The sequence below is a fragment of the Stegostoma tigrinum genome, unplaced genomic scaffold (genome assembly GCF_030684315.1).
Source record: "Stegostoma tigrinum isolate sSteTig4 unplaced genomic scaffold, sSteTig4.hap1 scaffold_82, whole genome shotgun sequence".
NCBI classification, from domain to species: Eukaryota; Metazoa; Chordata; class Chondrichthyes; order Orectolobiformes; family Stegostomatidae; genus Stegostoma; species Stegostoma tigrinum.
The window spans coordinates 791,474-935,652 of record NW_026728768.1 but is presented as its reverse complement, the minus strand read 5'-3'; the positions used below and the strand labels follow the sequence as shown (position 1 = coordinate 935,652).

At 44.2% G+C, this 144,179-nt stretch overlaps 1 protein-coding gene across 9 annotated transcripts; it reads right to left on the bottom strand.

Annotated features, from left to right (window-relative positions):
• Positions 1 to 42,676: 42,676 nt before the first annotated feature.
• LOC132209298 (uncharacterized) lies at positions 42,677 to 112,630 on the bottom strand. 9 transcript variants are annotated; one of them, XM_059644429.1, is made up of 9 exons: positions 112,582 to 112,627; positions 107,940 to 108,059; positions 92,880 to 92,938; positions 83,163 to 83,248; positions 81,016 to 81,315; positions 73,741 to 73,836; positions 65,103 to 65,209; positions 64,513 to 64,682; positions 52,250 to 56,580 (listed from the first exon to the last, which is right to left on the bottom strand). In XM_059644429.1, the coding sequence occupies exon 9, from the start codon at positions 54,288 to 54,290 to the stop codon at positions 53,370 to 53,372; it is 921 nt and encodes a 306-aa protein (XP_059500412.1). In that variant the 5' UTR covers positions 54,291 to 56,580; positions 64,513 to 64,682; positions 65,103 to 65,209; positions 73,741 to 73,836; positions 81,016 to 81,315; positions 83,163 to 83,248; positions 92,880 to 92,938; positions 107,940 to 108,059; positions 112,582 to 112,627; the 3' UTR covers positions 52,250 to 53,369. The 9 variants fall into 9 exon arrangements, 8 of the variants coding, with proteins under 8 accessions (XP_059500412.1, XP_059500414.1, XP_059500413.1 ...); XM_059644431.1 differs by lacking the exon at positions 81,016 to 81,315 and having other exon boundaries at positions 112,582 to 112,630; XM_059644430.1 differs by lacking the exon at positions 73,741 to 73,836 and having other exon boundaries at positions 81,234 to 81,315.
• Positions 112,631 to 144,179: the final 31,549 nt, after the last annotated feature.

Below are 144,179 nucleotides of genomic sequence, written 5' to 3'. Positions count from 1 at the left end.
CACCCCAGGATCCCTTTTCTCCTCTAAGCTTCCCAGTGTCCTGCTATGCATTAGATTTAGATTTAGGTTTTATTATCACATGTATTCAATACAGCGTACAAGAGTACAATGCCACCTCAGACGGTGCCACCTCAGGGACAAAATACTGAGGTACGAAATTTTAGTTGCAGAAGTAGAAAATTTATCCATCTTTCTTTAATCAGAGTCTTAGGGGAGTGGAATGCAATGCCGGAGAGGGTCGTGGAGTCAGCCTCATGAGTGGCATTTCATCGGCTATTAGACAAGCACATGGATGACATTATAAGGTCGGGGTGGAGGTTAGATAGACCTTAGGATGAGGGTAAAAGTTCGGGACAACATCGTGGGCTGAAGGGCCTGTACTGTGCTGTACCGTTCCATGCTCTATGTTCTAAAAATAAATGAATAAGTTTAAAAGTTCAGCACTACAGTCTTCTTAGTATAACAGTAGAAAAATAAAAACAAAAGTTTAAAAAGTCAAACATTACAGTCCTTTCTGAAGCCACGAATTTGCAGACACTCTGAACGAGGCTTCCCCCGTGACGGTTTGTATTCCCCTGTGCTGGGCTAAGGCCCGCCCATCCTTGCCAGTGGACTTCACTGCTGGCTGCCGTTGCTGACCTCCATCGGGCATGACAGGTTTTGCCACATTAAGCCTCTCTTATATTATTCCTTCTTCAGGCTATATCAATCTGCCACTGACCTGCCCGTCTGACTGATGCCAAGATTGGAGCAGACAAGGGGACCTGGTAAAGGTGTTTAAGATTTTGAAGGGCATAGAAAGGATAACTGGAAGCTGCTTTTTCCATTCGTAGACATGTCAATAAACAGGGGACACAGATTGAAGTTCACAGGTAAAAGGCGAGGAGGGGAGTTGAGGAGAACCTATTTTCCCAGTGTGGTGGGAGTCCTGAGCTCACTGACTGAAAAAGTGTGACTGATTCAGAAAGTGTCTGAATATTTAAGCAGTATTTAAATGTTCACTTGTGTTGCCGTAGGCTCCAGGGCTATGGGCCAAACAATGAAAAAGGAAATCAATGTACTGTGAGTTCAATGTACACAGATCTTTGTTGAGCAGTGCACTAACGACAGACCGCATGGCCTCCTCCTGTGCAAAAAATATCCTTGAGTCTATAATTACACAGCTTTTCTTGGAGGCATTTCTCCACTTGACTGATTCTTTGTAAATGCAAGGTTGATAAAATAAATCCTTTTATTAGAAGCTTCCACCTCACTGAGAAAGCTTCAGGCCAATTTGATAATCTGCTCTCAAAAATCTGCTCATATTTTGATAGTTATGACAAATTCTACTATCAGGGCTGACACAATCCACAACATTCTAAATCAATCAACAATATTCTAGAAAGATGATCATTTGCCTATCCGACCAATTTTAACTGATGCTTTAAAAAATAGAGAAATAAATCTGGATCTGGCAAAAACTAATCAGTTCTTCCTTGGACCATATCTGTATGTACCAGCTTTCAATAAAATATGCCCATTAGTTGTGAGATACATTGTTGACAAACAGCACAACAAATGGGCAAAAACATGACCTCACATTAAGTGTTATCACTGCTGCAAGTGAGCACTTGAGTCATACAGCACTTCTGAATATTTTTCCCAGTATTCTAATGACGAAAACATTATTGGTAACAAAAACAGCAGCTAAGGTGAGTGCCTTTGAGAAACAATAGCATCATACATATGTAGCGCATCATTTATCTTGCAGGAATGTACTGTGCACGATCTGCACAGACCAAGTTATGACTTAACATTCATAGTGGCAGTGACTAAATACAGAAATATACTAATACAGCAAACCTTTTGTTAAACAGCACCTGTGGTACCAAGAATGTGCTGAATAATCAACAATTCCATTTGATCAATCGGTCCACACACACAAAAAACACACACTCAATAATAGGAACATGATGCATAGGATATACGCATCATTGTTATACTTCATCTGCAGCATAAATAACTTGAGTAATGATGCAACTTTGCCTTAACTAAAACTTACTGGCAGAGAGCCTTCTCACTTGCACCCTCACCAGACATCACAGAGATAATGAGAATACAGTAAACATCTGGTATATAATTTTTGTCAGTTTATTGAGTGTGCTAGTTTGTTAAACAAAGTTTACCTCCAGTTAAACCTACAGTTTACATGTGTATCAGCAATGACAGATTTAGAACTGACACTTGTATTTTTCCTCCAGATGACCCTTGGATCGACACATCAAGACAAATTTTCAAAGAAAGCACTCTGATTCTTCCACTCATACGCCTGGAAAAGGAAGTTGCAGAATGTCACTGACTGACGACTCATTTGAATACAGCATAAGATACATAGAACATCGAACAGTACAGGCCCTTCAGCCCACGATGGTGTGCCGAACCTTTATCCGAAACCTCAGGTCCATCTAACCTCCACCCCTATCTTATATTACCATCCATATGCCTGTCTAATAGTCACTTAAATGCCCCTAATGAGGCCGACTCCACTACCTACTCCAGCTGAAACAAAGATCTCTTTGAATTGTCATTTGTCAGACATGTATTGAATCAAAAAACAAATTTCTCACTTCCATAGATTTCTATAGCATCTTAATATAATGTGAAGATTATACTTCACCCTATCATTTTATAAATACAACTTTGAACAAAATGCCGCGATATAGAACTTGTAAGTTGGTATTTGTGCATATGCCATTTCAGTTTGTGTGATCTGTTTCGATGCAACGAGTTATAAACACTTCGATTGAAATGGTTGAGAGCAGTATATGTGGGATTTAATACCACGTCTAATCTACAGATAGTCCATCTGCAGGTTGTTATTCATGAGACTCAACTGACATCATGTCTCAGGGGAGCTTGTGGCCTCTGGGTTAGGTACTGTTTGACCATTACCTACTGGTCAGTGGTTGAGAGGAAAGAGAACTACTAGCTGCTATCCATTTTCAACAAGTGATCACGATAATCTACCTGTGTTTCAACGTCCCATCAACATTCAAGAATTGTTGCTCGAAGAGGCTTCTGTGTAACAAATAGGAGCGGAATCAAGATCAACCATGTTTTCCCTATCTGAACAAGCTGCCAACACCAGAAATATGGGACCGTCTTAATCATTCTTATACAATTAACTTTTACAATAGACAACAGGTGCAGGATAAGGCCATTCAGCCCTTCGAGCCAGCACCACCATTCATTATAATCATGGCTGATCATCCACAATCAGTATCCTGTCCCTGCCTTATCCCCATAACCCTTGATTCCACTATCTTTAAGAACTCTATTCATCTCTTTCTTGAAAGTATCCAGAGACTTGGGCCTCTATTGCTGTCTGGGGCTGAGCATTCCATACATCCACCACTGTCTGGGTGAAGAAGATTTTCCTCAACTCTGTTCGAAATGCCCTACCCCTTATTTTTAAACTGTGTCCTCTGGTTCTGGACTCACCCATCAGCAGAAACATGCTTCCTACCTCCAGAGTGTCCAAAACTTTAATCATCTTATACATCTCAATCAGACCCACTCTCATCCTTCTAAGCCAGGTCCCTGTACAGCGGCAGAAGGACCTCTTTGCTCTTATACTCAATTCCTCATTATGAAGGCCAGCATGCCATTAGCTTTCTTCACTGCCTGCTGTACCGACATGCTTGCTTTCATTGATTTCTGTACAACAACACCTAGATCTTGTTGTACTTCCCCTTTACCAAACTTGACTCCATTTAGATAGTAATCTGCCTTCCTGTTCTTTCCACCAAAGTGGATCACCACACATTTGTCCACATTAAACTGCATCTGCCATGCATCCGTCCACTCACCTAGCCTGTCCAAGTCACCCTGTATTCTCATAACATCCTCCTCACATTTCACACTGCCGCCCATATTTGTGTCATTGGCAAATTTGCTAATATTACTTTTAGAGCCTTCATCTATATCATTAATGTATATTGTAAACAGCTGCGGTCCCAGCACTGAACCTTGTGGTACCCTATTGGTCACCGCCTGCCATTCCAAAAGGGACCCGTTTATCACTACTCTTTGCTTCCTGTCAGCCAGCCAATTTTCAGTCCAAGCCAGTATTCTGCCCCCAATACCATGTGCCCTAATTTTGCTCACTGATCTCATATGTGGGACTTTATCAAAGGCTTTCTGAAAGTCCTGGTCCACTCCATCCACTGGTTCTCCCTTGTCCAACTTCACAGTTACATCCTCAAAAAATTCCAGAAGGTAAGTCAAGCACAATTTCCCCTTCGTAAATCCATGCTGACTCTGACCTATCCTGTTACGGCTATCCAAATGAGTTGTAATTTCATCTTTTAAAATTCACTCCAGCATCGTTGCCACGATTGACGTCAGGCTAACCGGTCTGTAATTTCCTGTTTTCTCTCTCCCTCCTTTCTTGAAAAGTAGGACAACATTAGCCACCCTCCAATCCGGAGGAACTGATCCTGAATCTAGAGAACATTGGAAAATGATTACCAATGTGTTCACGATTTCTAGAGCCACCTCCTTAAGTACTCTGGGATGCAGACCATCAGGTCCCGAGGACTTATCAGCCTTCAGACCTAACAGTCTATCCAACACCATTACCTGCTGAATATAAATACCCTTCAGTTCATTCATTACCCTACGTCCATCAGCCATTATTACAACTGGGAGATTGCTTGTGTCTTCCCGAGTGAAGACAGATCCAAAGTACCTATTCAGCTCTTCTGCCATTTCCTTGTTCCCCATAATAAATTCACTCGTTTGTCTTCAAGGGCCCAATTCTAGTCTTAACCTTTTTTTTCACATACCTTTTACTATCCTCCTTGTTAATGGGAACTGCAGATGCTGGAGAATCCAAGATAACAAAGCGTGGAGCTGGATGAACACAGCAGGCCAGGCAGCATCTCAGGAGCACAAAAGCTGACATTTCGGGCCAAGACCCTACACCCAGGCCCGAAACGACCCTTTGTTGTCCTTACGATCCTCCTTAATATTTTTGGTCAGTTTTCGTTCGTACCTCATTTTTTTCTCTGCGTATTGCCTATTTAGTGATCTTCTGTTGCTCTTTAAAAGCTTCCCAGTCCTCCGGCTTCCCACTCATCTTTGCTCTGTTATACTTCTTCTCTTTTATCTTTATACAGTCCTTAACTTCCCTCGTCAGTCACGGCCGCCCCTGCCTCCCCTTAGGATCTTTCTTACTCTTTGGAATGGACTGATCCTGCACCTTTTGCATTATATCCAGAAATACCTGCCATTGTTGTTCCACTGCCATCCCTGCTACGGTATTGAACCATTGAACTTTGGCCAGCTCCACCCTCATAGCTCCATAGTTCATACAATACTGACACTTCCGATTCTCCCTTCTCCGTCTCAAATTGCTGATTAAAAATTATTATATTATCGTCACTACCTCCTAATGGCTTCTTTACTTCAAGGTCTCTGATCAAATCCGGTTCTTTGCACAACACCAGATCCAGAATTGCCTCCTCCCTGGTGGGCTCCATACTGACTCTGCATCTCCTGATTCTATGTCTCCACTCACAAGGGGCTGAAGATTTTAAATTTCTTTTCATTCATAATTTCATATTTTACTATTTTTTATTTCTTTATTATGTCATATTTCTTTACTTCTGACTATTTTAAATACGCCATGTTTTCTTATGCTACATCAGTGACGACATTTCAAAAGCAGTTTAGCTGCGTATAAACTACATTTTATGCCTGAGTCCATAAAATGTGCTACATAAATGCAGTTCTTTCTTTTATTAACTTCTGTAGTTGTGTGTTTCTTTGCCAATGGAGGATTGGCTACAATTTCGCAGAGTAACATAAAGTGAAATACATTTCCTGTGACAAAATTCCAAACCAAAGTTACAAAATTAGAATAATAAAATATTGGCTGTTTGCAACTGAACACTGTAGATGAGCAAAGGTCACTTAGTCAGTAAAGTACCAATTAAGTATGTTCCCGACATGGAGAATACAAATGAAAACTATGGTAATGTTCACAGGAAATTGGACAATGTTCTATTTTATGATCATAGCAATGCCATATCATCAACACATGTTTTAATAGATAATAAGGCACTCTGGGATATTTATTCATTTGCTTGATATTCTCAAGATCATCTTCGCAAATCCTGTGAACAGGGACCACTGAACAGCTTACTTAAGCTTTTTTTACACCTATAATATTTTATCCCTCTACCATCGATGTTCGTTTGCAGCAAGATGAGTTGACAGGGGGCTTTACAGCTTTAATTTGTACAGCTATGTGTCCAATGTTTATAAATATCTGTCTGTAGCTAGAATCTATGCAGTTGTCATAAATAGGCATTCTTGTTAAGAACAGAAATCTGGACTGTGGTCTCCATCAGTTTGGATCTAAAAGACAGGTAAATTAGGGAAATTTACATCCTTTTCAAAATCTTCCACATTGGGATTACTCTGCAAACAGCAGGCTAGAATTACAGCATGGTACCCTTCTGAACGTAACACCTGAAATCACTAAAGTAATAAAAAATGAACATGGACTCTATGTGTTAAGGTTACACAAATCCACGAGCTACAACATGGGGAAAAATACAATGGATGCTATTTTTAATGAACAGTGTGTCAACATCAACTATTCTGTCCCAGAGTGAAATCTGAGAAATGAAAAGTGAAAACTGCCGGGTTAGAAAGTTCCAGCTACGTGCTTACCTGATGGAAATGCATTGATTGTGATATTAATATATATATGATTGTTAAATGAGAATACTGATGAATTTTGCTTATTGTTTCTGTGATGATCTAAACAATCCATTTGTCAACACAATAAAGTAGATATTCTTATTGTAAAACACCCCTGAAAATCCAAAGAAAATTTCAAGAGGGGCCAAATAAGTAGCGTTGGGAAACAAAGAAATGCCAGAGGAACTGAACAAATATTTTGCATCAGTCTTCAGGTTGGAAGGCACCAGTAGTAGACCTTTAAGGGAGTCTGAAGCAGAAGTGAGTGTGGTGGCCATCACAAAGCAGAAGGTACAGGGGAAGCTGAAGGGTCTGTGTGAAATTTGTACATTCTCCCCATGTCTGCACGCGTCTCGGACAGGTGTTCTGATTTCCTTCCACAGTCCAAATATGTGCAGGCAAGGTGGATCAGCCATGGCAAATGCGAGCTTGCGGGGAAACAGTACAGGGCTGGGTCTTGGTGGGATGTTCTTTGCAGAGATGGTACAGACCCAATGGCCTCTTTCCGCACTGTAGGAATTCTATAATTCCGAGAAGACGGTAAATTACATGGACCAGATGGACTGCCCCCCAGAGTTCTGAAGGAGTTCAGTGAGAAGACCACGCAGGTATTGATGATCTTTCAGGAACTACTGGAGTCAGGGTGGGTCCCAAAGGAGTACAAAATGGCAAATATAACACCCCTGTTTAAAATGGAGGGAGGCAAAAGGTGAGAAATTATAGACTTGTTAGCCGAGCACTGGTCATTAGGTCAGATTTTAGAATCCATTATTAAGGATGAGACCGGAAAGTACTTGGAAGGACATGGTAATACTTGGAAATACATGCTAAATTGGGCTGAGAAAACACAACTTTGTCAAGGGAAGGTCTCTGTTAGATTCTTTGAGAAGGTAACCAGTGAGTGAAAAACAAAAGAGAGCCATTGAACTTTATCTGTTTGGATTTCCAGAAAGCCTTTGACAAGGTGCCACACAGGAGGCTTCAAAATAAAAAAAAAATGAGCTTATGGTGTTAGGGAGTAGGTACTGGCATGGATAGAGGATCGGCTAACTGGCAGAATGCAGAGAGTGGCAATAAGAGGGTCTTTTTCAGGATGGCAGCCAGCAACTACAGGAGTTCCGCAGTCATCAGAGTTCAGACAACAGCCATTCACGTTATACATCAGCAATCTGGACAAAGGAACTAATGGTATTGTTGTCCACAGGGCGTTGTTGCTAAGTTTGCAGATGACATTTCGATAGGTGGAGAAGCAAGTAGTGTTGAGGAAGTGGGGAGGTCACAGAGAGTCTGTAGAGAAGTGGCAGTACAGGCATAGGCTATTTTCTAAATGGGGAAAGGCTTCAGAAATCTGAAGCACAAAGATGACCCAGTTCAGGATTCTTTTAACATGCAGGTTCAGTTGGCAGTTGGGAAGGCAAATGCAATGTCAGCATTCATTTCAAGACGGCAAAAATACAAGAGCAGAGATGTATTGTTGAGGCTGTGTAAGGCTCTGGTCCCATTGCATTTTTAATATTAAGAGCAGTTTTTGGCCATCTATCGAAGGAAGATGTGCTGGCCTTTGTCAGGGTCTAGAGGAGGTTCTCAAACATAATCCTGGGGATGAAGGCACTGGCATGTGAGGAGTGGCTGAGAACTCTGGGTCTGTACTCGATGGAGTTTAGAAGGACGAAGGGGATCCCACTGAAGGTAATTAAGGCATGGATAGAGTGGACATGGAGATGATGTTTCCACGAGTAGGAGAGGCCAGGACCTGAGGGCACAGCCTCAGAGTCAAAGGGACAACCCTTCAGGATGGAGATGAGGAGGAATTTATTCAGTCAGAAAGTTGTGAATCTGTGGAACTCATTGATGCAGAAACCTGTGGTGGCCGAGTCAGAGTTGATTTCAGGCATAGATAGATATGTTCTTGCTTAGTATGGACAGAGGAGAATGGGATTGAGAATGATAGATCCCACTCAATGGGCTGAATGGTCTAATTCTGTTCTTCAATCTTCAGGTCCAAAACACTGGAATGAATCAGTTCAGTGTCATTTTTATTGCACTGCAAGGACAGTATCTCTCCAAAACACCTAACAAATTTTCTCAGAGATAATGGGAACTGCAGATGCTGGAGATTCCAAGATAATAAAATGTGAGGCTGGATGAACACAGCAGGCCAAGCAGCATCTCAGGAGCACAAAAGCTGACGTTTCGGGCCTAGACCCTTCATCAGAGAGGGGGATGGGGGTAGGGAACTGGAATAAATAGGGAGAGAGGGGGAGGCGGACCGAAGATGGAGAGTAAAGAAGATAGGTGGAGAGGGTGTAGGTGGGGAGGTAGGGAGGGGATAGGTCAGTCCAGGGAAGACGGACAGGTCAAGGAGGTGGGATGAGGTTAGTAGGTAGCTGGGGGTGCGGCTTGGGGTAGGAGGAAGGGATGGGTGAGAGGAAGAACCGGTTAGGGAGGCAGAGACAGGTTGGACTGGTTTTGGGATGCAGTGGGTGGGGGGGAAGAGCTGGGCTGGTTGTGTGGTGCAGTTTGGGGAGGGGATGCACTGGGCTGGTTTAGGGATGCAGTAGGGGAAGGGGAGATTTTGAAACTGGTGAAGTCCACATTGATACCATATGGCTGCAGGGTTCCCAGGCGGAATATGAGTTGCTGTTCCTGCAACCTTCGGGTGGCATCATTGTGGCAGTGCAGGAGGCCCATGATGGACATGTCATCAAGAGAATGGGAGGGGGAGTGGAAATGGTTTGCGACTGGGAGGTGCAGTTGTTTGTTCGGAACTGAGCAGAGGTGTTCTGCAAAGCGGCCCCCAAGCCTCCGCTTGGTTTCCCCAATGTAGAGGAAGCCGCACCGGGTACAGTGGATGCAGTATACCACATTGGCAGATGTGCAGGTGAACCTCTGCTTAATGTGGAATGTCATCTTGGGGCCTGGGATGGGGGTGAGGGAGGAGGTGTGGGGACAAGTGTAGCATTTCCTGCGGTTGCAGGGGAAGGTGCCGGGTGTGGTGGGGTTGGAGGGCAGTGTGGAGCGAACAAGGGAGTCACGGAGAGAGTGGTCTCACCGGAAAGCAGACAGGGGAGGGGATGGAAAAATGTCTTGGGTGGTGGGGTCGGATTGTAAATGGCGGAAGTGTCGGAGGATAATGCGTTGTATCCGGAGGTTGGTAGGGTGGTGTGTGAGAACGAGGGGGATCCTCTTGGGGCGGTTGTGGCGGGGGCGGGGTGTGAGGGATGTGTCGCGGGAAATGCGGGAGACGCGGTCAAGGGCGTTCTCAATCACCGTGGGGGGATTGTTGCGGTCCTTAAAGAACTTGGACATCTGGGATGTGCGGGAGTGGAATGTCTTATCGTGGGAGCAGATGCGGCGGAGGCGGAGGAATTGGGAATGGGGGATGGAATTTTTGCAGGAGGGTGGGTGGGAGGAGGTGTATTCTAGGTAGCTGTGGGAGTCGGTGGGCTTGAAATGGACATCAGTTACAAGCTGGTTGCCTGAGATGGAGACTGAGAGGTCCAGGAAGGTGAGGGATGTGGACCTGAACATTCCTCAAGATCCAGGGTTCTCCAGGCTTGTTGATCATAAATTTCACCCAAAACGGAATATAACTGGCCTTTACTCTCCCAGTTCCTTTTCTGGACGTATCCAACTATACAGCTGTAGATTCGCCCGCAAGTCACTTCCCAAAATATTTTACCCAGATCCTGCCTTGTTTCAATAAAATATGCCTTACCCTAAGCCAAAAACATTTTTTTTAAACAGATCTCCTCTCCCATGTTGAAAAGTCTGTTGTCATGGTCACAGGGACTTATGCACTTCGCCACTGTCACCCTGAACACTGGCTTTGTGTCCCAGAAATAGGTCCAGCATTGCACTGTCCCTTACAAGCTCGTCTACATGTTGATGTTAAATCATCTCTCAAATGTATTTAAAGAATTATTTCCCAAGTCAAACTTTTATGTTATCTCAATTAATGTTGTGAAGTTCAAATCCCCTAATATAATCTTGATTTTATAAGTTTCTCACCCCTCAGTGAATTACCTGCTCTTCCATTGCCCACTGCTTGCAGGCCTCTCGCTTAAATTCCTCACCACATTAGCAAACCTTCATGCAAGGATTTTGGTTCCTTTCTGGTTCAGCTGCAGACTAGCCCACTTGTAGAGCATATACCATCCCCACAAATTGTCCTTCAGATCCAAGTGTCTAAATCCCCCCCCAAACACAAACACTTGAGCCAAGCATTCATCTGTTTTCTTCCCCTTTTTCTTGCCTTCTCAGCATGTGGCACCAGGAATAATCCAGAGATTACAACTTTACAGGTCCTGCTATTTAACCCACTGCCTAGCTCTCGGAACGCTTGATGCAAGACCTCATCACTCATCTTACCAATGTGTACATTGAGCTGTGTCTTACGGTCCTCCTCCTTCAGGATACGCTGAATGACATGGTTGACCTGGTTAACACGCCATAATGGAGTCACATCAATGACTGTGAAAAATCTCGTCCACCCAGATTGTCGCAATGGGCAAAAAAGCACACCAATGTGTCTACTTCCCAGGAGGCTAAGGCAATTTAAATATAAAGGGCAACTTTCATTGATGTACCAGAGAAAGCATCCTATCTGGATGCATATCACAGCATGGTATGGCAGCTGCTCTTCCGAAGAAAACAACAAACTCCAGAGTCATGAAAATAACATAGTCCACCATGCAAATCAGCCTTCCATTCATTGAATCCACCTATACTTACCGCTGCCTCAGGAAGGCAACTGACATAATCAAAGGCCTTTCTCACCCCACAATTACACTCTCTTCTACCCTTTTCTGAAGGGAAGATGTCAAAAAGTTAGTATTCACGTGTGAACAGATCCCAGAACAGCTTCTTCACCGCTGTTCCTGCACATCTGAATAGAACACTTAAAATTTTAAATCTAATTTTGATCTCGCTCTCTGTAGCTGTCACTATGTTCCATTTCACTAATGCACCTTGTATGGTATGATCTGTCTATACTGCGTGCATAGCAAAACTTTTCTCTGTACCTAAACACATGTGATAATGATGACTCAAATCAAATTGACTGTGTGCAAGAGAGAGGTGAGCATATGATTGTGTTCAAGAGTGCAAAGACAGTGCATCAAAGTGTGAGCGTGCGCACGACAGAATGTGTGCGCCAGTGACTGTGCTCGAGAGTGTGTAAACAAGAATCAGCACAAAAGGGAGTGTTACAGCATGCATGAGGGAGTGAGTGTGTCTGTGAGAGCGAGTGAGCTTGAGAGGAAGTGAATTTGTCAGCCTAAGTGTGTGAGGGAGAGTTTTGTGGGAGTGTGCGTGTGTCTGTGTGTTGAGAGTATGAACAGTGGCAAAAGATCCTACGACAGGGCATGCAAGTGTGCCACAGAATGTGTGCAAGACCATGCATGATTATGTGACAGTATGGACTATGAATGAGTGAGAATGTGACTGTGTGCCTGTGCGTGCGTGTGTGCCTCTGTGTGTGTGTCTGTGTCTGTGTGTGGACAGTACGTTTGTGCATGAGGGATAGGATATGTATGTGCAACATAGTGTGACCGTGAACTTCTGTTTGTGCCTGAGTGAAGTGTTGGGGGAGAATAGGGAGAGGAGAGATACAGACAGAGAGCGAGAGAGACAGTGTGTGAGAGAGAGATGAGATGAGGAATAAGAAATGACGAGCAGTCAATACCTGGAGCTAAAAGAGAACAGTATGTGAGCGTTAAGAGAAGCCGCTGGATGTAATATGGAGGCTATTGTTTTACTGATTGTACTAAGTGAAAAGCAAGTGTCACCTCCTGGTGTTAGGGGACAAGAGATGCGCATTAGAGAAGGAGATATAGTCAGCCTTGTTATAGACAGCAGACACGTTGCAAAAGCATAGAAACTGAAATTAAAGCTTTACTGTCCATGTGTAAAGAGGTGAGACAAACATGACCAGCCAATATTGTACCTTTGCGCTCAGTAAGATCATAGAATCATGAATCAGAGAATCCTTACAGCGTGGAAACACGTCCGTCAGCCCAACATGTCCACACTGCCCCTCACAGCATCCCACCCAGACCCATCCACCTATAACTCATCTAACATACACATCACTGAACACCTTGGGAAATTTAGCATGACCAATCCACCTACGTTGCACATCTTTTGACTGTGGGAGGAAACTGGAGCACCCGGAGAAAACCCATGCAGACACATGGAGAACGTGCAAACTCCACACACACCAAAGGGTGGAAGTGAACCCAAGTTGCTGGTGCCGTGAGGCAGCAGTGTTAACCAGAGCCACTGTGGTCTTTATTATGCCAATTAAACTGCAAGCATTTTTTTTTCAACAAAGGAAACTTACCATCGTCACAGGATGTGAGGGCTTTCAATTTTCTATCAGCTTTGAGAACTTTATCCATGTCTGTCTTCACAAGAGCAAGGTGATGGCAATGGTGAGAGACTGGTTAATATTCAGCAGCTCGCCGTGCAAAAAATTAGCGGCACTTTCATTGCTTTTTCCCTCGGGGCATAACAGAAAGACAAGTAGAAGGAAAATATTCTGCCTGGAAGTCAGTGGTGAGTGGGGTTCCACAGGGCTCTGTCCTTGGGCCTCTACTGTTTGTAATTTTTATTCATGACTTGGACGAGGGAATTGAAGGATGGGTCAGCAAGTTTGCAGACGACACAAAGGTCGGAGGTGTCGTTGACAGTGTAGAGGGCTGTTGTAGGCTGCAGCGGGACATTGACAGGATGCAGAGATGGGCTGAGAGGTGGCAGATGGAGTTCAACCTGGATAAATGCGAGGTGATGCATTTTGGAAGATCGAATTTGAAAGCTGAGTACAGGATTAAGGATAGGATTCTTGGCAGTGTGGAGGAACAGAGGGATCTTGATGTGCAGATATGGAGATCCCTTAAAATGGCCACCCAAATGGAGAGGGTTGTTAAGAAAGCATATGGTGTTTTGGCTTTCATTAACAGGGGGATTGAGTTTAAGAGTCAGGAGATCTTGTTGCAGCTCTATAAAACTTTGGTTAAACCGCACTTGGAATACTGCGCCCAGTTATGGTCGCCCTATTATAGGAAAGATGTGGATGCTTTGGAGGGGGTTCAGAAGAGGTTTACCAGGATGCTGCCTGGACGGGAGGGCTTATCTTTTGAAGAGAGGTTGACTGAGCTCGGTCTCTTTTCATTGGAGAAAAGGAGGAGGAGAGGGGACCTAATTGAGGTATACAAGATAATGAGAGGCATAGATAGAGTTGATAGCCAGAGACTATTTCCCAGGGCAGAAATGGCTAGCATGAGGGGTCATAGTTTTAAGCTGGTTGGAGGAAAGTATAGAGGGGATGTCAGAGGCGGGTTCTTTACACAGAGAGTTGTGAGAGCATGGAATGCGTTGCCAGCAGCAGTTGTGGAAGCAAGGTCATTGGGGTCATTTAAGAGATTGCTGGACATGCATATGGTCACAGAAATTTGAGGGTGCATACATGAGGATCAATGGTCGGCACAACATTGTGGGCTGAAGGGCCTGTTCTGTGCTGTACTGTTCTGTTCTATGTTCTATGTTCTATTACAGTCCTTTCCTAAGCCACGAGTTTGCAGACACTCTGAACGAGGCTTCCCCCGTGATGGTTTGTATTCCCTGCGCTGGGCTAAAACCCACCCATCCTTGCCAGTGGACTTCACTGCTGACTGCCGTTGCTGACCTCCATCAGGCACGACAGGCTTTGCCACATTAAGTACTCTCTTATCTTATTCCTTCTTCAGGCTATATCAATCTGCCACTGACCTGCCCATCTGACCGATGACAAGATTGGAGCAGACAAGGGGACCTGGTAAAAGGTGTTTTAAGATTTTGAAGGGCATAGAAAGGATAACTGGAAGCTGCTTTTTCCATTAGTTGACATGAACTCACTGACTGAAAGTGTGGCTGATTCAGAAAGTGTCTGAATATTTAAGCAGTATTTAGATATTCACTTCTGTTGCCGTAGGCTCCAGGGCTATGGGTCAAACAATCAAAAAGGAAATCAATGTACTGTGAGTTCAATGTAGACAGATCTTTGTTGAGTAGTGCAGTAATGACAGATCGCACGGCCTCCTCCTGTGCAACAAACATCCATGACTCTATAATTACACAGCTTTTCTTTGAGGGATTTCTCCACTTGACTGATTCTTTGCAAAAGCAAGGCCGACAAAATAAATCCTTTTATTAAAAGCTTCCATCTCACTGAGAAAGCTTCAGGCCAATTTGATAATCTGCTCTGAAAATTCTGCTCATATTTTGATAGTTATGAAAAATTCTACTATCAGGGCTGTCACAATCCACAACATTCGAAATCAATCAACAATATTCTAGAAAGATGATCATTTGCCTATCCAACGAATTTTAACTGGTGTTTTTAAAAAATAGAGAAATAAATCTAGATCTGTCAAAAACTAATCAGTTCTTCCTTGGACCATACCTGTACAGACCAGGTTTCAATGAAATATGCCCATTAGTTGTGAGATACATTGTTGACAACAGAACATCAAATGGGGAAAAACATGACCTCACATTAAGTGTTATCACTGCTGCAAGTGAGCAGTAGATTCATACAGCACTTCTGAATATTTTCCAAGTATTCTAATGATGAAAACATTATTGGTAACAAAAACAGCTGCTAAGTTGGTGTCGTTGAGAAGCAATGGCATCATACAGATGTAGTGCATCATTTATCCAGCAGGAATGCACTGTGCAGGTTCTGTAAAGACCACGCTATAACTAAACATTAATAGTGGCAGTGACTAAATAGAGAAATATACTAAGACAGCAAACCTTTTGTTAAACAGTACCCGTGGTACCAGGAATGTGCTGAGTAATCAAAAATTCCAGTTGATCAATATTTCCATACACACAAAAAACACACACTCAATAATAGGAACATAATGCATGGGATATACGCATCACTGTTCTCCTTCATTTACAGCATAAATAACTTCAGCAATGATGCAACTTTGCCTTAACTAAAACTTAATGGCAGAGAGCCTTCTCACTTGCACCCTCACCAGACATCACAGAGATGATGAGAATACAGTAAACATCTGGTGTGTAATTTTTGTCACTTTATTGAGTGGGCTAGTTTGTTAAACAAAGTTTACGTACAGTTAAATCTACAGTTTACATGTGTATCAGCAATGATAGATTTAGTACTTACACTTGTATTTTTTCCTCCAGATGACCCTTGGACAGACACATCAAGCCAATTTTCAAAGAAACACTCTGATTCTTCCACTCCTACCCCTGGAAAAGGAAGTTACAGAATGTCACTGACTGACTTTACTTATTTGAATACAGCATAAGATACATAGAACATCGAACAGTACAGGCCCTTCAGCCCATGATGTTGTGCTGAACTTTTACCCTAAACCTCAGGTCTATCTAACCTCCACCCCTATCTTGTATTAACACCCATATGCCTGTCTAATAGTCACTTAACTGCCCCTAATGATGTCGACTCCACAACCCACTCCAGCTGAAACAAAGAAATCTTTGAATTGTCATTTGTCAGACATGTATTGAATCAAAAAACAAATTTCTCACTTCCACAGATTTCTACAGCATGTTAATATGATTTGTGAAAGTTAATACTTCACCCTTTTATTTTACAAATACAACTTCAAACAAAATGCTACTGTATAGAACTTCTATGCTGGCATTTGTGCATATGCCATTTCAGTTTTGTGATCTGTTTCTATGCAACGAGTGATAAATACTTTGATTAAAACGGTTGAGAGCAGTATATGTGAGATTTAATACCATGCTTTATCTGCAGATAGTTCATCTGCAGGTAGTTATTCATGAGGCTCAACTGATATCATGTCTTCGGGGAGCTTGTGGCCTCCGGGTTAGGTACCGTTTGACCATTGCCTACTGGTCACTAGTTGAGTGGAAAGAGAACTACTGGCTGCTATCCATTTTCAACAAGTGATCACGATAATCTACCTGTGTTTCAACGTCCCATCAACATGCAAGAATTGTTGTTCGAAGAGTCTTCTGTGTAACAAATAGGAGCAGAATCAAGATCAACCATGTTGTTTTCCCTCTCTGAAAAAGCTGCCAACATCATATATAAAGGGACAGTCGTCATCATTCTTATACAATTAACTTTTACAATGGACAACAGGTGCAGGAGTAGGCCATTCGGCCCTTTGAGCCAACACCACCATTCATTATAATCATGGCTGATCATCCACAATCAGTATCCTGTCCCTGCCTTATCCCCATAAAGATAGTGGAATCAACGGTTAAGAGCTCTATCCATCTCTTTCTTGAAACTGTCCAGAGACCTGGCCTCCACTGCCTTCTGGGGCAGAGCATTCCACATATCCACCACTCTCTGGGTGAAGAAGATTTTCCTCAACTCTGTTCTAAATGGCCTACCCCTTATTTTTAAACTGTGTCCTCTGGTTCTGGACTCAACCATCAGCAGAAACATGCTTCCTGCCTCCAGAGTGTCCAATCCTTTAATAATCTTATACGTTTCAATCAGACTTCCTCTCATCTTTCTAAGCCATTAGCTTTCTTCACTGCCTGCTGTACCTGCATGCTCGCTTTCATTGACTCATGTACAAGAATACCTAGATTGCGTTTTACTTCCCCTTTACCAACTTGACTCTATTTAGATAGTAATCTGCCTTCCTGTTCTTGCCAGCAAAGTGGATCACCACACATTTGTCCACATGAAACTGCATCTGCCATGCATCCATCCACTCACCGAGCCTGTCCAAGTCACCCTGCGTTCACATAACATCCGGCTCACATTTCACACTGCCACCCAGCTGTGTGTCAGGAGCAAATTTGCGAATATTACTTTTAGTGCCTTCATCTATATCATTAATGTATATTGTAAATAGCTGCGGTCCCAGCTCTGAACCTGGCGGTCCCCCACTGATCACCGCCTGCCATTCCGAAAGGGACCCATTTATCACTACTCTTTGCTTCCTGTCAGCCAGCCAATTTTCAATCCAACTCAGTATTTGGCTCCCAATAACATGTGCCCTAATTTTGCTCAATAATCTCCTGTGTGGGACTTTATCAACGGCTTTCTGAAAGTCCAGGTACACGACATCCATTGGTTCTCCCTTGTCCATCTTCATAGTTATGTCCTCAAAAAATTCCAGAAGATTAGTCAAGCATGATTGCCCCTTTGTAAATCCATGCTGACTCTGACCTATCCGTTACTGCTATCCAAATGGTAGTAATTTCATCTTTTATAATTGACTCCAGCATCTTTCCCACTACTGACGTCCCGCTAACCGGTCTATAATTTCTTGTTTTCGCTCTCCCTCCTTTCTTGAAAAGTGGGACAACATTAGCCACCCTCCAATTCGCAGGAACTGATGCTGAATCTAGAGAACATTGGAAAATGATTACCAATGTGTTCACGATTTCTAGAGCCACCTCCTTAAGTACCCTGGATTGCAGACCATCAGGTCCCGGGGACTTATCAGCCTTCAGACCCAACCGTCTATCCAACACCATTTCCTGCCTCATGTAAATACCCTTCAGTTCATCCATTACCCTACGTCCTTCAGCCACTATTACATCTGGGAGATTGCTTCTGTCTTCTCGAGTGAAGACAGATCCAAGGTACCTATTCAACTCTTCTGCCATTTCCTTGTTCCCATTAAATAAATTCACTCGTTTCTGTCTTCAAGGGCCAATTCTCGTCTTAACCATTTTTTTTCCACATACCTAAAAAAAGCTTTTACTATCCTCCTTTATATTTTTCGCCAGTTTTCCTTGGTACCTCATTTTATTCTCTGCGTATTGCCTTTTTAGTTATCTTCTGTTGCTCTTTAAAAGCTTCCCAGTCCTCCGGCTTCCCCACTCATCTTTGCTCTGTTATACTTCTTCTCTTTTATCTTTATAGAGTCCTTAACTTCCCTCGTCAACCACAGCCACCCCTGCCTCCCCTTCGGTTCTTTTTTCTTCTTTGGAATGAACTGATCCTGCACCTTTTGCATTATATCCAGAAATACCTGCCATTGTTGTTCCACTGCCATCCCTGCTACGGTATTGAACCATTGAACTTTGGCCAGCTCCTCCCTCATTGCTCCATAGTTCCTACAATACTGACACTTCCGATTCTCCCTTCTCCCTCTCAAATTGCTGATTAAAAATGATCATATTACGGTCACTACCTTTACTAATGGCTCCTTTACTTTGAGGTCCCTGATCAAATCCGGTTTATTGCACAACACCAGATCCAGAATTGCCTCCTCCCTGATAGGCTCCATACTGACTCTACATCTCCTGATTCTATGTCTCCACTCGCAAGGGACTGAAGATTTTATATTTCTTCATATTCATAATTTCATTTTTTTAACTATTTATGATTTCTTCATTTCATATTTCTTTACTTCTGACTATTTTAAACACTACACATTTTCTTATGCTGCATCAATGACGGCATTTCAAAAGTAGTTTAGCTGCGTATAGAGTACTTTGTATGCCTTAGACCATAAAATGTGCTACATAAATGCAGTTCTTTCTTTTATTAACTGCGGTAGTTGTGTGTTTACGCAGAGTAGCATAAGTGAAATACATTTCCATGACAAAATTCCAAACCTAAGTTACTAAATTAGAATAATAAAATATTGGCTGTTTGCAACCGAACACTTTAGATGAGCGAAGGTCACTTAGTCAGTAAAGTACCAATTAAGTATGTTCCCGAAATGGAGAATACAAATGAAAACTGCGGTAATGCTCTTAGGAAATTGGACAATGTTCTATTTTATGATCACAGAAATGCCATATCATCAACACTTGTTGCAAAAGATAATAAGTCACTGTGCGATATTTATTCATTTGTTTTATATCCTCAAGATCATCTTCGCAAATCCTGTGAACAGGGACCAGTGAACAGCCTACTTTGCCTTTTTTTTACACCTATAATATCCATGTTTTATCCCTCTCCCCTCGATGTTTGTCTGCAGCAAGATGAGTTTACAGGGGGTTTGACAGCTTTAATTCGTACAGATATGTGTCCAATCTTTGTAAATATCTGTCTGATGCTAGAATCTACGCAGTTGTCATAAACAGGCATTCTTGTGAACAACAGAAATCTGGACCGTGGTGTCTATCAGTTTGGATTGCAAAGACAGGTAAATTAGGGAAATTTACATACTTTTCAAAATCTTCCACATTGGGATTACTCTGCAAACAGCAGGCTAGAATTGCAGCATGGTACCCTTCTGAATGTAACACCTGAAATCACTAAAGTAATAACTTCCTTGAAAATGAACATGGACTCTATACGTTAAGGTTACACAAGTCCACGAGCTACAACATGGGGAAAAATACAGTGGATGTTATTTTTAATGAACAGTGTGTCAACATCAACTGTTCTGTCTGAGAGTGAAATCTGAGAAATGAAAAATGAAAACGCCAGGTTAGAAAGTTCCAGCTATGTACTTACCTGATGGAAATGCATTGATTGTGATATTAATATATATATATATAATTGTTAAATGAGAGGACTGATGAATTTTTCTTATTGTTTCTGTGATGATCTAAACAATCCATTTGTCAACACAATAAAGTAGATATTGTTATTGTAAAACACCCCTGAAAATCCAAAGGAAATTTCAAGAGGGGCCAAATAAGTAGTGTTGGGAAACAAAGAAATGGCAGAGGAACTGAACAAATATTTTGCATCAGTCTTCAGGTTGGAAGGCACCAGTATTAGACCTTTAAGGGAGTCTGAAGCAGAAGTGAGTGTGGTGGCCATCACTAAGGAGAAGGTACAGGGGAAGCTGAAGGGTCTGTGTGGAATTTGTACATTCTCTCCATGTCTGCATGGGTCTCGGACAGGTGCTCTGATTTCCATCCACAGACCAAAGATGTGCAGGCAAGATGGATCAGCCATGGCAAATGTGAGCTTGCGGGGAAACAGTACAGGGCTGGGTCTTGGTGGGATGTTCTTTGCGGAGGTGGTGCAGACCCAATGGTTTCTTTCCGCACTGTAGGAATTGTATAATTCCGAGAAGATGGTAAATTACATGGACCAGATGGACTGCCTCCAAGAGTTCTGAAGGAGATAAGTGAGAAGACCATGCAGGCATTGGTGATCTTTCAGGAATTACTGGAGTCAGGGTGGGTCCCAAGGAGTGCAAAATGGCAAACATAACACCCCTGTTTAAAATGGAGGGTGGCAAAAGACGAGAAATTATAGACCTGTTAGCCTGGCACTGGTCAGTGGGTCAGATTTTAGAGTCTATTATTAAGGATGAGACCGGAGAATACGTGGAAGTACATGGTAAACTGGGCTGAGAAAACACAACTTTATCAAGGGAAGGTCTCTGTTAGATCCTTTGGGAATGTAACCAGTGAGTTAAAACCAAAGAGAGCCATTGAACTTTACCTATTTGGAATTTCAGAAAGCCTTTGGCAAGGTGACACACAGGAGGCTTCAAAATAAAAAATGAGCTTATGGTGTTCGAGAATAGGTACTGGCATGGATAGCGGATTGGCTAACTGGCAGAATGCAGAAAGTGGGAATAAAAGGGTCTTTTTCAGGATGGCAGCCAGCAACTACAGGAGTTCCGCAGTCATCAGAGTTCAGACGACAGCCATTCACGTTATACATTAGCAATCCGGACAAAGGAACTAATGGTATTGTCGTCCAAAGGGGGTTGCTGCTAAGTTTGCAGATGACATTTCAATAGAACAAGTCTCACGTCTGTCGTGTGCAAGGTGTTAGAAAGGATTCTGAGGGATAGGATTTAAGACCATCTGGAAGAGCATGGCTTGATTAAATGCAGTCAACACAGCTTTGTGAGGGGCAGGTCATGCCTCACAAACCTTATCAAGATCTTTGAGGATGTGACTAGAAAAGTTGATGAGGGTTGAGCTGTGGATGTGGTGTATATGGACTTCAGCAAGGCATTTGAGAATGTTCCCCATGGTAGGCTCATTCAGAAGGTCAGGAGGAATGGTATACAGGGGAACTTAGCTGTCTGGATACAGAATTGGCTGGCCAACAGAAGACAGCGAGTGGTAGTAGAAGGAAAATATTCTGCCTGGAAGTCAGCGGTGAGTGGTGTTCCACAGGGCTCTGTCCTTGGGCCTCTACTGTTGGTAATTTTTATTAATGACTTGGATGAGGGGATTGAAGGATGGGTCAGCAAGTTTGCAGACGACACAAAGGTTGGAGGTGTCGTTGACAGTATAGAGGGCTGTTGTAGGCTGCAGCGGGACATTGACAGGTTGTAGAGATGGGCTGAGAGGTGGCAGATGGAGTTCAACCTGGATAAATGTGAGGTGATGCATTTTGGAAGGTCGAACTTGAAAGCTGAGTACAGGATTAAGGATAGGATTCTTGGCAGTGTGGAGGAACAGAGGGATCTTGGTGTGCAGATACATAGATCCCTTAAACTGGCCACCCAAGTGGACAGGGTTGTTAAGAAAGCATATGGTGTTTTGGCTTTCATTAACAGGGGGATTGAGTTTAAGCTTTGTGAGATCTTGTTGCAGCTCTATAAAACTTTGGTTAGGCCGCACTTGGAATACTGCGTCCAGTTATGGTCGCCCTATTATAGGAAAGATATGGATGCTTTGGAGAGGGTTCAGGAGGAGGTTTACCAGGATGCTGCCTGGACTGGAGGGCTTATCTTATGAAGAGAGGTTGACTGAGCTCGGACTCTTCTCATTGGAGAAAAGGAGGAGGAGAGGGGACCTAATTGAGGTATACAAGATAATGAGAGGCATAGATAGCGTTGATAGCCAGAGACTATTTTCCAGGGCAGAAAAGGTTAACACGAGGGGTCATAGTTTTAAGCTGGTTGGAGGAAAGTAGAGAGGGGATGTCAGAGGCGGGTTCTTTACACAGAGTTGTGAGGACATGGAATGCGTTGCCAGCAGCAGTTGTGGAAGCAAGGTCATTGGGGTCATTTAAGAGACTGCTGGACATGCATATGGTCACAGAAATTTGCGGGTGCATACATGAGGATCAATGGTCGGCACAACATCGTGGGCTGAAGGGCCTGTTCTGTGCTGTACTGTTCTATTTTCTGTGTTCTATGTTCTATGATAGGTGGAGAGGCAAGTAGTGTTGAGGAAGTGGGGAGGTCACAGAGAGTCTGTGGAGAAGTGGAAGTACAGGCATAGACTATTTTCTAAATTGGGAAAGGCTTCAGAAATCTGAAGCACAAAGATGACCCAATTCAGGATTCTTTTAACATGCAGTTTCAGTTGGCAGTTGGGAAGGCAAATGCAATGTCAGCATTCATTTCAAGACGGCAAAAATACAAGAGCAGAGATGTATTGCTGAGGCTGTGTAAGGCTCTGGTCATATTGCATTTGGAATATTAAGAGCAGTTTTTGGCCATCTATCTAAGGAAGGATGTGCTGGCCTTTGTCAGGGTCTAGATGAGGTTCTCAAACATAATCCTGCGGATGAAGTGAGGAGTGGCTGAGAACTCTGGGCCTGTACTTGAAGGAGTTTAGAAGGATGAAGGGGGTCACACTGAAGGTAATTCAGGCCTGGAGAGAGTGGACATGGAGATGATGTTTCCACAAGTAGGAGAGACCAGGACCTGAGGGCACAGCCTCAGAGTCAAAGGGACCACCCTTCAGGATGGAGTTGAGGAAGAATTTCTTCAGTCAGAAAGTTGTGAATCTGTGGAACTCATTGATGCAGAAAGCTGTGGAAGCCAAGTCAGAGTTGATTTCAGGCATAGATAGACATGTTCTTGCTTAGTAAGGACACAGGAGGTTGAGAATGATAGATCCCACTCAATGGGCTGAATGGTCTAATTCTGTTCTGAAATCTGAAGGTCCAAAACACTGGAGTGAATCAGTTCAGTGTTATTTTTATTGCACTGCAAGGACAGTATCTCTCCAAAACACCGAACAAATTTTCTCACTCTGTTGTTGCAAACCTTTTCAATAACCAGCAACAATGCTCCTGTTGTGCCTCTCTCAGCTGAGGCTCGTTAGTTTTCCACTCATCGTAACTGCAAGTGTTTGCCACCACTGAAACATCCCGGTATTACTGGCACTAGTGCCATGTTTAAAGGCTATTGTGAACCAGTTAAATGCCCAGAATCCAGAACTGCCTTATACAGTTCATAGCATTTGTCCCAGACAGGGCAGGAAAGGGGAAATTAGCACCTTACTTTACAGTTGGAGACCTGGAAATCCTGGTGGATGGATTGGTGCAGTGGAGGACTGTCCTCTTTCCCAAAGACAAGCACAGGAGGCCACGACACAAGACTCGGCCAGACTCATCTGAGTCTGTCCAGTGTCAATGCAGTCTCAACCACCAAAAGAGCCATACAGCAGTGCTGCAAGATCAGTGACCTCTGCTCCAACAGAAGAGGAGCCTCATTGGAGATAATGGGAACTGCAGATGCTGGAGAATTCCAAGATAATAAAATGTGAGGCTGGATGAACACAGCAGGCCAAGCAGCATCTCAGGAGCACAAAAGCTGACGTTTCGGGCCTAGACCCTTCATCGGAGAGGGGGATGGGGAGAGGGAACTGGAATGAATAGGGAGAGAGGGGGAGGCGGACCGAAGATGGAGAGTAAAGAAGATAGGTGGAGAGAGTGTAGGTGGGGAGGTAGGGAGGGGATAGGTCAGTCCAGGGAAGACGGACAGGTCAAGGAGGTGGGATGAGGTTAGTAGGTAGATGGGGGTGCGGCTTGCGGAGGGAGGAAGGGATGGGTGAGAGGAAGAACAGGTTAGGGAGGCAGAGACAGGTTGGACTGGTTTTGGGATGCAGTGGGTGGGGGGCGGGCAAGAGCTGGGCTGGTTGTGTGGTGCAGTTTGGGGAGGGGACGAACTGGGCTGGTTTAGGGGTGCAGTAGGGGAAGTGGAGATTTTGAAACTGGTGAAGTCCACATTGATACCATATGGCTGCAGGGTTCCCAGGCGGAATATGAGTTGCTGTTCCTGCAACCTTCGGGTGGCATCATTGTGGCAGTGCAGGAGGCCCATGATGGACATGTCATCTAGAGAATGGGAGGGGGAGTGGAAATGGTTTGCGACTGGGAGGTGCAGTTGTTTGTTCGGAACTGAGCGGAGGTGTTCTGCAAAGCGGTCTGCCAAGCCTCCGCTTGGTTTCCCCAATGTAGAGGAAGCCACACCGGGTACAGTGGATGCAGTATACCACATTGGCAGATGTGCAGGTGAATCTCTGCTTGATGTGGAATGTCATCTTGGGGCCTGGGATAGGGGTGAGGGAGGAGGTGTGGGGGCAAGTGTAGCATTTCCTGCGGTTGCAGGGGAAGGTGCCGGGTATGGTGGGGTTGCAGGGCAGTGTGGAGCGAAAAAGGGAGTCACGGAGAGAATGGTCTCTCCGGAAAGCAGACAGGGGTGGGGATGGAAAAATGTCTTGGGTGGTGGGATCGGATTGTAAATGGCGAAAGTGTCGGAGGATGATGCGTTGTATCCGGAGGTTGGTAGGGTGGAGTGTGAGAACGAGGGGGATCCTCTTAGGGCGGTTGTGGCGGGGGCGGGGTGTGAGGGATGTGTTGCGGGAAATACGGGAGACGCGGTCAAGGGCGTTCTCGATCACTGTGGGGGGAAAGTTGCTGTCCTAGAAGAACTTGGACATCTGGGATGTGCGGGAGTGGAATGTCTTATTGTGGGAGCAGATGCGGCGGAGGCGGAGGAATTGAGAATAGGGAATGGAATTTTTGCAGGAGGGTGGGTGGGAGGAGGTGTATTCTAGGTAGCTGTGGGAATCGGTGGGCTTGAAATGGACATCAGTTACAAGCTGGTTGCCTGAGATGGAGACTGAGAGATCCAGGAAGGTGAGGGATGTGCTGGAGATGGCACAGGTGAACTGAAGGTTGCGGCGGAAGGTGTTGGTGAAGTGGATGAACTGTTCGAGCTCCTCTGGGGAGCATGAGGCGGCGCCGATACAGTCATCAATGTACCGGAGGAAGAGGTGCGGTTTGGGGCCTGTGTGGGTACGGAAGAGGGACTGTTCCACGTAACCTACAAAGAGGCAGGCATAGCTGGGGCCCATGCGGGTGCCCATGGCCACCCCCTTAGTCTGTCGGAAGTGGGAGGAGTCAAAAGAGAAGTTCTTGAGGGTGAGGACGAGTTCAGCTAGGCGGATGAGAGCGTCGGTGGAGGGGGACTGGTCGGGCCTGCGGGACAGGAAGAAGCAGAGGGCTTTGAGGCCATCTGCATGAGGAATGCAGGTGTATAGGGACTGGACGTCCATGGTGAATATGAGGTGTTGTGGGCCAGGGAATTGGAAGTCCTGGAGGAGGTGGAGGGCATGGGTGGTGTCACGGACGTAGCTGGGGAGTTCCTGGACTAAAGGGGAGAAAATGGAGTCCAGATAGGTGGAGATGAGTTCGGTGGGGCAGGAGCAGGCTGAGACGATGGGTCGACCAGGGCAGGCAGGTTTGTGGATTTTGGGAAGGAGATAGAAACGGCCGTGCGGGGTTGGGGAACAATGAGGTTGGAGGATGTGGGTGGGAGCTCCCCTGAGGTGATGAGGTCGTGAATGGTGTTGGAGATGATGGTTTGGTCATGTGGGTGTGGGGTCATGATCGAGGGGGCAGTAGGAGGTGGTGTCGGAGAGTTGGCGTCTGGCCTCGGCGATGTAGAGGTCAGTGCGCCATACTACCACTGCGCCACCCTTGTCTGCGGGTTTGATGGTGAGGTTGGGGTTGGAGCGGAGGGAGCGGAGGGCTGCCCGTTCTGCGGGGGAGAGGTTGGAGTGGGCGAGAGGGGTGGAGAGGTTGAGGTGGTTAACGTCTCGACGGCAGTTGGAGATGAAGAGGTCGAGGGAGGGTAGGAGGCCTAGGGGTGGTGTCCAGGAGGAGGACTTGTGTTGGAAGCGGGTGAAGGGGTCAGTGGAAGGAGGGTTAGGTTCCCGGTTGAAGAAGTAGGCATGGAGGCGAAGACGGCGGAAAAACTGCTCTATGTCCAACCGTGACTGGTATCATTGGTCTGTGCTACCTCACATTCACACTCTCTCTAATTCTGCACCACCCTTCAGCACAGTTCATGTAATACCATTCTCACCAAAGCATTCAATGTCTGTCTTCACTTGCTCTCGCCTACTTGAGGGCCCAAGGCGATTAATCCTCTATGTTCTCTGTGCCTCTTGCTCTCACCCAGGAGACCTCACCTCCCTTCCCAAACATACATGAGCACTAACAAATGCACCAGCTCATTTCATCTCACTCAATCACTCCCTTTGTTTCATTCCAGGAAAAACAGCCCACCGTAGGGCAGAAAGAGCCAACACAGGTAGTGAGGTGTCTAACGTTTGACTTCTCACAACCTATGAGGACAGTGTCCTGACCATGATCATCCTGAGCAGCCAACTGATTGCATCCAAGCCCTTCGAGTGATATCAGACAATGCCCTGGAGTTACCTCGATCTGCTGCCTGGAACTGCCTCGCTTGACTACAGACCATTCCCCTCAGAACCTGAAGAACGACCATGTGGTTGGAGACAATGCAACGCGTTCTGTGCTTCTGCAGCTGGCACATGCTGCAGGTGTGAGATCAACATATCACGGTGCTGAACGGCAACACACCCACTCCTTTGATTGATGACTGCTGACAAACATGACAAGCTGTCTGGCTTTGTCTCGATGCCAAAAGGTTAATCAACATACTAGTGTTATGAGTCTGAGAGATGTGGCGGAGGGGGCAACCCATAAAAAGACAAGGCAAATGAAGACAAGGCAGAGGAGCTGTTAGCATTCATGCAGGGACAAAATGAGAGTGGAGAGCTCAAGCAAGGTGTCCTGATGTGTAACGTGGCCCAATACACGAATGGGTGCCTGTCCCTGCATATAAAAGTGCCCTGGCAGTAGCACTGCAATGAGGGGGGCTGCTGCAATCCAAAATGCAGCAATGAAGTACAGAAGAGTACTGAAAGCAGATCTGAGATGTGCCATGATGTGCTGAGGCTGGAACATGCCACATGTCAAAACTGTGGACATGGGGTGCTACTGATGGGTGTGGCTGCAGATGCTGGTGACTACTGCCCAAGTTGGAGGTCCAGAGGAGCATTGAGCAATGTGCAAGCATCACACACCCACTCAGAATTTCATTTCGCTAATTCTGAGCGTCTAGTTTCTGTCTGGCAGGTACAAAAATGGAATAAGTATTAATGAGGGCGGTACTCAGAAATAATGCATGCCGTTCAGTGCTCCCTCGCGAGAATTTCAGCTCAATGTCTACAATTTCACTGGAAAATGCAACATTTTGGTTTTGACACCCTGAAGCACCTTGAGCCGCTATCAATATGAAGGGTACGTACCTAATGAAGAATGTCAAAATTTACAGTCGCAATAACGATTTAATATTGGAACACACCTCATGCAAACAAAGCTCAATTTTATATAAATGGAAAATTGGAGGTGATTTGGGGTGGATAGAAGGACACCGGAGGTTTAACCCTGGACGTTCATCTCCAAATCCTAGAATTATATCCAGCTTGGACTGAAAGAAAATAAAAATCTCTCCACTTGCAAGGATTCCCCAATATACTGTCACAGTCTTAATACATTTCCAAGTGAAGTGCATAACATTATTCCTAAATGGAGCTTACTAAACAATCTGACTGAGATAAGCTGAACGACAATTAGTCTGGAAAATACCACAATGGCACAGTTAATGCTCTTCAAGATACTGGCTAGGTTAAAAAGTCTCAGTTACGAGATAGACTGGTATGCTGGATTTGTGTTTCTTGTAGCAGAGGAAGCTGAGGTGGGGGTTGGGATATGATTGAGGCAGAAAAAATTATGACAGGCCCTGGCAGAATACATTGTGAGAATCCTTTCCCCATGGCACATGTGTCTAAGACCAGATGGCACAAGTTTAAGGTGAGGATTAAATGCTTTGGAGGAAGTCTGAGGAAAAGCTTTTTCATCAACAAAGTGGACATATGGAGCACGCTGCCTGAGAGGGTAGTTGAGGCAGGTATTCTCAACATTTAAAAAGCATCTGGGATGAGCATTTAAAATGCTAGGTCCAAGTAGGCTATGGACCAAGTGTAGATAAATGAGATTAGTGTAGTTTGGTGTTTGTTGGGAGGCATAGACATGGTGTTTCTATGCTGTATGACTCTACGAGATTGTGGGTCACATAAAAACTTATTCTGCATCTGGCTGTTTATTCCTTGACATTAACTGGATGATGTTCATATTGTGTACTTTATACACGTCTTTCTGCAGCACTCACATTTGTCACCGTGAAGAGCATTACAATCAGAGTGTCAAGATGTCTCCATGATCCTGTACAGATCTGACCAAATGGAATCAAAAGTATATGGTCGGCACAACATCGTGGGCTGAAGGGCCTGTTCTGTGCTGTACTGTTCTACGTTCTACGTTCTATATCAGTTTCAATTTTATGATTTAAAACAAAAGTCGCTAAAACTTTCAACTACTTTATCACTTGCACTGAAATGAAATTAGAACATACTGAAACCTTATGTCAACAATACTAGGATTGATTTTAATCAGTTGACAATCTTCACATTTACTTAACTGATCAAAATCCAAAATGTAGGATGCAGTTTAATGCACCTTAGGACAATCTAAACATACTACATTCAAGTGTAAATCATACATACGTATCAAAGACGTTCAGCAGCCAGTTCAGACACATGTTGACACAGAGTGACACATGGACCTAGTCTTTGTGATTTTGTTCCAAACCATCATAAATGGACGTTAAACAGTTGATTACTTCAGTTACATTTAGAAGTTGCTCGTTTTGTGTCAATTTGTGTCGATCAAAGACGTGTTGTGCTGTGTGCAACTCCAACAGATCCACTACAAAGGAGGAAGAAAACTAACTTCGATTACAGTTTTAACTTATTGAGCTATCAAATAAAATTAATTCCTTTATTGGGCCGACAAATAAATACAATGATTAAGAAAAGTACTCTGGAATGATGGAAACAGGCCATTTCCTTCTCAAATGCAATATGTCAAATCTAACTAGGGAACCGTCAGTGATAATGTATGGTTTAGAAGGGGTGGACGCTAGGAAGTTGTTTCCGTTAGGCGGGGAGAGTCGGACCCGTGGGCACAGCCTTAAAATTAGAGGGGGTAAATTTAAAACTGAAACGAGACGACATGTCTTCAGCCAGAGAGTGGTGGGCTTGTGAATTCATTGCCGCAGAGTGCAGTGGAGGCCGGGACGTTGGATGCCTTCCAGGCAGAGATCAACAAATTCTTGATCTCAAAAGGAGTCAAGGGCTACAGGGAGAGTTGAGGGAAGTGTCGTTGAAATGCCCATCAGCCATGATTTAAATGGCGGAGTGGACTTGATTGGCCGAATGGCCTTACTTCTACTCCTATCTTATGATGCTGGTCATATTCTGTCGTTTGATTCAATAATTTCTGCAGAACAATGGTGGAGGAACAGCAGCTTTATAAGTTATGAAGCCCTCCTTTATATTTATGAAGCAGGACTCAGAACAGTTTAAACTAAAACATCAATCTCTTTCAACCGACGTGCATTCTCATTACACCCAAATCCAAAGTACAATCGAATTTGCTCTTTACTCGTTTCAAATAGTGGATCTTACAACCCCTATTTAACTTCTGGTAATCAGCATTCTTTTAAATCACACTCGGTCGCAGCTATTAAGTGTGTTAATCACATGTTCTTGTTAATTTTAAAAAGGTCTCTGTCTGCCTGTCTGTCTCTGCCTGCCTGCCTCTGTCTGTCTGTCTGCCTGCCTGTCTATCTGTCTCTGTCTGCCTCCCTCTGTCTGCCTCCCTCTGTCTGTCTGTCTGCCTGCCTACCTCTGCCTGCCTGCCTCTGTCTGTCTGCCTGCCTGCCTGCCTGCCTGTCTGTCTCTGTCTGATTGTCGGCCTGTCTCTGTCTGACTGTTTGCCTGCCTGTCTCTGTCTGACTGTCAGCCTGTCTCTGTCTGACTGTTTGCCTGCCTGTCTCTGTCTGACTGTCGGCCTGTCTCTGTCTGACTGTTTGCCTGCCTGTCTCTGTCTGACTGTCTCTGCCTGCCTGCCTGTCTCTGTCTGCCTGCCTGCCTGTCTGTGTCTGACTGTCTCTGCCTGCCTGCCTGGTGCCGCCTGCCTGTCTGTCTCTCTGTCTCTGTCTGACTGGGTGTCTGTGTCTGACTGCCTCTGCCTGCCTGCCTGTTTCTGTCTGACTGTCGGCCTGTCTCTGTCTGACTGTTTGCCTGCCTGTCTCTGTCTGTTTGTCTCTGCCTGCCTGCCTGCCTGTCTCTGTCTGACTGTCTGTCTCTGCCTGCCTCTGTCTGACTGACTGTCTGCCTGCCTTCTGACTGTCTCTCTCTGCCTTGGCCTGTCTGTCTGCCTGCCTGCCTCTTTCTGTCTGACTGTCTTTCTATCTGACTGTCTTTCTATCTGACTGTCTCTGCCTACCTATCTCGGTCTGACTGTCTCTGCCTGCCTCTGTCTGCCTGCCTGTCTCTGTGTGACTGTCTCTGCCTGCCTGACTGTCTCTGTCTGTCTGCCTGACTGACTGTCTCTGTCTGTCTGTCTGTCTGTCTGTCTGCCTGACTGACTGTCTCTGTCTGTCTGTCTATCTGACTGTCCGTGTCTGCCTGCCTCTGTCTGTCTTCTGACTGTCTCTGCCTGCCTGTCTCTGTCTGACTGTCTGTCTATCTGCCTGTCTCTGCCTGTCTGACTGTCTGGCGGCCTGTCTCTGTCTGGCTGCCTGTCTGCCTTCTGCCTGTCTCTGTCTGACTGTCTCTCTCTGCCTGCCTGACTGACTGCGTGTCTGCCTGCCTGCACGTCTGTCTGACTCTCTGCGTGTGTGCTTGACTCTCTGCCTGCCTCTCTATCTCTGTCTGCCTCTGCCTGTCTAACTGTCTGTCTCTGTCTGACTGTCTCTGCCTGCCTGACTGGCGGTCTCTGTCTGACTGTCTGTCTGTCTCTGTCTGTCTGACTGTCTCTGCCTGCCTCTGTCTGACTGACTGCCTTCTGACTGTCTCTGTCTGCCCGCCTCCCTCTGTCTGCCTCGGCCTGACTGCCTCTGTCTGCCTGCCTGCCTGCCTGACTCTCTGCCTCTGTTTATCTGACTGACTGTCTCTGTCTGTCTGTCTGCCTGACTGACTGTCTCTGTCTGTCTCTCTGTCTGTCTATCTGACTGTCCGTGTCTGCCTGCCTCTGTCTGTCTTCTGACTGTCTCTGCCTGCCTGCCTGACTGTCTCTGTCTGTCTGTCTGTCTGTCTATCTGACTGTCCGTGTCTGCCTGCCTCTGTCTGTCTTCTGACTGTCTCTGCCTGCCTGTCTCTGTCTGACTGTCTGTCTATCTGCCTGTCTCTGCCTGTCTGACTGTCTGGCGGCCTGTCTCTGTCTGGCTGCCTGTCTGCCTTCTGCCTGTCTCTGTCTGACTGTCTCTCTCTGCCTGCCTGACTGACTGCGTGTCTGCCTGCCTGCACGTCTGTCTGACTCTCTGCGTGTGTGCTTGACTCTCTGCCTGCCTCTCTATCTCTGTCTGCCTCTGCCTGTCTAACTGTCTGTCTCTGTCTGACTGTCTCTGCCTGCCTGACTGGCGGTCTCTGTCTGACTGTCTGTCTGTCTCTGTCTGTCTGACTGTCTCTGCCTGCCTCTGTCTGACTGACTGCCTTCTGACTGTCTCTGTCTGCCCGCCTGCCTCTGTCTGCCTCGGCCTGACTGCCTCTGTCTGCCTGCCTGTCTGCCTGACTCTCTGCCTCTGTTTATCTGACTGACTGTCTCTGTCTGTCTGTCTGTCTGTCTGCCTGACTGACTGTCTCTGTCTGTCTCTCTGTCTGTCTATCTGACTGTCCGTGTCTGCCTGCCTCTGTCTGTCTTCTGACTGTCTCTGCCTGCCTGCCTGACTGTCTCTGTCTGCCTGCCTCTCTGTCTCTGTCTGCCTCTGTGTGCCTGCCTGCCTGTCTCTGCCTGTCGGTGTCTGCCTGCCTCTCGGCCTGTCTGTGTCTGACTGTCTGTCTGCCTGCCTCCGCCTGCCTGACTGTCTCTGCCTGTCCCTGTCTGCCTGCCTCTGTCTGCCGCGGCCTGCCTGCCTCTGTCTGTCTGCCTGTCAGACTGTCTCACTGCCTGCCTGTCTTTGTCTGTCTGACCGTCTCTGCCTGTCTGTCTATCTGTCTGCCTGCCTGCCTCTGTCTGTTTGTCTCTGCCTATCTCCGTCTGCGCCTCTGCCTGTGTCTGACTGTCTCTGTCTGCCTGCCTGCCTCCACCTGCATCTGCCTGCATCCGTCTGCCTGTCTGTCTCTGCCTGTATCGGTTTGACTGTCTGTCTGTATCTGACTGCCTCTGTCTGCCTGCCTGTCTCTGCATGCCTGTCTCTGACTGTCTCTCTCTGTCTGTCTCCGCCTTCCTGCCTCCGCGTGCCTGTCTCCGTCTGACAGTCTGCCTGTGTCTGACTGCCTGTCTCTGTCTGTCTGCCTGCCTCCGTCTGCCCGTGTTGGTTTGATTGTCTGTCTGTGTCTGACTGCCTCTGTCTGGCTGTTTCTGTCTGCCTGCCTGTATCTCCGCCTGACTGCCTCCGCCTGACTGTCTGTCTGTCTGCCTGACTGTCTCTGCTTGACTGTGTCTGCCTGACTGCCTGAGTGTCTCTGCCTGTCTGCCTGCCTGTCTCCGTCTGACTGTATCTGTCTGACAGTCTGTGTCTGACTGCCTGTCGGTTTGCTTGCCTGTCTCTGTCTGTCTGCCTGCCTGCCGTTGGTCTCTGTCTGACTCTGACTCTGTCTCTCTGTGTCTGACTGTCTCTGCCTGCCTGCCTGTCTCTGTCTGTCTGCCTGCCTGTCTCTGCCTGTCTCCGTCTGCCTGTATCTGTCTGACAGTCTGTGTCTGACTGCCTCTGTCTGCCTGCCTGCTTCTGTCTGACTGCCTGCCTGTGTCTGCCTGCCTGTCTCTGTCTGTCTCTTTGCCTGCCTCCGCGTGCTTGTCTCTGTCTGCCTGTATCTGTCTGACAGTCTGCCTGTGTCTGACTGCCTGTCTCTGTCTGTCTGACTGTCTGCCTGTGCCTGCCTGCCTGCCTGCCTGACTGTCTCTGACTGCCTGCCTCTGCCTGTGCCTGCCTGCCTGCCTCTGTCTGTCTGACTGTCTGCCTGTGCCTGCCTGTCTCTGTCTGCTTGCCTGACTGTCTCTGTCTGCCTGTCTCGGCCTGTCTCTGCCTGCCTGTCTGTCGCTGCCTGACTGCCTCTGCCTGTCCGCCTGACTGTCTCTGCCTGTGCCTGCCTGCCTGTCTGTCTCTACCTGCCTGCCTGTCCGCCTGACTGTCTCTGCCTGTCTGTCCCTGTCTGCCTGCCTGCCTGTGCCTGACTGTCTCGGCCTGTCTCTGCCTGCCTGCCTGCCTGTCCGCCTGACTGTCTCTGCCGGTCTGCCTGTGCCTGTCTGCCTGTCTGTCCCTGTCTGCCTGTCTCTACCTGCCTGACTGTCTCTGCCTGTCTGTGCCTGTGTCTGTCTGCCTGCCTGCCTGACTGTCTCTGCCTGCCTGCCTGACTGTCTCTGTCTGCCTGACTGTCTCTGCCTGCCTGTCTCCGTCTGCCTATATCTGTCTGACAGTCTGTGTCTGCCTGCCAGTCTCTGTCTGACTCTGACTCTGTCTCTCTGTGTCTGACTGTCTCTGTCTGTCTGTATGCCTGTCTCTGCCTGCCTGCCTGACTGTCTCTGTCTGACTCCGTCTGACTGTCTCTGCCTGGCTGTCTCCGCCTGTCTCCGCCTGCCTGTCTGACTGCCTGTGCCTGACTGTCTGTCTGCCTGCCTGCCTGCCTGCCGGACTGTCTCTGCTTGACTGTGTATGCCTGACTGTCTCTGCCTGTGTGCCTGCCTGTCTCCGTCTGCCTGCATCTGTGTCTGACAGTCTGTGTCTGACTGCCTGTTGGCTTGCCTGCCTGGCTCTGCCTCTCTGCCTGACTGTCTCGGCCTGTCTGCCTGACTGTCTCTGTCTCTCTGCCTGTGCCTGCCTGACTGTCTCTGTTAAACTGTCTGCCTGTGCCTGCCTGTCTCTGTCTGCCTGCCTGCCTGTGCCTGAAAGAAGCATTTCAGTGAAATCAGCATCACAAGTTGAGTTGTTTAGTGAAGTTTAGATTTTGGCCTTCTGAAGTGCTTATCTCACTGAAATAAGCAATTCAGTGAAACCAGCATCAAAAGTTGAGTCGTTTGGTGAGGTTGGGATTTTGGCGTAGTGAAGTGCTTATCTCACTGAAATAAGCACTTCAGTGAACCCAGCATAGAAAGTTGAGTGGTTTGGTCAAGTTTAGATTTTGGTTTTCTGAAGTGCTTATCTCACTGAAATAAGCATTTGGGTAAATCCAGGATCGAAAGTTGGGTGGTTTGGTGAAGTTGAGATTTTGGCCATCTGAAGTGCTTATCTCACTGAAAGAAGCATTTCAGTGAAACCAGCATCAAAAGTTGAGTCGTTTAGTGAAGTTTAGATTTTGGCCTTCTGAAGTGCTTATCTCACGGAAATAAGCATTTGGGTAAATCCAGGATCGAAAGTTGGGTGGTTTGGTGAAGTTGAGATTTTGGTCTTCTGAAGTGCTTATCTCACTGAAATAAGCAATTCAGTGAAACCAGCATCAAAAGTTGAGTCGTTTGGTGAGGTTGGGATTTTGGCGTAGTGAAGTGCTTATCTCTCTGAAATAAGCACTTCAGTGAACCCAGCATCGAAAGTTGAGTGGTTTGGTGAAGTTTAGATTTTGGTCTTCTGAAGTGCTTAACTCACTGAAATAAGCATTTGGGTAAATCCAGGATCGTAAGTTGCGTGGTTTGTTGATGTTGAGATTTTGGACATCTGATGTGCATATCTGACTGAAAGAAGCATTTCAGTCAAATCAGCACCAAAAGTTGAGTCGTTTAGTGAACTTTAGATTTTGGTCTTCTGAAGTGCTTATCTGACTGAAATAAGCCCTTCAGTGAAACCAGCATCATAAGTTTTGTGGTTTAGTGAAGTTGGGATTTTGGACTTCTGAAGTGCTTATCTCACTGAAATAAGCAATTCAGTGAAACCAGCATCAAAAGTTGAGTCGTTTGGTGAGTTTGGGATTTTGGCGTACTGAAGTGCTTATATCACTGAAATAAGCACTTCAAGTGAACCCAGCATCGAAAGTTGAGTGGTTTCGTGAAGTTCAGATTTTGGTCTTCTGAAAAGCTTATCTCACTGAAATAAGCATTTGGGTAAATCAAGCATCAAAAGATGAGTCGTTTAGTGAAGATTTGATATCGGTCTTCTGAAGTGCTTATCTCACTGAAATAAGCAATTCAGTGAAACCACAATCAATAGGTGAGACGATTGCTGAGGGTGGGATTTTGGCATTCTGAAGTGCTTATCTCACTGAAATAAGCGCTTCAGTGAACTCAGCATCGAAAGATGTGTGGTTTTGTGAAGTTGTGATTTTGGCCTTCTGAAGTGCTTAACTGACTGAAATAAGCAATTCAGTGAACCCAGCATCATAAGTTTTGTGTTTTGGTGAAGTTGGGATTTTGGACTTCTGAAGTGCTTATCTGACTGAAAGAAGCATTCCAATAAAACCTGCATCAAAAGTTGAGTCGTTCGATGAGGTTGGGATTTTAGCATCCTGAAGAGATTATCTCACAGAGATAAGCAATTCATTCAAAATAACATCAAAATTTGAGTGGTTTGGTGAAGTTTAGATTTTGGTCTTCTGAAGTGCTTATCTCACTGAAATAAGCAATTCAGTGAAACCAGCATCAAAAGTTGAGTCGTTTGGTGAGGTTGTGATTTTGGCTTTCTGAAGTGCTTATCTCTCTGAAATAAGCACTTCAGTGAATCCAGCATCGAAAGTTGGGTGGTTTGGTGAAGTTGAGATTTTGGCCTTCTGATGTGCATATCTGACTGAAAGAAGCATTTCAGTGAAACCAGCATCAGAAGTTGAGTCGATTGGTGAAGTTTAGATTTTGGTCTTCTGAAAAGCTTATCTCACTGAAATAAGCAGTTGGATAAATCAAGCATCAAAAGTTGAGTCTTTTAGTAATGTTTTGATACTGGTCTTCTGAAGTGCTTATCTCACTGAAATAAGCACTTCAGTGAAACCAGCATCGAAAGTTGAGACGATTGCTGAGGTTGGGATTTTGTCCTTCTGAAGTGCTTATCTCACTGAAATAAGCATTTCAGTGAACTCAGCATCAAAAGTTGAGTCGTTTGGGGAGGTTGGGATTTTGGCCTTCTGAAGAGCTTATCTCACAAAGATAAGCACTTCCTTGAAAACAACATCGAAATTTGAGTGGTGTGGTGATATTTAGATTTTTTTCTTCTGATGTGCTTATCTCACTGAAATAAGCATTTGGGTTATTCCAGCATCAAAAGTTGAGTCGTATAGTGAAGTTTAGATTTTGGCCTTCTGAAGTCCTTATCTCACTGAAATAAGCAATTCAGTGAAACCAGCATCAAAAGTTGGGTGGTTTTGTGAAGTTGAGATTTTGGCCTTCCGAAGTGCTTATCTGACTGGAAAAAGCATTTCAGTGAAACCAGCATCAATAGTTGAGTCGTTTGGTGAGGTTCGGCTTTTGGCATTCTGAAGTGGTTATCACTCTGAAACAAGCACTTCAGACAACCCAGCATGGAAAGTTGAGTGGTTTGGTGAAGGTTAGATTTTGGTCTTCTGCAAAGCTTATCTCACTGAATTATGCATTTGGGAAAATCCAGCATCAAAAGTTGAGTCGTTTAGTGAAGATTTGATATTGGTCTTCTGAAGTGCTTATCTCACTGAAATAAGCAATTCAGTGAAACCAGCATCAAAAGTTGAGTCGATTGCTGAGGTTGGGATTTTGTCCTTCTGAAGTGCTTATCTCACTGAAATAAGCTCTTCAGTGAACCCAGCATCATAAGTTTAGTGGTTTGGTGAAGGTGGGATTTTGGACTTCTGATGTGCTTATCTGACTGAAATAAGCACTTCAGTAAACCCAGCATCGAAATTTGAGTGGTTTGGTGAAGTTTAGATTTTGGTATTCTGATGGGCTCATCTCACTGAAATAAGCATTTCAGTGAAGCCAGCATCAAAAGTTTATTTGTTTGGTAAAGTTGAGATTTTTGTCTTCTGAAGCGCTTCTCTCACTGAAATAAGCATTGCAGTGAACTCACCGTCATAAGTTGAGAGGGAGGGCAGTGTGGAGCGAACAAGGGAGTCACGGAGAGAGTGGTCTCTCCGGAAAGCAGACAGGGGTGGGGATGGAAAAATGTCTTGGGTGGTGGGGTCGGATTGTAAATGGCGGAATTGTCGGAGGATGATGCGTTGTATCCGGAGGTTGGTAGGGGGGTGTGTGAGAATGAGGGGGATCCTCTTAGGGCGGTTGTGGTGGGGGCGGGGTGTGAGGGATGTGTAGCGGGAAATACGGGAGACGCGGTCAAGGGCGTTCTCGATCACTGTGGGGGGAAATTTGCGGTCCTTGAAGAACTTGGACATCTGGGATGTGCGGGAGTGGAATGTCTTATCATGGGAGCAGATGCGGCGGAGGCGGAGGAATTGGGAATAGGGGATGGAATTTTTGCAGGAGGGTGGGTGGGAGGAGGTGTATTCTAGGTAGCTGTGGGAGTCGGTGGGCTTGAAATGGACATCAGTTACAAGCTGGTTGCCTGAGATGGAGACTGAGAGGTCCAGGAAGGTGAGGGATGTGCTGGAGATGGCACAGGTGAACTGAAGGTTGCGGTGGAAGGTGTTGGTGAAGTGGATGAACTGTTCGAGCTCCTCTGGGGAGCAAGAGGCGGCGCCGATACAGTCATCAATGTACCGGAGGAAGAGGTGGGGTTTGGGGCCTGTGTAGGTGCGGAAGAGGGACTGTTCCACGTAACCTACAAAGAGGCAGGCATAGCTGGGGCCCACGCAGGTGCCCATGGCCACCCCCTTAGTCTGTAGGAAGTGGGAGGAGTCAAAAGAGAAGTTGTTGAGGGTGAGGACGAGTTCAGCTAGGCGGATGAGAGTGTCGGTGGAGGGGGATTGGTCGGGCCTGCGGGACAGGAAGAAGCGGGGGCCTTGAGGCCATCTGCATGCGGAATGCAGGTGTATAGGGACTGGACGTCCATGGTGAATATGCGGTGTTGGGGGCCAGGGAATTGGAAGTCCTGGAGGAGGTGGAGGGCGTGGGTGGTGTCATGGACGTAGGTGGGGAGTTCCTGGACCAAAGGGGAGAAAATGGAGTCCAGATAGGTGGAGATGAGTTCGGTGGGGCAGGAGCAGGCTGAGACGATGGGTCGACCAGGGCAGGCAGGTTTGTGGATTTTGGGAAGGAGATAGAAACGGGCCGTGCGGGGTTGGGGAACAATGAGGTTGGAGGCTGTGGGTGGGAGGTCCCCTGAGGTGATGAGGTCGTGAATGGTGTTGGAGATGATGGTTTGGTGCTCGGGTGTGGGGTCATGATCGAGGGGGCGGTAGGAGGTGGTGTCGGAGAGTTGGCGTCTGGCCTCGGCGATGTAGAGGTCAGTGCGCCATCCTACCACTGCGCCACCCTTGTCTGCGGGTTTGATGGTGAGGTTGGGGTTGGAGCGGAGGGAGCAGAGGGCTGCCCATTCTGCGGGGGAGAGGTTGGAGTGGGTGAGAGGGGTGGAGAGGTTGAGGCGGTTAATGTCTCGACGGCAGTTGGAGATGAAGAGGTCGAGGGAGGGTAGGAGGCCTGGGGGTGGTGTCCAGGAGGAGGACTTGTGTTGGAAGCGGGTGAAGGGGTCAGTGGAGGGAGGGTTAGGTTCCCGGTTGAAGAAGTAGGCATGGAGGCGAAGACGGCGGTAAAACTGCTCTATGTCCAACTGTGACTAGTATTCGTTGATGTGTGGTTGTAGGGGGACAAAGGTGAGCCCCTTACTGAGGACTGACCGTTCGTCCTCAGTCAGTGGGAGGTCTGGGGGGAAGGTGAAGATGCGGCAGGGCTCGGTGTGGCTGTCTCCTCTGGGGTTGCTGGCTGTGGAGGTTGTGGGCGGAGCAATGAGGTCGTCGGCCATGGGCGGGGTTCCGTCGGCCGTGGGCGGGGTTCCGAAGTTTGGTCTGAGGAGCATTTGTTTTACTGCAAGAAGTGTGTAGTGAGCTATCAACGCAGGGTAGCTCAACTGTGGGGTCCTTACAAAAGTAATGTCAAAACTGAACAAGTTGAACTGCTGGGACAGGAGAGATTTAGCAAATATCATGTGTGGCACAGCACAATTTTTGACAAAAAAATCTGAATTCTCAGATAAAGATGCATGAAAACTGATGCTATAATAAATCATGAACTATATTCAGAATTTTCATAAAGCTCAATGATAAACTGTATTCATCAAGAACTACAGTAATATTTATATTTTATTATCGACAATTTGACAATTTCACAAACAATGAAAATGCATTTTTTTTTCACATTTTTCATTTCAATGGTTCAGCCAATTATTTTCTAACCACCATCTTTATCAGGCCGGAAAGCCATAACTAGTGGAGTGCCACACGGATCAGTCCTAGGACTACAATTATTTACTATCTACATTCATAACTTAGAGGAGGGGACAAGGCATAAATCCATCCAAATTTGCTGATGCTACAAAAATAGTGGGAGGGAATGTTCTCATGAGGACAAAGAATCTGCAAGGAGATAGACAGGTTGAGCAAGTCGGAAAAAGTTGGCAGATAGAGTTTAATGTAGGAAAGTACACTTTGGTAGGGAGTATCAAAAGATAGACTATTACTTAAATAGGGGGAAGACTCTAAAAAATTGCAGGGTAGGGGACTTGGATGCTGTAGTCCATGAAACACATACTAGCATGCAGGTGACTGATTGATTTATTGCTGTCACATGTACTCAGATACTGTGAAAAGTGTTGATTTGCATGCTGTAGAGGCAAATCATACCGTACAACGTGCAGAATACAGTGTTACAGCCACAGAGAAGATGCTGAGAGAGAGAGATCAGAATTAACATTTGAGAGGTCCGTTCAAAAGTCACAACAGAATAGAGGCTGTTCTTAAATCTATTTGTACGCGTTTTCAAACTGATGTCCTCTGCCTGACAGAAGAGGACGGAAGAGAGTATAACCAGAGTGAGGGGGTATTTTGATTATGTTGGTTGCTTTCCCAAGGCAGTGGGAAGTGTGGATGGAGTCAATGGATGGAACGCTAGTTTGCGTGATGGATTGGGCTGTGCTCATGATTCTCTTCAGCTTCTTGCAGTCTTGGGAACAGCAACTGCCATACCACACAGTGATGCATCCAGATAGGATGCATCTACAAAAATAGGTAGTTTCCTCATGGACATGCTGAATTTCCTTAGCCACCTTGACCATTGCGTCGACATGGGTTGACCAGGACAGATTGTTGGTGAGCAACATTCCCATGAACTTGACACTGTCAACCATCTCCACTTCAGCACCATTGCTGCAGACACAAGCTTCCTGAAATCAATGACCAGCTCCTTCATTTTGCTTATGTTGATGGAGAGACTGTTATCTTTCCATCATGCCAGCAAGCACTCAATTGCTTTTCCTGTAATCTGACTTATTGTTGTTTGAGGTCCGACCTACAATGGAAGCGTCATCAGCAAAATTATAAATAGAGTTGGGACCACACAGTCATGATTGCATAAGGAGTATAGAGTAGGGGCCTGAGTATGCAGCTTTGCTGGGCACCGGCGTTGAGGCTTACGGTGGAGGAAGTGTTGTCACCTATCCTTACTGATTGCGGTCTCTGGGTCAGGAAGTCGAGAATCCTGTTACAGAGAGGGATGCTGAGGCCGAGGTCTCAGAGTTCAGAGAGGAGTTTGTTTGGAATTACAGTGTGGAAGGTGGAGCTCTGATCAATAAGTAACAGCCTGATGTAGGTATCCTTGTTATCCAGACATTCCAAGGATGACTGTCAGGCCAGGGATCAGCTGTAGACCTGTTGCAGTGGTAGGTGAATTGCAGAGGATCAAAGCACTTTGGTAGGTTGGAGTTGATGTGAGCCATGACTATGGTGATGCAAGTAATTAAGAAGGCAAATGGAATTTTGGCCTTTATTGTAAGGAGGTTTTAGTTCAAAAAAGGGGAAGCTTTTTTGCAACTGATCAGGCTATTGAGGAGGTCACACTTGGAGAAATACAAGAAAGAATACACAGCCATGGGAAGCAGTTCAAAAGAGATTCACCGGGCTGATTCATCGGATCATGATTTATCGAGAATGGTTACACAGAACGTCTTTATTCATTCAAGTTTAGGAGAATGAGGGGTGATCTTACTGAAACACAAAATTTTGAGGGGGCTTGACACGCTAGATGTGAAGACAATGTTTCCATTAGTGTGGAAATCTCAAACTCAGCGACATAGTTACAGAAGAAGGGAACATTTATTGAAACCTGAGATGCAAAGGAATTTCTTCTTTCAGCAGGTAGTGATTGTTTAGAATACAAGAGAATTGTGAAAGGTAGATCACTGAAAGTATTTAAAGAAGGTGGTAGATAAGATTTTTGAAATAGAGAAGTTGAGGGCTCTGAGAAGCTGGTATGGAAGAGGAGTTGAGTCCTGGGGCGGTCAGCCATGTTCTGGATGGTGAGTCAGGGTCGAGAGGTAGAACATCCAGATCCTGGTGCTATTTCTTATGTTTTTGTCTGCTTCCTAGAACCAGTAAGGAGTTTTATTGTGCTACATGGCCAAGCGAGCTACTGACACAGAACAAGACTGAAATAATTTGCTCAATAAAACATTTCATGAGGCTTTTTGGGATAAAGGAAATTTTCATGTACTACTTTGCTGACATCAATCAAAATCTGCTCAATTGAAAGAAATACATGCAGTTCATAAAATTTTATGTTGTTCTTCCCTTCAATGCATCAAGTATATCTTTGTTGTAATTCATTCAAGTTTGTCTTTCTCAGGGACTTAAAATATATGAAACAATACATAATACTGAAGTGCACAGCAGTTATCACAATGGTCCAATTCCAAATTCTTTTAGATGGATCGGGAAAAATCTCTGCTACCTGCAGCTTCATTATGAATATATTCAAATTGTCCAGTCCTGAACCATTTCAGACTGTGGTTTGGATGCTCACATCTCTCACTATTTGGATTTTGTTTTGCGAATACATTCTAAAGTGCAGACTGCAGACCAGAACATTGTATTTTTGAAAAAGAAATATTATAAAATTGAATAACTTTATAAACCATGATAATAAAATATTAATTGCTTGCTTAAATTGAAAGGGTTCTTTATCTTGCTCATCTGTTTGAAGCCAAATTATTTGTACATGCTTTCTACAACAGATTGGCTGGCTTTGAAAATGTTTTCACCATTACCTGTATGAATTTCCACCTCATATTTCGGTCATCAAGCTGGTGAGAAATCCTTGGAGATAAAGAGACATCAAGTGGAGATAACTGATTGGGCAGGTCATTTAATATTTTGACTTCTTGTTTCACTGGGGCAATTTCTTCTTTAAAAGCCTAATGGAGAGGAAGCATATAAAATCTGAGAAACGTCCTGAAATTAATGATTAAATGTTAATAAGAAATTAAGTTAAAACTAACATCCTAATATTAAATACAAAATACAAAAGCATCTGCTGGAAATGACATTCAATTAATGAAGATTTCGAGCTCAAAGTAACAGTGTCGATGAAACTATCACAAATTGTTGTAACAGAAAACTGAATTCACGAATCTATTCTTGAGGGAAGGGAATCTGCTTTCCTGAGCAATTCTGGTATCTGACTTCAAATTCACAGGAATATGGCTGACTCTCTACTGACTTCCAAAATGGCCCACCAAGCCATTCCTGGATGGGAAACAAATGTTAGCCTTGCCAGCAGTGCCCTCATCCTGTGAAAGAATGCTTTAAAAAAAGTGGACAAATCAACTCAACAAGGCTTTGAAGGATAATTCTACTTAGTCCTGTTCTTCTTATGTTATGCTATCCATATGCAGAACTGTATTTGAAAATACAATTTGACACCTGCCTGAGGCACAGCATATATAAAGACATCCTGAGGCATCCCAAAACTCAATCTGTTAACCAGTTCCAATTCAAGCCATTAGGAAATCAACCTCTGGATGTCGGGTATGGGTTGCCTGAACAAGCATAAATTGTTCCCTTTTTTTATATACCACCAAGCAAATAGCAGACAATTAGGTTTAATGTGGAAAGGGTTTTAGGTTTTGGTTGGGCAAATCAGGGCAGAACTTATACACTTAATGGTAAGGTCCTCGGCAGTGTCGCCAAACAAACTTGGGGTGCAGGTTCAGAGTTCCTTGAAAGTGGAGTTGCAGGTAGTGAAGAAGGCGTTTAATATGCTTGCTTTTGTTGGTCAGCACTCAATATAGAAGTTGGGAAGTCACGTTGCAGCTACAAAGGACATTGGTTTGGCCATTTTTGGAATACTGCACTCAATTCAGGTTTCCTTGCTTTTGCAAAGTTGTCGTGAAATTTGAAAGGGTTCAGAAAAGATTTACAAGAACATTGCCAGGGTTGGAGAGTCTGACTGTAGGGAGAGGCTGAATGGGTTGGGGCTGCCTTCTCTGAAGTACCTGCTTCAAAATCTTCCCACCACCAGCCTCATCTCATATCCAGCCCGACTGATCCCGACTGATCACAAGGTAAGAATGTAACCACCTCTGAATGGCACTTCTCACAAGACATTGGAAGAAAGTCGCTTAGCCACATAATTTCTTTTTCTGGCAATAGGAGTTTTTAATGCAATAAATTGCAAAGAATTCACGAAAAGAAAAGCATGCTGCCGTTTGACTCTTCAGAAATATGGCAAATCCCAAATTTCCACTGTTAAATCTTGGTAAAAATGGAGTGATGAAAATCATCTGCACACAACAAGGTGGCCAGCTTTTGAATCGATAGTATTTATGTAGCTGATCTTGTTCAGTTTCTGGTCAACAGTAACACCCGTGGTGTTGATGGTGGGGGATTCAGCGGTGGTAACAGCATTAAATGTCGAGAGATAATGGCTAAATTCTCCCTTGTTGGAGATGGCCATTGCTTGGCACTTGTGTGGTGCAAATATTACCTAGCACTGTATCAGCCTAAGCCTGGATAATATATTTGGTCTTGCCACATTTGAACATGGACTGCTTTATTGTCTACGGAGTTGGAAATGGTCCTGAACATTGTGCAGTCATCAGCAAACATTCCCACTTCTGACTTTATAGAAGGAAGCTGAAGCAGCACAGATGTTTGGCCCTGGACACTGCCCTGAGGAACTCCTACAGAGATGTCCTGGAGGTGAGATGACTATGTCTAACAACCACAAAAGTTTTCCTTTGTGCTTGGTATGACTACAACTAATAGAGGCCTTTTCCCTGCCTTACAAGAATCGAAGTCCACCTTAAAATATTCAATGACCCCAACTCTATCATCTTAGGAGGCAGCTACTTCCAATGTCATACAACTATCAGAGAAAAAATGCTCTGCTCATCTGTCCTTGAGTGGCAACTTCAAATTTTGCATGTGTCCCTCGTTCTGCGCTCGCCAAAGTATAGGAAAAATCTTTCTACATATTCCTTGTGAAGACCATTCAGAATCATATATAGTTCAAGGAAATCACCTCCTTACTCTTCTCAATTTCAGCAAAAACAAGTCCAGTCCTTCTAAGATAACAAAGTGTGGAGCTGGATGAACACAGCAGGCCAAGCAGCATCTCAGGAGCACAAAAGCTGATATCTCGGGCCTAGACCCTTCATCAGAGAGGGGGATGGGGGGAGGGAACTGGAATAAATAGGGAGAGAGGGGGAGGCAGACTGAAGATAGAGAGAAAAGAAGATAGGTAGAGAGGAGAGTATAGGTGAGGAGGTCCTTCTAATCCTTCCCAGTCCTTCTGATCTTACTTCATAAGACAACCCATTAATTACCAGTTTCAAAATCTCCCCTTCCCCCACTGCATCCCTAAACCAGCCCAGTTCATCCCCTCCCCCCACTGCACCACACAACCAGCCCAGCTCTTCCCCCCCACCCACTGCATCCCAAAACCAGTCCAACCTGTCTCTGCCTCCCTAACCGGTTCTTCCTCTCACCCATCCCTTCCTCCCACCCCAAGCCGCACCCCCAGCTACCTACTAACCTCATCCCACCTCCTTGACCTGTCCGTCTTCCCTGGACTGACCTATCCCCTCCCTACCTCCCCACCCACACCTTCTCCACCTATCTTCTTTACTCTCCATCTTCGGTCCGCCTCCCCCTCTCTCCCTATTTATTCCAGTTCCCTCCCCCCATCCCCCTCTCTGATGAAGGGTCTAGGCCCGAAACGTCAGCTTTTGTGCTCCTGAGATGCTGCTTGGCCTGCTGTGTTCATCCAGCCTCACATTTTATTATCTTGGAATCTCCAGCATCTGCAGTTCCCATTATCTCTGATACCATTAATTACAAGTATTGTTCTTGTAAACCTAAATCTGAACTGCCTCCTTAAATGAGGCAACTTATATTATATGCCATAATTGAGGTACGGCTTCAATGCTATGTATAACTGTGGCATAAAATCCTCACTTGTATGTTCATTTCCTTTTGTAATAACATATAGCATCCATTAGCATCCTTAATCACTTGCAGTTAATCAGAAAGCCTGGTACAAACACCAGATAACATGACAGTCCTAACAGGATGCATTTTCCAATGCTTTCAATATATAGTCATGTGTGTCTCAGTGAATAAAAATCCTCCTCATTTTACCCCAATTAAATCTCACAATAAAGGAAGTACGTCTGAAAGTCATCTCATCCTGAGGAAAACAGACTTGCTCCAGGAAAGCTGCTAAAATATATCAAGAAAAATATATATGAAATGGTTCTAGAAATTTCTGCAACACAAATATCAAAGGAAACAATAGTTTGATGAACACACTGTTAAGTGTTGCACTTGCACATCACATTTTGGAAAACAAACAACACTGATTTTCTGCTTTTTTAAAAAAAGAATGTTGAATGTCTTCATTATGCAGCACTGCAGTGAACTGAAAAAGGTGTAGACTTTTAACCTGCAAAGAAAGTCTGTGCAGAAGTTAAAACAAACAAAAAAAAAAGCCACTTCTGCCCTAAAAAGACAATATTACATCACAAAAAGACAGGGAAGTTGGAGAATGCAGCATCATGCTACCTGCAGAGATCAAGTTTTGTCTGTGTCATAAAAAACAAAAGAACTGTGGGCACTGTAAATCAGGAACAAAAGCAGAAGTTGCTGGAAAAGCTCAGCAGGTCTGGCAGCATCAGTGAAGAGTGAGATCTGAGGAAGGGTCACAGGACCCGAAACGTTATCTCTGGCATTGTCTACGTCAGAGTGAGTTATGTCTATTGCTTCAGCAAAATCCAACCAACTTTGAATGAAAATCAATGCTTAAGAAACATCCAAAACATCCGCTGTACCCGTTGTGGCTTCCTCTGCATTGGGGAAACGATGCGGAGGCTTGGGGACTGCATTGCAGAACACCTATGCTCAGTTTGCAAGAAACAACTGCACCTCCCAGTCACGAACCATTTCAACTCCCCCTCCCAATCCTTAGATGACATGTCCATCCTGGGCCTCCTGCAGTGCCATAATGATGCCACCCGAAGGTTGCAGGAACAGCAACTCATCGTCCGCTTGGGAACCCTGCAGCCCAATGGTATCAATGTGGATTTCACAAGCTTCAAAATCTCCGGTCCTCCCACTGCATCCCAAAACCAGCCCAGCTCGTCCCTGCCTCCCTAACCTATTCTTCCTCTCACCTATCCACGCCCCCCACCTCATGCTGCACCCCCATTTCTTACCTACTAACCTCATCCCGCCCCCTTGACCTGTCCAGCCTCCCCAGACTGACCTAACCCCTCCCTACCTCCCCACCCATACTCTCCTCTCCACCATCTTCTCCTCTATCCATCTTCAATTCCCCTCCCCCCTCTCCCTATTTATTTCAGAACCCTCTCCACCTCCCCCTTTTCTGATGAAGGGTCGAGGCCCGAAACGTCAGATTTTGTGCTCCTGAGATGCTGCTTGGTCTGCTGTGTTCATCCAGCTCCACACGTTGTTATCTCGCATTCTCTAGCATCTGCAGTTCCCATTATCTCTCTAAAATAAAGGCTGATGTCTTTCAAAACCCAATGTCAGATTTTGCAGGTCGTCCTTACCCTGAAAAAATACCAAATAGGCATAAAGAAGAAAACTGGAGGTGAAACCATTCAAAAAATTTTCATTAGCATAACAAATGTTCAAACTGTAAAAGCAGGTTAAGCACCTGTACATAAGGAAACTGTACTCAAATTTTACACAGACACTTAGAGCTAACAAATGCGAGAAACCAATATCCATTTCTTTCTGGATTGCCAGTTTTGCTGTTGGGAAAATAGGCCTCTACTGAGCAATGTAAATTCAAACAAGATAGCAACCTCTCAGAACTCAACACTCACAGTCGTAGAGTTCTGTTTTCACAGGTTGGAGTATAATAGGGTAAAGTACAATACACCAAATCTTCTTTGGCACCTTATCCTTCCATAGAGCTGCTTTTAGTAGATGCGCACAGAATTCATTTTATACACATTTAAAAGTTTCTTAGTTCAAGAGGCCAGTTCCAGCACTTTGACTTGCATCTTCTTCATCATCACAACAGAACAAAATAAAAACTCACTCTTTGTAAGTCACGTTTTCAATTTTTAGTGACAAGGTGAAGTGCGAGAACTGCTCACTTGATGTTAAAATGTCCTAAGTATGTACCTATATATTTCAATTCTGTGAAATAGGTGGAATGAGTTCGAGAAAAGGATTAATTTTGTTGCTCTGGGAGAGAGCTGGTACAGATAAAATAGGCTGAATGGCCTCCTCCCATGCTAAAAATGTCCATAACTGTTCTTGGCCCTGCTAAATTGAAGTGGCCATCCTTTCATTATGACTGTGAGACGCAGCATGTTACGATAGATGGCATAATGGAGAAATCCTTTGTTATTAATGAACTTTTCAGCACTAGGCATCCTTTCGAAGTCAAATGTTCGACATATACCTGTTGCACTGACTTGGTTCCAAACACTTACAATATGGAGGTGCTGGTGTTGGACTGGGATGGACAAAGTCAGAAGCCACATGGCATCAGGTTATAATCTGACAGGTTTATTTGAAATCACACAAGCTTTTGGGATGCAGTCCCTTCATCAGGTGCAGTCAGAGAGGAAAACACACAGACACACAATTTATAAGCAGACAGATCAAAAGATCATACAACTGGTGTGAGTGGAGTGTCAGATAATAAGTCTTCATCCAGGATGTCTGTTTATTTGCAGATGTTTTGTTGAAGAAACACACAACTTGTAGTTACAGTCAGTGTGGTATCTTATAAATTCCTGCTTTGGAAATAAAGCTTAAAACTCTAAGACAGATTCTGAACACAAGCCTCTAAACTACAAGTCAGAGTCTGACCTGAGATGTCACCTTTTGTGCATTCCTGTTGCGCTGCCTGATTATCATGACAGCACAGCACTGACATTGACTTTATAAACACTTTACTTGCCTCTAACACTCTTGGTCACCTGTAGAGAGTTATTATCTGACACTCCACTCAGGCCAATTCTATGATCTTTTGATCTTTCTGCTTATAAACTGTGTGTCTGTGTGGTCACCTCACTAACTGCACCTGATGAAGGGGCTGCACTCCAAAAGCTTGTGTGACTTGAAATGAGCCTGTTGGACTACAAGCTCGTGTCATGTGACTTCTGACTTCAAACAGTTATAGAATATGTTTTCAATCCTACCTTGACTTGATAATAAGACAACTTCCTAAAATTTATAAAATGAGAAATATGTCTAACCCTGAGCCTTTTAAAAAGGAAATATTACAACCATAGTACAGTCAGACAGTAAAGACAGAAGGAATGATTTAGTCAACTGTGTCTGACACCACACAATTAATCCCCCTGATGGAAGAAAGGTTGGCTGCGTTCTCTTTCTTCAGGAACATCCAGCTAATACCACCTTACTACTGCTTGTTTTATTCAGCTGGTGTTCCATCTAATTCCTTTCGGTCTTGGTCAAACCCTCATGTAATTTATTTAAATTTTCAATAAAATAAATTTAACTTTATATTCCACAATTTGAACATTTCCTTTTAAGGTTTGAATGGTTCACTTTGTACAGTGCACATGTGGTGTTCATAATTGGAGAACATGGTGGGAAAATCAAGATATATTGACAAGCTAACTTCTGCGTTCTTGTCAGTAATGCCCTTTGAACAGAACATGAAGTTGCGGAACTATGTGGAGACAACAATTTAAAACTGGGAAGACCACTGTTTGTGGTCCGACCACACATTCATGCAATCCCTAAAGCTGTCTCTTTACATCTTTTTAATACTGCCTACCTGTCTCTTGTCTTGGCTCATTAGCAGTGAAACCTTCATCTGGAACTACTTCACTTCTGGACCTGACAATTCCAATGCATTCCCTGCTGGAGTCCCACATTTGCCCATGGCATCTAAAACACTCTAAGGCTCAGGGTTAGACATACTTCTCATTTTATAAATTTTAGGAAGCTGTCTTATTATCAAGTCAAGGTAGGATTGAAAACATATTCTATAACTGTTTGAAGTCAGAAGTCACATGACACCAGCTTGTAGTCCAACTGGTTCATTTGAAATCACACAAGCTTTTGGAGTGCAGCCACCTTCACCAGGTGCAGTTAGTGAGGTGACCACACAGACACACAATTTATAAGCAGAAAGATCAAAAGATCATAGAATTGGCCTGAGTGGAGTGTCAGATAATAACTCTCTACAGGTGACCAAGAGTGTTATGAGGTCATCTAAAACTCCACTGCCTGAGTCTCATCTTGAAACAAATCCTATTCTCCGTACTTTCTAACTCACTGATACTATTAACAGTAATTTTATTAAATTCTCATTTTTGTTTACACATCGTTCCTTGGCTACGCCTATCGCTATTTTGGTAATCTCCACCAGTCCAACCATACTTCAGGATATCTGCACTCGTCTAATTATGTCCTCTTGCCCACTCTTGATTTTAAATGGCCCACGACTGGTTGTCAAACATTTAATTGTGTAGGCGTCAAACCCAACAAGAGACTTCCTCCACCTCTTAGCCGCTGTACCTTTCCTCTTTTAAGGCACTTTTTAAAACAATCCTCTTTGATCAAGCTCTTGATCATCAGAACTAAGAACTTAATAAGGCTCAGTTGTATTCTGGGATCGTTAATACTCCTTTCAGATGCCTTCAAAACTTTGCCTCCATTAAAGAGATATAAAGTGGTTGAAGACATTGCACAGCAGACGGGGATGAATTGGGGAGTTATTTCAAAGAGCTGTGATATGCCAGAAGACCTCCTTCCACACGCCAACTCTGATTCTACGTAACAAAAATGATTTTCAGACTTGGGAAGAGCCTTCAAAAATGTCACTGGTAACCAGCTTTTGGGCAGAGTAGAGCTGCTGAGATGATAGACCAGGAAAGAGGGGTACCAGTACTGATAATATGCTGAACACAATCAAATTTTGAGGTTGTAGAATGATGTGGTCTTCAGCATTTTTGAAACTTTGACCCTTTTCCTTCCTCTTCACGGAGCAAGTCAAATAGCGGCAGCACAATGTTGCATGGCTGCTCAAGCCTGCTCCACCGTTGATGATGATTGTGGCTGGTCTTCTCCATCAATTAAACTTTTGCTCGTATCTCATCCTCTTTTCAAAACATCGGTCTATTCACGTGTAGTATCCCTCTCGCTAATTTAATGAGAATTCATTCCAATCACTGAACTCCTAACGCTGACCCACCCCAGATCAAAAAATTCAGCTGAGATCAGGAACTTATCTAACCTGTATGGCTGAGCTGGCTTTTAAAAAGTTTGCCAGTGAGAGAGTCCCAGTTAGAAACATTCATTCAAAAAAATACAATTGCATGGATTACTCTACAATCCTAAACTCCATTCAAATTCAGTTGGCTGAACGGTTGGTTTGTGATGCAAAGTGATGCCCTGCAGAGAGGGCTCAATTGCCACACCAGTGAGCTGACCACAAAGGATCTTTGCCTCAACCCCTCTACTTGCCCGAGGCATGGTGATCTTCAGGTTAAATCATAACCAGTTGTCTCTCTCTAAGGAGTGGCCAAATGGCGTGCTAAGACTTTACCTTTAATCCTGATAACATAGCAACAAGCAGATAACTCAGCTGATGTCACTGACTAATAGAATCCTCAATTATACTAATATTACCGATGTGATATCATCAGAAGGCATGCTCAACTAAGTTTTAATTTTCAAATTAAGTTAACAACCATTCAATCAATATTACTTAAGTACTCATATTACTGATCGTCTCGATACAACATTGCGGTTACATCTGTTCATAAGTGAAGTGTAATGTAATTGCACTTAGTCTGGCTTTATCAATGTGATCCTGCAATGAGTCAATAAGCAGGTCACCCACAGGTTGCCAATCAGTGCGGACCCCCTCAGCTGTTATCACGAGCCTCAAGATCATCCAGAGCTTTCTGCAGTTCTTGAAGTTTCTCCAATGCCTTTTCCACCTGTTTCTGCCAGTTGCTTGCATGGGTTTTCAATTGCTCCCAATTTTCCTTCACTTCTATTGACTGTTTGAGGACAGCTTTGGCAATTCTCTGGGCTCTCTCTTCCGGGTTAGGTTCTGGAAATATGAAATGCAAATAATTTATCAACTATTCATGACTTTGATCGATGGAACTGAAGTTTTCTTTCGAAACCCCTTTCCTTTAAAAGGTCTCTCTGGACTTTAGCCTGAAATTGGGAATATATAGTATAAGACTAAAGATTTTGTTACAGGCACATCAATGATAAATTCTGTAATGAGCTAGCAGGTCACGGAGCCATTAACAGAGAATCTCAGAGAACCAATACAAAGCCAAATAAAATTGTGCAGATATTTGAAATTTATGACTACCAAGGAAACTTTAAAAAAGGAAAAAGATTAGAGTGACTAAATGGGTAAAATTCTCAACAAAAGATTTGACATATCCTTTCAGGATATCTTTCATAGCTATTAAAACAAACATCCAACACAAACCAAGTTTCATCTTTCAGGACTGGCAAGTTAGAATGATAAACCCGAAGTCTACCCTGCACAATTCGCTCTAGAACTCACTCAATGAGGTTGTTACATGATACAGAGATAACAAAGTGTGCAGCTGGATGAACGCAGCAGGCCAAGCAGCATCTTAGGAGCACAAAAGCTTACATGTTGGGCCGAGACCCCTCATCAGAAAAGGGGGAGGGGGAGAGGATTCTGAAATAAATAGGGAGAGAGGGGGAGGTGGATCGAAGATGGATAGAGGGGAAGATAGTTGGAGAGGAGACAGACAAGTTGAAGAGGTGGAGCTAGTAGAGGTGAGTGTGGGTGGGGTGGTAGGGAGGGGACAGGACAGTTCAGGGAGGACGGACAGGTCAAGGGGTGAGGTTAGTAGGAAGGAAATGGGGGTGTGGTTTGAGGTGGGAGGAGGGGATAGGTGGGAGAAAGAACAGGTGAGGGAGGCGGGGACGAGCTGGGCTTGTTTTGGGATGCAGTAGGGGGAGGGGAGATTTTGAAGCTTGTGAAATCCACATTGATATTATTGGGCTGCAGGATTCCCAAGCAGAATATGAGTTGCTGTTGCTGCAACCTTCGGGTGGCATTGTTGTGGCACTGCAGGAGGCCCAGGATGGACATGTCGTCGAAGGAATAGGAGGGGAAGTTGAAATTGTTCGCGACTGGGAGGTGCAGTTGTTTGTTGTGAACCGAGCATAGGGACTGCTTTGCAGAACACTTAAGTCTCTCCTCGGTTTCCCCGATGTTGAGGAGTCCACAGCGGGTACAGCGGATGCAGTATACCACATTGGTAGATGTGCAGTTGAACATCTGCTTGATGTGGAAAGTCTTCTTGGGGCCTGGGATGGGGGTGAGGGAGGAAGTATGGGGGCACGTGTAGCACTTCCTGCAGTTGCAGGGAAAATGTCGGGTGTGGTGGGGTTGGAGGGAAGCGTGGAGCCGACAAGGGAGTCATGGAGAGAGTGGTCTCTCCAGAAAGTAGACAAGGGTGGGGATGGAAAAATGTCTTTGGTGGTGAGGTCAGATTGCAGATGGTGGAAGTGTTGGAGGATGATGCGTTGTATCCAGGGGTTGGTAGGGTGGTATGAGAGGATGAGGGGGTTCTCTTTTGGTGCTTATTGCGGGGATGGGGTGTGAGGGATGAGTTGCAGGAAATGTGGGAGACATGGTTCTTGACCACTGTGTGTGGTTGGGTGGGGGGTGGGGGGTTGCGGTCGTTGAAAAACGAGGACATCTGACGTGTACGGGAATGGAATGCTTCATCCTGGGAGCAGATGAGGCGGAGGTGAAGGAATTGGGAATAGGGGATGGAATTTTTGCAGGAAGGTGGGTGGGAGGTGGTGTATTCTAGGTAGCTGTGGGAGTCGGTGGGCTTGAAATGGATATCGGTTTCTGGGTGGTTACCTGAGATGGAGACAGAGAGGTCCAGGAAGGTGACAGAGGTGTTGTAGATAGTCCAGGTGAACTTGAGGTGGGTGCCTGAGATGGGGACATATATAGCTCCATTCATATTCACAAATCTCTGTTTCAAATCTAATCTTCTTAAGCACGTACGTAATTTTTCATTGTCAATGAATGTTGTTATGTTGATTGCATAGAGAAAGTGTTTCAAGAGACTGATTGGCCTCATACTTTTCATCCAATTGTATTTGGCAAGTTGACGTTCAGCACTTCTGTAACAAGTCCAATTCCAGTAAGTGGAGCAAATGGCATGGTCAACATTTCAATATAAATACAAGAGAGAAAAATTAAGACAATGGCCTGAGTGTTTCGCCCGATTACAGCAGAGGCATTAACACATACTAGTTTACATTAATTTATCTCTGAATCTACCAAGAAATGAATTCTTTGACAATGTCACGACAACATTGAGACATTTGGCAAGCTCAGGGGCAAGGGGACTGGTTCAGAACTGTACACAGAAACGTAATGAACAGAAACACTGTATGGTGAGAATGGTACTAAAAAGGAAATGGTACAATTTCATCTGTATCAATCTGTAGTTGGAATACACATGGTTTGAACTGGCACCAATGCAAAATTGAATTGCCATTGCGTGACATACCATGTGTTCAGAATGAGGAAGAGATGAAGCTTAGTTATGATTCATTTCATTAAAATGAATCTTAACTAACTAATCTAATTAAACGAAGCAGTTTTACAGACAGAACGCTGGTTTACAAACAAAATCTGCACTGATTGACTTCCAGATAGTAAAATGAAAGCTGTTGATCTCAGACTTTGATTAAACACAGAATTGAAAGATGAAGTGACAATCTTGGATTCAGGATTGCAAACTGACATCGGGGATTAAGCAACTGATAGAGACCATCCATGTAGTTAATCTTGAATTGGCAGCATTACAAGTGACCAGGACAATACCTGCTCTATAAAAATAAGAAAAAGTAGAAACAGAAGACAACTAAGATACAACAAAAATGCGACATTCAATTTGAATTACAAAATACTTTAAGCAAACAATTTTATTTAATTCACATATATTATCTGCAATAATATCCATTTAATATTGGTTCTTCCAAACTGTTGCAGTATTTTGACATTAAAAGAATATTCCATCACAAGTATTGCTTGCTATAAAAATCCCAGCATGTTCTGAAATTCTTAGAATAAAAGTATTTCAATCCGATGGTGCTCCTGCATTATTCATCAGTTCCCCACTCAATGGGTATGTTCTGATATGCAGGAAACTTCCATTGTTCGCTTTGGGGACGGGTATTTACTTGGCATTGTTCGAATGGAGGCAGCACTGACAGATTATAATTTTCTTCCTGTGGGCTCTGTAGTCCAGATTTTTCTCTCCTCCATTATATTGCATTAAAGATCAACAACATTCACCATTTCCTCAGTCTGAGAACCTACCATGTTAAAAAGTGACCAATTAAAGTGTTGCATTGCCTTCAATTTCACAAGGACTGAACTAATCTGCTGCTTACGACACTGATTGCAAAATTAAAAACCATGAATTGATAACAAAAACAGCGGGATTTTGTACTTTCCCTTGTGGCAAGTTTGAAAATGGAGGACATTTAATCAGGTGGAAGGATGGCACCACCTACAATTCTGCTTAGAGCCAGATTAAATCCATGGTGAGAAGACTTGTGCATAACTTCCCAACTTCATTGCGAGTTAAAGTCCCCAATTGAGCAACTGACGTACACATACATCATCCCACAACAACTGGTATTGACTCAACAGTGGGCAGGGGTGTCACCATTAAGAAATGTAACAGGCTTTCAAAGGCATTCAATGTGCAACATCAAGAAGGGGAAGTGGCGTGCTAATGGTGTTTCACTCAATCCTGGCCCGAGATCGAGCAATAATCGTAGGTTGGTTGCCAATGGTAACAGAGATCATCACCTCCCAAGTGACACTGCTGCTTACTACACCTGCTGGGTTCTGGTTAGCCAACCGCTCATGGAAAGTGGCATCCCACCAGGTTTGCCGCCGGTCTATTATGTGCCAGAGGGGAGAAAGATGTAGCTGCCTACGCATGAGAGGAGCAAGGTCAGGATGATGTACCCCTTGAGGGGAGCGACCTGAGGCTGGCGTTCCCCTGAAGGGAAGCTGGTTGGGGCAAGCCGTTCCCTCATCAGTTCTCGAGTCAATGGCCTAGACCCTCGTCGCTTCCACAGGATTACATCCAGAGGCTAAATAGCTGCCTATTCATCAGTGCTTGCAACTACTTCAACTCCGATTCACAGCTGGACCTGCAGGTAAATCTGCAAAACCACTGTCCCAGAGTACAGTTTCTTTGCATAAAAGGCACATTTTCAAGCTAGGAAGTCAAGGTAAACCAATCTCTTCCAACATTTAGAACTTTTGATGTTGGAAATCAGTCAAGTACAAAGTCGCAGCTCATCAGGAACTAAAACAAAGTTGCTGGAATAGCTCACCGGGTCTGGCAACATCTGTGACGGAAAACAAAAACAGCGTTAACGTTTCGGGTGCGGTGACCGTTCCGCAGATCATCAGGGATGTTTATTACTGGAATATTAATTAAGTAGAAACTAAACAAAATTGGATAAAAGGCAGGAGATGGAGAGTGGTGATGCAAGGAAGTTTTCCATACTGGAGGCCTGTTGCCAGCGGTGTTCCACAGGGATCATTGCTGGGTCTGCTTTTGGTTGTCGTTTATACAAATGATTTAGATGAGAATATAGAAGGCCTGGTTATTAAGTTTGCAGATGATACCAAAATCGGTGGTACAGTGCACAGCAAAGAGGGGAAATGCCAGTTTTGAGGAAAGGTCACCGGACCTGAAACGTTAACTTTGTTTTTTCCTTCAAAGAAGCTGCCAGACTTCCTGAGATTTGACAGCAACTTTGTTTTTGTTCGTGATTTACAGCATCTGTAGTTCTTTCGGTAGTTAAGAAGGTGTTTCATGACTCAGACCTTTGAGGAGAAGAGTTGGAATGCCATGTTGAAGTTGTACAGGATATTGGTGAGGCCTCTTCTACACTGTTGTGTCCAATTCTGGTCGGTGTTCAAGGAAGGATATTATTAAGCTGGAGAGGGTTCAGAAAAGAATTACCAGGATGTTGCCAGAAATGGAGGTTTTGAGATTTAAGGTGAGAATAGACTGGGGCTTTTTTCACTGGATCTTAGGAGGTTTCGGGGTCACCCGATGAATGTTTATAAAATAATGAGGGATCTAGATAAGGTGAACGCCAAATGTCTTTTCCCTACTGTGGAGGATTTCAAAACTATGGGGCATAGTTTTAAGATGAGAGGAAAAAGATTTAAAAAGGAAATGAGGGGCAATATTTTTATACAGAGGATTGTTCATATGTGGAATGAACTTCCAGAAGAATTGGTGGATGCGGGTACAGTTTCACTATTTAAAAGACATCCAGGTAAGTACATGAATGGAGGGATATGGCCGAGCGCAGGAGGCAGGCAGGACTACTTTAGTTTGGGATTATGGTCAGCATGGACTAATTGGACTGAAAGGTCTGTTTCGTGTTGTATCACTCTATGACTCTATAGATACAATTTTATTTAAATGCTAGTCTATCTTCTTTAGCATTGATCAAGGGTAGGTTATGGACAAAATAGAGCTTTGTAATTAGTCTGATCTCAGCTGTTTAAGGAGACTGGTGAAGTCTTTGTTGTCAGAAAAGTGGCCTAAAAAGGAAACAAATACAAGATTGGGTTGCCTCTTGAGGTTAACCACAGATCTATGTAAATGTCTGGCTCACATTCAGGAGGACTTTGCAATGTGTGACTTACTAGTGTTTTATACCACTACAACAATCGAATATGATGGATTTGCTTTACAAGAAAAATGGTGAAGGGCTATTTTGTTTCACTTTATAATTTACAACACACTATCAAGGTCATTCATGTATGACAATTGAATGAATCAAATTCCATTTTAGTTGAGGAATCGAGTGGTAATATCAGGTTTGGCCTTTGAAATGACAAGTGTAATGATCCCAGTTGATGGTGATACTGGACAATTCAGATTCCAGGGTGAGATAAATTTTCATTCTCTTTACTGTGGTATTCAATTACTGAAAATGCTCACAAGCGGATGCCTATGTATATTTATAACAGAAGAACACAGAAAATTATTAGATTCAAACCCACGTCTTGTCCTTCTCACTACACACGGTATAGGTGTACAATTCAAACTTAAAACTTGCGCAGCATTCCTCCAGTATAGAATCCAAGCTCACAAATAACATTATTATGTGAAGCCTGTTCAATATTGCTCTCCAGAGAGAGAAAAATGTTTTCATTTTCTATTAATGTCCTCTTATCATTATTTTAATTTTACTTGGATGGATTTCATTTTAACAGCATTGAAACCTTCATTTTTTTTAGTTTTATGAATCACAGAAACTCAGTAAGCAGGTACAGCAGGTATTAAGGCAGGGAAATGGAATTTTGGCATTTGTTGCTCAAGAAAGAGAGTATACAAATACAAAAGAAGGTTGCTGCAACTATGCAAGGCATTAGTGAGTCCACACCTGGAGCCCTGTGTACAGTTCTGGTCTCCTTACTTAAGGAGAGGTGTCATTGTATTGGAGGCAGTCCAGTGGAGGTTCACCAGGATGATTCCAGAGACGAGAATGCGTCTTAAGACAGACAGAGTAGTTTCGGCCTACATTCTCAGGTGTTCAGAACAATGAGAAGGGATCTAATTGAGGGATATAATATGTTCAAGCAGATTGATAAAGTTGACGTGGAAAGGATGGTTCCTCATGTGGGCAATAGAACAAGAGGTCATAGTTTTAGCATAGGGAAAGAAGGTTTAAAGGAATGATGAAAAATTTCTACACCGGAAGGGTCATGAATCTCAGGAATTCACTCCCTGAGAAGGCATTGGAGGGCTGTGACATGGAGCAAATTTGAAGAGGAGATAGAACGATTTTTGAGTTCATAATGGGTTCAAGAATTATGGAGAGCAGGTAGGAAACTAAAGTTGCAGCAGAGATAAGATCACCCACAATCATATCAAACAGCGGGGCTCGAGGAGCTGAACTGTCTTACTCCTCCTAGTACTTAAGTTCATTATCATTTTTGGTTTGGAGCTGTGAACTGTGAGCTGAGAGTGACCTTTGGACTGTGAGCAGCAGCTTATGTGAAAAAAGAAGAAACAATTTGATATTTGTTTATGAGGCTAGGTCTGGAGGTTAATTGCAGGTCAATTCTTCTTCCAAGAAAACTCTGTTGATGAGTCACGAGCAAAGAGAAACCAATATTGAACTGTCTTTAAATCAGAAGGATTGTCCCTGCAAAAGCTACAGGACAGACGTTTGATTGCCAACTGGTTGTCCTCCCATGATCAACTTATTCTAAGTTAAGAGGTCCTCTGTTACAAGTAATAATTAAATATCCCCCAAAGCCTACTGAAAGGTATTTGCATAGCTCAATGTTTTCAGAAACCAAGACAGAAGCTCAAAAATTACTGGAAATGCTCAGCGAGTCTGGCAGCATCTATGGACAGAAGTTAGAATTAACATTTCAGATCCTGTGACACTTAGAAATAAGGAATTCTGAGGAAAGGTAATACGACCCAAAATGTTAACTCTGTTTTCTCTCCATAGATGCTGCCAGATCTGCTGGTTTTTTACAGCAACTTCTGTTTTTGTTTCTGATTTACAGCATCTGTAGATTGTTCAGATTTTAACTTAACATACAATCTCATCTGACTGTGAGATTTTAGATGATGGACAAAAACAAAATTTCTGGAAAAGCTCAGCAGGTCTGAAAACATCTGTGAAGGCAAAAAAGAGGTACGATGTCAGATCTGGTGGCCCTTCCTCAGAGCTGATCAGAAGAAGGGTTGACAGATCTGAAATCTTACTTCTTTTTTTCCTTCACAGATGCTGCTGGACCTGCTGAGCTTTTCCAGCAGCTTTGTTTTTGTTCCTGATTTACAGCATCCACAGTTCTTTCCATTTTAAAGATCATGCAGTCTGGTTAAGTAAACTGGCCAGTTACACTTGATTTAGTTTTTTCCCTTTGATACATTCCTTAATTATATCTGTTTGTGTGTCTTTCTGTCTTTGCTAGAATTGGGGCTAGAATCAAAGAAGATGATGTTTAAGTCATAGGCGTTCGTCAGAATACCTTTTTGCTTAACTTTTTTTAAAAAAGATACTATATTGTTCATGAACTGTAAAATCTTTTGTTTTGGCTATAAACCTGGTGTCAGGTATTGTTATTCACAAAGTCTGGCACTGGCTTTTCAAAAAATCTGATTAGGAAACATTGGGATCAATTTTGAACGTCACTAAATACTTTATATCAATGAGTTGCAAATATAGACAGGGAAGCTGATTGAATACGGCTGTGACTTCAGGTCATAAAATCAGTCATAACATACTTATATTAAATAAATAAAGACATTCCATCACATTCTCTTACCAATCAAGTTCACTTTGATTGTGACATTAATTTCTCTCCGTATTTGTTCTTGATAAAGCAACCACATTGATATTGTCTCTAATTCAGATAAGTGGGCAAGGTAAGGGCACTGTGACAGTCAGCCAGTGTCACTCAGAACAGCGGATGAGGGCTCTGTGACAGGCAGTGTTACTGAGAGGAGGGAGTGAGAGGCCTGTGACAGTCAGTCAGTGATTCTGAGAGGAGGGGTTTAGGGCCGGGAGATAGTCAGAGTTACCAAGAGGAGCAGTTGAGGGCCCTGTGACGGGCCGTGTTACTGAGAGGAGTGGGTGAGGGCCCTGCGACAGGCAGTCTTACTCAGAGGAACGGCTAAGGTCCCTGTGACAGGCAGTGTTACTGAGAGGAGCGGGTGACGGCCCTGTGATGGGCAGTGTTACTGAGAGGAGCGGCTGAGGGCCCTGTGACAGTCTGTCAGTGTTACTGAGGGCAACGGGTGAGCACCCTGTGACAGGCAGTCAGTGTTACTGAGAGGAGGGGGTGAGGGCCCTGTGCAGTCAGTCAATGTTACTGAGAGGAGCGGGTGAGGATCCTGTGACTGGCAGTGTTACTGAAAGGAGGGGGTGAGGGCACGGTGGCGGACTGTGTTAAAGAGAGGAGGGGGTGAGGGCCCTGTGACAGTCAGTCAGTGTAACGGAGAGGAGCAGGTGAGGGCCCTGTGGCAGACAGTATTACTGAGAGGAGTGGGTGAGGGCCCTGTGACGGACAGTGTTACTGAGGAAGGGGGTGAGCGCCCTGTGACAGTCAGTCAGTGTTACTGCGAGCAGCGGGTGAGGGGTCTGTGACAGGTAGTGTTAATGAGAGGAGGGGGGGGTGAGGGCCCTGTACTGTCAGTCAATGTTACTGAGAGGAGAGGGTGAGGGCCCTGTGACAGGCAGTCAATGTTACGGAGAGGAGTGGGTGAGGGCTCTGTGACAGGCAGTATTACTGAGATGCACGGGTGAGGGCCCTGTGACAGGCAGTGTTACTGAGAGGAGTGGGTGAGGGCTCTGTGACAGTTGTGTTACTTAGAGGAGTGGGTGAGGGCGCTGTGACGGGCAGTGTTACTGAGAGGAGCGGGTGAGGGCCCAGTGACAGTCAGGGGATGTTACTGAGAGGAGTGGGTGAGCGCCCTTTCCAATCAGTCAGTGTTACTGAGACGAGCGGGTGAGGGCCCTGTGACAGTCAGTCAGTGTAACAGAGGAGCGGGTGAGGGTCCTGTGACAGTCAGTGTTACTGAGAGGAGCGGGTAGGGGCATTGTAACAGGTAGTGCGACTGAGTGGAGCGGGTGAGAGCCCTGTGACAGTCAGTGTTACTGAGAGGAGCAGGTAAGGTCCCTGTGACGGGCAGTGTTACTGAGAGGAGCAGGTAAGGTCCCTGTGACGGGCAGTGTTACTGAAAGGAGCGGGTGAGGGCCCTGTGACAGGCAGTGTTACTGAGAGGAGCGGGTAAGGTCCCTGTGACGGGCAGTGTTACTGAGAGGAGCGGTAAGGTCCCTGTGATGGGCAGTGTTACTGAGAGGAGCGGTAAGGTCCCTGTGACGGGCAGTGTTACTGAGAGGAGCAGGTAAGGTCCCTGTGACGGGCAGTGTTACTGAGAGGAGCGGGTGAGGTCCCTGTGACGGGCAGTGTTACTGAGAGGATCGCGTGAGGGTTCTGTGACAGGCAGTGTTACTGAGAGGAGCGCGTGAGGGCCCTGTAACTGGCAGTGTGACTGAGCGGAGCGGTGAGCGCTCTGTGACAGTCTGAGGGCACTGTGACGGAGTGTGTTACTGAGGGGAGGGGGTGAGGGCCCTGTGACAGTCAGTCAGTGCATAACTGAGAGGAGCAGGTGAGGGCCCTGTGGCAAGCAGTATTACTGAGAGGAGTGGGTGATGTCCCTGTGACGGGCAGTGTTACTGAGAGGAGGGGGCGAGGGCCCTGTGACGGGCAGTATTACTGAGAGGAGGGGGCGAGGGCCCTGTGACGGGCAGTATTACTGAGAGGAGGGGGTGATGGCCCTGTGACGGGCAGACAGTGTTACTGAGAGCAGAGGGTTGGCCCAGTGACAGTCAGAGAATGTTATTGAGAGGAGTGGGTGAGATAAGGCTCTCCCTGAAAAGCAGGCATACCAGCAGAGACCTGAGAGTGAACACCGGTTTTTGTCCCCTACAATTAAGCAGGAGAATGAGTAAATTAAAAGCAAAGATCCGTGTTCTGTTGAGCTAAGGTATGCCTGGAATTAAGATCTGACCCATGATTGGTACATCCGACGCTACATGTCAAATGCTGAGTGCTCCTGCTGGTCTGCATGACCATGTGTACAGCAGGTGCCTCTTATTGGAGCAATTTGAGCAACAAGTTGGAGCATTAGAGAGCATTGATGAGTCTGACAGGTTTAGTGATAAAAACCACAAGAACTGCGGATGCTGTAAACAACGAACAAAAACAAAGTTGCTGGAAAAGCTCAGCAGGTGTGGCAACAAATGTTGGAGGAAAAAACAGTTTACATTTCCAGTCCGGTGACCCTTCCTCAGAACTGATGGTGGCTGGGAAAACATCAGTTTCTATGCCGAAAATAGGGAGGAGGGTGGGGAGGGAGTAAACAATAGGATAGAGCCCAAAGAGAGAGAAAGACAGGTGGACAGATAAAGGAGTTGCTAACGATCAGGCTGGGAAGTTGTCAATGGGGACTGTTAGTCACTAACAACAGGGAGTGTGTAGTGGCAGGCTGCGTGGTAACAAAGCCTGGTGTGTGGGGTGGGGGCGCTGGGATATGGGAGAGTTTAGGCCCTAAAATTGCAGAACTCAATATTAAGTCTGGAGGGCTGTCAGGTCCCCAAGTAGAAAATGAGGTGTTGTTCTGTCTGCTTGTGCTGGGCTTCACTGGAACACTGTAGCAAGCCGGAGACAGAGATGTTGGCCAGGTTGGTTGATAGTATATGTTTCAGGGTGTTGTTTTGTGATTGAATGCAAGTTTTATGAGGAGAAACTGGTAGGCTAAGTGCGTTTTCCATGCAGCAGAGGAGGCTGAGGGGAAATCTGATCGACGTATTCAAAATTATGAGGAGGCATAGATTGATTGTGAGAACCAGTAGACGAGTTTAAGTCAGGGGGCATAGATTTCAGGTGAACTGTCAGCTATTTAGAGGGGATCTGAGGCAAGTGTTTTCACCAAAAGCGATACAAACATGTAATATGCTGCCTGACAAGGTGGAGAAGGCAGATACGCTTGCAATATTAAAGAAGCAACAGATGAGCATTTAAAGGGCCAGGGTATGGTAGGTAATGACTCAGTGCAGGTAAATGGGATCAGTAGTTTGATGTTTGTTAGTTGGCATTGATGTTGATCAAGTGAGCCTGTTTCTATACTGCATGACTTTATGAAGCAGGGGAGGAGATATCAAAGGTCCTGGCAAAGATTTTTCAAGTCATTTCTGGCCACAGCTAAGGTGGCAGAGGACCGCTCATACTTTTATATAAAAGAAGAAAGGACAGATCCAGAAGTTACAAGCCAGTCTAACCTTGGTGGTAGGGAAGTTATCAGAAAGAATTTTAAGGGACAAAATGTCGCTGCACTTGGAGAAACATGGAATGTTCGGGGATAGTCAGCATGGCTTTGTTGAGGTAATGCCATGGTTTGCAAATTTTATCTAATTTTTATTGAGGAGATATCAGAAGTGTTGAAGAGGGAAATTCATCTGATGTGGTCTATATGTTTTTGATAAGGTCAGTGATAGCAGACTGGTCAACAAAACAAGAGCTCATGGGATCTAAGGCTCAGTGGAGTGTTGGATCCAACATTGCCTGAAAGGCCAGAAGCAGAGGGCATGAACTCTTGCTTTTGGACACCAAGGTCCCTTTGTTTCTCAGTGCTCTCTAGGGATCTACTAGTCATTGTGAACATCTTTCACTTACCAGAGCTCCCAAAATGCATCACTACACATTTGCACTCTATCAATTGAGATTACCAGATCAAATTGTTATCCATTCAGATGCCACAAAGCTGTCAGATCAGAAAGTAACTGGATTCATGAATGATTCTCCATTTCCCCAAAGTCATTTCATCTTCCCTGTCTCAGGCAAAGGCAGCATTTTGGTATGGCTGATATACATCTAGTGGCACGCAGAAAAGTGTCCTCTGAAAATGAGACACATCAATACATCACCAAAATATGGTAGGACAGTAAACACATGCTTTTTGCTTTTGAATATGGTAATTAAGAACACATTGCAGAACGTAAAGTCATGTAACGTTTTGTGAAAATGAAAAAAACATATTTCAAGATGCTGATCTATAAATTTTCTAATAATTTGAAGTTACCACAATCACTAGGTGAGTGGAAACATTTTCAATTGTTCCCACAACATACAATTCTAAGTAACTGTCACAGAATCTTCTGTCATGCGCTGTAACATGTTTCTTTAAATAACATACGAGTCCCTGCATTATTTCTCACTCTCCAGTTTAGCATTACTTTATTTCTAATCTCTTACTGCTCTATAAAGCCAAGTGTTCTGCAGAAAAGTGGTTGTTCCTGCAATAGATTAAGTGGCTGACCTGTTTAAACATGAAGGTGTCAGCGCGACTCCTCTGGCCCTTCTATGGGCTGAATCCAAAGCAGTTATGATTGTCTCCTCCTTATCCATTAGTTCATGTCTGAGTGCCTGCACGTGAAATTCCATTAAGAAATTATCACCATTTGAAAGCAACACTGTACATTTCCATTTAATAAATCCAATCAATCAGCACTGTCAAAAAAAAAGAACACTGATAATTGTATTAGGTTCCAATGAAGTAGTCAATCACTTAAGTTTCTAATATTGAAAGTATATTTAATGCAGAAAGACTAATTACCACCGCAACCTTAAGCATCAGTCAAGCAATGCTGACACAACATGTTAATGCCCATTAGAAGGCCTCTATTTATCAGATATCAGAAGTGTTGAAGAGGGAAATTCATCTGATGTGGTCTATATGTTTTTCATATTATGTTCTTCATATTAAATGTGCTAATCTGTGGATGGGGACAAAGGATGAAGATGGGCATATTTACAGAAAAACACCGTGACTGACAAATCACATCACTGGTTGGAAATGAGAAGTGAGAGGAAGATACAAAGATGCTTCAAGAGGATTTGGAGTGACTAAGAGAGAGGGCAAAAAAAATTGTTTGATTCACGTTTTTTTTGAGCAGCTCATGCTGGGTTCATCCTCACCTTCACCAGCTCTCACCTGTGGCTCCAAATAGTTACTAGCATCTGACAGAAGCCACATAATTGTAAAAAAAATTTCAATAGTAAGGTCAAATGCAGGGAAGGTAAACACTGCATCTCTTACAATTGGTGACTTTATGATTGGTCTATTCTAGCAGGCAAAGGCTGATTCTCCAATACTGGACAGATGAGACCAATCTCAAGGCCAATGGTCACGAGTACAGAACCATGTTGTGGAACATCTGGTTACCGGGACAATTCACTCTAGATCTCCCAAACATACTGAAGAACTTGCAGCTTCTAATGTTGCTGTTCCAGTTTCAGAAAAACAGAGCTTGATTTTTGTTTTTTCATGAGGTAAGACCCCTAACAAACAAAAAAAAATTCTGAAGAGACACAGTTTGTTTCTTGTGATTCAGGCCAGGATTTGTTCACACAACAATGATGGGAAAGTTAGAGGAAAAGTTTCCATATAATGGAATAGGGAATGCTTTTACTGCAAGTGACTATTCAAGCAAAATCTAGTGCTTCACCTAAAAGGGAACTGGGTGAAATATTTACAAGAAAAGAAAATTAAAACAAAGGAAACAAGTAGGGAATTTGGATGAAAAGTCCCCCTTCCTCCATTAGGAGGGTAGCACCAGCACATGCAAGACTAAACTAATCATCCTCAGGGCAAATTTTGTTTTAAATCAATTAGAGAAGGAATATAAATGTGGTTCCATTGTTTATAAAGGGTACGAAGGAAATGCCAAACAATTAAAAGCCTGCTTGTCTTATGTTAGTGGTGGGAAAATTTTAAAATCGATCTGAGAGATCAAATAAACTAACTGAGAAAGGCATGGACGAGTCATGGATAGTCAGCACGGCTTTGTCAAGGTAAGGTCATTACTTACAAATTTAGTTGAATTCTTTAAGAAAGTGGCAAGGAGGATCGATGAGGGTTGCGCAATGAATTTGTCGACATGGATTTTAGCAAAGCAAATGATAACGTCCCACCTGAGAAGTGCAAAAAAGTGAAAGCTCATGGGTCATGGGATACGGAGTAATGTGTTGACTAATCGGCTTCGTGGCAGGAAACAAGGGTAATTGTTCATGGCTGTGCTTATGAACGGAAAGCAATTTCCATTGGTGTTTCACAGGGCTTGATTTTGGGGCCCCTTTAATTTATTTTATAGATGAACGATTCAGACTTGAACATGGGGGGCACAATTGGTAAATTGGCAGACAACTGAAAAATTGGATGTAAGGTGGATAGGACAGAGGATAGCTCCAAGTTCCAAAATGATATTAGATGGGTTGGCGGAGAAGGCAGGAAAGCGACAGATGGAGCACAACTCTGACAAGTGTGATGCATTGCTTTTCATGAGGACATAAAGGGAATACACAATAAATAGGAACATACTGAGAGGGGTAGATGAAGTGGGGGATCTAAGCATGGAAGTGAACAGGTTCCTAAAAGTAGCACTACAGGTCAGTAATGTTCTGACGAAGGCACAGGGAATGCTTTGCCTCATTGGGAAAAGTGTAGATTACCAAAGTAAGGACATCATGATAAAACTGTACAGGATACTGATGATGCCACAACTGGAGTAGTGTGTGCAGTTGTGTTCATCACAATCCAGGAAGTATATAATAACTCTGGAGACAGTGCAGAAAAGATTTACTCAAATATTGCCAAAGCTGGAGAATTGTAAATATAAGGCTGTTTTCCTTGGAACAGAAAAGTCTGAGGGATGACATGATTGAGGTATACAAAACAGTGAAGGGCAGAGATAGGGTAGAGTTAGTGTAGACAGGAGGAAGCTGCTTCCCTTGGCAGAGAATTCAAAAATCAGCAGTTACAGAGTCAAGCTAAGTGGCAGAAGGGTTAGAGGGGATGTGGGAAAATCCGTTTTATGCAGAGGGTGATGGGTGTCAGGAATTTGCTGCCTGAATTGGTGGTGGACTAAGAGATTCTAAACTCTTTTAAGAAGTACCTGGATCTGCACTTTAAGTGCTGCAGGTCCATGTACGTTTGTAACAATTTGGGATTAAAAAAGGCATCAGATGTCTATGGGTCAGCATGGACAAAGATGGCTGAATGGCTCCCTTCTGGTTTATATCATTTGTATGGCTCTATGTTGGTCCTGCGCAAGGCCAGCATACATTGGTCACACATTATCACTGTTGCAAAGGCACTGAACTAACTTCATGGACCGCAAGTGTTCATCTGGGATAGATACCCTGCACAAGGCTGATAGATAGGAATGGCCAGGATTCTGGCCCAGCATTTGATCTGATTTATTTGATTTATTGTAGTCACACGTACCCAATACAGGTGAACTACCCTTGTTTTTCTAGTGGGAACTGCTGTCAGATGAGTTATTGCAGTGCATTTTGTAGATGGTACACAATGCCCCCATTGTCTATCAGCAGTAGACAAACATCAATGTTGAGGTGATGGAAATGGTGCCAATCAAGCATGGATGGCATCAAGCTTCTTGAGTGTTACTGGAGCTGCGGCACCCAGGCAATCATATTCCATCACACTCCCAACTTTGCCTTGTCAGAGATGGACAAGCTTTGGGGAGAAAGGAGAGGAGATACTAACCACATGATTCCCAGACGTGCTCTTGTAGCCACAGTATTTATATGGCTTATCTCATGCAGGTTCAAGTCAGTAGTAACACCCATGAAGTTGATAACAGAATTTCAGTGTTGAAACTCAACAAAGGAAGATGGTGAGATTCTCTCTTGTTAGAGATGATCATTGCCTGGCACCTCTGTGGTGCAAACATTATTTGGCACTCATCAGTCCAAGCCCGAGTATTATCGACATCTTGCTGTTGATGCTAAACACTGTGCAATTATTAGTAAACATCCCCAAGATTCATCCTTGAGTTGACCATTTTGCCATCCTTCCACTGTGTCCTTCCACTGTGAAGCAGTGAATAAATATAACTTAGACACATAAATAGAACTGTCAATGTATGTCACTTCTAGCAGGTGCAAATGAGCCCCGTTAAAAGTTCAACTGTTTATCTTAAACTGGTCATGACTGAACAGCCCCTGCTAACAGCAGGTGTTTCACTTTGGACTTCTGCAAGTGAAGGCTTGTTTGTTTGTCAGGACAGATGTGATAGAGGCCAAGAATCAGGGAAGATGGAAGGGAGACCTTACAAGAAACAATATGTGTGGAAGTGTGGTTGAGGTAGCTTTGGGAATTTGGAGAATGTAGTGAATATTCATGAAATTGCATGAAATTCTTCAGGGGAAGGATGAACAGCCAAGGTCCAAGTGGGAGCAAAATAGAAAATGAAAACAGCAAGGAACAGGAACTCAGGTCATGCTTGTGGACTGAATGAGGGTGTACCGCAGGATAATCACCTAATCAATGTATCATTTCCCCTTTGCAGAGAAAACACTGGAAAAATTGAATATACCTGTATGTTTGAACAGATGAAGTACGGGTAAATCGCTGTTTCACTTTACAAGTGTATTTGGGACCTTGCTTGGTGACTGAGGAGTGGACTACAGAGGGAATGGTCACTTTGGAATGCTGAAAGGGGATACTGGTGAAGATGCTGGAAGATAATCTGCTGAACGCAGAGGTTGATGGAGGGACAAGCTGAGAATAAGGAGAATTTATGATTCTGGGATAGGTGGAATGGATGAGGGCCGAATTTTGTGAAATGGATCAAAGTGAAAGTTCTGCGAACCATGTTGGGGTCCTTGGTTGTGGAAAAGAGAAAGCATCTCACACATGCCGGTGCGGTGTGCTCTGCTCATTACAAACAAGCAGTTTTCAGTCGGCCAATCATTATCACATATGACCTATATGTCTGGCATAAGACTGGCTGCAAATTTCATAGACAATGTTGGTCAATGCAATGAGAATTATTTTTGGACTGACAACAGCATACTGCTAGGGGAAAATACCATTCACATAACCACTATACAGCAGCAGCATGATTTACTTGCTTAAGCTCAAACTTTTGAGAAGCTTTGGTTTTCCATGGCAATTTGAGGTAGACCAGGCACTTTTCAGTTCTAAAATTTGAACCATTTGACAATGCACACTATACACATCAGTCATCTACTTGTGATATCCATTATAGAACATAGAACAATACAGCACAGAACAGGCCCTTCGGCCCTCGACGTTGCGCCGACCTGTGAACTAATCTAAGCCCCTCCCCTGACACGATCCCATCATTATCCATATGCTTATCCAAGGACTGTTGAAATGCCCCTAATGTGGCTGAGTTAACTACTTTGGCATGCGGGGCATTCCATGCCCATAGCACTCTCTGAGTAAAGAACCTGCCTCTGGCATCTGTCTTAAATCTATCACCCCTCAATTTGTAGCTATGCCCCCTTGTACAAGCTGAAATCATCATCCTCTGAAAAAGACTCTCACTGTCCACAATATCTAATTTTCTGATCATCTTATATGTCTCTATTAAATCCCCCCTTTTCTCTAATGAGAACAAACCCAAGTCTCTCAGCCTTTCTTCATAGGGCCTGTGCTCCAGACCAGGCGGCATCCTGGTAAATCTCCTCTGCACCTTTTCCAATGCTTCAACATCTTTCCTGTCATGGGGCGACCAGAACTGCACGCAATATTCCAAATGAGGCCGCACTAGCATTTTGTACAGTTGGAGCATGACATCATGGCTCCGGAAGTCAATCCCTATAAATCCCGTGACTGTACAAAACGCTAGTCGAGTAGCCTGTATCTCAGTATTCTCCTCGACAACATTGTCGTTTTCCAGAGTGAATACTGTCAAAAAATATTCAATTAGTGCTTCCCCTATCTCCTCTGACTCCACACACAACTTCCCACTACTGTCCTTGATTGGCCCTCATCTTACTCTCGTCATTCTTTTATCTTTTATCTTATTTATCTTCATGATGTACTTTATGAACAATACCACACATCCCCACATCACTTTAAACCTTTGGAACCTTAACAAGTTGTAGATATCTCCAATTAGCTCACTTCTTCGCTTGAAGCAGAGCAAGGACTAAGTCCTACACGGTGAAAATGTTAGAAACAACAATGAGCACTGTCCTGCTGAGCCTTACCTAACTTCGTTACTGACCAAACTACCAGCACCCAGTTCAAAGTTGCACAATTGCTCAAGATTTGCATTTCAGAGAGTGACTATTGTAAACATGGAAGCTAGGAGCAGGGAGGAGGCCAAATGGCTCTTTCAGCCTGCTCCACCATTCTTCATGATCATGACTGATCATCCAACTCAACAGCCTAATCCTGCTTTCTCTCCATAACTCTTGATCCCATTCACCCCAAGTGTTATATCTAGCCATATCTTGAATACGTTCAATGTTTTGACATGAACTGCTTGCTTTGGTAATGATTTCCACGGACTCACCATTCTTTGTGTGAAGAAATACCTCCGAAATCGTCTATCCTGAATCCTCATACTGTGACCCCTGGTTCTGGACACACCCACCACTGGGAACTGCATCTATCCTGTCCAGTCCTGTTCGAATTTTATAAGTCACCTCATTCATTTGAATTCCAGCGAAAACAATCTTAACCGAGTCAATCTCTGATCATACATCAGACCTGCCATTCCCGGAAACAGGCTGATAAACATGCGCTGCACTGATAAACTATGACAGCAACAGCATCCTTCCACAGAAAAGGAGCACAAAACTGCACACACTATTTTAGGTGCGGCTTCACCAAGGTGCTGCGTAACTGCAACACCACATTCCGGCTTCTGTACTCGAAACCTCTCGGAACGAAGGCCAACAGACCATTTCAGAGATGGGAGGAACTGCCAATGCTCGAGAATCTGAGATAACAAGGTGTGAAGCCGGATGAACACAGCTGGCCAAGCGGTATCAGAGGAGCAGGAAAGATGACGTTTCGGGTTTGGGCCCTTTTTCAGAAATGGGGGAGGGGAAGGGGATTCTGAAATAAATAAAGAGAGAAGGGGAGGTGGATAGAAGATGGATAGAGGAGAAGATAGGTGGAGACAGATCAAAGAGGCGGCGCTGGAGCCAGTAAAGGTGAGTGTTGTTGGGGAGTTATGATGGAGGTTCGTCAGTCAAGGAAAGACAGACAGGTCAAGGAGGAGGGGATGATGCTGGTAGGTAGGAGGTGGGGTGGAGATTAGGGTGAGAGTTCGGGTTAGGGTTACACCCTAACCCCACCCCACCTCCTACCTACCAGCGTCAGCCCTGCCCCCTTGACCTGTCTGTCTTCCCTTGACTGGTCAACCCCCTTCCTAACATTTGTCTTTACCAGTCTCTTTCTCTTCACGTATCTATAGAAACGCTGTGTCAGTCTTTATGTTCCCTGTATGCTTACTTTACTGCATTTACCCCTTCTTAATCAATCCCTTGGTCCTTCTTTGCTAAATTCTACTATGCTGCCAATCCTCAAATGTTGTTTCCATGGATCAGATACTATCGCTAATTGCCTTTGTTAGGTCATGGATTGGTCCTCTTACCCATTTTGCTTTCATGCCAGACAGGAATAAACAGTTGTTGCAGTCCGCCCACGTGCTCCTTAAATGTTTGCCATTGCGTATCCACTGTCATCCCTTTAAGCAACTCTTTGTGATCTATCAAGGCTAATTTCATGCCTCATATCTTCAGCTTTCATTATTAAGATGCAGCACCCTGGTCTCCAAATCAACTCTCACACTCTCCATCTTGATTGAAAAAATTCTATCATGTTGCGGCCACTCATCTCGAAGAAATCTTGCACAGCTAGATTGGCAATGATTCCCTTCTCATTACACAGCACCCAGTCTTAGATGCACTGCTTTCCAGTTGGTTCCTCAACATATTGCTCAAGAAAACCATCCCGTATCTATTCCAGGTCTGTTCTAGTTCTGTCATAAACTAGTAGAGCTCTCAACAATAAATTAGAAGGCTATGGCTTCAAGCTGTAATTTATATTTAAGCATAATTTTTAGGGTAATACTTCAATGAAGTACTGAGGAATTTGGATTGTCGGAGATGCCAGCATTCAGAAGAGGCATTAACTAGAGGCTCCATCTGCTGATAAGAGTTCAGATCAACTGAAGTCGTGACACACTTTGCCTGGGTCATAAATTCTAGTGACAAACCAGTCCATATCAATAGTGCAAGATAACAAAGTGTGGAGCTGGATGAACACAGCAGGCCAAGCAGCATCTCAGGAGCACAAAAGCTGACATTTCGGGCCTAGACCCTTCATCAGAGAGGGACATGGGGAGAGGGAACTGGAATAAATAAGGAGAGAGGGGGAGGCGGACCGAAGATGGATAAAAAAGAAGATAGGTAGACAGGAGTGTACAGGTGGGGAGGTAGGGAGGGGATAGGTCAGTCCAGGGAAGACAGACTGGTCAAGGAGGTGGGATGAGGTTAGTAGGTAGGAAAAGGAGGTGCAGCTTGAGATGGGAGGACGGGATGGGTGGGAGGAAGAACAAGTTAGGGAAGCAGAAACAGGCTGGGCTGGTTTTGAGATGCAGTGGGGGGAGGGGAAGAACTGGGCTGGTTTTGGGATGCAGTGGGGGAAGGGGAGATTTTGAAGCTTGTGAAGTCCACACTGATACCATTGGGCTGCAGGGTTTCCAAGCGGAATATGAGTTGCTGTTCCAGCAACCTTCGGGTGGCATCATTGTGGCACTGCAGGAGGCCCATGATGGACATGTCGTCTGAGGAATGAGAGGGGGAGTGGAAATGGTTCGCGACTGGGAGGTGCAGTTGTTTGTTGCGAACCAAGCGGAGGTGTTCTGCAAAGTGGCTCCCAAGCCTCTGCTTGGTTTCCCCAATGGAGCGGAGGCCACACCGGGTGCAATGGATACGATATACCACATTGGCAGATGTGCAGGTGAACAAAACGAAAATGAGCTCAAAATTCATACTGGCAAGTAGACCCGCTTGACATTATGAATTGGTGCAGAGCACACTTAGATGTTGGAAGCAACTGCGGACACTTGGTTCAATGGTGCTGCCTCCAAATGAAGCTACCTCACCCAGCTGCCGAGGGATCTGGACTGCATCGTGAAGCAAAAGGCTCAGGCTTCGTTGGTCACATAAATCTGTGGGTTCAGCTACTTGTTTGAAGATATCTGCAAAAGTTATCCAGAAGAAAAATACTGACATTCCTAAACTTAAGGGAGGTAGTTCAGAGTTCAATACATTCAATACATCTTCCTCAATTGCCTTGCTTTGTAAATTATCTTAAAACATTATTTTATGATCTTGATTGGCTATTTGCAAACAACTGTGGAAACAAAAACTTCTGTTTGTTTACAACAATGGACAATGGATGTTGTATGATTCTCCAAGGAAGTCATTTTGTCAATTTCTTTCTTGATTGTAAATCTCAAACCTCTCTAATATCTCCTCGTTCATTTCACAAAGGTAATCTTTGTGTGGACCTGAAAAACATCGGCACCGTCCTCAATGAATATTTTGTGTCAATCTTTACAATGGAAAAGGACACTGCAAGTAAGATATCAGGGCAAAGGACCTCGGAGCATCAGAGGTTAAGAGACAGGGAGTTGCAGCTGGTAGAGCAACTTTAAAAGTGGATACATCTACAGGGCGAACTGAAATGTATACCAGCTAGCGGGGGAAGTGAGGGAGGAGATATCTGGGCCACTGGCAGCAATTTTCAAAGCCTTGTCAATCACACGTGAAGTAATGAAACACTATTAACATTGTCCCACTATTAACAAACGGAGAGAGGAACAGACCAGGAAATTAAAGGCCAGTCAGAATAATCTCAGCACTGGTGAAGCTAGAAAGAGGCATTCTTAGGGGTAGAATGTACTTGCAAGAAATAATCAGGGATAAACACTCTGGATTTGTTAAGATGAGGTCACATTATGCATTTGATGTGGGCTTAGTAAAGTCCCCCTTGGCAGATTGAGCAAGAAAACAACAGCCATGGGATCAAAGGCAAAGAGGCACACTGGAGCCAAAACTGGCTGAGGCAGAGAGCACAGGTGATTGATGGTAGAGGGATATCTATTTGGCAGGATGTTTGCTTTGAGTGGGGTTGTGCAGGGCTTTCCACAAGGACCCTTGAAATTTGTCAAGTTAATTCATCATTTGGGCTTAAACACAGGATGTATGACTGTATCGCTAGCGAATGGCTAATTTAGTGAGGAGGATATCGATGGAATGGCCATGTAAATAACAGCCATGGGATCAAAGGCAAAGTGGCACACTGGATCCAAAATTGGTTGACAGACAGGAAGAATAAACTTCAGGAGGAGATCAACAGACTGGTCAGCTGAGCACAGCAATTGAACTCAACCAGGAAAAGTGTGAGCTAATGAACTTGGGAGGGCGAACAACGCAAGGGATCACACTACGAAGGGTGTAATCCTGGAGATGACTGAAAAAAACAGCTGCCTGGGCTGGGGGTTGTCATGGAATCATATCGTACAGAAGAGCTCCTATGGCCCACTAAGGCTGTACCTCTAAAAATACACTGCAACATATACTAGTCCCATTTTTACACACTAGACCATTCTCTTAAATATTACGACATGTCAACTGCTCATCCAAGTACTTTTCAAAGGTTGTGAGGTTTCCTGTTTCAACTTCCCGCCCAGGCAATGCGCTCCAGACCTTCACCACACTCTGGATGAAAACGATTTTCCTCAAACCTCTAAAATATTCCCGTCTTTCTCTTGAAAATTATGCCCTATTGTTATTGATGCTTTAACTAAGGGGAACAATGCTTTCTATTCAACCCATCTTTACCTCTCATAATCTTATATGCCTCTGTCAGGACCTCCATTCACCCACCAAACCTTCTCTGCTTCACAGAAAATAATGTGATTTTTTCCAGTCTTTCTTCACAGCTAAAATGCTCCAACACATGCAACATCCTTTTCATTCCCTCCAGTGCAATTACATCCTTCCTAATGGGTGGTGACCAAAATGCCACACACGACTCCAGCTGTGGCCTAACCAAACTTTTAAACAACTCCAAAGTGACCTTCCCACTCTTACAATTTATGCCACAACTGATAAAGGGAGGTGTCCCATATGTCTTTGTAACAACCCTTACTAGCCTGACCTGACCCCTTCAGGAATTCATGAACAAGCACTCCAGGATCCCTTTTCTCCTCTAAGCTTCCCAGTGTCCTGCTATGCATTAGATTGAGATTTTATTATCACATGCATTCAATACAGGGTACAAGAGTACAAAGAAAAGAGTACAAAGTTGCCTTAGACGGTGCCATCTCAGGTACAAAGTACTTTGGTACGCAATTTTAGTTGCAGAAGTACAAAATTTATCCATCCTTCTTTACTCAGAGTCGTAGGGGAGTGGAATGCAATGCCGGAGAGGGTAGTGGAGTCAGCCTCAATAGGGGCATTTCATCGGCTATTAGACAAGCACATGGATGATAGTATAAGGTAGGGGCGGAGGTTAGATTGACCACAGGATTAGGGTAAAAGTTCGGCACAACATCGTGGGCTGAAGGGCCTGTACTGTGTTGTACCGTTCCATGCTCCATGTGATAAAAATAAATGAATAAGTTAAAATGTTCAGCACTACAGTCTTCTTAGTATAACAGTAGAAGAATAAAAACAAAAGTTTAAAAAGTCAAACATTACTCTCCACTGGAGTCGTACCTGAGGACTGGAGAGAGGCAAATGTAATTCCTCTCTTCAAGAAAGGAAATAGGGAAATACCCGGCAATTACAGACCAGTAAGTCTCACGTCTGTCGTCTGCAAGGTGTTAGAAAGGATTCTGAAGGATAGGATTTACGACCATCTGGAAGAGCATGGCTTGATCAAATACAGTCAACACGGCTTTGTGAGGGGTAGGTCATGCCTCACAAACCTTATCAAGTTTTTTGAGGATGTGACTAGAAAAGTTGATGAGGGTCGAGCTGTCGATGTGATGTATATGGACTTCAGCAAGGCATTTGATAAGGTTCCCCATGGTAGGCTCATTCACAAGGTCAGGAGGAATGGGATACAGGGGAACTTAGCTGCTTGGATACAGAATTGGCTGGCCAACAGAAGACAGCGAGTGGTAGTAGAAGGAAAATATTCTGCCTGGAAGTCAGTGGTGAGTGGGGTTCCACAGGGCTCTGTCCTTGGGCCTCTACTGTTTGTAATTTTTATTCATGACTTGGATGAGGGGATTGAAGGATGGGTCAGCAAGTTTGCAGACGACACAAAGGTCGGAGGTGTCGTTGACAGTGTAGAGGGCTGTTGTAGGCTGCAGCGGGACATTGACAGGATGCAGAGATAGAACATAGAACATAGAACAGTACAGCACAGAACAGGCCCTTCAGCCCACAATGTTGTGCCGACCATTGATCCTCATGTATGCACCCTCAAATTTCTGTGACCATATACATGTCCAGCAGTCTCTGAAATGACCCCAATGACCTTGCTTCCACAACTGCTGCTGGCAACGCATTCCATGCTCCCACAACTCTCTGCGTAAAGAACCTGCCTCTGACATCCCCTCTATACTTTCCTCCAAACAGCTTAAAACTATGACCCCTCGTGCTAGCCATTTCTGCCCTGGGAAATAGTCTCTGGCTATCAACTCTATCTATGCCTCTCATTATCTTGTATACCTCAATTAGGTCCCCTCTCCTCCTCCTTTTCTCCAATGAAAAGAGACCGAGCTCAGTCAACCTCTCTTCATAAGATAAGCCCTCCAGTCCAGGCAGCATCCTGGTAAACCTCCTCTGAACCCTCTCCAAAGCATCCACATCTTTCCTATAATAGGGCGACCAGAACTGGATGCAGTATTCCAAGTGCGGTCTAACCAAAGTTTTACAGAGCTGCAACAAGATCTCACGACTCTTAAACTCAATCCCCCTGTTAATGAAAGCCAAAACACCATATGCTTTCTTAACAACCCTCTCCATTTGGGTGGCCATTTTAAGGGATCTATGTATCTGCACACCAAGATCCCTCTGTTCCTCCACGCTGCCAAGAATCCTATCCTTAATCCTGTACTCAGCTTTCAAATTCGACCTTCCAAAATGCATCACCTCGCATTTATCCAGGTTGAACTCCATCTGCCACCTCTCAGCCCATCTCTGCATCCTGTCAATGTCCCGCTGCAGCCTACAACAGCCCTCTACACTGTCAACGACACCTCCGACCTTTGTGTCGTCTGCAAACTTGCTGACCCATCCTTCAATCCCCTCGTCCAAGTCATTAATAAAAATTACAAACAGTAGAGGCCCAAGGACAGAGCCCTGTGGAACTCCACTCACCACTGACTTCCAGGCAGAATATTTTCCTTCTACTACCACTCGCTGTCTTCTGTTGGCCAGCCAATTCTGTATCCAAGCAGCTAAGTTCCCCTGTATCCCATTCCTCCTGACCTTCTGAATGAGCCTACCATGGGGAACCTTATCAAATGCCTTACTGAAGTCCATATACACCACATCCACAGCTCGACCCTCATCAACTTTTCTAGTCACATCCTCAAAAAACTCAATAAGGTTTGTAAGGCATGACGTACCCCTCACAAAGCCGTGTTGACTGTATTTGATCAAGCCATGCTCTTCCAGATGGTCATAAATCTTATCCCTCAGAATCCTTTCGAACACCTTGCAGACGACAGACGTGAGACTTACCGGTCTATAAATGCCGGGGATTTCCCTATTTCCTTTCTTGAAGAGAGGAATTACATTTGCCTCTCTCCAGTCCTCAGGTACGACTCCAGTGGAGAGCGAGGATGCAAAGATCTTCGCAAGTGGCGAAGCAATTGCATTTCTCGCTTCCCAAAGCAGCCGAGGACAAATCTGATCCGGGCCTGGCGACTTGTCAATCTTAATGTTTGACAAAATTTTCAGCACATCAGCTTCGTCTATCTCTATCCATTCCAGCATGCACACCTGCTCTTCAAAGGTTTCATTCACTACAAAGTTTGTTTCTTTCGTAAAGACAGAAGCAAAAAACTCATTTAGGGCTTCCCCTACCTCCTCAGGCTCCACACACAAGTTCCCTATGCTATCCCTGATCGGCCCTACTCTTTCTTTGACCATTCTCTTATTCCTCACGTAAGTGTAAAATGCCTTTGTGTTTTCCCGGATTCCTTCTGCCAAGCCTTTCTCGTGCCCCCTCCTGGCTCTCCTCAGACCATTTTTGAGCTCCTTCCTTGCCTGCATGTAATCCTCTCTAGCTGAACTTGGCCCTAGCTTCCTCCACCTTATGTAAGCTACCTTCTTCCTTTTCACTAGAAGCTCCACCGCTCTCGTCATCCAAGGTTCCCTAATCTTACCCCTTCTTGCCTGTCTCAGAGGGACATATTTACTCATCACTCCCAACAACTGTTCCTTAAACCGTCTCCACATGTCGATAGTTCCCTTACCATGGAACAACTGCTCCCAGTCCATGCTTCCTAACTCATGTCTACTCGCATCACAGTTTCCTCTTCCCCAATTAAATATCCTCCCATTCTGCCTAATCCTCTCCTTCTCCATAGCTATGTAGAATGTGAGGCAGTTATGGTCACTATCACCAAAATGCTCTCCCACCACAAGATCTGATACCTGCCCCGGCTCGTTTCCGAGCACCAAGTCTAGAATGGCCTCTCCCCTCGTCGGCCTGTCAACGTACTGCGTTAGGAAACCCTCCTGAACACACCTTACAAAAACAGCTCCATTCAAATCTTCTGCTCTAAGGAGGTTCCTATCAATATTAGGAAAGTTAAAGTCACCCATTACAACAACCCTACTGCGTGCACACTTTTCCAAAATCTGTCGACCTATGCTTTCTTCAATCTCCCTGCTGCTATTGGGGGGCCTGTAGTAAACCCCTAACGAGGTGACTACTCCCTTGCTATTCCTAATTTCCACCCATACTGACTCAGTAGGCAGATCTTCCTCGACAAAGGAAGCTTCTGTAGCTGTGATACCCTCTCTGATTAGTAGTGCTACACCCCCTCCTCTTTTTCCCCCCTCCCTATTCTTTTTAAATGTTCTAAACCCTGGAACATCCAGCAACCAATCCTGCCCATGAGAAACCCATGTCTCTGTTATGGCCACAACATCATAGCACCAGGTACTGATCCATGCTCTAAGTTCATCACTTTTATTCCTGATACTCCTTGCATTAAAGCAAACACACTTTAACCGATCCCTTGGTTCCTTCCCAGGAAAATCCTTCCCACTAGCTGGTCTACCTCTTGCTACTGCCTCACCTGCATCAACGCTCACCTCTGGTATACAGCTCAGGTTCCCACCCCCCTGCCATACTAGTTTAAACCCTCTCGAAATACTCGAGCAAACCTTCCACCCAGGACATTGGTCCCCTTCCAGTTCAGATGCAACCCGTCCTTCTTGTACAGGTCCCACCTTCCCCAGAAGGCATCCCAATTATCAACATATCTGAAGCCCTCCCTCCTACACCAGCTGCGTAGCCACGTGTTCAGCTGTGCCCGCTCCCTGTTCCTCACCTCACTATCTCGTGGCACCGGTAGTAAACCAGAGAACACTACTCTGTTCGTCCTGCTCTGCAGCTTCCATCCTAACTCCCTGAAATCACTTTTTATATCCTCAAACCTATTTCTGGCTATATCATTTGTGCCAATATGTAACACGATTTCTGGCTGTTCGCCCTCCCCTTTGAGAACTTTATACACCCGATCGGAGACGTCCCGGACCCTGGCACCAGGGAGGCAACATCCCTTCCGGGAATCCCGATCTTGCCCACAAAATCTCCTGTCGATTCCCCTAACTATCGAGTCCCCGACCACGAGTACTTTTCTATTTTGCCCCCTTCCCTTCTTTGCCACAGTGTCAGGCTCAGTGCCAGAGAACTGACTACTATGGCTTTCCTCTGGTAGGTCATCCCCCCCAGCAGTATCCAAAACGGTATACTTATTGCTGAGGGGAATGCCCACAGGGGATCTCTGCACTGTCTGTCTGTCCCCTTTCCTCCCCCTAACTGTAACCCATCTATCCTCGACCTGAGCCTTAGGAGTGACCAACTCCCGATAACTCCTCTCAATTACCCCCTCTGCCTCCCGAATGATCCGTAGTTCATCCAGCTCCAGCTCCATTTCCCTAACACGGTTTTCAAGGAGCTGTAGCTGGGTGCACTTCCCGCAGATGTAGCCAGCGGACACGTGTGCCACATCTCCCAACTGCCACATTCTGCAGGAGGAGCAAGCAACTGCCCTAGCATCCATACCCCACTTATCTGAACGCCAACTCAATACTAAAGTAGAAAGCTTATGTCAAATAACAATAACAAATTAATAACAAACTTATATTCAATAGAGAAAGTTTAGAATGAACCTTACCTTATTAACTAGGTTAGAGGAGGAGGGCGGGTGGGAGACACTACAGTTGTAGAGCCTCGGGTTTAGCCGCCTTGCTGACATATATGGTCACTGCTTTCCTTCCCGGCTGCCCCTCTGGTCCTCGTCACTTCCTCTGCTGCTCCCACTCCTTGTCTGAGAGGAAAAAAAAACACCGCTGCCCGCTACCGGTAAGTAATTTTAAAAATAAACTGCTTTACCTTAGCTGCAGTCTTCCGGGTCCGTCTTGCCTCCGCTGCTGCTCGCTGCAGATGGGCTGAGAGGTGGCAGATGGAGTTCAACCTGGATAAATGCGAGGTGATGCATTTTGGAAGATCGAATTTGAAAGATGAGTAGAGGATTAAGGATAGGATTCTTGGCAGTGTGGAGGAACAGAGGGATCTTGATGTGCAGATACAGAGATCCCTTAAAATGGCCACCCAAGTGGACAGGGTTGTTAAGAAAGCATATGGTGTTTTGGCTTTCATTAACAGGGGGATTGAGTTTAAGAGTCGTGAGATCTTGTTGCAGCTCTATAAAACTTTGGTTAGACCGCACTTGGAATACTGCGTCCAGTTCTGGTCGCCCTATTATAGGAAAGATGTGGATGCTTTGGAGAGGGTTCAGAAGAGATTTACCAGGATGCTGCCTGGACTGGAGGGCTTATCTTATGAAGAGAGGTTGACTGAGCTCGGTCTCTTTTCATTGGAGAAAAGGAGGAGGAGAGGGGACCTAATTGAGGTATACAAGATAATGAGAGGCATAGATAGAGTTGATAGCCAGAGACTATTTCCCAGGGCAGAAATGGCTAGCATGAGGGGTCATAGTTTTAAGCTGGTTGGTGGAAAGTATAGAGGGGATGTCAGAGGCGGGTTCTTTACACAGAGAGTTGTGAGAGCATGGAATGCGTTGCCAGCAGCAGTTGTGGAAGCAAGGTCATTGGGGTCATTTAAGAGACTGCTGGACATGCATATGGTCACAGAAATTTGAGGGTGCATACATGAGGATCAATGGTCGGCACAACATTGTGGGCTGAAGGGCCTGTTCTGTGCTGTACTGTTCTGTTCTATGTTCTATGTTCTATTACAGTCCTTTCCTAAGCCACGAGTTTGCAGACACTCTGAACGAGGCTTCCCCCGTGATGGTTTGTATTCCCTGCGCTGGGCTAAAACCCGCCCATCCTTGCCAGTGGACTTCACTGCTGACTGCCGTTGCTGACCTCCATCGGGCACGACAGGCTTTGCCACATTGAGTACTCTCTTATCTTATTCCTTCTTCAGGCTATATCAATCTGCCACTGACCTGCCCATCTGACCGATGACAAGATTGGAGCAGACAAAGGGACCTGGTAAAAGGTGTTTAAGATTTTGAAGGGCATAGAAAGGATAACTGGAAGCTGCTTTTTCCATTAGTTGACATGAACTCACTGACGGAAAGTGTGGCTGATTCAGAAAGTGTCCGAATATTTAAGCAGTATTTAGATATTCACTTCTGTTGCCGTAGGCTCCAGGGCTATGGGTCAAACAATCAAAAAGGAAATCAATGTACTGAGAGTTCAATGTAGACAGATCTTTGTTGAGTAGTGCACTAACGACAGACCACACGGCCTCCTCCTGTGCAATAAACATCCATGACTCTATAATTACACAGCTTTTCTTTGAGGCATTTCTCCACTTGACTGATTCTTTGTGCAGATTCTGCAAAGACCACGCTATAACTTAACATTAATAGTGGCAGTGACTAGATAGAGAAATATACTAAGACAGCAAACCTTTTGTTAAACAGTACCCGTGGTACCAGGAATGGGCTGAATAATCAAAAATTCCAGTTGATCAATAGGTCCACACACACAAAAAACACACACTCAATAACAGGAACATAATGCATGGGATATACACATTACTGTTCTCCTTCATTTACAGCATAAATAACTTCAGTAATGATGCAACTTCGCCTTAACTCAAACTTAATGGCAGAGAGCCTTCTCACTTGCACCCTCACCAGACATCACAGAGATGATGAGAATACAGTAAACATCTGGTGTGTAATTTTTGTCACTTTATTGAGTGGGCTAGTTTGTTAAACAAAGTTTACGTACAGTTAAATCTACAGTTTACATGTGTATCAGCAATGATAGATTTAGTACTTACACTTGTATTTTTTCCTCCAGATGACCCTTGGACAGACACATCAAGCCAATTTTCAAAGAAACACTCTGATTCTTCCACTCCTACCCCTGGAAAAGGAAGTTACAGAATGTCACTGACTGACTTTACTTATTTGAATACAGCATAAGATACATAGAACATCGAACAGTACAGGCCCTTCAGCCCATGATGTTGTGCTGAACTTTTACCCTAAACCTCAGGTCTATCTAACCTCCACCCCTATCTTGTATTAACACCCATATGCCTGTCAAATAGTCACTTAAATGCCCCTAATGAGGTCGACTCCACAACCCACTCCAGCTGAAACAAAGATCTCTTTGAATTGTCATTTGTCAGACATGTATTGAATCAAAAAACAAATTTCTCACTTCCACAGTTTTCTACAGCATGTTAATATGATTTGTGAAAGTTAATACTTCACCCTTTTATTTTACAAATACAACTTCAAACAAAATGCTACTGTATAGAACTTCTATGCTGGCATTTGTGCATATGCCATTTCAGTTTTGTGATCTGTTTCTATGCAACGAGTGATAAATACTTTGATTAAAACGGTTGAGAGCAGTGTATGTGAGATTTAATACCATGCTTGATCTGCAGATAGTCCATCTGCAGGTAGTTATTCATGAGACTCAACTAACATCATGTCTCAGAGGAGCTTGTGTCCTCTGGGTTAGGTACTGTTTGACCGTTGCCTACTGGTCACTAGTTGAGACGAAAGAGAACTACTCGCTGCTATCCATTTTCAACAAGTGATCACGATAATCTACCTGCATTTCAACGTCCCATCAACATTCAAGAATAATAAAATGTGAGGCTGGATGAACACAGCAGGCCCAGCAGCACCTCAGGAGCACAAAAGCTGAGGTTTCGGGCCTAGACCCTTCATCAGACGGGGTGAGGGTTCTGGAATAAATAGGGAGAGAGGGGGAGGCGGACCGAAGATGGAGAGTAAAGAAGATAGTTTGTGGAGAGGAGAGTATAGGTGGGGAGGTAGGGAGGGGATAGGTCAGTCCAAGGAAGACGGACAGGTCAAGGAGGTGGCATGAGGTTAGTAGGTAGGAGATGGAGGTGCGGCTTGGGGTGGGAGGAAGGGATGGGTGAGAGGAAGAACAGGTTAGGGAGGCAGAGACAGGTTGGACTAATTTTGGGATGCAGTGGGTGGAGGGGAAGAGCTGGGCTGGTTGTGTGGTGCAGTGGGGGGAGGGGACGAACTGGGCTGGTTTTAGGATGCGGTGGGGGAAGGGGAGATTTTGAAGCTGGTGAAGTCCACATTGATACCATTGGGCTGCAGGGTTCCCAGGCTGAATATGAGTTGCTGTTCCTGCAACCTTCGGGTGGCATCATTGTGGCATTCAAGAATTGTTGCTCGAAGAGGCTTCTGTGTAACAAGTAGGAGTAGAATCAAGATCAACCATGTTGTTTTCCCAATGTGAACCAGCTGCCAACACCATATATATGGGACCATCTTAATCATTCTTCTACAATTAACTTTTACAACAGACAACAGGTGCAGGAGTAGGCCATTCGGCCCTTCAAGCCAGCACCACCATTCATTATAATCATGACTGATCATCCACAATCCGTATCCTGTCCCTGCCTTATCCCCATAACCCTTGATTCCACTATCTTGAAGAGATCGATCCATCTCTTTCTCGAAACTATCCAGAGACTTGGCCTCCACAGCCTTCTGGGGCAGAGCATTCCATATATCCACCACTCTCTGAGTGAAGAAGGTTTTCCTCAACTCTGTTCTAAATGGCCTACCCCTTATTTTTGAACAGAACCTCTGGTTCTGGACTCACCCATCAGCAGAAACATGCTTCCTGCCTCCAGAGTGTCCAATCCTTTAATAATCTTCTGCATCTCAATCAGACCCCCTCTCATCCTTCTAAGCTAGGTCCCTGTACAGCTGCAGAAGGACGTCTTTGCTCCTATACTCAATTCCTCTTGTTATGAAGGCCAGCATGCCAATGGCTTTCTTCACTGTCTGCTGTACCTGCATGCTTGCTTTCATTGACTAATGTACAAGAACACCAAGATCACATTGTACTTCCCCTTTACCAACTTGACTCCATTGAGATAGTAATCTGCCTTCCTGTTCTTGCTACCAAAAAAGTGGATAACCACACATTTATTAACATTAAACTGCATCTGTCAGCCATCTGTCCACTCACCGAGCCATTCCAAGTCATCCTGTATTCTCATAACATCCTCCTCACATTTCACACTGCCACCCAGCTTTGTGTCATTGGAAAATTTGCTAAGATTACTTTTAATGCCTTCATCTCTATCATTAATGGATATTGTAAACAGCTGTGGTCCCAGCACCGAACCTTGTGGTACCCCACTGGCCACTGCCTGCCATTCCGAAAGGGACCCGTTCATCACGACTCTTTGTTTCCTGTCAGCCAGACAATTTATAATCCAAGTCAGTATTTTGCCCCCAATAACATGTGCCCTGACTTTGCTCACTAGTCTCCTATGTGGGACTTTATCAAAGGCTTTCTTAAAGTCCAGGTTCACTACATCCACTGGTTCTCCCTTGTCTATCTTCATAGTTACATACTCAAAAAATTCCAGAAGATTCGTCAAGCACAATTTCCCCTTTGTAAATCCATGCTGACTCTGACTTATCCTGTTACGGCTATCCAAATGAGTTGTAATTTCATCTTTTATAATTCACTCCAGCATCGTTCCCACCACTGACATCAGGCTAACCGGTCTACAATTTCCTGTTTTCTCTCTCCCTCTTGGACTCACCCATCAGCAGAAAAATGCTTCCTGCCTCCACAGTGTCCAATCCATTAATAATCCTATCCGTCTAAATCAGATCCCCTCTCATCCTTCTGAACTCGAGAGGACACAAGCCCGGTCGCTCCAATCTTTCAACATATGATAGTCCCGCCATTCCGGGAATTGACCTTGTGAACCTACGCTGCACTCCCTCAATAGCAAGAATGTCATTCCTCAAATTGGGAGACCAAAACTGCACACAGTATTCCAGGTGTGGTCTCACCAGGGCCCTGTACAGCTGCAGAAGGGCCACTTTGCTCTTATACTCAATTCCTCTGATCTGATTGAGGCATAGAAAATTATTACAGGCACAGGCAGAATACATTGTGAGAATTCTTTCCCCATGGCACATGTGTCGAAGACCAGATGGCACAAGTTTAAGGTGAGGATGAAACCAGATGGCACAAGTTTAAGGTGAGGAAGTTTGAGGAAAAGCTTTTTCATGTCAAAACTGGTAGATGTATGGAGCACGCTGCCTGAGAGGGCAAGTAGAGGCAGGTATTCTCAACATTTAAAAAGCATCTGGGATGAGCATTTAAAATGCTAGGTCAAAGTAGGCTCTGGACCAAGTGTAGATAAATGAGATTAGTGCAGTTTGGTGTTTGTTGGTAGGCATAGATATGGTGTTTCTATGCTGTATGACTCTACGAGATTGACGGTCACAAAATTTTATTCAACATCTGGCCGTTTATTCCTTGACATTAACTGGATGATGTTCATATTGTGCGCATTATACACGTCATTCTCCAGCACTAACATTTGTAACCGTGAAGAGCATTGCAATCAGAGTGTCGAGATGTCTACATGATCCTGTACAGACCTGACCAAAAGGAATCAAAAGTATATCAGTTTCAATTTTATGATTTAAAACAAAAGTCGCTAAAACTTTTAACTACATTATTTCTTTCACTGAAATGAAATTAGAACACACTGAAACTTTCTGTCAACAATGCCAGGGTTGATTTTAATCAGTCGACAATCTTCACATTTACTTAACTGATCATGCATATATCAAAATCCAATATGCAGGAAGCAGTTTAATGCACCTTCGGACAATCTAAACATACTACATTCAAGTGTAAATCATACATACGTATCAAAGACGTTCAGCAGCCAGTTCAGATACATGTCGACACAGAGTGGCACATTGACCTAGTTTTTGTGATTTTGTTCCAAACCATCATAAATGGTCGTTGAACAGTTGATTACTTCAGTCACATTTAGAAGTTGCTCGTTTTGTGTCAATTTGTGTTGATCGAAGACACATTGTGCTGTGTGCAACTCCAACAGATCCACTACAAAGGAGGAAGAAAACTAACTTCGATTACAGTTTTAACTTATTGGATCTATTAAATAAAATTAATTCCTTTATTTGGCCTAGAAATAAATACAATGATTCACAAAAATACTCTTGAATGATGGAAACAGGCCATTTCCTTCTCAAATGTAAAATGTCAAATCTAACTAGGGAACCGTCAGTGATGCTGGTCATATTCTGTTGTTTGCTTCAGTAATTTCTGTGGAACAATGGTGGAGGAACAGTAGCTTTATATGTTATGAAGCCCTCCTTGATATTTATGAAGCAGCACTCACAACAATTTAACCTAAAACATCCATCTCTTTCAACCGGCGTGCATTCTCATTACATCCAAATCCAAAGTACAATCTAATTGGCTCTTCACTCGTTTCAAACAGTGGATCTTACAACCCCTACTTCACTTCGGGTTATCAGCATTCTTTTAAATCACACTATGTCGCAGCTATTAAGTGTGTTAATGACACGTTCTTGTTAATTTTAAAAAGGTGCTCTGTTACCTCGGTTTTGAACTAGATTTCTCTTGTAATTTTGCTATTTTGCCATACATATGGTATGTTCTACAGTGTCTACCAAAAACAATTAGTAGTTCAGCAAGTATCAATTCAATGTTAGTTCACAAGATGCCAACAAAATCTGGCAAACATTGTCAAAACATCGAATGCCAGGCAGAAACAATCACTGCTTTAAAAAAAAATTCCTCTTTACATCCCCCGACATCTTTTCCCCAAAACATGAATGCATTCCCTTCTCCTTGTAACATCATCCATTAGCCATGGGAACACCGCTTTTCCACGTTTATCTTATCCCAACCTATCGTAATCCCTCATGTCTCGATTCACTACTTATTAATCCCCTGTACTCCAATGAAAACAGCATTAGCTAAATTTGATGATAAAATGTCACATTCTTAAAACAAGTTGGGTAAATTTCATGATTATTATTCAAGACTACCAAAATTATTAGTCTTGAAGTTTAGTCACCAGATTTGGCTGCATCATTCCAGTCCTATTTCAAGGCTCAGGATAACTTCTTATGAGCTCGATTATACAGCCCCATCCCACAGATACGAAGGTGGGAAGAACACACAAAATCTGGAGGGCACTGTGCGTACATGTGTGAAAGTTCTGGGGAACTGTCAAGCAGCCTGCCTATCCTTTGACCTCCTGAGACTAATTGATGGCAATTTAAGGGATCCCCTCTATTGTGTCAGGAGATAGATGTCAATCAGAAAGACAGTCAGCTTTACATGCACAATCCAGTCTAGAAAAAGTGAGTTGGTAGGGGAACATCGTTCACAGGCCCCTTGGCCTGATCCTAGGCACTTCATGCCCTTAAACTCTCATCCAACCTTTTAAAAACCCCTAACAACCCTCGACCACTCCGCACCTCTAGTCGGGGACCCGCCATCCAGCCATCAGCAACTTCAGACTCTTCTGGGCTCTAAGTGGCCAGGAGTTCTACAAGATAGAACTTCCATCCAAGAGGGTGCCCGCTGTCCTGCCTCCAGCCATTTAATGCTGCAGGGCAGCTGTGAAGAGCATGGGCAGGCTCACATTTGGCATTTCAACTGGGAGAGACCTGAGCAGGAGCGGAGGCAACAGCACCATGTCGAATACTATTTATCAGACCAAAAATTTCATATCCTAAGCATTCTCTCCAATGTTCTGCCAATTCAGCAGTCAGTGCCCAAGGTTAGTAGAAAACCAGAAATAAGGAAAGATTTCAAAGCCGAGAAATAGAAAAGAAACAGACAATAAGAGCTTATTTAAACAAATGAAGGAAGAGGTCAAAGTGAAAGCAGATCCCTTAAAGAATGGAGGCGGCAAAAATAATAATGGGGAATCAGGAAATAGCAAATGAGACAAATAAATACTTTATACCAGTCTGCACAGCAAAAGACACAAATAGCATCTCAAAATTACTTAATTAACAAGGGGCAAAAAGAAGACAGGAAATATCACCAGAGAAGAGGTGCTAGGGAAACTAATGGGGCTAAAGGTCAATAGGTATCCTGCACGCGATGTACTCTGTGCTAGTAAATTAAAAGATGTAGCTAGTGCAGCCTTACTTGGAATACTGCGTGCATTTCTGGTCACCCCATTACAGGAAGGATGTAGAAGCATTGGAAAAGGTTCAGAGGAGATTTACCAGGATGTTGCCTGCTCTGCAGCGAAGGTCTGAGGAAGAAAGGCTGAGGGTCTTGGGTCTGTTCTCATTGGAGAGAAGAAGGTTCAGAGGGGATTTAATAGAGACATACAAGATGATCAGTGGACTAGATAGTGTGGACAGTGAGAGTCTTTTTCTGAGGATGGTGGCATCAGCTTGTCTGAGGGGGCAGAGCTACGCATTGAGCGATAATAGATTTGAGATAGATGTCAAAGGCAGGTTCTTTAGTCGGAGAGCGGTAAGGATCGCCCTGCCTGCTGATGTAGTTCACTCAGCCACATTGGGGGCATTTAAACAGTCCTTGGATAAGCATATGGATGATAATGGGATAGTGTTGGGGGATGGGTTAAGATTAGTTCACAGGTCGGCGCAACATCGAGGGCCAAAGGAACACTGGCTTTGTGTCCCAGAAATAGGTCCAGCATTGCACTGTGCCTTACAAGCTCATCTCCATGTTCATGTAAAATAATCTATCAAATGTATTTAAAGAATTATTTCCCAAGTCAAACTTTTGTCTAATCTCAATGAATGTTGTGCAGTTGAAATCCCAGAATATAATTATTATTTTATTAGCTTCTCACCCCTCAGTGAATTCCCTGCTCTTCAACTGCCCACTGCTTGCAAGGCCGATAGCTTAAATTCCTCACAACATTAGCAAACCCTTGTGCAAGGATTTTGGTTCCTTTCTGCTTCAGCTGCAGACCAGCCCACTTGTAGAGGACATACCATCCTCACAAATTCTCCTTCAGATCCAGGAGTCTAAATCCCTCCCCAAACACAAACACTTGAGCCAAGCATTCATCTGTTTTCTTCCCCTTTTTCTTGCCTTCTCAGCATGTGGCACCAGGAATAATCCAGAGATTACAACTTTACAGGTCCTGCTATTTAATCCACTGCCTAGCTCTCGGAACGCCTGGTGCAAGCGTTACCCCAAACCAAATCACTCATCTTACCAATGTGTACATCGAGCTGTGTCTTAGGGTCCTCCTCCTTCAGGATCCCCTTAATGACATTGTTGACCTGGTTAATATGTCACAATGGAGTCACAGGTACGACTGTGCAAAATCTGGTCCACCCAGATCGTCGCAATGGGCAAAAAAGCACACCATTTGTCTCTACTTGCCAGGGGGCTAAGGCAGTTTGGTGTGTCCACAAAGACAACTTTCATTGATGTACCAGAGAAAGCATCCTGTCTGGATGCATATCACAGCATGGTTCCTCTAGCTGAACAATCCCTATTTATTATGGCTCTTGCCTTTCTTCTTCCAGGCAGAATTGGAGAGAGCGAGCGCGCGACAGACAGAGCGAGAGAGATGGGCGATGAGGGAGAGAGAGACAGACAGACAGACAGAATGGGCGACAGAATGTGAGTGTGAGCGCGCCAGCATCAGACAGTGAGAGAGATGTTGCTGAGGTGGAGATAGTTGAGAGTGTTGATCACCAACGATCTCTCCTGGTCCACCCAGATCGTCACAATGGGCAAAAAAGCACACCAATGTCTCTATTTCCCCAAGAGGCTAAGGCAATTCAGTGTGTCCACAAGGACAACAATTATTGATGTACCATAGAAAGCAACCTATCACAGCATGGTTTGGCAACAGCTCTTCCTCAGGTCATAAGAAACTACAGAGTCGTGAACACAGCATAGTCCATTATGCAAACCAGCCTTCCATTCATTGATTCCACCTGTACTTCCCACTGCCTCGGGAAACCCACTGACAAAATCAAAGGCCCTTCTCACCCAACAATTACACTCTCTTCTACCTTTGACTGAAGGGAAGATGTAAAAAAGTTTGTATACATGTGTGAAAAGATTCAAGAACTGCATCTTCACCGCTGTTATTGGGGATCTGAATAGAACACTTAAAATTTTAAATCTAGAACATAGAACATAGAACAGTACAGCATAGAACAGTACAGCACAGAACAGGCCCTTTGGATCTCGCTCTCAGTGACAGCTACAGAGAAGATGTACAATGTTCCATTTCACAAATGCACTTTGTATGGTATGATCTGTCTGTACTGCATGCATAAGAAAACTTCTCAGTGTACCAAGGCACAAGTGACAATGATGACTCAAATCAAATTGACTGTGTGCGAGAGAGAGGTGAGCATATGATTGTGTTCAAGAGTGCAAAGATGGTGCATGAAAGTGTGAGTGTGCGCACGACAGAATGTGTGCGCCAGTGTCTGTGCTTGAGAGTGTGTGAAAAGAATTAGCACAAGGAGGGAGTGTTACAAGCATGCATGAGGCTGTGAGAGTGTCTGTGAGAGCGAGTGACTTTGAGAGCAAGCAAATTTTCAAGCATAAGTGTGTGAGGGAGAGATTTGTCGGGGGGGGGGGTGGTGTGTGTCTGTGCGTACTTGAGAGTATGAGCATTGGCAAAAGATCCTGCGACAGTGCATGCAAGTATGCCACAGCATGTGTGCAAGACCGTGCTTGACTGTGTGACAGTACGGAGTATGAATGAGTGAGAATGTGACAGAATGTGTGAGTGAGAGACTGTGTTCCTGGTTCTGTGTGTGTATGGATAGTATGTTTGAGCATGAGGGATAGGATATGCATGTGCAACACAGTGTGACTGTGAACTTCTGTTTGTGCCTGTGAGTCAAGTGATGGGGGATAACAGGGAGAGGAGAGATAATGACAGAGAGAGAGAGAGAGAGAGAGAGAGAGAGAGAGAGAGAGAGAGAGAGAGAGAGAGTGCGTGAGAGAGAGATGAGATGAGGAATAAGAAATGATGAGTGGTCAATACCTGGAGGAAAAAAAGAACCGTGTGTGAGCATTAAGAGAAGCCGCTGGCTGTAATATGGAGGCTGTTGTTTTACTGATTGTACGAAACGAAAAGCAAGTGTCACCTCTTGGTGTTAGGGGACAGGAGATGCCCATTAGAGAAGGAGATATAGTCAGCCTTGTTAGAGACAGCAGACACTTTGCAAATGCATAGAAACTAAAATTAAAGCTTTCTTGTCAATGTGTAAAGAGGTGAGACAAATATGACCGGCTAATATTGTACCTTTGCGCTCAGTAAAATGATAGAATCATGATTCAGGGAATCCTTACAATGTGGAAACAGGTCCGTCAGCCCAACACGTCCACACTGCCCCTCAAAGCATCCCACCCAGACCCATCCACCTATAACTCACCTAACCTACACATCACTGAACACCTTGGGAAATTTAGCATGGCCAATCCACCTAACTTGCACATCTTTTCACCGTGGGAGGAAACTCGAGCACCCGGAGAAAACCCATGCAGACACATGGACAATGTGCAAACTCCACACAGACAGTGACCTAAGGGCGGAATTGAACCCAAGTTGTTAGTGCCATGAGGTAGCAGTGTTAACCAGAGCCCCTGTGCTCTTTATTATGCTCATTAAGCTGCAAGCATTTTTTTTTTAAGAAAGTAAACTTACCATCGTCACAGGATGCGAGTGCTTTCAATTTCTGTCAGCTTGGAGAACTTTATCCGCATCTGCAAGGGCAAGGTGATGGCAATGGTGTGAGACTGGTCAATATTCTGCAGCTCGCCGTGCAAAAAATTAACAGCATTTCCAATGCTTTTTACCTCGGGGCATAACAGAAAGACAAGAACATGAAAAAATCCTGAAATCTTCCTCCAATTTCCATCTCAGATGGACCATCCCTTCATCAAAAGCCACAACCAAACTGAACAGTAACTTGGTTCACTCCAAATCAACTATAACGCTAATTTCCAAAACTCAATGTCCTGTTTTTCGAAGATATCTGCATGTTCCATGTAAAATCATGTATTTTCCACTGCCTACCAGGCCAATCATTTGTTCACTATGATCTCTGTCTCTCTCTCTCTCTCTCTCTCTGTATCTTGCCCTCTTTGATTTCTGTAATTCACGCCCTCCCTACCCTCAGCTACCTGTGCTCATATGCTCGAGGCTTCTCCAATTTTCTGATGTTCGTGCGAATGCTTTAAGATCCCCGCACTGAATGTCAGCAATTTTTTTCAAAAGCCTCAATGACGACTGCCCAGTGGCTCTGACATCCATATTTATCACTATGAAGTGCTTTGAGAGGTTGGTCATGGGTCACATCAACTCCAGCCTCCCACATTACCTTGATCCACTGCAATTCACCTACTGATGCAGCAGATCCATGGCAGATGCCCTCTCCTTGGCTTTACACACATCTCTGGAACGTCCAGATAACAAGGGCATCTACGTCAAGCTCCTACTTATTGACCACATCTCCACCTTCAACACCATAATTCCATCTGCCAATCCTGGGCCTCCTGCAGTGCCACAACAATGCCACTCAAAGGTTGCAGGAACAGTACCACTTATTTTGCTTGGGAACCCTGCAGCCTAATTGTACCAGTGTGGACTTCACAAGCTTCAAAATTTCCCCTCCCCACCTACATCCCAAAACCAGCGCAGCTCATCCCCACCTCCCTAACCTGTCATTCCTCCCACCTATCCACTCTCCCACCTCAAGCCCTACCCCCATCTCCTACCTACCAGCCTCAGCTCCACCCCCTTGGCCTGGTCGTCCTCCCTGGACTGACCGATCCCCTCCCTAACTGCCCACATACACTCATCTTTACTGGCTCTATCCGCCGCCTCTTTAACCTGTCTGTCTCCTCTTCACCTACCTTCTCCTTTATTCAGAGACAAAGGGAACTGCAGATGCTGGAGAATCCAAGATAACAAAGTGTGAAGCTGGATGAACACAGCAGGCCAAGCAGCATCCCAGGAGCACAAAAGCTGACGTTTCGGGCCGAGACCCTTCATCAGAGAGGGAGATGGGGACAGGGTTCCGAAATAAATAGGGAGAGAGAGGGGGAGGCGGACCGAAGATGGAGAGAAAAGAAGATAGGTGGAGAGGAGAGTATAGGTGGGAAGGTCGGGAGAGGATAGGTCAGTCCAGGGAGGACAGACAGGTCAAGGAGATGGGATGAGGTCAGTTGGTACGAAATGGAGGTGCAGCGTGAGGTGGGAGGAGAGGATAGGTGAGAGGAAGAACAGGTTAGGGAGGCGGGACAAGCTGGGCTCGTTTTGGGATGCAGTGGCGGGAGGGGAGATTTTGAAGCTTGTGAAGTTCACATCGATACCATTGGGCTGCAGCGTTCCCAAGTGGAATATGAGTTGCTGTTCCTCTGCACCCTTCGGGTGGCATCATTGTGGCACTGCAGGAGGCCCATGATGGGCATGTCGTCTAAGGAATGGGAGGGGGAGCTAAAACCGTTCGCGACTGTGAGGTGCTGCTGTTTACTGCGAACCGAGCGGAGGTGTTCTGCAAAGCACACATGAGGTTTTTTTCTTCTAGCTTGCACTCACTGGAGCACTGCAGCAAGCCTGAGACAGAGATTTTGGACAGGGATCATGATGGGGCGCTCAAGTGACAGGCAATTGGAAACCTGGGGCCATTCTTACGGCCAGAATATAGGTGTTCTGCCAAGCGGTTGGTCAGTCTGTGTTTCGTCTCCCCGATGCAGAAGGAGACCATATTGTGAGCAGTGAATACAGTAGAATAGATTGAGTGAAGTGTGGGTAAATCGCTGCTTCCCCTGGGAGCCTTGGATAGTGAAGCAGGAGGAAGTAAATGGGCAGATGTTATGCCTTCTGTGGTGGTATGGAAAGTGCTGTTGGGTTATGGGGAGCTGTTGAGAATGGATAAGGAGTGGATCGAGGTGTCCCAACGGAATGGTCCCTGCGGAAGGCTGACAAGAGAGGGGAGGGGAATATATGCTTGGTGGTGGGTTCTTGTTAGAAATCGTGGCTGATGTTCTTCTCGATGTGGATATTGATGGGTTGGTCATTGAGGACCAGGGTACCTCATCAGGGGTGAGGCCAAAGTGTAGGACATGGGTTGGACATGGCTGAGATCTCTGTCAACCACAAACGCAAGGATGCTCAGTTGAGGAAGAATGTAGACATTTCGGAATCCCTCCAGCAAAAGATGATATCATGAGAACAAGTGGATCTGTCTGGACAGTCCTGTCTGAAGATTTTGTGATGTAAGACTCTGTTGTTTGTCATAAAGGATATGGTTGAGTGATCATATTCAAATAGAAGAGACCAAGAATGTGAGGCTGGAGAATGGGTTGAGAACCATGCCTCTAGGATTCCTCTGCATGTCTATGCTTGGCTTGGGCTACTATGGTTACCTTGTCCCAGTTTTGTCTGACAGGCGTGATTCTCCACCCATAATGCAACCAACAAGCAGATACAATTGGGCCCCCACATACAAACCCATACAGATCAAAACCCGAAATGACAGTACTCATGGTAACAGACCGGACAGTATAAATTCCAGACAGAGTAGAGTAACATTGTTTTGTTGGAGGCTCTAGTGATGATGTCATTGATCATGGTGACGAAACGTCTCAATGAAAACAAGCCAACTCGGCGAGCAAGTCAACAACCGCAATTTGAACTACCTTGTTCAAGTGTTTCATTTTTGATCTTGAATGTTAAATCTCGCTCCAACACAGGGATGGAAGATGACAGTCAACAGCTGCATTCTAACTAATTCATATCGAATCATTGTTTTGACCAGTTCGGAAACATGTAGGTTAGGTGGATTGGGAATGCTGAATTACCCACATTGCCCACGGATGTGTAGGTTAGGTATATTCGCCATTGGAAATGCAGGCGGACAGGGATAGAGTAGGGAATGGGGATGGGTCTGGGTGGGATGCTCTTTGTAGGGTTGCTGTGGACTTGTGGAACTGAATGGCCTGTTTCCACACTGGGGATCCTATAAAACTAGGTTTTACTCAATTCAAGAGAGAGAGAGTTTATCAATTGCTAAACGCAAGAAGTCATAAGGCACCACAAATATGCACAAGTTAGACACAAGAAATTAGCTCAAAAAACATAAAAGTTAAGAGGGATACGGATAGTTCAGAATTTGGATTGTTTGTGAAGAATAGAAAGTGGGATGGTGTGGCCACTAAGTTGGGCGATCCCTGTAATGCTGATATGAATTCAGCAGTTAATTTTGAGATTCTTGTTGAAACTCTTTTGACCTTGTTTCTTTTTGACATCGCCCTGGTTTGCAGAGCTCAGAGCAAGAGATTGTCTTTTCTTCTTAGCTGCAGCAGAGGCCTATGAAATGGCTGTCCTAGAACTGCGACCTCCACAACTCCGTAGACCACACGAGCATATTCGCCCAGGAATACACACACACTGACATTAAAGAACTATTGGGATAACAATACTCAGCATGGGACTGGAAAGGACAGCATGTAGAAACAGAAAACAGCTGTAAATAGTGTCAAGAGGTCAAATAAAGTTATAAAGCTAAATTAATGACTCTTTGCTTGCGTGCTCATTGTATTCAGAACAAAATCAACAAATTAAGAGCACACATACAGGTTGACGGGCATGATTTGAGAGCTATTACAAAGACATGGCTATAAGGAGATCAACACTGGAGGTAAATGTGCAGGGCTACGTGACATTCCAAAAAGACAGGCAGGAGGGAAACTGACTGTAAGCGATGAAATTACTGAGAGAACAAGAAACAATCTTCAATCAGAAGATGTAGAATCCAATTTTATTTATTTGTTAATGGGAGGAGGACATCACTAGCTACGCAGTGTTTATTGTCCATCCCTCGTTGCCCAGGGGACAGTTCAGAGTCAATCATATGGCTGTGGGTCTGCAGTCACAAGTAGGCCAGACCACGTAAGGATGGCAGTTTGCTTTTCTAAAGGACATCAGTGAAGCAGTTGGGTTTTTCTGACATTTGGCAATGGATTCATGGTCATCATTAGATTCTTCATTCATGATTTTCTTTTATGTTCAATTCAAATTCCACCATCTGCTGTGCTGTGATTTGAACACAGGTCCCCAGAATGTTATCTAACTCTCTGAATTAACAGTCCAGCAATACCACCACTGGGCCATTTCCTCCCCAAGCTTGGAACAAGAAAACCTGTAGCTGACTCCCACATGGGGAAAAACACTGAACCAGGAGCTTCTTCAAACGGGGTGATCGCCTCTCCTTACATTTTAAGATAGCTATGAACAATTAGGAACTTGTGGGAAGCTACTAAATTGGGGGAAGGAGTATTAGGTAGGAGCTGAGTAGTATTCATTGGGAGGAGCTTTTATTGAACAAGTCGACATTTGATACGCGGGAGTTATTTAAAGACCTACTGATCAGCGTTTAGAACTGGCCTATTCCAGGGAAGGAGGAATGACAAGGATGGCAATCTAAGGACATACGGACATAAGAAATAAAGCAGGAGTAGGTCATCTGTCTCTTTCAGCTCACTCCGCCATTCAATAAGGTCATGGCTGATCTTTGTGCGGACTCAGCTCCACTTACCCCGCCATTCACCATAACCCTCAATTCCTTTCCTGTTCAAAGATCTATCTGTCTTGGCCTTTAAAACATTCAATCAGGGAACCTCAACTGTTTCACTGAGCAGAGAATTCCACAGATTCACAACGCTTTGGATGAAGCAGCTCATCCTCAATTCAGTCTTAAATCTGTTCACCCTTATTTTGAGGCTGTGCCCCCCAGTTGTAATTTCACCCTTCAGTGGAAACAACTTCCGTGTATCTTTCCTATCTATTTCTTTCATCATTTTAAAAGTTGCTATTAGAACACCCCTCATTCTTCGAAGTTTCAGTGAGTGCAATCCTAGTCTCCTCAATCTCTCCCCATACAGCAACATTTTCAATTCTGGAATCATTCTTGTGAAGCTCCTTTGCACCCCCTCCAGTGCCAGCACATCCTTTCTAAAGTGAGGAGACTAAAACTGTACAAACTACTCTACATCAAGCTTTACCAGCACCCTATACAACTGGAGCATCCCCTCCCGATTTTTAAACTGCATCACTCGAGCTATAAGGGACACTATTCCATTTGTTGCCTCAATTACCAGCTGCATCTGCAAACGTTCTGTGATTCATACACAAGGTTGCCCAGCTCCCTCTGCATAGCAGCATGCTACAATTTTTCACCATTTAAGTAATACTCCATTTTGCCCTAATTGCTACCAAAATGGATAGCCTCACATTTACCATCATTGCACTCCATCTGCAAGACCCTTGTCCATTCACCTAAACTTTGTGTCCATCTGCAGATTTTCATTATCCTCTTTACTCTACCACTCATTTTTGTGTTAAATGTGATTTGTGAACTGTAATAGTACATGGAACAACACAGCGCAGAACAGGCCCTTTGGCCCTCCATGTTGCGCTGACCTGTGAACTAATCTAAGCCCATTCCCCTACACTATCCCATCAGCATCCATTTGCTTATCCAAGGGCTGTTTAAATGCCCCTCATGTGGCTGAGTTAACTACATTGGCAGGCAGAGCATTCCACCCCCGTACCACTCTCTGAGAAAAGAACTTGCCTCTGACATCTGTCTTAAATCCATCACCCCTCAATGTGTAGCTGTGCCCCCTTGTACCAGCTGAAGTCATCATCCTCGGAAAAAGACTCTCACTGTCCACCCTATCTAATCCACTGATCATCTTGTATGTCTCTACTAAATCCCCTCTCAGCCTCCTTCTCTCCAATGAGAACACACCCAAGTTCCTCAGCCTTTCTTCATAAGACCTTCGCTCCAGACCAGGCAACATTCTGGTAAATCTCCTCTGCACCTGTTGCAACGATTCCACATCCTTCCTGTAATGGAGCGACCATGCAATATTCAAAGCGAGGCCGCACTAGCGTTTTGTAGAGTTGCAGAATGACATCACGTCTCCGCAACTCAATCCCTCTACCAATGCAACCTAAAACACCATCAGACTTCTGAACAGCACTATCAACCTGGGGGGCAGTTTTCAGGAACCTATGTACATGGACACCAAGATCCCTCTGTTCATCTCCACTACCAAGAATCTTTCTGTTGACCCGGTGTCCTGCCTTCCTATTATTCCTCCCAAAGTGAATCACCTCACATTTATCCGTATCAATCTGCATTTGCCACCTTTCGGCCCAATTTTGCAGTTTATCCAAGTCTCCCTGCAACCTGCAACATTCTTCCACAATGTCCACCACTCCATTGTCTTTAGTGTCATCTGCAAACTTACTAACCCATCCACCAATGCCTGCATCCAAGTCATTTATAAAAATGACAACAGCAGTGGTCTCAAAACAGATCCTTGAGACACACCACTAGTAATCAGACTCCAGGCTGAATATTTTCCATCAACCACCACTCATTGCCTTCTTACTGAAAGCTAGTTTCTAATCCAAATGGCGAAATCTCCCTCAATCCCGTGCCTCTGTATTTTCTCCAATAGCCTACCATGGGGAAACTTATCAAAGGCTTTACTCAAGTCCATGTACACCACGCCAACTGCCCGACCCTCATCCACATGATTGGTCACCTTCTCAAAACACTCAATGAAGTTTGTGAGACACGACCTGCCCTTGACAAATCCATGTTGACTATCTCCAATCTCATTGTTGCTTTCTAGATGATTATAAATCCTATCTCTTATAATCCTTTCCAAAATTTTTCCTACAACAGACGTAAGGCTCACAGGTCTTTAATTGCCTGGGTCATTCTTACTGCCCCTCTTGAACAAGGGCACAACATTTGCACTTCTCCAGTCCTCTGGTACGAAACCTGTAGACAATGAGGACTCCAAAATCAAGGCCAAAGGCTCCACCACCTCCTCCCTAGCTTCCCAGACAATCCTCGGAAAAATCCCATCAGGCCCAGGGGTTTTATCTACCTTCACACGTTGTCGAATTGATAACACTTCATCCTTACTAACCGTAACCTTTTCAATTCTAGTAGCCCGTAACTCAGTCACCTCCTCTGCAATATTCTCCTGTCGCTCAGTGAAAACAGATGAGAAATATTCATTTAGCACCTCTCCAATCTCCACAGCGTCCACACACAACTTCCCACTTCTGTCTTTGACTGGCCCTTTGCCTAGCCCAGTCATCCTCTTATTCCTCACATACCTATAGAAAGCTTTAGGGCTCTCCTTTATTTACCTGCCAATGTCTGCTCATGTACCCTCCTTGCTCTTCTTAACTCTCTCTTTAAATCCTCCCTAGCTAATCTGTAGCTCTCCATCACCTCATCTGAACCATCTGGTCTCATCGTCACATCAGCCTCCCTCTTCTGCTGAACAAGAGATACAATTTTTTTAGTAAACCACGGTTCCCTTAGCTTATTGCTTCCTCCTTGCCTGACAGGGGCGTACCTCTCAAGGACATGCAATATCTGTTCCTTAAACCAGCTCCACAATTCAATTGTCCCCATCCCCTGCATTTTGCTAACCCATTCTATGCCTCCTAAGTCTTGCCTAATCGCACTACAAGGGAGGAATGGAGAAGCAGATAGTGAAGGGGACTATCAGAGATTACAGAACAGAACAGAGATAGACTGGAGAGTTGGGCAGATAAATGGCAGATGGAGTTCAATCCAGGCAAATGCGAGGTGATGCATTTTGGAAGATCAAATTCAAGGGCAAACGAAACAGTAAATGGAAAAGTTTTGGGGGAAATTGATGAACAGAGAGATCTGGGTGTTCAGGTCCATTGTTCCCTGAAAGTGACAATGCAGGTCAATAGGGTGGTCAAGGCGGCATATGGCATGCTTTCCTTCATTGGACAGGGTATTGAGTACAAGAGTTGGCAGGTCATGTTGCAGTTGTATAGGACTGTGGTTCGGCCACATTTAGAGTACTGTGTCCATTACCAAAAGGACGTGGACGAGAGGAGGAAAATTTAGGGGAGATATGCATGGCAAGTTCTTTACACAGAGGTTGGTGGGCACCTGGAACGCATTGCCAGCAGAGGTGGGCAACGCAGACACATTAGCATCTTTTAAGATATATTTGGACAGGTACACGGACGGGCAGGGAGCAAATGGACACAGACCGTGAGAAAATAGGTGACTGGTCAGACAGAGGATCTTGGTCGGCGCAGGCTTGGAGGGCTGAAGGGCCTGTTCCTGTGCTGTAATTTTCTTTGTTGTTTTGACTGACTGGAGTGAGGGAGGGAGGGTGCGACGGCTGGAGCGAGGGAGGAATGGATGGCTGGAGGGAGCGAGCGAGGGAGGAATGGATGGCTGGAGGGAGGGAGCGAGGACTGACAGGAGGAAGGAATGGATGAATGGAGGGAGGGAGCAGGAGGAGGGGGCGGGGGGTAGGACGAGGGGGTTGGGGGGAAGGAGGAGGGGCGGGTGGGGAAGGGAGGAGGGGGCGGGGAGAGAGGAGGGGAGGAGAGGGGGTGGGTTCGGTGCCAGGCAGCTGTTCAGGCAGGTACCAGAGATAGTGGGAACTGCAGATGCTGGAGAATCCAAGATCTTGGCCTGCTGTGTTCATCCAGTCTCACATTTTATTGTTCAGGCAGGTAGCTGTGCCCAGGAGCCGGGCGAAGAGGCCTTCTCCCACCTCGGATCCCCGCTCCCGGCCAAGGCGGCGCAGGGCCGAGCCACTGAGCAGCGAGCGCTCCAGCAGCCTGGATGCCTGCTCCTCGCCCAGTGGTCATGCTGGAGGCTGTAGGGGTCCGGGATCGTGGTACGCTGATCCCGATGCAGAACAGCTGGGTCCTCAGTCTCCTCCCGCGAAAAGGGTTCCAGACAGTGGACTCGTCACCGAGGCAGAGTGGGGGGAAAAGGCATGAGTAGGAACAGGAGAGGAAGGGGATTGACTGAGAGGGAGAAAGAGACAGACTGTGTGTGTGAGAGAGAGAATTAGAAATGCAGTCTGATTGCGGATGGGTTGGGTTTAAACAGATTTTTAAACTTTTTAAAAAAAAACTCAATGCTCCCTGCTGAGCGGGTGGAGATGCACGGATAGATAAACACACGGCGAGAGGAAGAGAGACACAGAGAAAGACAGAGCGCCGGGGGTGGGGGCAGGGGAGAGGGAGAAGTTCACAGGGAGAGACGGAGAGACGGAGAGACAGGGGAGAGACAACGGCAGAGACACACACAGAGGGAGGCAGAGACAAGACGAGAGACAGAGAGGAGCGCGCGCGCGCGCGCACACACACACACACACACACACACACACACACAAGAGACAGAGTGAAAGAGAAAGAAAGAGAGACAGAAGTGCACAGCGAGGTGGCAGAGACAAGACAACAGAGAGAGAGAGAGAGACATAGACACAGAGTGAGGCACACACAGAAAGATTGAGAGACAGAGATTGTGTGTGTGGCGAGGGGTGGGTTTGGAGAAAATGGGAGGGGGGAGCGAGGGCGAGAGAGAGAGACACAAAGAGACGAAGACAGAGTCGTAGAGTTGTGCAGCAGGGAAACAGGCCCTTCAGTCCAACTCCTCCATGCCGACCAGATGTCGTAAATGACTAGTTCCATTTGCCAGCATGTTGCCCATATCCCTACAGACCCTTCCTATTCATGTGTCCATGCAGGTGACTTTTAAATACTGTGATTATAATAGCCTCTGGCACTCCTCTGGCAGTTCATTCCATACACAAACTACACTAGGGAGAACACATTGGCTCCAAATCCATCTACCATCCTCAGAGAAAAAGAACAGGAAATAACATGACCAACCCAAGGAAACCTAAACACTTGAATAGAAAGCGGGACCGAACACCAGCGCTTCACTGGAGGCTCACTGATGATTTTGCCTGGAATGGTGACGAATCATCTGAAAACTAACCTTCCAGCTCAGTGAGCAATCTTACATCCAAAACCTCAATCCTGAGCTAAAAATCTTCTCAAAACTCGATAATACTTTGCCACTTGATTGACAGATGCATCCTATTTTTTTTAAAAAATAAACTTTTTTTGTTCGATGTATGACTGACTGACCAGTGTTTATTGTCCTTCCTTAACTGAGACTTGGGAACTCTGCAGCCCAATGGTATCAATGTGGACTTCACAAGCTTCAAAATCTCCCCTCCCACCACTGCATCCCAAAACCAGCCCAGCTCGTCCCCACGTTCCTAATCTGCTCTTCCTCTCCCCGATCCCCTCCTCCCAGCTCAAGCCAAACCCCCATTCCTGACCTACTAACCGCTTCCCGCCCCCTTGACCTGTCTGACCTCCCCAGACTGACCTCTCCCCACCTACACTCACCTCTATTGGCTTCATGTCCGACCCTTTAACTTAAGACCATAAGATATGAGTCTAAGTAGGGCCATTCGACCCATCAAGTCCACTCCGCCATTTAAATCATGGCTCATGGGCATTTCAACTCCACTTCCCTGCACGCTCCCCGTCGACCTTGATTCCTGTGAGATCAAGAATTTGTTGATCTCTGCCTTGAAGGCATCCAACGTCCCGGCCCCCACTGCACTCCGTGGCAATGAATTTCACAAGCCCGCCACTCTCTGTCTTAAGAAAAGTCGTCTCATTTCCGTTTTAAATTTACCCCCTCTAATTTTAAGGCTGTGCCCACGGGTCCTAGTCTCCTGGCCTAAAAGAAACAACTTCCTAGCGTCCACCCCTTCTAAGCCACACATTATCTCGTAAGTTTCTATTAGATCTCCCCTCAACCTTCTCAGCTCTAATGAGTACAATCCCAGGATCCTTAGCCGTTCGTCGTATGTCAAGCCTACCATTCCAGGGATCATCCGTGTGAATCTCCGCTGGACACGCTCCAGGGCTAGTATGTCCTTTCTGAGGTGTGGGGCCCAACATTGGACACGGTATTCTCAATGGGGCCTAACTAGGCCTTTATAAAGCCTCAGAAGCACATCACTGCTTCTATATTCCAACCCTCTTGAGATAAACAACATTACATTCGCTTTCTTAATCATGGACTCTACCTGCAAGTTAACTTTTAGAGAATCCTGGACCAAGAATTCCAGATCCCTTTGTACTTCTGCTTTACGAATTTTCTCACCATTTAGAAAATATTCCATGTCTGTATTCTTTTTACCAAAGTGAAAAACCTCACATTTACTCACATTCAATTTCATCAGCCATTTCCTGGACCACGCTCCTAAACTGTCTCAATCTTACTGCCGCCTCTCCACCTCCTCAGTACTACCTGCCTGTCTACCTATCTTCGTATCATCGGAAAACTTCGCCAGAATGCCCCCAGTCCCTTCATCCAGATCATTAACATATAAGGTGAACAGCAGCGGCCCCACCACTGAACCCTGCGGGACACCAATCGTCACTGGTTGCCATTCTGAAAAAGAGCCCTTAATCCCAACTCTCTGCCTTCTGTCAGACAGCCAAACCTCAATCCAGGCCAGTTTCTCACCTCGAACACCATGGGCCCTCACGTTGCTCAGCAGCCTCCTGTGAGACACCTTATCAAAGGCCTGTTGGAAGTCTTGATAGATAACATCCGCTGGGTTTCCCTGGTCTAACATACCTGTTACCTCTTCAAAGAATTCTAACAGGTTTTTCAGGCACGACCTCCCCTGACTAAATCCATGCTGACTTGTTCTAATTTGACCCTGCACTTCCAGGAATTTCGAAATCTCATCCTTGACAATGATTCAAGAATTTTAATCAACTACCGAGGTCAGGCTAATCGGCCTGTAATTTTCCATCTTTTGCCTTGATCCTTTCTTAAACAAGGGAGTTACAACAGCAATTTTCCAATCATCTGGGACTTTCCCTGACTACAGTGACTTTTGAAAGATCATAGCCAAAGCCTCTGCTATTTCCTCAGCCACCTTCCTCAGAACTCTAGGATATAGCCCATCGGGGCCAGGAGATTTATCAATTTTTAGACCTTTTAGCTCTTCTAGCACTTGCTCTTTTGTAATTCCTACCATCCTCAGCTCTGCCCCCTGGCTCTCCCTAATTGCTGGCATATTACTCATGTCTTCCACTGTGAAGACTGACGCAAAGTACTTATTAAGTTCTTCAGCTACTTCCTTATCTCCCACCACTTGCCTTCCAGCATCAATTTGGAGTGGCCCAGTGTCTACTTTTGCCTCACGTTTGTTTCTTATGTATTGAAAGAAGCTGTTACTATGATTTCTGATATGACTAGCTAGCCTACCTTCGTATTTGATCCTCCCCTTCCTTATTGCTTGTCTGTCTCCTCTGCACCTATCTTCCCCTCTATCCATCTTCAATCTGCCTTCCCCTCTCCCTATTTCTTTCAGAGCCCTCTCCTCCTCCCTCTTTTCTGATGAAGGGTCTAGGCCCGAAACGTCAGCTTTTGTGCTCCTGAGATGCTGCTTGGCCTGCTGTGTTCATCCAGCTCCACACTTTGTAATCTTGGATTCTCCAGCATCTGCACTTCCCATTATCTCTGATGCCAATTGTTTTTATTTTGTGGACAGCTGCTATCAATAGCAAACCAAACAAAAGCTTCATTTGTCATTGTCAAAATTGGTAATAGCCCACGAGCTGCAGAGTGAACAAAAAAAAGTTACCCATTTGCTTGTGACTCTCAGATGGATTTCTTTCCGATTTATTTATTCTTTAATGAGACATAGCTGTTGCTAATTGTCCAGCACAAATTGACTTCTTGAACAGCTTCATGTTGCTGTACACAGACCCACAATGCTGTTCCAAAAGAGATTACTAATATTGACTCAGGAACAATCATTCATTTCCAAATCAGTTTGAGAGTAGCTTGGAGGTGATTTTTACTGGGATTAGTGCTACCATGTCTGATGTCCTTGACCTTGAAGATGAGTTTTCTAAGTCTGGAAAGGCGGGTGTAAGAATAGTTGGAAAAAAATGTGGCAGTGCATCTTGTATATGGACACATTATTGTGTCTTGGAGTTGGTTGTGGAGAGAATGGATACGGTGCCAATCAAGGGGCTGCTTTGGTCTAGACTCAAGATCGTTTCCAGTGTTGCTGGATCTGCACCATCATTGACACACTTCTGACTTGAGAATTGGAGGGCGGCTGCAGGCTTCGGAGTCAGGAGTTTCTACATCAAATCGCAGAGTCGTTTTGCTTTGTTCCTTTGTCTGTTAGTCTGTGGTCCCAAGTGATATCTAAAACCAGGTCATCTTTCTTGTGAGCTTGTTATTCCAAACTTAAAATTTATGTTGAATATCAGATGGAATTTGTTTTATTGACTCCATTCTGCAATCATGTCGATCTGAAAATGTTAACTGCATTAATTAATACTAAGCAGAAACAGACTTTGTAGTAAATGGTTTGACGATTTTCTGTGTCTGGAACATCCCTCTTCCTTCTTGAACGAAGATCGTACCAACCTATGGTACCAAACTGCGAGTCAAACGGACAGGGCTCATAATCTTTAAATTCCTAATCAAAATTAGTGTAATCGTATGGTTCTGTGCAATAAAAGAGAAAGAATAAACAGGTTCCCACAATTTTGCTGATGTTTATGAACAGAATGCACAAATTCAAAAGTTTGCGCTGGCATGTCTGCTTCCTCCAGCCTGTTTAAACTGCTCCATTCAATGTGAAATTTGTGATAAGTTTTAGCACACAGGTCTGTTTCATCTGTGCCACCGCCTTCAGAGTGTATTCAATTCTTATAGACATACATGCTTTCCCCCTTTTCCAGTAATACATTCCTTGAAGAGTTCAATGATATTTGGATGTTAAATCTTATCCTCATATTCTTTAGATTCTCAATCATCACTGAATCTGATGTCACCGCCATTCCATACAGTGTCAAACAGGAGTCAACTGGCATATCCAAATTTTAATTTGAGTTTAGTGCTACACAAATATATTACTTTTTAAAAAATTATATTCAAGTCAACATTAACATTTCATTCCCTGACAGCGGATGAACTTACTTTTAAACTCCAATTTTCCTTCAGTATTAAGAGAGGTGAGCCTTTTTGCAAGCGCCGAAAGTCTCCACCAGTTTATGCTAAAGCTTGAGGAACTGTAAGTTTCACAAATATGTTCCTATTAAACACTAATTCCTATTGAAGCAGTATTCAGCTACACTTGTTCAACTAGACAGCAGAAATGGTCAAGATTTTAAAAGCGACTAAGTACTTTGAAGAGGAGTCACTCTTTGAATTAAATTCCATGATGGTGTGTGTGAGTCCATAGGTTCCTCACTCTCAATGAACCATTCAAACTGACATGCAACTACTGAAACACACAGACAAAAAAAACATGAATGTTAACAGTCACTAGGATTTTGAGAGTGATTTGGAACTTGTATTCAATACCTTCTGGGGTAAATCTGTTCCAATCTGGATAGTACTCATTTATCACCATCCCACCTACCTTCCCCAGCACCTCCTCCCTCTCCACACTATTTGTTTCTGAGCTCCCGTCCACCCTCCATTTTGGAGGAAGGGTCCTGACCCAAAACATCAACTTTCTTGAGCCTCTGATGCTGCCTGCTTTCCCCCAGCTCCACAATGTGTTATCTCAGACACCAACTTTGGCAGTTCTTACTATCTGGATAACTCATTCTCACCTTGTCACAAGTGATTTATCGTCATTTTCTTTTCAGATTACACATGTACATGTATATACATAAATATGCATGTGACACCTTTATGCCTGAACCACGAACCGAGAGGATTTTTAAAATAGTCTCTTCATATCTGCATGCAAGAGAAATCAAGGTCATAATTTTCATTTTAGGAATCACTTAAACACTCAAAGTACTCACAGTCAGTGTCCCATTTCCTTGACCAGTCAATTTGATGAGAATATTTCGTCCAAGAGGAAACCGTAACAGTAATTATATTTTATCATCAAACTCTTCATTGCATCACCAATATTTCCTTGTCTGTTTGAAATGTAAGACAATGAAATAATCATGGACAGATTGGCCAACAATGTAATTTAATGTGTGTTATGGCAACTGAAAATCACAACCATTGAAGAGTGTTCTTTAAAATGCTGTTATCATACAACAGAGTACTTTTTGAGATGCAGTGATGAATATAATTCCTGAGATGCAAAAATATATGCTGAATTAATTCCAAAGAATAACTTGACAATTAAAAAGAAGCTAAGAATCTCTTTACATCGTGATGCTTGTCAGATTGCCACTAGTCAATGGAAATCGTTCAGAACGATAATTTATTGCCAGATGAAAAGGAAGCGTACACATTTCATTTTTACATCTCATCCAAGAGACAAAAAAAAACACCTTTACGAATTCATTGTCAAACAACAAGACTCACTCAAAAAGTCATTTGGCCCATTGAATTTCCTCCACCATTCAGTGAGATCATGGTTGATCTCATTACATTTATTATTGTACAACATTGCCACCAAGCCCTCCTGAAAGCTAATACATTCCAATCCAAGTAACATCCTGGTAAATCTCTGTTTCTGTGCCATGCCTTGTCTTTGCAAATATTTTTGAGTCATCTACAAATTTAGCCACAGCACATTCACATTTTCCTCAAAGTCATTAATAAACAAGCTCAAGACCTGTGGTTCCTTCAGCGTTGCCCCATTTCTTACTCACAAGCCAACCCTGGCATCTCTGTCCATTTGTCTGTTCTTTCTATAGGACATGTATCAATGGATATTTAGTTCCCAACACTTATCCCCTTACAACCACATGTCTGTGATACCCAGAACAATACATCTGTCAATTTCAATCTGCACCACAAACTCATTCACTTGGTTTAATACACTCCCTACAATTAAATAAAAGACCTTCAGTCTGGCATTTATGGCCACCCTTCTTATCTGCTGCACCTGAAATGAGACTCCTGACTATTTCCATACTTTTTGTCCTATTACTTGCTCTGGAAACTTTGCTGAGCACTTACTAGCTTCTAACTTTTTCCATAATTTTCCATGCAACTGGACTCACCCGCTCCACACTTTTCACTTTGATGCCCTACCCCCAGACCTAGCTATGTCTTTTGCCAGGATACTTGTCCCAATATGATTCTCATCAAGCCTATGCCACCGGAACAACTCCCTCCTTCCCCATACCAATGCCAATGTCCCATGAATTCAAACACATTTCTGCCATGCCATCATTTGAACAATGCATTGACATCTTCAGTTTTGTTCACACCGTGCCAAATTGCTCAGATAAGAATCCCGAGATTATTACCTTTTGGTTCTGCCTTCTCACTCAGCACCTCAGTGCTCATAATCCCTCAGCAGAACCTCTTTCCTCTTTCTTCCATATCAATGGTACCTGTGTCCACCACGATAGCTGGATTTCTACACCTCCCACTTCAAATTCCTTGGTAGCCAAGACGGAATATCCTAAACCTGGGCGCCAGGCAGGCAACACTACTTTCGAGACTCTCGATCCTAGTCACAACCAACAATGTTCATTCCGCTAACTATACTACCTCTGATTATAACTACATTTCACTTTTTATCCCCTCTTGAATGTCCCCCTGTACCACCGTGCTATAGTCAGTTTACTCATCTTCCATATACCCTGACCTCTCATCCACACAGGAAGAAAGAATCTCAAACCTGTTCGATAAGATCAAAGGCCAAGGTTCCTTCTGCACGACATCCTGGATCCTTCCACCTGCCCTGTCCTTAGTCACAGTCTCACGTCCCTGGCCACTGACCGAGCTTCAGGTAGTTAATCTAAGGTGTGTGACTGCCTCCGGAAACAGAGCATTCCCTGGTAACTCTCCCCCGCATGATTTGTTGATTGGTCGAAACTGAGATTCCAGTTCATCAACCCTGAGCTGGAGTATGGTGTCTGACCACTCCCCCGTCATGGAGGTTTAAATCATCATTGGCCCGGCATCTCCATTTCAATTACTTAAATCTTAATTTGATTTAAAAACATTAGTTTGTAGCCTGTATATATTTCTCCGATTTACTTTCAATCTGAAAATTACCGATAATAGATTCTTAAACCAGTAGCTATCACCAACCAATGAACCGGGTTCACCTTCTGGGTCCCCGCTTCTGGCTTCAATTTGTCCTGTCTCAAAAAAAAAAGCTGACCAACTATCAGGCAAAAAAAGCAAGCAAATAGCACCTCTTACCCTCTGCACTGACTTACCACATTGCCACCAAATTCCCCAAAATATCTATTCACTTGGTGCATTTCACTGTAGATGTGATCTCTCCTTCCTGGCCATGCAAAGCATACTGATCCATAGCAATATACTACCTTCAAAACCTCAGCTCTTAGCTTATTACTTTTGAGTACATTCTCAAATGTTTGCTCAAAGTCCAAATACAACACATTTACTGGTTTTCCTCTACTAATTCTGGTTGGGACTTCCTCGAAAAACCCAAACAAATTAGCCAGACATAATTTCTCTTTCATCAGGCTATGGTGATTCTGTTTGATTAGATTCTGATTTTCCAAATGTCCTGCTATTATTTTCTTCACAGTTGATTGCCACATATTTCCAACAATTTGCCTCTCTCCTTTTTAAATAGGGATGTCACATCGGCAGTTTTCCAGCCCTCAGATGCTTCTCGAGAATCGAAACCTTTTTCAGAAATTACAATCAATGCATACACCAACTCTGAAGCTCCTTTGTTTGGAATCATAGAAAGTAAACCATCAGGGCAAAGAGTCTGATCTGCTTTTACTCCATTAGATTGTCTACTACTACTTCTGTAATGGTAGTGATGGTGTGGTAGTGATGTATTTAATTCATTACTAAAGAATACAGGGATAAGGGGATCCTTGAAGTATCTTCCACTGTGAAGACTACCCTTTCCTCATTATTGTTGTTTCTTGATTTGAAAATTAAACGGGCCATCTCAGCCTAGCATATAATTGATGGCATTACCTCGAAAACCTTCTCTGCTAAAGTGTTGAATAGATTGCTACCACCTGAAAGAAGTAATTCTTCCCCTGAATTAACAGGCAACTAATATGAAAATGTGGCCTCTGGTCATAAAATATTTCACAAATGGGAGCATTCTCTACGGATATACACTATCAAGCCTCTTAAGAATCTTAAATGCTGAAAAAATAAGATTTCTCTCAATCTTATAAATCCCATCCGCCCAACATTCCTAAGCATGGCAATCCCCTCCTCCATTTCCGAAATCAACCCAGGCAACATTAGGTGTACGGCCTCCGCAGCAGGGGCCCTGTGGCCGGACACCAGTTATAAGTTACCATCCTGCTGCCCCTTCTCTACTTCTGTTTGCGATGCAGTCCTCTGTCCATCCTAATATACTACCCTTGAACCCATGGGCTGCTTTCTTTTGAGTCACCTTATGAGTTGTAATTTATCAAATGCTTTTTTGAAATCTAAACGTACTACATCAACTGGTGGACCTTCATCAGTCATGTTTGTTTCCATCTCAAAGCACTGTAGCAGGACCGCGGGGGCACATCGCCGCGAGCGGCTCAGGACCAGTGAATTCAAATATGAAATTACACGAAAGACAGCATTGAATTTAAAGCATCAAGAGAAAAGGGATTTGGAATCGAGCATTAGTTTGTGGGGATGGAGCAGCGCTTAGAATATTGAGTTCAATTCTGGTTGCTTCATTATAGGAAGGATGTGGAAGCTTTAGAGAGGGTGCAGAGGAGATTTAGCAGGATGCTGCATGGAATGGACGGCACGTCTTATGATGAAACATTGAGGGGGGGCGAGGACTTTTTCCATTGGAGCAAAGAAGAATGAGAGGTGACTTGATAGAGGTATGCAAGATGATGAGAGGCATAGCTGGAGTGGATAGTAAGATTTTTTTTCCCAGGGCAGAAATGACTATTACGAGGGGGAGAAATTTTAAGGTGACTGGAGGAAGGAATAGGGGAGATGTCAGAGGTAGGTTCTTTACACAGAGAGTGGCGGGTGTGTGGAATGCGCTGCTAGCAGTGGTAGTGCAGTCAGATGCATTTCAAGACTTTTAAACGACTCTTGGATCGGCGCATGAAGGATAGTAAAATGAAGGGTATGCAGGGTAGTTTGATATGAGTGGGATAATAGGTCGGCATAACATCGTGGGCCGAAGGGCCTGTACTGTTCTTTGTTCTCTGTTCAGCCAAAGGTTCTTTCCTTTTGAGGAGAGGGTAATTGATTGTAGTTTTTAAAAGACAGAACTGGAGGACAGAGAAAGATATCAAGGAAGGTTGCACGTTAGTGACAGTATCAACAAGTCCACAGCAGATGCACTCTGAGTAACTACACTGTTTTGAAGGCGAGAGGACCGATGCTATCAGTTAAGCCCCTCTTGTTCTTGTATTGTGTACTTCTGATATCGGCGCAAATGGACAACCTCACTCTCCTGCTAAGCTGCAGAACGAATAATGCTGCAATATTTGTCAACCCCCAAATGGGCATTGATACATTAGTAAATCTCACATCAATAAACTTACATCTCAAGGTTCTCACCTTCTAGGACTGTTTGTAGTGGTAAATAACCCAAGCGAGGATGTTTGGCAAAGTATTTCTTTGATCTGAAGTTATTTTTCAGCACCTTGGTGAAATCACGCACATCTTCACCTGATGTTGTCTAAAAATGTAAAATAAATCAAATTTAGTTAAGAATTAATAATGAACTAATCTACTCAACTCACTCTATAATCCATGCTATTCCTGCTAAATGTCTTTGAGGATGTAAAATTGAAGAGTCTGCAACTCTGAGGGATAAAGTCGGCTATCTTTCTGTAAGATTATGATCAAGGTTAGATATGTCTGAATGTGAGTTTCGGACAATTAAGCTTGAGTTTCATAGAGTCATACAGCATGAAAACAGATCCTTTGGTCCAACCAGCCTATGCTGATCACAATCCCAAACTGAACTAGTTCCACCTGCCTGTGCTTGGCCCATATCTCTCCAAACATTTCTATCATCTTTCTATCTTCTGGGTACATCACCTCAGCAGATTTCTCCATCCTGTGGCCAAATACTGAAACTATCCAATTAAATAATTTCAAATGATACACAGATCCAGGATTCACATTAGTGGCCTTTCTGGTTGAATTCCCAATTATTTTAACAATAGTGCATTTCGTTGTCCAATTATGCCATGTAATCCAGTGATCCAAAATTCATCTCATTGGGTTTAATTTGTTTGTTTTTTTGTCTTGTGTCAAAGATGAGATCAATACATTGGTGAGAAATTATCTTGGTTTGGAGATTCAAAGTCACTATAGTCCCAGTTGGGACCACAGGTCTGCTCTCACAGTCGAGAGAGATAACTGGAGGTGGTTGAAATTGAAGGTTACCACACCTCAGATGAGGAGAGAGGTTGAGAAGAAGATTCCTTCATTGTAACTTCAGACAGTGTCGGATCCCAGGCTGTTGGTATCACTCTGAATTACAAACCAGCCAACTGGCTCCCAGGCAAAATAGACAATCAGTTTGGGTAGAGATAAGGAACAGCAAAGGAAAGAAGTCACAGCTGTGACAGTTTCAGATTCATAGATCCCCTGACAGAAGGTACAGTCCAGGATAGCATACAGTCGATAGACCAAGAAGTAATGGGATCTTGTAAGAAAGATGTTATCATAAACTGTGAACCCAATTGGCACAGATAGCCTGGAAGATTCTTTTTTATTCACGGGATGTGGATGTTGCTGGCTAAGCCCAATTACCCTGGAGAAGGTGGTGGTGAGCTGCCTTCTTGAATAACTGCAGTCCTTAGAGTAGTGCTGTTCAGAAAGAAGCTCCAGAATCTTCACTCAATGACTATTAATGAACAGCGATATAGTTCCGAGTCAGGATAGTGTGTGTGGCCTGGAGGGAAACTTGCATGGGGCACTAATTATACATTACTGATGATAGAACAGATGTTGAAGGTGGTGGGTGGGGTACCAATCCAACAGGCTGCTTTGTCCATATGATTCAAGCTTCCTGAGTGTTGATGGAGCTGCACCAGTCCTGACCAGTGGAGATTACATTCCTGACTTGGGCTTTATAGATGGTGGACAGGCTTTGTGTAGGTAGGGGGCTCATTATTCACTGCAGAATTCTTAACCTCTGACCTGCTCTTGTCGTCACAATAATTACAAGTTTGGTCCAATTCAGTTTCTGGAAACCTGATAAGCCTCAGCATATTGGCAGTAAAGGAGTGTAAGTCATGGGGCAATGGTTAGATTCTCCTTAATGGTGACGTTCATTGCCCGTAAGTTGCACAGCACAACTACCACTTGCTTCTCATCACTTATGTTCCGTGGACATGGACTACTTCAGCATCTGAGGAGCTATGAGTGGTGCTGAACATGGCACAATCAACTGAGAACATCCCCACGTATGGCATTCTGACGGAGGGATGGCATTTGGCATTTGATGAAACAGTTGAAGATGGTTGAGCTCAGGGCACAAATTTACGTAACCCCCGCAGTGATGCTTTGGAGTTGGGGCAACTGACTTCCAACAACCACAACCACTTCCTTTATGGTAAGGTTCCAGCCGGCAGAGGGTTTTTCACCTGATTCTTACTGACTGCAGCTTTGCGACGGCTCCTTGATGTCATATTTGGTTGAATGGCACCTTGATGTTAAGAACAGTTATCTACCCCTCAGGATATATTCATAGAGTGCATTTGGAGTCTTAATCCCTGCTTGGTTCCAGTGGCACAGTTTTAAGATATTTTAGACCTGGTAGTATGTTTTGCGATACAACTCATCAACCATAACATAGTACAGGATTCTCTGGATAAGAATGATCAGGATGTGGTAGAATTTTACATCAAGGACGAGGATGAGAATTTGGTCTGAAACTGTTTAATATCTTTAACTTTCATTGAAGATAACTCAGGAGTATAAAGGCAGAGTTGAACTGGGAAAATAGTTTAAAAGACCATAGAGAAGCAATGGCAGATGTTTCAGGGGATATTTCATAACTCTGAACAAAAATATTGTCAATTTAGAATGAAAGGATGTACAGCTAGAATGCACCATGGTGCCATCTGTTGCTATCTAAGAAAGTTAAAGATAGTATAAATTGAAAGAAAGATTGGAAAATTGTGGAACTGAAACTATTTCAGATGTGAACAAAAGATGACCAAAATAATAATGAGGGAGACATTAATACAAATACAGTAAAAGCTTCCACAAATCTATAAAAAGGAAAAGAGTAAATACAGTGAATAATGGCTCATGAGAGGGTGAGACTGGGGAATTGATGGTAATGGCACAAGCTTTGAACCAATATTTTCTATCTGATTTCACAGTCGAAAACATACAAAAAAAAACCAATGGGCGAAAAGTAGGGAGCGAAAGGGAGAAGGAAATCCTCAAGAAAACATTGAGGAAAACTGAGAAGACTAAGTTAATAGGTTCCCTGGACCTGAAGAATTGGATTCCAGGTATGCAAAGAGTCCAACCCAACATCGTACCATCAGAGCTTTATTTCTTTTAAAAATACTCCATAAACGTCAACCCCTAATTACTAGCTCCCATATTTATACAGCCAACTCACAATCAATTCATCCTCAATTAATACAGACATAAAACCTGTTCCCTCACTTCATTAGTTGTCAGGCATCGCTTCAGACTAAATTAGATGATAACATGGAGGATTATAAGAGTTGACTGCAGACATTAGATTAGATTCGGTTCCCTGCAGTGTGGAAACTGGTCCGTCGGACCAACAAGTCCACTTCGCCCCTTGCAGCATCCCATCCCACCCCTATAACCCACACACACCCCTGAACACTACCGGCGATTTAGCATGTCCGATCCACCTCGCCTGCACATCTTTGGACTGTGGGAGGAAATTGGAGCACATGGAGGAAACCCATGCAGACACAGGGAGAATGTGCAAACTCCGCACAGACAGTTACCCGAGGCTGGAGTCGAACCCGGGCCCCTGGCGCCGTGAGGCTGCAGAGCTAACCACTGAGTCACCGTGCTGCCCAAATGGATGTATTGGCTGTAATCTTTTCTAGATTCTTAAAAGATCCCAGCAGAACGCAGCAAGAGGCATGTACATGAAGCACAAAAATTTAGCTTCTATGCACAGCATGTATTTTAGAAGGCACGTGAGGTGCAAATCTTTATTTCAAGGAGGGGAGGAGTGAAAATCTTTCCACACAAGACTGGTGACGCCACTCAAGGTGCACAGCGTACAGTTTTGGTCTATTAAGCTAGGATATGCTTACAACAGCGTTCTCAGAAATCCCCTCCCTAATCGTATTGTATCTACCGAAAGCAAATGTACTTGTAGCAGTTCAAGAAGGCAGGTCACCACTACCTTCCTAAGGGCAACTAGGGACAGATAATAAATGCTGGCCGAGCCAGTGATGCCCACATCCACAACAGAGTTTTCAAAAAAAAACGTCCATATAAGTGACAGATAATGACCATCTCCGACAAGTGAGCATCTAACCGTCCCCCCTCAACATTACCTTTGCTGAAATCCCAGCCTCAATATTTGAGCAGTTGCAACTGACTCTCTGCTCCACCATCCAATCTCCCGCTTTCTCCCCTAACTCTTGATCCCATAACTAACCAAGAGCCTATCCAACTCATATCTTCAACAGACTCAATGACTTGGCCTTCACAGCCTTCCGCAACAATGAATTCCACAGATTCACCATCCACTGGCTGAAGAAATTCCTCATCTCAGTTCTAAAGGGTTATCCATTCGACTCTGAGGGTGTGCCCAAAGATTTAAGTCTCTCCTACTCATGGAAACATCTTCCCCACATCCATGTCTCTCCAGGCCTCTCCACATTCTCCCCTCATCCTTCTAAACTCCACCGAGTACAGACCCAGAGTCCTGAACCACTCCTCGTAAGACAAGCTCGTCATACTCAGAATGATTCTTGCCAACTTCCTCTGGACTCCCTCCAATGTCAGCAGATGGAGGGACAAATAGTAGTGAGGAAGTGGGGAAGCTGCAGAAGGACTTGGACAGGCTCGGTGAGTGGGCAAAGAACTGGCAGACTCCTTGTTTCGATATGGAGCCAAACATTGGTCACAATGTTCCAAATAGGGTCTGACCAGAGCCATATACAGCCTCAGCAGTACATTCCTGCACTTGTATTCCAGCCCTCTTGAAATGAATGCTAACATTGCATTTACATTCCTAACTGTCAACTGAACCTGCATGTTAACCTGAAGAGGACTTTTAACAAGCTTACAGTTTTGGTCTATTAAGCCTATTAAGATATGCTTACAACAGCGGTTTTCAGAACGTTCACAATGTTAATTCCAGGGGTAAAAAAAGGGGTGTTTTGTGCAGATTGACCTGGACAATGTTCAGGCTCAGCTGATAACACGCTGGGTCAAAATCCAAAATTCCCTCCCTAGTGGCATTGTATCTATCTTGAGCAAATGTACTTGTAGCAGTTCAAGAAGGAAACTCACTACTACCTTCTCAAAGGCAACGAGGGACAGTTGTGCTTCAGACTTCAAATGCCCTTTCTCATTTAGAAAATAATCTATGCCTCCATTTTTACTACCAAAGCACATAACCTCACAGTGTCCCACACAGTATTCTGTCTGCCACTTCTTTGCCCACTCTCAGAGTCTATGCAAGTCCTTCTGCAACTTCCTCACTGCTATCTCTCCCTCCATCTGTCACTGTGCCAACTGTAAACTCAGCAAAAATGTCTCAGTTGCTTCATCCATATCATCAATGTATTACATGAACTGTTGTGGTACCAACATTGATCCCTGTGGGACTCTACTCGTCACCAGCTGCCATCCTGTAAAAGACCCCTTTATCTACACTCTCTGCCTTCTGCCAGTCAGCCAATGCTCAATGCCAATGGCAGTAACTTGCCCAAACACTATGGGCTCTCATCTTATTTGATACCTTCTCAACAGCATTCTGGAAATCCAAACAAATCCCATTCACTGGCTCCCTTTTGTCTAACTTGCCCACTTTCTACTCAAAGAATTCTAACAGATTTGTCAGGTATAACTTCCCCTCGATGAAGCTATGCTGAATCAGCCCGATTTTGTCATTTACTTCCAAGGTCTCTGCAATCTCAACCTGAAGAACGGACTCTAAAATCTTACCAATGATTGAGGTCAGGCTAACTGACCTATAATTTCCCTTCTTCTGTCTCTCTCTTTTCTTAAACAGGGGTGTTGCATTAGCCATTTTCCAAGCCCCCAAGATCCTCCCTATCACCAGTGATTCCTGAAAGATCACCACTAATGCCTCAACAATTTCTTCAGCTATCTCCTTCAGAAGTCTACAGTACAGTCCATCTGGTCCAGGGGTGATTGGTCCACCTTCAGACTTTTCTGCTTCCCCAGCACCTTTTCCTTAGTTACGGCTATTATATTCACCACTGCCCCTAACTCTCAAAGTTCTAGTATGCGATTGGTGTTTTCCACCATGAAGACTGATACAAAGTACTTGTTCAGTTCCTCTTCCATTTCTTCATTCCTCATACTGATTCTTCAGCCTCGTTTTCCAGTGATCTACTGTCTACTATTTAATGTTAGTTGCAATACTGGTCGAAGACCAGATCACAGCTGTACTGAACGAGGGCCCCATGGAGGGCTCAAGCATTGAGGCAATATGGGTAGAACTCAGAAATAGGAAGGATGCAGTAACAATGTTGGGGCTGTACTACAGGCCTCCCTACAGCGAGCGTGAGATAGAGGTACAAATATGTAAACAGATAATGGAAAGGTGTCGGAGAAACAGGGTGGTGGTGATGGGAGATTTTAATTATCCCAACATTGACTGGGATTCACTCAGAACTAGGAGGCAAGATGGAGCAGAATTTGTAAGGTGTGTCCAGGAGGGTTTTCTAGAGCAGTGTGTGCGTAGTCCAACTCGGCAAGGGGCCATACTGGACCTGGTGTTGGGGAATGAACCTGCCTGGTGGTTGAAATTACAGCAGGGGACGACTTTGGAAATAGCGACCACAATTCCCTAAGTTTTACAATACTCATGGACAAGGATGGGAGTGGTCCTAAAGGAAGAGTTCTAAACTGGGGGAAGGCCAACTCTACCAAGGTTCAGTAGCATCTGTGGAATTTAGATCAGGAGAAAATGTTTGAAGGTAAATCCACATTTGATATATGGGAGGCTTTTAAAGAGCGGTTGATTAGTATGCAGGAGAGACATGTTCCTGTGAAAATCAGCAACAGAAAAGGCAAGATTCGGGAACCATGGATGACAGGTGAAATTGTGAGACTAGCCAAGAGCAAAAAGGAAGCATAGATTAGAGGCGACTTAAGAGAGATGAAGCTTTGGAAGAACACGGGGAATTTCGAGCGCATCTGAAACAAGGGATTAAGAGGGCGAAGAGTAGACATGAGATATTGCTGGCAAGCATGGTTAAGGAAAATCCCAAAGCCTTTTATTCATATATAAAGAGCAAGAGGGTAACTAGAGAAAGGATTGGCCCACTTAAGGACAAAGAAGGAAAGTTATGCACTGAGTCAGAGAAAATGGGTGACATTCTTAACGAATACTTTGCATCGGTATTGATGAAGGGGAGGGGCATGACAGATGGTGATGTGAGGGATAGACATTTGCTTACTCGAGGTCAAGTTGACACAAGGAAGGAGGAAGTGTTGGGTCTCCTAAAAGGCATTAAGGTGGGGATCTATCCCAGGTTATTGAGGGAAGCGAGACAGGAAGTAGCCGGGGCCTTAACAGATATCTTTGCAGCATCCTGAGACACGGGTGAGGTCCCGGAGGACTGGAGACTTGCTAATGTTGTCGCCTTGTTCAAGAAGGGTAGCAAGGATAATCCAGGTAATTATCGACCGGTGAGACTGATGTCAGTGGTTGGGAAGCTACTGGAGAAGGTACTGAGGGGTAGGATCTATTCCCATTTGGAAGCACATCAGCTTATCAGTGATAGGCAACATGGTTTTGTGCAGGGAAGGTCATGTCTTACCAACTTTATAGAATTCTTTGACGACATGACAAAGTTGATTGAAAGGGAAAGGCTGTAGACGTCATTTACATGGACTTCAGTAAGGCGTTTGATAAGGTTCCCCATGGCAGGCTGATGGGGAAAGTCAAGTCGCATGGGGTCAAGGGTGCGCTCGCTCGACGGACACAAAAAAAAATGGGCTAGGCAACAGGAGACAGAGAGTAGTGGTAGAAAGGATTTTCTCAAATTGGACACCTGTGACCAGTGGTGTTCCACATGGTTCTGTGCTGGGACCACTGTTGTTTTGTGATATGCGTAAATGATTTGGAGGAAGGTGTAGGTCATCTGATCAGCAAGTTTGCAGATGACACTAAGATTGGTGGAGCAGCAGAAAGTGAGGGGGACTGTCAGAGATTACAGCAGAATATAAATAGACTCGAGAGTGTGGCAGATAAATGTCAGATGGAGTTCAATCCGGGCAAATGCGAGGTGATGCATTTTGGAAGATTTAATTCAAGGGTGAACTATGCAGTAAATGGTAAAGTCCTAGGGAAAAGTGATGAACAGAGAGATCTGGGTGTTCAGGTCCATTGTTCCCTGAAGGTGGCAAGCCAGGTCAATAGGGTGGTCAAGAAGGCATACGGCATGCTTTCCTTCATCGGACGGGGTATTGAGGACAAGAGTTGGCAGGTCATGTACAGTTGTATGAGACTTTGGTTCAGCCACATTTAGAGTACTGTGTACATTACCAAAAGGACGCGGACGCTTTGGACAGGGTGCAGTGGAGGTTCACCAGGATGTTGCCTGGTATGGAGGATGCTAGCTATGAAGAGAGGTTGAGTAGAATAGGATTATTTTCATGAGAAAGATGGTGATTAGGGGGGACCTGATTGAGGTCTACAAAATCATGAGGGGATAGACAGGGTGGATAGCAAGAAGCTTTTTCCCCCCCAGAGTGGGGGACTCAATTACTAGGGGTCATGAGTTCAGAGTGAGAGGACGAACGTTTATGGGAGATATGTGTGGAAAGTTCTCTACACAGAGGGTGGTGGGTGCCTGGAACGCGGTGCCAGCGGAGGTGGTAGACGCAGACACGTCAGTATCTTTTCAGATCTGTCCGGACAGACAACTGCAACAGGTATGAGATTCTTGCTCCCTGTACGGTTGAGGAAATGGACTGTGGACAGGATGAGCCAGCTGACCATGGCACCGTGGGGCACAAGGTCATTCAAGGGGGGGGGAGCAAAAAGACAGGTAGGTGTTATCGGGGATTCTATAATTAGAGGGACAGATAGTATCCTGTGCAAGCCGCATCGGGAGACCCGCATGGTGTGTTGCCTGCCCGGTGCCAGGGTGCGGGACATCTCCAACCGGGTTGAAAGGATATTAGAGCGGGAGGGGGAGGATCCAGTTGTTGTGGTCCACGTTGGGACTAACGACATGGGCAAAGCTAGGGTAGAGGACCAGTTCAGGGATAATGAAACACGAGGAAAGAAATTGAAGTACAGGTCCTCAAGGGTCATAATCTCTGGATTACTGCCCAAGCCACGTGCCAATTGGAGTAGGGAAAAGAAAGTTAGGGAAGTCAACACATTGGTAAGGGATTGGTGTGGGAAAGAGGGATTTCATTTCATGGGGCATTGGCATCAGTTTTGGAACCGGGGGGGTCTGTACCGTTGGGACGGTCTCCACCTGAACCGATCTGGAACCAGTGTTCTAGCGAAAAAGATAAATAGGGTGGTCAGTAGGGCTTTAAACTCGTGAGTCGGGGGGAAGGGGAAGTGAAAGAGACAGGGAGTATGGAGTTAAATGGAAAGATAAGCAACAGGATAGCATGAGTACAGGTGGATTTAAGCTCGAGGCAGACTAGGAATACAGCAAAAAGGAAGGATAACTTAAGACATCTTGGGATTTCCAACCTCTCTCATAATGATAAGAAAGCTAGCATTAAGACACTTCATCTAAATGCTCTTAGCATTCGCAACAAAGTAGATGAATTAACAGCACAAATCCTCTTGAATGATTATGATGTGGTAGGCATCACAGAGACATGGTTGCAGGGAGCTCAGGGCTGGCAGTTAAATATCCAAGGATTCACAACACATCAAAAAGACAGGGAGGTGGGCAGAGGGGGTGGGGTTGCCTTGTTAGTTAAGAATGGAATTAGATCTACGGCACTAAACGACACAGGGTCAGAAGATGTGGAGTCTGTGTGGGTGGAATTGAGGAAACACAAAGGCAAAAAAAACTGGAATGGGAGTTATGTACAGACCTCCTAACAGTGATCAGGACCGGGGCGCAAGATGCACCGAGAAATAAATAGGGCATGTCAGAAAGGCAAGGTCACGGTGATCATGGGGGACTTCAACATGCAGGTGGATTGGGTGAATAATGTTGCTGGTGGATCCAAAGAAAGAGAATTCATGGAATGTTTGCAGTATGGCTTTTTGGAACAGCTTGTGATGGAGCCCACAAGGGAACAGGCTATTCTGGGCTTTGTGCTATGTAATGAACCAGACTTTATAAAAGACCTTAAAGTAAGGGAACACGTAGGAGGCAGCGATCATAATACAGTAGAGTTCGGTCTGCAGTTTGAAAGAGAGAAGGCAAAATCGGATGGAATGGTATTACAGTTAAATAAAGGTAATTACAGGGGCATGAGAGAGGAATTGATGAAAATCGACTGGAAGCAGAGCCTAGCGGGGAAGACAGTAGACCAACAATGGCAGGAGTTTATAGGTGTAATTGAGGACACAGGACAGAGGTTCATTCCAAAGAAAACAAAGATTATCTGGGGTGGGATTAGACAGCCATGGCTGACAAAGGAAGTCAGGAAATATATCAAAGAAAAAGAGACAGCCTATAAAGTGGCCCAGAGCACTGGGAAATCAGAAGATTGGGAAGGCTACAAAAACAGACAGAGGATAACAAAGAGAGCAACAAGGAAGGAGAAGATCATATATGAAGGTAGGCTAGCTCGTATTATTAGAAATGATAGTCAAAGCTTCTTTCAATACATAAGAAACAAACGAGAGGCAAGGGTAGATATTGGGCCGCTCCAAATTGATTCAGGAAGGCCTGTGACGGGAGGTAAGGAAATAGCTGAAGAACTTAATAAGTACTTTGCGTCAGCCTTCACAGTGGAATACATGAGTAGTATGCCAACAATTAGGGAGAGCCAGAGGGCAGAGTTGAATACGGTAGGCATTACAAAAGAGAAAGTGCTAGAAAAGCTAAAGGGTCTAAAATTTGATAAATCTCCTGGCCCCGATGGGCTACATCCTAGAGTTCAGTGGGAGGTGGCTGAGGAAATAGCGGAGGCTTTGGTCGTGATCTTTCAAAATTCACTGGAGTCAGGGAAAGTCCCAAATGATTGGAAAATTGCTCTTGTAACTCCCTTGTTTAAGAAAGGATCAAGGCAAAAGATGGAAAATTATAGGCCGATTAGCCTAACTTTGGTAGTTGGTAAAATTCTAGAATCCATTGTCAAGGATGACATTTCTAAATTCCCGGAAGTGCAGGGTCAGATTAAAACAAGTCAGCATGGATTTAGTAAGGGGAGGTCGTGCCTATTAGAATTGTTTGAAGAGGTAACAAGTATGTTAGACCAGGGAAACCCAGTAGATGTGATCGATCTAGACTTCCAAAAGGCCTTTGATACAGTGCCTCATGGGAGGCTGCTGAACGAGGTGATGGCCCATGGTGTTCGACGTGAGCTTGGATTGAGGATTGGCTGTCTGACAGAAGGCAGAGAGTTGGGTTAAAAGGCTCTTTTTCGGAATGGCAACCAGTGTCGAGCGGTGTCCCGCAGGGTTCAGTGTTGGGGCCACAGCTGTTCACCATATACATGAATGATCTGGATGAAGGGACTGGGGGCATTCTGGCAAAGTTTTCCGATGATACGAACATAGGTGGACAGACAGGCCGTGCTGAGGAGGTGGGGAAGCTGCAGAAAGATTTCGACAGTTTGGAAGAGTGGTCCAGGAAATGGCTGATGAAATTGAATGTGAGTAAATGTGAGGTTTTGCACTTTGGAAAAAAGAATACAGGCATGGACTATTTTCTAAACGGTGAGAAAATTCGCAAATCAGAAGTGCAAAGGGATCTGGGAGTGTGGTCCAGGATTCTGTACAAGTTAACTTGAAGGTCGAGTCCATAATTAAGAAAGAGAATGTAATGTTGTCGTTTATCTCAAGAGAGTTGGAATATAAAAGCAGCGATGTGCTTCTGAGGCTTTATAAGGCTCTAGTTAGACCCCATTTAGAATATTGTATCCAATTTTGAGCCCCACACCTCAGGAAGGACAGACTAGCCCTGGTTCGTGTCCAGCGAAGATTCACACGGATGATCCCTGGAATGGTAGGTTTAACGTATGATGAACGGCGAAAGATCCTGGGATTGTCCTCGTTAGAGTTTAGAAGGTTGAGGGGAGATTTAGAAACTTACAAGATAATCTATGGTTTAGAAGGGGTGGACGCTAGGAATCCGTTAGGCGGCGAGACTAGGACACGTGGGCACAGCCTTAAAATTAGAGGGGTAAATTTAAAACTGAAAGGAGATGACATTTCTTCAGCCAGAGAGTGGTGGGCTTGTGGAATTCATTGCCACAGAGTGCATGGAGGCCGGGACGTTGGATGCCTTCAAGGCAGAGATCGACAAATTCTTGATCTCGGAAGGAATCAACGGCTACGGGGAGAGTGCGGGGAGGTGGTGTTGAAATGCCCATCAGCCATGATTTAAATGGCGGAGTGGGCTTGATGGGTCGAATGGCCTTACTTCCACTCCTATGTCTTATGGTCTTATGGACAGGTACATGGATGGGCGGGGAGCAAATGGACACAGACCCTTAGGAAATAGATGGCAGGTTAGACAGAGGATCTCGATCGGCATAGGCTCGGAGGGCCGAAGGGCCTGTTCCTGCGCTGTAATTTTCTTTGTTCTCTTTATTTGTACTCTTGCCTCTCTCTTACCTTTTATAGCTGAAAGAAACTCCTGCAATTTTTTTTAATATTACCCTCATTAATATTGCCCTCATATTTCATCATCTTCCCCCTTATTACCTTTTTACCTGTCCGCTGCTAGTTTTCGAAAGGCTTCCCAATTCACTGGCTTCCCACTAACCGCAACACATTTTATGCTTTCTCTTTTGCTTTCATCCTGTCCTTGACTTATCTTGTTAGTCGTGGTTGCTGATCTTTTCCTGATCTCAACTCCACTCTCCTGCCTGCTCCCCATGGCCCTTTCTCCCTATTTTTCATCAGAAACATATTTATTTCTTTCTTGAATCGGTCGATTGGTGCTGCCTCCATTGCATTCAGGGGCAATGAATTCCATAGATTCACAACCCACTCCTCGTCTCTATTTTGTACATGCCATGCCTCACTCGATAGCTACAGCTTCTTGTTTAAGAATGTCCCACAATGCAGAACATTTGCTCAATGCCAATCATTTCAATCCCCTTTACTATTTTATATACCTCAATCAGAACCACCCCGCTCATTCTTTCCAACACCAGCAAGTCCAAGCCCAAGCTACTCAGCCACTTCTCATATGACAGCCCTTTCATCCCTGGAATCAATCAGTTCAACCTCCTCTGAACTGCCTCCAGTGCAAACGCATTCATCCTCAGTGAGGGGATCAAAACTGGACACAAGACTCTGGTCTCACCAACACCCAATGTGTTCGGAAAAACACTTTGTTACTTTAATGATCCAGTCCTTTTGTGATAAATGCCATCTGTCTTCCTTGTGCTATGCCTAACCCGCATACCAACTTTCAGCTATTCATGCACAAAGACAGCCAGACAACTTTGCACTGACACACTTTGAATCTTCCCTCCATTTAAATAATAATTTGCCCTTTTTTTCCTGGACAAAATAGGCAAGCCTCATGCTTATCCACATTAACCACTTGCCAGATTCTGGTCCATTCTCCTCGCCTATCAATATTCAGCTGTGTATGTTCTATTTCACATCACAGGCTGTTTTCCCACCTCTTTCAGAATCATCCATGCATTCTGTTACATTACACTTTGTAACATATACAAATGATATGTAAGCAGAGACAAATAGTTGAGGTCAGAGAACTGAACCCCGCAGCACCCCACTCGTAACAATTCACCATCCGGACAAAGACTCATTTATCCTGACCCTCAGCTATCTGTCAGTTAGCCAGGCCTTTATTCAAACCAATATTCTACCCTTCATCCCCTTGGATCTAACCTTCTGGTTCACTTTTTTATGCAGCAACTGGTCAAATTCTTTCTGGAAATCTCGATTTGCCACATCCCTCAGATCCCTATACAAAATCCTCAATTCTGCTACCTCATCAGTTCCTGACTTCATTACAGCTGTTGTTCAAACATGGTCAAAAGACTTGAATTCCGGAGGTGAGCTAAGGATGGCTACATTTGACCGAGTGTGGCATCAAGGAGCGCTACCAAAACTGGAGCTGATGGGAATCCAGCAGAAACTCACCACTGGTTCGAATAATATCTGCACAGAGGACGATGCTTTTTCATTCTTTCATGGGAAAGAGGGCATTGCTGGTTAGACCAGCTTTTATTGCCCATCCCAAATTGCCTAACTGATATCTGGAGTTCCATGTAGGCCACACCAGGCCTAGCCCAGTTTCCTTCCCTAAACAACATAAGTGAATCAGATGGGTTTTTCCAACAATTGGCAATGGATTTACGATCATCATTAGACTCTTAATGGAATTTGAATTCAATGAAAATCTGGAATTATGTGCCATCGTGGAATTTGAACCAGGTCCTCAGAACATTACCTGAGTGCTTGGATTAATAGTCTTGTCATAATACCATTAGGTCATCGCCTCTCCTAATGGGAGGCATTTTGGTTGTTGGAGGTCAGCTGCAGGAGGTCCTGAAGGTACAGTCCTAAGCCTAACCATCTTCAGCTGCTTTATCAATGACCTTGTCTCCATCATAAGGTCAGAATTGGGCATGTTCACCAGTGATAGCAGAATATTCAGCATCATTCACCACTGCTCAGATACTGAACCTGTCCATGTCCAAATGCAACAAGGCCAGAACGATATCTCGGCTTGGGCTGCTAAGTGGCAAGTCGCAATTATACTACACAAATACCAGGTAATGACCATCTCCAGTAGGAGAAAATCTATAAATTGTCCCTTGACATTCAATGGTGTAACCATCACTGAATTGTCCGCTATCAAAATCCCGGGTTTTACCAGTGAACAGAAATTCAACTGGACTTCCTATTTAAATGCAGTGGCTACAGGAGCAGGCCCAAAGCTCGGATTACTGCATCAAGTAACTCACCTCCTGATTCCCCAAGCCTGTCTACCAGCTACATGGAACAAGTCAGAAGAATGATGGAATAATCCCCATTTGCCTAGATGGGTGCAGATACAAAAGCACTCAATAAGTTCAACACCATCCAGTAAAAAGCAGCCTACTCCCTCCAGTGCTCATTAGCAGCAGTGTGTACCATCTGTGAGATGCGCTGAGAAATCTGCAAAAGATCCTGAGATCGGACTTTCCAAACCTATGACAAATTTCAGCTGCAAGGGCAAGTGTAACAGATATATGAGAACAGCACCACCAACAAGACCCTGTGTCGAAGCCACTCACCATCTCAACTTGGAAATATATTGCTGTTCTTTCACTATCACTGGGTCAAAGTCCTGGAAATTCACCCCTGACTGACTGAGTCTACCTACAGCACATGGACTACAATGATTCAATAATTACAAGGCTAACTAAGGATGGGAAATAAATGCTGCCCCAGTTAGCGATGCCAGTGGCCCAGAAACAAATAAAAATTAAGTATCACCTACCTCCTCTTAATTCCAGTTTCTCATGCAGCACCATTCTGATTATTCTATAAAACCTGGTCTTTCCATAGCAATGCTCAAAGCTACATACAGTACTTGTTTGAGATCAAATTATATTCTGCACAATATTAAGAGCCATCACTGGCTGATGAGTATGATTGCCCAGCTAGGAAATTCCGTATCACGGGTCATGAGCTCTGTGCGGGTTGATTAGCCTGAACTAGAGCCACACGTTTAGCAGGTCTTTCAGGGTGATGGAAGTGGTCTTGGCCTTGAGAACACTAGCATTCCTTTCTCCAGTTCCTTTCCCACACTTCAACTTCTTGCCTGTGTTCATAAAGAATTATGTGTCTTCAGACAGGAGATTCCCCCAAGTTGGTTTCTTCTGAATGGGGATATCCCATACTTTGACCTCGATGTAGTATTTCTTGAAGGAACATTTCAAGGTCTTTGAAATCAGTTGGCAAAAATTTACTTTGGTAGTTATAACTTAGGCATCCAAAGTACATGGCCAGCCCAATGGGGTTTGTTTCAAATCATCATGGCGTCAATGCTGATGCTAGGAGGTTTTTCCTCCTAGCTCATGTGGAGAATCCATGACAAAACTGTGCTGAAAGGGTCTTGAAGTGGCAGCTGGATGTTATCCAGGTTTCACAGTCATATAGGAGAGGCTGAACGATGCATGCCTTGAACTCAAGGATCTTGCGATCAGCACAGATGTCACAATTGAGCATTCTCATCCTTAGGAGGCCAAAGGTGCCACTCGCAGATTGGACGTAATGTTAGAACCTCCGTATCGATGTCAGCCTTAAAAGAGAGAGAGCGACCCATGTAAGGGAAATGTTCTACATTTGGGAGGATTTCTCCATTAATTTTGATGAAAAAATGGGCCACAACTTGAGATTGGTAAAGGATTTGAGTCATCTTGAGGTTCGAACATAGAACATAACAGCCCAGTACAGGCCCTTTCGGCCTTGATGTTGTGAAACCAACCTGAAGCCCATCAAACCTACACTATTCCATTATCATCCATATGTTTATCCAACGACCATTTAAATGCCCTTAAAGTTGGCAAGTCTACTACTGTTGCAGGCAGGGCATTCCATGCCCTTACTACTCTCCAAGTAAAGAACCTACCTCTGACTTCTGTCCTATATCTATCACCCCTCAATTTAAAGCTATGCCCCCTGACCGTGTCAAACATGGCCATCCGAGCCAAAAGACTCTCACTGTCCACCCTATCTAATCCTCTGATCATCTTGTATGGTTCTATTAAGTCACCTGTTAATCTTCTTCTCTCGAACGAAAACAGCCTCAAGTCCCTCAGCCTTTCCTCATAACGCCTTCCCTCCATACCAGGTAACATCCTGGTAAATCTCCTCTGCACCCTTTCCAATGCTTCCACATCCTTCCTATGATGCTGCGACCAGAACTGTACGTAATACTCCAAGTGCAGCTGCACCAGAGTTTTGTACAGCTGCAACATGCCCTCATGGCTCCGAAACTCAATCCCTCTACCAACGAAGCCTAACACACCGTATGCCTTCTTAACAACCCCATCAACCTGGGTGGCAAATTTAAGGTTGAGGCTAATTCTTCAGTATACTTTTGCAAAAGCCTGAAGGGAGATTTGAAGACTTCTGAGAGTGGAAATGACATTGTGAACCACATACTGAAGCTCCATAAGCGAGGTCAGTGTCATTTTCTTCCGTGATTTTAACTGGTTGAGGTGAAAAGGTTTTCCATCCATCCTATCCAAGTCACTGGGAAGCTTGTTCTTGATGAGATTAAGAATGGTGGTGACAAAGTTGGAGAAAAGGGTGGGCATGATGACATATCCCTCCTTGAGCCTCAACTTGACATCAAAGAGCTTCTGCACAATATTGTATTCCTGGTATTGAAGCCTGATTTAAGCTGTTGGCCTTTTATCATTTTAGCAAACTACTTCAACTTTGAGGGAAGATTGTATTTAAATGGTAAAATCCCTAAGTTTCGACAGATTGGAACAATTCTATCAAGTGGAATAATACATTACTCACTGGAGTGCAGTTCTCCACCACTGGGTAATGTAACTTGTGCCCCTTTGACGTGCGCCCCGAAAAGAAACAGCTTCGGCACATGTCATAATTCAAGTGTTTGAGGCTGCGGTACCTATAAAGGAAGAACAAGTAGTAAGAGAAATGTTCATTTTTGTTTGGATATTTTTAACCATCGAAGGAATGCAAGTTAAGTAGTTAAATTATGTATTTTTTTTTATTTTGAAGAAACGGCAAATTATGTGGGGAGAAACAAATGCTAGCAAAGTCGAGGAAAACTGTCCCAACTCCCCCAGTCGATTTTCATAATGGGATATCACATCCCTGGAATTATTGTAAATTGCTTCTGCTCTGCATCCAACGTATTCACAACGTTCCCATTGTATGGAAGGTTTTCATCTGCCACGGTGGCATAAACCTATTTAGAAGTAACCTTGCCAGAATCTTCCTGGAAAAGGTCAATCTGACGAGCAGCGATTGTAACATGTGAAGCTGTAAAGGCCACAATAAACGAGGAGGATACACATTTTCAGCTCAGACTGCAGAAGGGAAGTTCTCCAAGCAAAGAGAAAAAAAAGTCAAGAAATTAACTGTAATAATGGCTGAGAGACAGTGGGCAAGTGGCAAATACATTGAACTAAAAATCCAGAGACCCAGGCTGATGCTCTGGAGAATGTAGGTTCATGTTCAAACACTGTAGCTGGTCAAATTTACATTTCATTAAAAAAATACCCAGAACTAAGAGTCATTTCCAGTAACGCTATCATGAAACTATCAACAATTGTTGGTAAAAATCCATCTGATCCACTCATGTCCTTTCGGGGAGTATTCGATCATCCTTACCCCATCTGATCTACATGTGGCTGCAGAGCCACAGCAATGTAGGTAGCTCTGAACCACCCGCCCAGCCATCCACTCAGTTCAACGGCAATTAGCGAAGGACAACAAATGATAACTTCACCGGTGATAGCCAAATCCCTTGCAAGAATGGAAAATGTCATAATGAAATGGAAGGACTTGATCAATGTCGTGTGAAATTATCAACAGATGAATGGATGGAACTGCAGACAGAATGCAGGTCATCAATATGATGAGATGGTGCAAAACAGAGAATATTGCCTTCAGATTCCTGTCATGAAGCCAAACTCTGAGACTCAGCAAGCAGTCATAAATGTTTGAGCAGAAACTAAATAGCCATGAAAACCAACATAAAAGTACAAACAGCAGGCTCTTAAAATTGTTGGAGCTATGCAAGGCAATATTAAATTACGCACTGAAGTGGTTAAGTTCAGTTAATCCTCTTATAAATAGCACTGCTAACAGGAAACTCACTGTCAATTACAGATTAGTCCAGAATTTTCGAGGCAATAGATAAACTGAAGCAGAATACCAGTTTCCGTGAGGAACAAACATAATTTGGAAGTGAAAGGGATGAAAGGAATTACTTTTCTGAACAACAGTCGGAAGAAATACAGACAGACGGTAGATTGAGAAGATGAAACATTGAGGAGATGTTAAGGAAAGAAATAGATTTGGAAGTAACAGTGTGGTAGAATTGTGGAAGTTCACTGGCCTCATGCAACATCAGGAACCAATACATTTGATCTTTATAGAACAGAATGTCAGAGAAGGGGGGCTCTCTTCCCAAATGGTCAAGCTGACAAAATGTCGGAAAAAGGCTGCCTTCCTCTTGGTGCTTCTCACTGGATGAACACTCGAGGAAAGTTGTGTTTATTGGTTGCGGACCTATTGGTGGGTGGTTCATTCATATCAGGCAGATTCTCCCACAGCGGGTGAAGGTGTGGTCACAGTCTTCACTGGAGGCAACTGAATCGATTCCTCTTCTTTGTTCATTCATGCAAGTTCTGTGTTTGGATTCCTGATTGCGGCTACAAAATGTCCTATCTGCCCCTCCAACTATCAAGTCTCCGATCACTCATGTCCTGTTTACCTTATCCTTTTCCACCGTGTCCCAGAGCCAATTACACTTTACTTTTCATGAATTTTAAGTTCAAATCACAATAAAAGGAAGCCATTTGGTCCATCATGTTTGAACTAGCTCTCCAAATACATGTCACAAATTAGTGCCTTTTCCTTAACCTGCACATTATTTCTCTTTAATTAATCAACTAACGCTTTCTTGCATCTTTTACTGAAACTGCCTCCTCTAGGTAATGCATTCTATAGACTGTGATAAAGCTATTTCTTACACTGCAGTTACTTCTGTAGTCAATCACTTCAAACCTCTGCATCTTATTCTCAATTCTGTCACAAGTAGGAAAGTCTTCCCCTCGTCTACTCTGACCAGATTTCAAATGATTTTGCAAGATTCAAAATAATCTCTTCTAAGTCTCAGCATCTTCGAGGAAAGCTGTCCCAATTCCTCTAATCAATTTTCATAATGAGATATCTCAACCCTGGAATCATTATTGTAAATTGGTCCTGCTCTGTCTCCAACATTTTCACAAAGTTCCCTTCGCATGGAAGGTTTTCATTCGCCATGGTGGTATAAACCTATTCAGAAGTAACCTTGCCAGAATCTTCCCAGCAATGGAAAGGCTGGTGATCCCATGGTTCTTTGAGCAATCTGACATTTCTCCTTCAGTTTTGTATAAGATATGGCATCTTAAAGATTTTGTGAAATCCTGCCCTGTTCCTCATAGTCCATGAAAAGCTAACAGATCTTGGCCTTCAGAGTTAGGCCACCATTCCTCAAGCTTCAGATGGAATTCAATTGACTCCGGGTCGCTGTTGCTCTTTACTTAGTTATGGCAGTCATAGTTTCATCCACAGTTGGGGTCTCACTCCAGTTCTTCTTAGACAGGGAGTTGTTTGATCAGATCAATGGCAGTAACACGCACCTTCTCCAAGATGGCCAATCTTAGAAATGTAGGAGAATAGTTAACTGAAAAGGGTCAATTTACCCCTTAGAAATCCAGTCCAAATATGCAATTTAATTTACTAATTATGGACAAGAAGTTTTATCGATCATTTAGCAACAACACAGCAATCACTTTCATAGGATGCACACACACTGATTACAGGACTAATAAAAAGGCCTTTCTGTAAATTCTCAATAATTGCAAATTACAGAACCAACCGGAAGTCAAGTCACAATCCATTCTGAGCCACAGTGTCTGTGATCAATGCAACGGTGAACAAAATACCAAAAGCATGCAGCACTCACCTCTCACAAAAAATTAAGTTAAAGAAGTTGATACTTAATTTGTCCTAATTACTTCTCTGGTCCATGAGTTTGTTGGGATTTTTGATGATTTCAGTTGTGTTGTTGACTGATCGAGTTTCTAATAGAACATCTAAAGTTAAAGCTTTCTTTAAAAACTAACTCCCACTAACTTTCTGCTGGTTTGCACATCTCACCTGAAACCTACGAATGGGTACTCTTTGCAGATGTTACACTTCGCCTGATGTTTTGCAGTTTCAGCAGCTGCCACATGGTGTAGAACAGGCAGCCAGACCATGGATCGAGGCTCCAATCTCATCCACTCTACAAAGTGTTTAATATCAATCTCTGTTTTTGTTCTGGCCCGAGAGGGAAATAAAAGATCAGCTGCATGACTAATTATGTCAAGTTTACATCCGCTATCCTCAGTGATATCTAATACACTATCACTGGGGTTTCTGACATTGTTTTTAATCATTAATTTAATAAAAACATTGACTATTTATAAACATGATAGCCTTGGATTAGTCGTGGTACATGTTGGCCTCTGGAACTAATTCAAACCGAAAATGAGCACAAAATTCACACTGGCAAGTAGACCCGCTTGACCTATTGAATTGGCGCAGAGCACACTTACATGTTGGAAGCAACTGCAGACACTTGGTTCAATGTTTCTGCCTCCAAATGAAGGTACCTCACCGAGCTGCCGAGGGATCTGGACTGCATTGTGAAGCAAAAGGCTCAGGCTTCGTTGGTCACATAAATCTGTGGGTTCAGCTACTTGTTTGAAGAGATCTGCAAAAGTTATTCAGAAGAAAAATATTGATATTCCTAAACTTAAGAGAGGTAGTTGAGAGTTCAATACATCCAATACATCTTCCTCAATTGCCTTGCTTTGTAAATTATCTTAAAACATTATTTTATGATCTTGATTGGCTATTTGCAAACAACTGTGGAAACAAAAACTTCTGTTTGTTTACAACAATGGACAATGTATGTTGTCCAAGGAAGTCATTTGGTCAATTTCTTTCTTGATTGTAAATCTCAAACCTCTCGAATATCTCCTCATTCGTTTCACAGAGATGTACAGTTTGTGTGGACCTGGAAAACATGGGCACTGCCCTCAATGAATATTTTGTGTCAATCTTTACAATGGAAAAGGACACTGCAAGTATAGATATCAGGGCAGAGGACCTAGGAACATCAGAGGTAAAGACACAGGGAGACGCAACTGGTTTAGCAACTTTACAAGTGGATACATCCGCAGGCCTAACTGAAATGTATACCAGCTCGCAAGGGAAGTGAGGGAGGAGATATCTGGGCCCCTGGCAGCAATTTTCAAACCCTTGCCAATCAGAAATGAAGTAATGAAGGTCTATGAACATTGTTCTACTATTAACAAACAGAGAGAGGAACAGACCAGCAAATTAAAGGCCAGTCAGAATAATCTCAGCACTGGAGAAGCTACAAAGAGGCATTCTTAGGGGTAGAATGTACTTGCATGAATTAATCAGGGATAGTCAGGATGGATTTGTTAAGATGAGGTCATATTTCAGAAATTTGATCCTTTTTTGAGGAGATGTTGGAAAGTTGATGAGCTTATGCATTCGATGTGGACTTAGTAAAGACCCCTTGGCAGACTGATCAAGAAAACAACAGTCAACGAATCAAAGGCAAAGAGGCACACTGGAGCCAAAACTGGCTGAGGCAGAGAGCACAGGGTGATTGATGGTAAAGGGATATCTATGTGACAGGATGTGTGCTTTGATTGGGCTTGTGCAGGGCTTGCCACAAGGACCCTTGAAATTTGTCAACTAGATTCATCGTTTGGGCTTAAATACAGTGTGTATGACCGTGTCGCTAGCGAATGACTAATTTAGTGAGGAGGATATCGATGGAATGGTCATGTAAATAACAGCCATGGGATCAAAGGCAAAGTGGCACACTGGATCCAAAATTGGTTGGCAGACAGGAAGGCTAAACTTCAGGAGGAGATCAACAGACTGGTCAGCTGGGCACAGCAATTGGAACTCAACCAGGAAAAGTGTGATCTAACGAACTTGGGAGGGCTAACAAGGCAGGGGATCACACTATGAAGGGTGTGATCCTGGAGATTACTGAAAAACCAAGATGCTGCCTGGGCTGGGGGTTCTCATGGAATCATACAGCACAGAAGAGGTCCCACGGCCCACTAAGGATGTACCTCTGAAAATACACTGCGACATATACTAGTCCCATTTTTACACACTGGACCATTCTCTTAAATATTACAACATTTCAAGTGCTCATCCAAGTACTTTTCAAAAGTTGTGAGGTTTCCTGTTTCAACTTCCCTCCCAGGCAATGCATTCCAGACCTTCACCACACTCTGGATGAAAATGATTTTCCTCAAACCTCCTCTAAATTTCCCGTCTTTCTCTTTAAAATTATGCCCTGTTGTTATTGATGCTTTAACTAAGGGGAACAATGCTTTCTACTCAACCTATCTATACCTCTCATATTCTTATATGCCTCTATCAGGACCTCCACTCAACCCGCAAACCTTCTCTGCTTCACAGAAAATAATCTGACTTTTTCCAGCCTTTCTTCACAGCTAAAATGCTCCAACACATGCAACATACTTTTGATTCCCTCCAGTGCAATCACATCCTTCCTAATGGGTGGTGACCAAAATGCCACTCACGACTCCAGCTGTGGCCTAACCAAACTTTGAAACAGCTCCAAAGTGGCCTCCCCGTTCTTACAATCTGTGCCACGAATGATAAAGGGAGATGTCCCATATGTCTTTGTAACAACCCTTACTAGCCTGACCTGACCCCTTCAGGAATTCATGAACAATCACCCCAGGATCCCTTTTCTCCTCTAAGCTTCCCAGTGTCCTGCTATGCATTAGATTGAGATTTAGGTTTTATTATCACATGTATTCAATACAGCGTACAAGAGTACAATGCCACCTCAGACGGTGCCACCTCAGGGACAAAGTCCCGAGGTATGAAATTTTAGTTGCGGAAGTAGAAAATTTATCCATCTTTCTTTAATCAGAGTCTTAGGGGAGTGGAATGCAATGCCGGAGAGGGTCGTGGAGTCAGCCTCATTAGGGGCATTTCATCGGCTATTAGACAAGCACATGGATGACATTATAAGGTAGGGGTGGAGGTTAGATAGACGTTAGGATGAGGGTAAAAGTTCGGTACAACATCGTGGGCCGAAGGGCCTGTACTGTGCTGTACCGTTCCATGCTCTATGTTATAAAAATAAATGAATAAGTTTAAAAGTTCAGCACGACAGTCTTCTTAGTATAACAGTAGAAAAATAAAAACAAAAATTTAAAAAGTCAAACATTACAGTCCTTTCTGAAGCCACGAATTTGCAGACACTCTGAACGAGGCTTCCCCCGTGACGGTTGGTGTTCCCCTGTGCTGGGCTGAGGCCCGCCCATCCTTGCCAGTGGACTTCACTGCTGGCTGCCATTGCTGACCTCCATCCGGCACGACAGGTTTTGCCACATTAAGTCTCTCTTATATTATTCCTTCTTCAGGCTATATCAATCTGCCACTGACCTGCCCGTTTGACCGATGCCAAGATTGGAGCAGACAAGGGGACCTGGTAAAGGTTTTTAAGATTTTGAAGGGCATAGAAAGGATAACTGGAAGCTGCTTTTTCCATTCGTAGACATGTCAATAAACAGGGGACACAGATTGAAGTTCACAGGTAAAAGGCGAGGAGGGGAGTTGAGGAGAACCTATTTTCCCAGTGTGGTGGGAGTCCTGAGCTCACTGACTGAACAAGTGTGACTGATTCAGAAAGTGTCTGAATATTTAAGCAGTATTTAGATGTTCACTTGTGTTGCCATAGGCTCCAGGGCTATGGGCCAAACAATCAAAAAGGAAATCAATGTACTCTGAGTTCAATGTAGACAGATCTTTGTTGAGCAGTGCAGTAACGACAGACCGCACGGCCTCCTCCTGTGCAAAAAATATCCTTGAGTCTAGAATTACACAACTTTTCTAGGAGGCATTTCTCCACTTGACTGATTCTTTGTAAATGCAAGGCCGATAAAATAAATCCTTTTATTAGAAGCTTCTACCTCACTGAGAAAGCTTCAGGCCAATTTGATAATCTGCTCTCAAAAATCTGCTCATGTTTTGATAGTTATGACAAATTCTACTGTCAGGGCTGACACAATCCACAACATTCGAAATCAATCAACAATATTCCAGAAAGATGATCATTTGCCTATCCGACCAATTTTAACTGATGCTTTAAAAAATAGAGAAATAAATTTGGATCTGGCAAAAACTAATCAGTTCTTCCTTGGACCATACCTGTTCGTACCAGCTTTCAAAAAAATATGCCCATTAGTTTGTGAGATGCATTGTTGACAAACAGCACAAGTGGGCAAAAACATGGCCTCACATTAAGTGTTATCACTGCTGCAAGTGAGCAGTAGAGTCATACAACACTTCCAAATACTTTTCCCAGTATTCTAATGATGAAAACATTATTGGTCACAAAAACAGCTGCTAAGTTGGTGTCATTGAGAAGCAATGGCATCATACATATGTAGTGCATCATTTATCCAGCAGGAATGCACTGTGCAGATTCTGCACAGACCAAGTTATGACTTAACATTCATCGTGGCAGTGACTAAATACAGAAATATACTAATACAGCAAACCTTTTGTAAAACAGCACCTGTGGTCCCAGGAATGTGCTGAATAATCAACAATTCCATTTGATCAATCGGTCCACACACACAAAAAACACACAATCAATAATAGGAACATGATGCATGGGATACACACATCATTGTTATACTTCATCTGCAGCATAAATAACTTCAGTAATGATGCAACTTTGCCTTAACTCAAACTTACTGGCAGAGAGCCTTCTCACGTGCACCCTCACCAGACATCACAGAGATTAGGAGAATACAGTAAACATCTAGTGTATAATTTTTGTCAGTTTATTGAGTGTGCTAGTTTGTTAAACAAAGTTTACCTCCAGTTAAACCTACAGTTTACATGTGTATCAGCAATGACAGATTTAGTACTGACACTTGTATTTTTCCTCCAGATGACCCTTGGATCGACACATCAAGACAAATTTTCAAAGAAAGCACTCTGATTCTTCCACTCATACCCCTGGAAAAGGAAGTTGCAGAATGTCACTGACTGACTTTACTCATTTGAAGACAGCATAAGATACATAGAACATCGAACAGTACAGGCCCTTCAGCCCACGATGGTGTGCCGAACCTTTATCCGAAACCTCAGGTCCATCTAACCTCCACCCCTATCTTATATTACCATCCATATGCCTGTCTAATAGTCACTTAAATGCCCCCAATGAGGCCGACTCAACGACCCACTCCAGCTGAAACAAAGATCTCTTTGAATTGTCATTTGTCAGACATGTATTGAATCAAAAAACAAATTTCTCACTTCCATAGATTTCTATAGCATCTTAATATGATGTGAAGATTAGACTTCACCCTATCATTTTATAAATACAACTTTGAACAAAATGCCACGATATAGAACTTGTAAGTTGGTATTTGTGCATATGCCATTTCAGTTTGTGTGATCTGTTTCGATGCAACGAGTTATAAACACTTCGATTGAAATGGTTGAGAGTAGTATATGTGAGATTTAATACCATGTCTAATCTACAGATAGTCCATCTGCAGGTAGTTTTTCATGAGGCTCAACTGACATCATGTCTTAGGGGAGCTTGTGGCCTCTGGGTTAGGTACTGTTTGACCATTGCCTACTGGTCACTGGTTGAGAGGAAAGTGAACTACTAGCTGCTATCCATTTTCAACAAGTGATCACGATAATCTACCTGTGTGACAACGTCCCATCAACATTCAAGAATTGTTGCTCGAAGAGGCTTCTGTGTAACAAATAGGAGCGGAATCAAGATCAACCATGTTTTCCCTATCTGAACAAGCTGCCAACACCAGAAATATGGGACCGTCTTAATCATTCTGATACAATTAACTTTTACAACAGACAACAGGTGCAGGATAAGGCCATTCAGCCCTTGGAGCCAGCACCACCATTCATTATAATCATGGCTGATCTCCACAATCAGTATCCTGTCCCTGCCTTATCCCCATAACCCTTGATTCCACTATCTTTAAGAACTCTATTCATCTCTTTCTTGAAAGTATCCAGAGACTTGGGCCTCCATTGCCTTCTGGGGCTGTGCATTCCATACATCCACCACTGTCTGGGTGAAGAAGATTTTCCTCAACTCTGTTCGAAATGCCCTACCCCTTATTTTTAAACTGTGTCCTCTGGTTCTGGACTCACCCATCAGCAGAAACATGCTTCCTGCCTCCAGAGTGTCCAAAACTTTAATAATCTTATACATCTCAATCAGACCCACTCTCATCCTTCTGAGCCAGGTCCCTGTACAGCGGCAGAAGGACCTCTTTGCTCCTATACTCAATTCCTCTTGTTATGAAGGCCAGCATGCCATTAGCTTTCTTCACTGCCTGCTGTACCGACATGCTTGCTTTCATTGATTTCTGTACAAGAACACTTAGATCTCGTTGTACTTCCCCTTTACCAAACCTGACTCCATTTAGATAGTAATCTGCCTTCCTGCTCTTTCCACCAAAGTGGATAACCACACATTTATCCACATTAAACTGCATCTGCCATGCATCCGTCCACTCACCTAGCCTGTCCAAGTCACCCTATATTCTCATAACATCCTCCTCACATTTCACACTGCCGCCCAGCTTTGTGTCATTGGCAAATTTGCTAATATTACTTTTCGAGCCTGCATCTATATCATTAATGTATATTGTAAACAGCTGCAGTCCCAGCACTGAACCTTGTGGTACCCTATTGGTCACCGCCTGCCATTCCAAAAGGGACCCGTTTATCACTACTCTTTGCTTCCTGTCAGCCAGCCATTTTTCAGTCCAAGCCAGTATTTTGCCCCCAATACCATGTGCCCTAATTTTGCTCACTGATCTCATATGTGGGACTTTATCAAAGGCTTTCTGAAAGTCCTGGTCCACTCCATCCACTGGTTCTCCCTTGTCCAACTTCATAGTTACATCCTCAAAAAATTCCAGAAGATACGTCCAGCACAATTTCCACTTTGTAATTCTTTGCTGACTCTGACCTATCCTGTTACGGCTATCCAAATGAGTTGGAATTTCATCTTTTATAATTCACTCCAGCATCGTTCCCACCATTGACGTCCGGCGAACCAGTCTGTAATTTCCTCTTTTCTCTCTCCCTCCTTTCTTGAAAAGTGGGACAACATTAGCCACCCTCCAATCCGCAGGAACTGATCCTGAATCTAGAGAACATTGGAAAATGATTACCAATGTGTTCACGATTTCTAGAGCCACCTCCTTAAGTACCCTGGGATGCAGACCATCAGGTCCCGAGGACTTATAAGCCTTCAGACCTAACAGTCTATCCAACACCATTACCTGCCGAATATAAATACCCTTCAGTTCATCCATTACCCTACATCCTTCAGCCATTATTACATCTGGGAGATTGCTTGTGTCTTCCCGAGTGAAGACAGATCCAAAGTACCTATTCAACTCTTCTGCCATTTCCTTGTTCCCCATAATAAATTCACTCATTTGTCTTCAAGGACCCAATTCTAGTCTTAACCATTTTTTTTCCCACATACCATTTACTATGCTCCTTGATAATGGGAACTGCAGATGCTGGAGAATCCAAGATAACAAAGTGTGGAGCTGGATGAACGCAGCAGGCCAGGCAGCATCTCAGGAGCACAAAAGCTGACGTTTCGGGCCAAGACCCTACACCCAGGCCCGAAACGTCAGCTTTTGTGCTCCTGAGATGCTGCTTGGCCTGCTGTGTTCATCCAGCTCCACACTTTGTTATCCTTACTATCCTCCTTAATATTTTTGGTCAGTTTTCGTTCGTACCTCATTTTTTTCTCTGCGTATTGCCTTTTCAGTGATCTTCTGTTGCTCTTTAAAAGCTTCCCAGTCCTCCGGCTTCCCGCTCATCTTTGCTCTGTTATACTTCTCTTTTATCTTTATACAGTCCTTAACTTCCCTCGTCAGCCACGGCCGCCCCCGCCTCCCCTTAGGATCTTTCTTATTCTTTGGAATGGACTGATCCTGCATCTTTTGCATTATATCCAGAAATACCTGCCATTGTTGTTCCACTGCCATCCCTGCTACGGTATTGAACCATTGAACTTTGGCCAGCTCCACCCTCATAGCTCCATAGTTCATACAATACTGACACTTCCGATTCTCCCTTCTCCGTCTCAAATTGCTGATTAAAACTTATCATATTATCGTCACTACTTCCTAATGGCTTCTTTACTTCAAGGTCTCTGATCAAATCCGGTTCTTTGCACAACACCAGATCCAGAATTGGCTCCTCCCTGGTGGGCTCCATACTGACCATGCATCTCCTGATTCTATGTCTCCACTCACAAGGGGCTGAAGATTTTATATTTCTTTATATTCATAATTTCATATTTTACTATTTGTTATTTCTTTATTATGTCATATTTCTTTGCTTCTGACTATTTTAAATACGACATGTTTTCTTATGCTACATCAGTGACGACATTTCAAAAGCACTTCAGCTGCGTATAAAGTACATTTTATGCCCGAGTCCATAAAATGTGCTACATAAATGCAGTTCTTTCTTTTATTAACTTCTGTCGTTGTGTGTTTCTTTGCCAATGGAGGATTGGCTACAATTTTGCAGAGTAACATAAGTGAAATACATTTCCTATGACAAAATTCCAAACCAAAGTTACGAAATTAGAATAATAAAATATTGGCTGTTTGCAACTGAACACTGTAGATGAGCAAAGGTCACTTAGTCAGTAAAGTACCAATTAAGTATGTTCCCGACATGGAGAATACAAATGAAAACTATGGTAATGTTCATAGGAAATTGGACAATGTTCTCTGTTATGATCATAGCAATGCCATATCATCAACACATGTTTTAATAGATAATAAGGCACTCTGGGATATTTATTCATTTGCTTGATATTCTCAAGATCATCTTCACAAATCCTGTGAACAGGGACCACTGAACAGCTTACTTAAGCTTTTTTTACACCTATAATTTCCATGTTTTATCCCTCTACCATCGATGTTCGTTTGCAGCAAGATGAGTTTACAGGGGGCTTACAGCTTTAATTTGTACAGCTATGTGTCCAATGTTTATAAATATCTGTCTGTAGCTAGAATCTATGCAGTTGTCATAAATAGGCATTCTTGTTAAGAACAGAAATCTGGACTGTGGTCTCCATCAGTTTGGATCTAAAAGACAGGTAAATTAGGGAAATTTACATCCTTTTCAAAATCTTCCACATTGGGATTACTCTGCAAACAGCAGGCTAGAATTGCAGCATGGTACCCTTCTGAACGTAACACCTGAAATCACTAAAGTAATAAAAAATGAAAATGGACTCTATGTGTTAAGGTTACACAAATCCACGAGCTACAACATGGGGAAAAATACAATGGATGCTATTTTTAATGAACAGTGTGTCAACATCAACTATTCTGTCCCAGAGTGAAATCTGAGAAATGAAAAGTGAAAACTGCCGGGTTAGAAAGTTCCAGCTACGTGCTTACCTGATGGAAATGCATTGATTGTGATATTAATATATATATGATTGTTAAATGAGAATACTGATGAATTTTGCTTATTGTTTCTGTGATGATCTAAACAATCCATTTGTCAACACAATAAAGTAGATATTCTTATTGTAAAACACCCCTGAAAATCCAAAGAAAATTTCAAGAGGGGCCAAATAAGTAGCGTTGGGAAACAAAGAAATGCCAGAGGAACTGAACAAATATTTTGCATCAGTCTTCAGGTTGGAAGGCACCAGTATTAGACCTTTAAGGGAGTCTGAAGCAGAAGTGAGTGTGGTGGCCATCACAAAGCAGAAGGTACAGGGGAAGCTAAAGGGTCTGTGTGAAATTTGTACATTCTCCCCATGTCTGCACGCGTCTCGGACAGGTGTTCTGATTTCCTTCCACAGTCCAAATATGTGCAGGCAAGGTGGATCAGCCATGGCAAATGCGAGCTTGCGGGGAAACAGTACAGGGCTGGGTCTTGGTGGGATTTTCTTTGCGGAGATGGTACAGACCCAATGGCCTCTTTCCGCACTGTAGGAATTCTATAATTCCGAGAAGACGGTAAATTACATGGACCAGATGGACTGCCCCCCAGAGTTCTGAAGGAGTTCAGTGAGAAGACCACGCAGGTATTGATGATCTTTCAGGAACTACTGGAGTCAGGGTGGGTCCCAAAGGAGTACAAAATGGCAAATATAACACCCCTGTTTAAAATGGAGGGAGGCAAAAGGTGAGAAATTATAGACTTGTTAGCCTAGCACTGGTCATTAGGTCAGATTTTAGAATCCATTATTAAGGATGAGACCGGAAATTACTTGGAAGGACATGGTAATACTTGGAAATACATGCTAAATTGGGCTGAGAAAACACAACTTTGTCAAGGGAAGGTCTCTGTTAGATTCTTTGAGAAGGTAACCAGTGAGTGAAAAACAAAAGAGAGCCATTGAACTTTATCTGTTTGGATTTCCAGAAAGCCTTTGACAAGGTGCCACACAGGAGGCTTCAAAATAAAAAAAAAATGAGCTTATGGTGTTAGGGAGTGGGCACTGGCATGGATACAGGATCGGCTAACTGGCAGAATGCAGAGAGTGGCAATAAAAGGGTCTTTTTCAGGATGGCAGCCAGCAACTACAGGAGTTCCGCAGTCATCAGAGTTCAGACTACAGCCACTCACGTTATACATTAGCAATCTTGACAATGGAACTGATGGTATTGTTCTCCACAGGGGGTTGTTGCGAAGTTTGCAGATGACATTTCGATAGGTGGAGTAGCAAGTAGTGTTGAGGAAGTGGGGAGGTCACAGAGAGTCTGTAGAGAAGTGGCAGTACAGGCATAGGCTATTTTCTAAATGGGGAAAGGCTTCAGAAATCTGAAGCACAAAGATCACCCAGTTCAGGATTCTTTTAACATGCAGGTTCAGTTGGCAGTTGGGAAGGCAAATGCAATGTCAGCATTCATTTCAAGACGGCAAAAATACAAGAGCAGAGATGTATTGCTGAGGCTGTGTAAGGCTCTGGTCCCATTGC

Excerpts from the sequence above, each read along its gene's own strand:
- LOC132209298 (XM_059644431.1), bottom strand. The coding sequence starts at position 54,290 with ATGAAAAGTATGAGGCCAATCAGTCTCTTGAAACACTTTCTCTATGCA.